The 144,179-nt window shown below is 40.4% G+C and overlaps 6 protein-coding genes across 6 annotated transcripts; 3 read left to right on the top strand and 3 right to left on the bottom strand.

Moving 5' to 3' along the window:
- Nucleotides 1-9,653: 9,653 nt before the first annotated feature.
- On the top strand, nt 9,654-16,573 carry pold3 (polymerase (DNA-directed), delta 3, accessory subunit; the record flags this gene model as incomplete). Its single annotated transcript, XM_083889876.1, has 12 exons — nt 9,654-9,752; nt 10,252-10,307; nt 10,877-10,976; nt 11,056-11,095; nt 11,186-11,318; nt 12,266-12,503; nt 12,616-12,688; nt 13,825-14,005; nt 14,751-14,854; nt 14,944-15,029; nt 15,135-15,216; nt 16,368-16,573. The coding sequence occupies exons 1-12, from the start codon at nt 9,696-9,698 to the stop codon at nt 16,571-16,573; spliced, it is 1,356 nt and encodes a 451-aa protein (XP_083746002.1). The 5' UTR covers nt 9,654-9,695.
- Nucleotides 16,574-17,375: 802 nt separating this feature from the next.
- Nucleotides 17,376-25,313, bottom strand: LOC310926727 (sodium- and chloride-dependent GABA transporter 3-like; the record flags this gene model as incomplete). Its single annotated transcript, XM_083888914.1, has 14 exons — nt 17,376-17,483; nt 17,994-18,164; nt 18,293-18,393; nt 19,043-19,145; nt 20,467-20,604; nt 20,680-20,792; nt 20,875-20,999; nt 21,850-21,953; nt 22,797-22,931; nt 23,016-23,148; nt 23,888-23,972; nt 24,100-24,237; nt 24,937-25,071; nt 25,157-25,313. 14 exons carry the CDS (start codon nt 25,311-25,313, stop codon nt 17,376-17,378), a joined length of 1,746 nt encoding a protein of 581 aa, XP_083745040.1.
- A 12,489-nt stretch (nt 25,314-37,802) lies between these two features.
- Nucleotides 37,803-46,101, bottom strand: LOC310926726 (sodium- and chloride-dependent GABA transporter 3-like; the record flags this gene model as incomplete). Its single annotated transcript, XM_083888913.1, has 14 exons — nt 37,803-37,910; nt 38,423-38,593; nt 38,723-38,823; nt 39,490-39,592; nt 40,751-40,888; nt 40,964-41,076; nt 41,158-41,282; nt 42,120-42,223; nt 43,067-43,201; nt 43,285-43,417; nt 44,618-44,702; nt 44,828-44,965; nt 45,725-45,859; nt 45,945-46,101. 14 exons carry the CDS (start codon nt 46,099-46,101, stop codon nt 37,803-37,805), a joined length of 1,746 nt encoding a protein of 581 aa, XP_083745039.1.
- Nucleotides 46,102-49,473: 3,372 nt separating this feature from the next.
- Nucleotides 49,474-57,692, bottom strand: LOC310926725 (sodium- and chloride-dependent GABA transporter 3-like; the record flags this gene model as incomplete). The annotated part of the gene is made up of 13 exons (XM_083888912.1): nt 49,474-49,581; nt 50,901-51,071; nt 51,570-51,670; nt 51,862-51,964; nt 52,048-52,185; nt 52,267-52,379; nt 53,978-54,102; nt 54,559-54,662; nt 55,978-56,108; nt 56,194-56,330; nt 56,410-56,506; nt 57,349-57,483; nt 57,566-57,692. 13 exons carry the CDS (start codon nt 57,690-57,692, stop codon nt 49,474-49,476), a joined length of 1,590 nt encoding a protein of 529 aa, XP_083745038.1.
- A 3,971-nt stretch (nt 57,693-61,663) lies between these two features.
- LOC310928088 (kinesin-1 heavy chain) lies at nt 61,664-77,795 on the top strand (the record flags this gene model as incomplete). The annotated part of the gene is made up of 25 exons (XM_083890559.1): nt 61,664-61,983; nt 66,850-66,937; nt 67,048-67,121; nt 67,209-67,313; nt 68,006-68,054; nt 68,682-68,737; nt 68,839-68,926; nt 69,015-69,139; nt 69,340-69,444; nt 71,374-71,519; nt 71,663-71,811; nt 71,976-72,163; nt 72,402-72,470; nt 73,112-73,318; nt 73,583-73,726; nt 73,850-74,041; nt 74,882-74,999; nt 75,130-75,185; nt 75,428-75,537; nt 75,656-75,757; nt 75,836-75,896; nt 75,987-76,058; nt 76,183-76,287; nt 76,410-76,626; nt 77,656-77,795. The coding sequence occupies exons 1-25, from the start codon at nt 61,858-61,860 to the stop codon at nt 77,793-77,795; spliced, it is 2,892 nt and encodes a 963-aa protein (XP_083746685.1). The 5' UTR covers nt 61,664-61,857.
- A 4,851-nt stretch (nt 77,796-82,646) lies between these two features.
- Nucleotides 82,647-123,917, top strand: LOC310927588 (rho GTPase-activating protein 12-like). The gene is made up of 19 exons (XM_083889909.1): nt 82,647-82,779; nt 89,438-90,208; nt 111,814-112,080; nt 113,285-113,488; nt 113,779-113,859; nt 114,434-114,562; nt 114,738-114,800; nt 115,925-115,999; nt 116,859-116,920; nt 117,136-117,217; nt 118,926-119,027; nt 119,249-119,347; nt 119,704-119,806; nt 120,455-120,574; nt 120,784-120,882; nt 121,515-121,592; nt 122,125-122,259; nt 123,181-123,286; nt 123,591-123,917. Exons 2-19 carry the CDS (start codon nt 89,513-89,515, stop codon nt 123,763-123,765), a joined length of 2,676 nt encoding a protein of 891 aa, XP_083746035.1. The 5' UTR covers nt 82,647-82,779; nt 89,438-89,512; the 3' UTR covers nt 123,766-123,917.
- The last annotated feature ends 20,262 nt before the right edge of the window (nt 123,918-144,179 follow it).

Below are 144,179 nucleotides of genomic sequence, written 5' to 3'. Positions count from 1 at the left end.
CTTTATGCTCTTGGTCAAAGTATTTGTGAAGTATTGTTTTTTTTAGTCTCTCTGTCTGTCTGTTTGTGTTTCCGCACTTGCCAAACTGACCACCAGAGGCCGCAGTGTGGTCAGTGTTTTGTGGTCCGCAGTGGAGGACCACAAAAACATGACTGAGTCATCTTTTTTCACACGTTGCCTACTCATAGGGCATTAGCGTCATATACAGTAGCAGTGGGAACCACAGGGTACCTCACAATACAATACTCAATACATGATCACGATACAGTTATTCTGTTATAATCGATATATTGCAAGACGATTCTATAGCGCTACATCGCGATATATGTTTCACGAAAGAAAACAAAACATCCGTGAAAAGTTAAAAGTGCAGGATTTCTCTATTTATTCACAACGTAGAGAGCAAGGTGATCGGAGATGGCAGACTTCACCCCAGACAAGCCCCTGGCGGCCTCTGGTGGTCAGTTTGGCAAGTCCGGAAACACAAACAGACAGACAGAGAGACTAAAAAAAACAATACTTCACAAATACTTTGACCAAGAGCATAAAGTCATCTCTTAACATCTCTTAACGTAGCTTTATCCGCCGTTATCTCGCTGTAAACTCCCTCTTCTTTAGCCAGGTTAACTTCCACCCCGTGTTTCCCTCATTCATTTGAGCAGCGCCACCACTAGGAGACATCAAGTAACATTTTTTAAAACTTAATTTACGATACATAATTCAACTTAATTACCAGCAAACTGTAACACTCAAGAAGCAAGGGTTATACACAATATTATTATTGTTATATGTAATACAGCATATAATAACATTACTTCAGGTGAAAAACTTATTCACTTGTGATTTTACACGACAGATTTATCTTCCCCCAAGGAAGTTTTTGGCAGCGTGAGACACCGGCTGAAACAGGCGTTTATAACCATGACATTTCATTTATGGCACACAGCGACTGTAACCATTAAGTCAGCCTGTCGCCCCTTTCACCGCCTCGTGGTTTGTTCCAAGCACCCGGGCAGGATTTCAGCTGTGCGTACACTGTCCTCCATTGTAGAATAACAATAGCTCCGAGGCGAGATTCCAGTTTCTGTTGTGCTGATGGAGCGGTCGGCAGCTCAAGCCTGCATGTGTTTATCATTTCCCCGTGCGGCCCAACAAGAATTAGTCGATATTAGCTCGGCCTTATCAGCGTGAGCCACAAAGAGCCGAGGTTGAAGTGGAACAGACGCCGAGGGGAAGAGGCTCCTCGGGGGAGGGAAAACGGCTAATGATTGTCCCCCTCTGACAGAGCCTGACTCTGGGCCTGAGGCGGCGCCTTGACAGCGTCTCTGTGGAGGAGCAAAAAAAAAAAAAAAAAAGCTTCCATGTAATTTCAATGTTAATGGAAAAGTTATTTCATCGTATATGCATGATCTGTGACATCCAGACCAACAGCAAGGTCACTGAAAATGATCATCACTCACGAGTCATCTGAAATGTATTGAAAATGTCAATTTTATTCAGACTTTGTGCAAATATACACTAGTTAATTGACTAGTGTGAATTATTCTATGGTGCTATTATTTTATAGCATAAATATATGTGGGTCCCTCGATATAAAGAAAGATATTTAAAAAAAAAAATACCACATTGTTTATTATCCTGCACTTTATGATCATTAGTATTTATTATGCCTTTCGGTGTATTTATATATATCTCTCTACTGTGCTTTCATTATTTTATGTCCTGTTATGTTACTGACCTGCTGGAAACTTCAACGTTTATCCTGGGCATCGAGTCGAGTACAGAAGGTATCTCGGTGTCCTTCTTCCCAGCCACATCTTCCAGCTCCTTCTGAGGGATCCTGAGGCAATCCCAGGCCAGATAAGACATGGCCACCTCTCCCCTTATGTTCTGGGTCCAGCCTCGGGCCATGAAAGGACCTCCGGTGGAATCACGGAAGCCAAGACTTTGTGACCCACGTGACCTTCAGGGCTCCACGTGGGAGTAGAATGTTGCTGCTCGAGTGGACTGTACTACTTTAAGTAAAAAAAAGGGGTTCAAAGGGGTTCCAATTGTAGGTTAGAAACCAAACCACTGCATCCCACTTCTTAAGCTTCGCCTCCCTTCCAAAAACCCAGGAAGTCATCTGGAGAGGAGCTGTGAATTGTGAAGGTCAGGTATGCAAGCTCCAGGTGGTCTGAGGGAAATCCTGGTGACTGACTTACCTTCAATGTAAGACTCTCCAATGCAAAAAAAAACTTATTGTAATTCCTAAAGCATGGACCATGACATTACTGCAGGTAAAACATGCGATTGATCATATCCAAAAGTTGCTTTACAAATTCTTACATGGAAAGGACTTTATATAGTGCTTTGTTTTGCACCTTATTGTTTATCTTTATGCAATAAGTAATTATGTAGGTCAATCATTTCCATGCATGTGAACACTATTTAGTTAAAGGCGCCGTATGTAAGAATGTGGCCAAAAACGTTTATTACTACGTTCAAATTCAAAATACCGAGATCTTCATTTTTCTGACGTAACTGGCAACCCGTGGTTGCTCGGCAGCTGAGACTCTACTGAGTGCAATGATTGGTAGACGGCGGTAGGTGGCGCCACATGCCAAAACATGATTTCAAAACATAAACATAATTAGCAGTGCAAAATATTTCTTTTAATGCAAATATTTTGTCTGTACTGTTGTTGTTGGTGAGTTCAGTTTGTTATATGAACATTATTCCTGAGTCTCTGTGACATATTAGAAGGATTTTATGGCCAGTTGCTTTAGATTTATTACATAATGCACCTTTAAAAGAACTAACGTTAACCTTGTCAGTCTGAGGTGTTCTCTGCCTTTATGTCACAGAGTAAAACAGGTTCGCCTGGTGTCTTGTCCGTAGTTAATGTCTTTCTAACGTCCAGTTACTTCAAAAACATGTCATTCTTCAAGCTGAGAGATTATAGACATTATACTTCTCCGACTGCGTATGCGTTATCCGTCTGCGTCACCACGTAGACGCCTCGAGCATTTATACTTCTGCGTCGTGGTGACGGACACTCGCTGCAATTTCCCGCCCGATCAGTAGGGGTCGCTGCGCAAGGTTGTTGTGCTTCTGGCTACATTGAGCAATGGCGTCCGAGAAAGAAAGAGAGCGAAAGACTGTTGTTGTTGAAACAGTGGCCGTTTCTCACTTTTCTGTGTGACGGAACGCAGTTTTAAGATAATTTGAGGCGAGAAATTGGCCATTTAGAGTCTAAACATGTGCTGTGTGTGTTAAGATATGACGTATTTATAGTTCGGCAGCGGCGTTATCGGCGGGGATCAGCTCCGCCTCTGTCAGGACGCCCGGAGCGCAATGAGAGCCGGCACAGAGCAGCTTAGCTCGGCCTGTCCTGAGGACCAATCGCAGCTCTTGCCGTCTCCGTTGTCCCCTGACGGAGTGACGGACACTTAAAAAATATTTTGTGCAGTCGGAGACTACGCAGAGGCTCTTCGACAGTCTCTGCGTCGACGCAGAGTCTCTACGTAGCTACGCAGAGCACTTTACGCAGAAGTATAAATTGGGCTTAAATTCAGTCTCACTGTCATTAATCTGGATTTCACAATGTTTTTCCTTACCGTTGTCTTCTTCTGGCCACGCACAAGCTTCAAAGCTCAGGAGTTAAGTCAGGCTTTAGTCGGACTAACACTATAACGTGATTGTATTTTTTTCCCCACTGTGATGTAAATGCAAGCTTCTCGGGTATGTGCGTTGTGAGGGAAAAGCGGGTTTCATCGTCTGCGCCGATCGTCACTGTGAATCTCCTGACGAGCCTGATTCTCCTGAACCAGAACTTTTTTTTTTTTGTCCTAAAGGAGGCTGCACACAGCATTGTCACTCGTCTGCTGCCTGGCGTTTTCCCTCCGCGGACGTGGATCGGATCCGATCTCAGCGCGTTATTTCACACGTGTCTGCTCCATCAGAGCCGTGATGGCCGCTGTGACTGCTGCCACATGGCTGAGGAAGTCTGAGCTGATAACTCACCCCCTCCAGCCCCAGAGCAGCTGGCATTTGGGGCTTTCAAATCTTAACCCAATCAGAATTTTTTTTTTCCATTGAGGTAATCCTGAAGCCTGTCAGAGAGCCGAGGCTGGTGAAATGCATCTGCCGGGGCAGCGCCGCAGATATCTAACACATTCCTTATGCGTTCTCCTCTAAGAGCACAGATAGGCCAGAGAGCGGCGACGGGCACGGAAAGTTTCTTCTGCAGAAAAGATATTTAAACATCAACAATAAAAGAAACTCATTTGACTTTTCCAAACGCTTTCCATTCGCCTCATTATGCCAGGATATGGCTGATAAAGAAAAGCCATTATTGAGGATTTAGACCAAAGATCTCATCTCAAAACTGTTGCCGATTTAAGTTAGGGGTTAGGATAATGCAAGGGAATGCATTGTGTCTATGTGTGCACACTGTAAAAAATGTCCGTAGATTTTACAGTTAAAAACTGTCAAACCATGACAGAAAAAGATGAAAAAATGACTATAATACGGTTTTTGTAACAGTGAAGTACCGTAAATATATGTATTTCCCAAAACAGTAATTTTTGCATATTTTTATTTTTATTCACATTTATCTACTGTTAAATAATCTTGCAATGTAGTAATTATGGAAATATGCCGTAATATTTTAAAGAGCCAAAACTGTATCTTTTGCAGGGTTTTTTTTTTGTAAAAAATAAGTTTTTATGTTAACTGTTAAACTTATTAACCATTGTGTTAATTACGCAAAACCTTTACTTATACAGTACTTTTACATTAAATATATGGCAAGGCATAGTTATTTATATGGTTGAATATGGAAAAATTCTCCAACCTTTACCGTGATAGAAGAAACAATTTTACCGTATTATGTTAAAAGTGTTTTTGTTTTTTTTAATGAATAAAGTGGTATTTTATGTTAATACAGGCCGTTTATTTCACATTACACATTATTTCATGGAGAAATGCTTTACTTATACAATATTTTCACGTTAAATATATGGGAAAAACACACTAAAAAGTTATTTATATGGTAGAATATTGAAAAAATCAACAACCTTTACCGTAACATCAGCAGTAGTTCTCTTATCCTCTTACCGTAATGTAAGAAAAGGTTCTACCGTATTTATAACAGTAGAATTCTGGCAACCACAGCTGCCAGTTTTTTACTGTAAAAACAACAGGGTTTTTTTTTACAGTGTGTGTATGGGAATGATGGATCATGTTGCCGACAGCAACAACAAAGATCTGTCTGCGAGAACCATTAGATGTTTGTGGCAAAAAAAAGGCGTTGCCCAGCATTTCATTTCCTCTCTGATTCTCCGATACGACGGGAACAAAAAACGGTGACGACGCGTGGCACCGGGGGGGGGGGGGGAGACGGAATAAAAGGAAACACCTGGCAGTTTAACACAGTCGCCTCTTTGTTGACTGTTGTTTGTGATAATCGCTTCAGCTTCCCCCGTCTGTCATTATTCATCCTTTATAGGGTCTCAGCGGGGGAGCTGGAGAGGCAAGAGTCACCTGTCCGCCATAGGAACCACATTCAGAGACAAACAACCATTCACTCCGACAATCCATTTACAATCAGGGCCCAGTCTGCATGTTGTTGGACTGTGGGTGGAAGCTCGAGTTCAGCCCTTGACTCAAAATTGCGAATTATGCCAATATTCAAACCAAGATTCAAGCAGCGCCAACCACCTCACCCTGACCTGCCCTAATATCTTAACCCTTCAACACCTTAAAATGTCATGTTTTTTTTGCTTATTTTAACATAAAAAGGGCCAGTAAATGTCCTCTGAGTCAGTGCTTTTGCCCATTTGTCCAGATTAACTTTCAATATTTAGCAGTTATTTACAATTAACTGCATGTTAAAATGGTGTATTGACAGGTTAAAATGAAGGTACATGAACATGTACTGATTGTGTGTGTTAAATTTGAAATGTGTACAAATCAGTATAAATGATATTTAAAATAAATAATTAAGTGAATTAAATAATATATTTGAGATTGGAAATCAAAGATATAAAAAATAAATAAATGAATAACTGAGGTCAATGAGAATTTCAGTGTTTAAAACAATAAAATCAAGAGTTGCCTGTTGTTCCATGTGATGGCCTCTAGAGGCCGCCGTCCCCCTCCAGCCTCACAGGAAACAGAAACAGACATGTGACATTTAACAGGAAGTAAGAAAAAAAAACTGCGTTCCGGCACAGTTGAATATATCAATAAGTCACGTTCTGCGACTTCTCAGCTTTCAGAAACCGTTGGAATTTTTCCCGATAGCGCAAACCGATGCGTAATTACGGTGACGCAAAGTGCGCTTACGCAAAATGTGTCGTCTGCGATACGCTCGGTGGTAAAAAGTTAAAGGAATACTTCACTGATTCGATGGCCAACTTCAAAAAATGAAAAAAAAAAAGTCATTTTTCAAGATTTGAATTGAATTTGAAATTCAAGATATGAGCTACAACACTAGTTCTGCACTTTTTAGACTCACCCATAGGGGGAAGAGACATTCATTCCCAGAATGTAAACCAGGTGTCCGCCATCTTTGCTAACAGTTACGACCGGTTCTGGCTCTCTTTAAGAGGTTTTATCACAACAAATGTGAATAAACCACACGTACGTATACAGCATGTTTGTGTAAGTGTGTAACTCCTTTGAAATAAAAATAGCTTGGCTGTCGTATAGTTTTAAAAGAAGCCTTTTGTAAGTGTACGGAATGTGATAATGCGATAATAAATCCAGGTGTGATAGGGAATTGCCTCAAAGTACAGAGAACATGTCAATGTACAGAGCAGAGGTTTTCTGAAACAGAGCAGCTTCTTGTGACCGACAAAGGGGGCAAATATGACTGATGTTCAGACTTCTTCTCTTCCCCTTCACCAATTCTGATGTTTCTGAGGTTTTGGATCGGTTTTAATCTGCGTCATCGCCTTGAAATGACACGACTCTGTCTCTCCGTCAGCGCACGGGGAATACGTTTCCCCTCCTCTGTCGCACACTGCCGCCTTCCTGTGTGACACTTCCATCAGAGGTTGTCACGTTGTCAAACTCTCTTGAACTCAAAACCGCTACTCTAGCATGGGGTTTGCGTGGAGTGACAAACCCTCATACCCAATTTTAAACCCCATGTTAGTGCAATTTGGAAACAGTTAACTTTCTATAATGTTATACCTGTACAACAAGCAGTGAAATGTACTCATGACTTCGCTCCAAGACTGCGCTGACACTCAGTTTAAGAAATGTGAGACCATAGGGTTTCATTTAGAAAAATCTTAGAAATTAGACAAATCTTAGAAATGTGGGAACATAAGGCTGTGGGAACATAGCACTGACCCCCACAAGACAGCTAGCTACGCTAATGCTAATCGAAAATGTAAAAAAATTGCGATGTGCCTAACGAGGTTGCACAGTGTTTGTATTATGCTAATGCTAATCCTAGCCTCACTAGCTTACCTTTGGAAACCGGTTAACCGCAAAATAGCCGTCAGACGCACTGCCTGGTGTAGCGTTGCTCGCGTAGCATGATAAATCGGCGTAAATTAAAATGACTCAAAAATAACGTGAAAATCAAGGATGCACACTCAATTTAAGAAATGTGAGACCATAGGGTTTCATTGTGAGAAAAATCTTAGAAATTAGAGAAATCTTAGAAATGTGGGAACATAAGGCTGTGGGAACATAGCACTGACCCCCACAAGACAGCTAGCTACGCTAATGCTAATCGAAAATTTAAAAAAAATTGGGTTGTGCCTAATTAGGTTGCACAGTGTTTGTATTATGTTAGCCCTATGCTAATGCTAATCATAGCCTCGCTAGCTTACCTTTGGAAACAGGTAAACCGCAAAATAGCCGTCAGACACGCCGCCTGGTGTAGCGTGCTCGCGTAGCATGATAAATCGGCAAACATTAAAATTACTCCGAAAAACGTGAAAATCAAGGATGAACACTCAATTTAAGAAATGTGAGACCATAGCGTTTCATTATGAGAAAAATCTTAGAAATTAGACAAATCTTAGGAATGTGGGAACATAGGGCTGTGGGAGCATAGCACTGACCCCCACAAGACAGCTAGCTATGCTAATGCTAATCGAAAATGTAAAGAAATTGGGTTGTGCCTAATGAGGTTGCACAGTGTTTGTATTATGTTAGCCCTATGCTAATGCTAATCGTAGCCTCGCTAGCTTACCTTTGGAAACAGGTAAACCGCAAAATAGCCATCAGACGCGATGCCTGGTGTAGCGTGCTGGCGTAGCATGATAAATCGGCAAAAAATTTAAATTACTCCGAAAAACGTGAAAATCAAGGATGCACACCATTGGGCCATGCTCAACCCATATCCAAAATCTTAGGTCGATCTGACTGGCGGTCAGCGAGATGTGCCCGTCACAGACACAACTTGCTTTATAGATAGATGTTGACAATGTTAGAAAATCGCTGATTTTACATCACAGCACACAGCACGTTGTTGATCCACCGCTGCCTCCATCGGACAATTCAAATATGCAGATTAAGATATTATCATATTATACTATTTAGCGACTTTGATGTTTGGATGTAACTAAGGGAAACCTCACTGTGAGCTTAAAATGCAGATTTTCTCTACGGAGTTTGGTGTGGAATGCAAATCATACGTATACCTATTAGGTCTGACTAATTCACCTGTTGTTTATTGTGGAAACTTTAAATTATTGATTGCTTTTGCAAATACAATTAATATGAGAGACTGTATTAGCTATGTTTTCTTCTTTTTCTTCTTCTCCTGTGTTCAGGCGAGCTTTGCTCGAGGTAGAGATGGAGGCGAGAACCTCAGGAACGAAACAGCTGCTGTCCGTCTTCTGCATCGTCGTCGTCGCGTTCATCCTAATAAGTGACGTATGTGCGACTCCACTCGTCTCATTTCCAGCCGTAATGAGCTTCACCTGCTGCAGATGGATGGTGATAACAGGCCTCGTGTGAAGTTGCCCTCGCGTCGACCCCTGCGATTTGTTTGGAAACACCTACGCTCGGTGATGAGGTCACCAAGGCGCGTTCATATTTCAGGTTTTGTCCTTTTGTGAAACAACGGCTCATTAGAATTCATCATCTTTATTGCCTTGCAGTGAACTGTTGCTCGTCTCCTCCCTGCAGCCTGCACAGGAACATCCTGTTCTTCGTTTATAACTGCTGACAAGGCTGCAGAGCCACTTATTTTAGTGAATATCTTTTGTTGTAATAAAAGTCATCACGTCCATGAATACATTAATCCCTCTGTAATCTGAGATATATTCTCTGATATGATTCAAAATGTGAGCAAAAACTCATTAAAAGTTACAGACATTAACACAATCATGAGTAATTAAATATATTTGTATATATAATATACATACATACTTGTAATATAAAATATAATTTGTATAATAAATATATTTGCTCAAGTCATAATCAAGTAAATTTTAGAGTTTAGATTTTTTGTACAGATTTAACAAATAAATACATGAATAACTGCAAGAGAATTTCAGTTTTTAAAACAATAAAGAGTTGCCTGTTGTTGCCTGTGATGGCCTGTAGATGTCGCTGTCGCCCTCCAGCCTCACAGGAAACGGACGCAGACATGTGACATTTAACAGGAAGTAAATAAACTGCGTTCCCGCGCAGTTGAATACATTCAATAAGTGTCTCCCGTTCCTGGATTATTATTAGACACAATGGACGAGCTTTACTTGGATAATATTGACGAATACGTGAACGACCACGATAAAATAGTAAGTCGCGTCTTGTGTCGTACGTTACGTTAGGAGAACCAAGCTAGCCACGTTCGATGTGCTAGCCGTTGAACTCCGTTGACAAAACTGTGCATTTTATGTTTGCTTGCATGTCATTCCCAATGTGTGTATCAGTGGGGTGTAATTTACAACGTCATATCATCCTCTGTGGTCTTTTCTCCACTTCGGCGTACGAATTGTCTTAATAATATGGTTACTTGTGTCGTAAAAATGTCGGTTTTTATGTTCGGGTTAACGCTTGTCATTGCAGTTAGCCGCCAACGGTTGTTACTTTGATGTATGGGTTCTATTAAATGACGGACAGTATTTAAGGTCTAAATCTCACTCGGGGAATAGTAGCGAACGAAAACACGACAGTTAATGTCAGATGAGGCAGATTCAAACGTCAATTTGTCGCTAATAATGTGCCGTTTTTATCTCTTTGGCTCCTTTTTCTGTGTTAAACCAGGTGTAAACAGTGTGTTTTTCTGTTCACCAGGTCACTTACAAATGGCTGAGTCTAACACTTGGAGTCCATGTCAACACTGCAAAACAGTGAGTGTCCCTTCTAATTAAAAGACGAGCAACACAACATGCATTTGTCCTCCCTGTGCACTACTAATAATCTAATATCTAAGATTTGAGTTTGTTTTAAAGTGGCCTTTTTAAAATGGTAAACACAATTCGGGCTGCAGCTAACGATTACTTTCATAATTGATTCATCTGTGGTTACTGTCTCGATTAATCGAGTAAAATGCCTTAAAATGTTAAAAAATAAAAGTGTTAATCGCTGTTAATCTGGAAATGATGATGTACACACCAAACTTATTCAGTTTGAATGATTTATTTGTCATGTGGAGCAAAGAAACTGGAATGTATTCACATTCAAGACACTGAAAAATCAGATTTGGCTTGTTTTAATGATTGGAAAAAACTATTAATTGACCAGATAATCATGGATCATCATTGGATTAAAAAGCTAGGACCACCAAAGATTTGGCATTTGCTAAATGAATTATTTGATTGTGAGACTGCTCGTGTCTCAGACGTGTGTGTGTTGGAGTCCGGTTAAATGTCACAGATGATTTGGTTTGTGTGTGTGTGTGTGTGTGTCTCATCTTCAGGATGCTTTTCCACTACCTGGATCACAAGAGGAAGGAAAGCTCAGGTCGGCTTCATGCCACTTACCTCGTGTCGGGGAAGTTTGTGGACAATGGGCAAACGGTGAGTCGCGTTTGTCACCGTTATATAAAACGTCTGTTTGAATTCCATTTACTGAGGGTTTTTTTGTTTTGTTTTTCAGAGCCACAAGGTGTCGGTTGTCAGAGAAGATCAACTGGAGGGTCGGTAACAAATGTCTCCCAGAGAATGTACTCGTTGTTGTTGTTGTTTTTCTACGAAACAAATACGTTTGGTTTTGTTTTACTCTGCAGATTTCAAAGCTAAGATGAGTTTAATCGTCAGCGAACACGTCTACAGTGTCCAGAAAGCTTTACTGAAAGACAGCAGTCCTCTATACGCTGTCGACTACGATGCTGTGAGAGACAATCTTAAAAACTGCAGCAGGTATGTTCTGTACATTAAGAGGAGACGATAGCAACAACAAATGCTTGTCCTGCTAATATTTCATTATAAAAGCCTTGTTGAAAAGACTTGATTGCTATAATGCTTGTGTTTTTACTGTTACCTCTTTCACAGTAAAGTTAGCTGGTATGCACAGAGTTTTGCGTTGTTTTTCATGTTTAATTAGGGGCCTCGCGCACTATTCATTCAAGGAAATCTTATTATTATTATTATTTATAGCCCTAGGGAATCTCAAATTCGACCCACTAAACGTGCGTGAAAACGTGCATAAATTGCCACGCAAACCAGAACTGCCGTAAAATTCGATAAAATAATGAAACGTACGGAAATCCAATGCAAAATGGCTCTGTAGCGCCCTCACAGGTCAAACGCCTATGGAGCGGGCAGAAATTTAGTTGCGCAGAATTTCGCGAAATTCGTTGAGAACATTGTCCGACCCATAACGAACAAAAAATCCTCTTGACACCATGACCTCAACTCAACAGAAAGTCGGCCATCTTGGATTTGCCGTATATCTTGGCGTTTTTGTGGCTGAACTTGCTAGTCTGAGGGCGTTTATCCTAGGAAGGAAGATGAAAAACGTGTCAAATTGTAGCGGGGGAATATCTCTGTATTGAATTGAATTGAATTGAATTCTTCCAACCAAAACTTTGGCACGTAACTCCTCCCACAGTTTTGCGAAAACCCACACACATCCTATATCAAACCATGCGGTTTCTTGGCCGTCCTGCTGGTAGCTTACCCGGCTTGGCGGTGGCGCTGGCGGATGCGAGGTCCCGCACAACGCTGCTTGCAGCTTTAATTGTATTTTATTTTCAAATGTGTCAAATGTGATGTCAAAAACTCCTCCTTTAATTGATATTTTGCATATCTAACCAGGGGAGACAAAAATATATGATTTACTGTTACTTTAACGTTTTCTTCCGCAGATACAGTGCGATCCGCTGCGCCAGCGCGGTGCCGGTGTCTTCTGTGGAGCCGCAGCACGCGAGACAACGGGTTCCCACACCGGAGCCTGCAGTGAAGAAACCCAGCGTGAACGGGGAGGCTCCTCTCGCCTCCAAACCAGCCGCCAAGCAGCAAAAAAGCATCATGGGAATGTTTGCGAACAGCAGCAGCAGCAGAGAGGTCAAGTCAAAACAGAAAGAAGAAGCAGATGCACCTGTGGTACGACTCTTCAAATGTCGTGTTTCTTTGTTCAGTCTGGTGTTTTACAGGCGTTTTGTTGCATTGCGTCCTCTTCCTCTACCTGACATTGTGGTTTGAAATATGTTTTTAGGTCGATGCCCCCAAGAGCAAACCAGCTGTAAAAGTCAGTCCAGTGACAAACTTCTTTGGGACTCAAAAAGCGAGTGAGTAATATTCCAATCCCAAATCTGCAGATATGAACGTTTCCTGAAAACCAGGCTCCTATTGGACGACACCAGCTGTCAGTCACACTCGTATTTGCTGTGCATATCTGTCTGTTTTCCTCAAAAATGGGAACATAATTGACAAAATTTACTAAGACCATCCATCCATCCATTATCTACCCCTTTATCCTGCACCAGAGGGTCGCGGGGGTCGCTGTGCCTATCTCAGCTGACATTGGGCGATAGGCGGGGTTCACCCTGGACAGTTTGCCAGTCCATCACAGGGCCACATATAGAGACAAACAACCATTCACTCACACACTCACACCTACGGTCAATTTAGAGTGACCATTTCACCTAATCCCCATATCGCATGTTTTTGGACTTTGGGAGGAAGCTGGAGAACCCGTAGAAAACCCACGCACACACGGGAACATGCAAACTCCTTGCAGAAAGGCCCTTGTTTACTAAGACCACAAACTCAAATTAAATCAAGTGAAATGTAGAAGCTAATTTTCTCACAGACTAACAATCAAAGTCCAGAGTTATTTTCGCCCCCCCTGGCAGCCATTTTGTTATATTTTCACTTCCTATTTGGCTTCAGGAGGAACGCGGATGACGACATCCCATATTTGTATACAGTCTATGAACCAGACACGGGTTAAAAATGTGCAAAAATAGGTCCTGAAGTTACATTTTCTGCTTTGTGTTGAGCTTGGTGCTAAAATATTTGATGTAATTAGGAAGACAGTAATAGTAGGTGGTAACTGGAGCTGCAACTGACGATTGTTTTCGTAATCTATGAATCGTTTGGTCCATATAATGTCAGAAAATGTTTTTGTCAAACAGGGAAATGACGATGTTTTCCAATGTCTTGTTTTGTCCACAAACCAAAATGATTCAGTTTTTATGATTTCTTTGTTATGGGGAGCAAAGAAATGAAGAAAATATTCACATTTGAGGAGCTAAAGCAATCAGAAATCTTGTTTTAATCATGGAAAAAAGCTTCAAACCGATTAATCAATTATCAAAATAGTTGACGATTAATATAGTAATCGATTAGTTGTTTCAGCTGTAGTGGTAACCATGTGGTCGGGTTGACTGTTTGCATTCAGAGTTTCAAAATTAATCTGCAGAAAAACCCGTCAAAAGTGTGAAGGAGGAAGAAGAAACCGCAGCAGCTCAGTCGTCGAGCGCAGCAGCAGCAGCAGCAGCAGCAGCAGCGCAGCAACGTCCCAGTTCAGCGCCTGAAGAGAAACGACAACAAGCTGCTGCTGCAGGAGAATCAACAACAAACTCCAAGAAAGATTCCAGGAGGTGTGTGTGTGTTTAATTTGATAATATTTATTAGTATAATTTGGTTCAAAGTGATCCTTCCAAAATCAACAGTTTTGTGGTGACTTGTGTGTTTAATTATGTATAGAAGAAGATGAGGCAAACAAAGAAAATAAAAAAGGTGCAGAAATCTGAGATTAAAGTCAGAATTCTGGCTTCTTTTTTTATACACTACCGCTCAAAAGTTTGGGGTCACCTAAACATTTTTTTATTTTTTTTCTATTGAATGTCACACATTTATTCATCAAAAGAGTTGCAAAGTGAATAGAAAATATAGTCAAGACATTGACAAGATTAGAAATAATGATTTTTAGAACCAGCAAAACTTTTCAGCTGTGCTAACATCATTGCACAAGGGTTTTCTAATCATCCAATAGCCTTCTAACGCAATTAGCAAACACAATGTACCATTAGAACACTGGAAATGGGCCTCTATACACCTATGTACATATTCCATTCAAAACCAGACGTTTACAGCTAACATAATCGTTTAGCACATTTACAATGTATAGAGTGTATTTATGATTCTTTTAATGTTATATTCAGTGACAAAAGGTGTTTTTCCTTCAAAAATAAGGACATTTCTAAGTGAGCCCAAACTTTTGAACGGTAGTGTATATATATCTATTTTAGTTTCACTAAAGTGTCATAAAAGTGTGTTTAAGGAGGAACTCTGTTCACTGCAGGCAAAATAAATACTTGAATGATGTTCATTGATTTGTTAAAGCAAAAGCAAGCGATTTGAAGACTCTGACAGCGAGGAGGAGAAAATGGAGAAGAAAAAGAGGCGAAGGATTAAGAAACCAGACCCAGACAGCAGCGATGAAGACGGTGAGTGCTTCACTTTGACGTCTTTGAAGCCTGTAATGGAGGACTTGGTCGTCGATGTGTTTCTGTAACGTTTTTTTCCACGTGTGCAGTCATTCCAGATTCTCCACAGCAGATGGAAGTTAAAGAATCTTCACCTCAGCCTAAGAAAGCCATCGAGCCTGTTTCACATGCACATGTATGTGTTTCCATATTCTTCTTCCCTTTTTTTTCATGTATTATTAAAAGTTAATTCCGCTGAGTGAACATTCGTTACTTCTTTTTTTTTTTTTTTTTTTTGCAGTCGAGTCTCCCTGCGATGAAGACAAGGAAAAGGAGACGAGTCATGAAATCTCGCACCTTTTTGGACGACGAAGGCTGCATTGGTATGAAAATTAGACCCAACTGGAAACTTTTGTGACTTTGGTCAAAATGTGGAAAACAGGGTTAGGCTTTTAATTTTGATGATGCCATCTTTTAGAATATATATATGTGTATGTGTGTGTATATATGTGCATATATGTAAATATTTGTGTATATATGTGTATGTGTGTTTATATATGTGCATATATATGTTTATGTGTGTATATATATGTGTATATGTGCATATATGTATATGTGTATATATCTACATATACACACGTGTATATACATATATGTTCATGTATATATGCATATATGTATATATGTATAAACATGCATATATGTATATACGTATATACATGCATATATGTATATACGTATATGCATGCATATACGTATATACATATATGCATGTATATACGTATATACATATATGCATATATACGTATATACATATATGCATGTATATACGTATATACATATATGCATGTATATACGTATATACATATATGCATGTATATACGTATATACGTATATACATATATGCATGTATGTATATACGTATATACATATATGCATGTATGTATATACGTATATACATATATGCATGTATGTATATACGTATATACATATATGCATGTATATACGTATATACATATATGCATGTTTATACATATATACATATATGCATATATGCATGTTTATACATATATACATATATGCATGTTTATACATATATACATATATGCATGTATATACGTATATACATATATGCATGTATATACGTATATACATATATGCATGTATACATATATGCATGTAGATACGTATATGGTCATCTATATATGTGTATGCGTATATATACGTGCATATATATGTGTATGGGTGTATATATATGTGCATATATATGTGTATAGGTGTATATATATGTGCATATATATGTGTATGGGTGTATATATATGTGCATATATATGAATATATGTGTATATATCTACATATACACACGTGTATATATATGTGTATATACATATATGTTCATGTATATATGTGTATATATATTTATGTATATATGTGTGTGTATGTATATACTGTATATACACACAGTGTATAGTTTATATATACATATATATATTTTTATTTTTTTCTAAATAGTTTTCCTTATTTCCACCCACAGTGACAGAGAAAGGCTACGAGAGCGAGTCGTACTCCGAGGCAGAAGAAGATGTCGCTCCTGTCAAACAACCTCCCAAGAATCCCTTCCCGGCAAAATCGGCGGCGAGTCGCAAAGAGGACGAGAAGAAAAGTCAGAAGAAGACGTCGGCAAATGCAAATAAAGGAACGAAGCAAGCGTCAATTATGGGATTTTTCCAGAAGAAATGATGGAGCGCGGCGGCGGACGGCTTTGACTGACGGGACACGACCGACTTTCTTAACTGAAACAGACGAGCTCATGATGGCAAACATTTTAATACCTGGAAACACTCTAAAAACATTGATCATCAATAAATTTTGTAGTAAAAAAGTATTTGTGCCTTTGTGTAAGAAATGCAATACTGTGATTATATTCAATGTTACATCTTTTTATGTTTCATGTTGTATTTTTAGTCATACGTGTCATGCGTGCTACGGCAGAGCGTTAATGCCACTCCAGCAAAAGTAAAAAAATATCACGTGGAAGCGTTTATATAATAAACCTCATGTTATGTGTAGTTGTTAAGTTGTGTGTAAATAGACATGGGGTTCTTGAATTTGAGGGAATTGGTCCTGGAAAGTCCTTAAATTTGGTGGAAACCCTGTTTTGATGTTATAATGTGAAATGTATCACTTAAAAAAAAAAAAAAAAAATCATATTCTAACGTGAAAGAATCATGTTTAAACCAAACCAATCACATTCATACAATAAACTTTAACGCGCTAATGTGATACTGATGTGTTTTATTATTTTTATTATAATTATTATTATTGTTTTTGCTGGTGTGACAGTGATGTGCTGCCGTAACATCCAGACTTACTTTGACATGAGTCAATTCCATTAAAACAAACGTGAAAATGTGGACGATCCACACGTTTCAAACCTCACTCGGTCTAAAACACAGTATCAGACGGCAGATTACGGATGATAAATTTCCTCGTGATCCAGCAGCATTTGAGCTAAACGTGTGTTCATGTTTGCGTGGTCGTGTTAAGTCGTCACTTCAGGTGACCGCAGTTCAACCGTCACCTCCTCCTTGTCCGCCTTCCCATTTTCTGTCTGACGAGGTTTGACGGGACGACAAAGGACGGACAGACGCTGTAACGGGAAAGAAAAAAAAAAAAAATTTCACCACCGTTCAAAAGTTTGGGCTCACCTATACAATTTGTGCGTGTTTTCCCTTAAAAGTTACACTTTTATTCATCAAAAGAGTTGCAAAATGTATAGAAAATATAGTCAAGACATTGACAAGATTAGAAATAATGATTTTTAGAACCAGCAAAACTGTTTTCAGCTGTGCTAACATCATTGCACAAGGGTTTTCTAATCATCCAATAGCCTTTTAAACGCGATCAGCAAACACAATGTACCATTAGAACACTGGAAATGGGCCTCTATACACCTATGTACATATTCCATTAAAAACCAGACGTTTGCAGCTAGAATAGTCGTTTACCACATTAACAATGTATAGAGTGTATTTATGATTCATTTAATGTTATATTCATTGGAAAAAAAGTGCTTTTCCTTCAAAAATAAGGACATTTCTAAGTGAGCCCAAACTTTCGAAGGGTAGTGTATATTTGTGGACAGATTTAGGACGCTCACCTGCACAAAGGTTCCCTTTGTCACACACATCTGTCCACCTGCCCACAGCGGCACCATGAGGATGGAGGACAGAGTCATGGTCCAGCCCAGAGCGTACGCCCAGGCGGGGTAGACGTAGTGATCGTTGATCTTCAGGTGTTTGTAATCGACCAGGTACGCGAAGAAGGAAACCTGCCGAAGAGGAGGAGGAGGAAGCGAGAGTGAAAGCGATGATGCGGCATTTTGGGGAAAAAAAAGCATGTGAAACAGTTGAGGCAGGGAAGGAAGGAAGCTTTTTTTTGTGCGTCTCGTTGTCTCACCAGGCACAGCAGAGGGACGACGTATTTCCAGCACACTTTAAACAGAATGAACGGCGTCTGTCCCGTCATGTCCTTGATGATGTTACAAAGGCGGTCGCTGCCTGATGAAAACGTCAGGTGTTTTAAACATACACAAGGAAAATCAAATGTTTTCCAATGAATATAACTTTAAAGGTGCATTATGTAATAAATCTAAATCAACTGGCCATAAAATCCTCCTAATATGTCACAGAGACTCAGGAATAATGTTCATATAACAAACTGAACTCACCAACAACAACAGTACAGACAAAATATTTGCATTAAAAAAAATATTTTGCAGACTGCAAATCATGTTTATGTTTTGAAATCACGTTTTTGGCATGTGGCGCCACCTACCACCGTCTACCAATCATTGCAGTCAGTAGAGTCTCAGCTGCCGAGCAACCCACGGGTTGCCAGTTACGCCAGAAAACGAAACTCTGTATTTTGAATTTGAATGTAGTAACCGTTTTTGGCCACAATCTTACATATGGCACCTTTAAATGAATCAGAAATCCACTCTATACATTGTTAATGTGGTAAACGACTATGCAAACGTTAACGTGGTTTTTAATGGAATATGTACATAGGTGTATAGAGGCCCATTTCCAGTGTTCTAATGGTACATTGTGTTTGATAATCGCGTTAGAAGACTATTGGATGATTAGAAAACCCTTGTGCAATGATGTTAGCACAGTCTCCAGTTCTTAGTATTTTTGTTTAACTCACCAAAGATCCAGGCTATGGCCACACAATGACACACAGCCATGAAGTCCAGACAGGCTCTGGTACAGCCATAATAGTCAATCAGCTGGAAGACATAAATACCTCCCTGGAAAAGACACACACGTAATCGGTAAATTTGTCAGTAAATTGCCTCTTTATCTACATTATTTGATGTATTATCTATTTTTCAGTGGCATACATAGACTGATTAAAGACTTTTGCAGGATGACATGCCGTAACAACAATGGAAATAGACATTTTATAAACTTTATGGGTTTTTTTTACTGGTTTTTAGACACTGTTCTTCAGATTTACAGTGTCAGAATGAATAATTTTGCAATTTCAAGCTTTGAAAGCTGTTTAATCTCTGTTTTGTGTGTGTGTACGTGATAGTAAGCTAAGTTAAATCAAACAAATGTAATCCAATTTCAAAAACAATCAGGTACTTTTTTTGCAAATCAACCTTTACACATTTCACAAAACCTCTATCTTTTTTTCAGCGTTTGTAAATGTAATACATTATTGATGTTTTTATGGTTTTTAGACACTGTTATAATATATTTCTTCAAGTTTTCAGTGTCAGAATGAATGTTTTAAAAAAAATGTTTAATCTCTGTTTTTGTGTATGTGAAAGTAAAAAGAATAATTATAGCCTTTTAATGCACTGATTGCAGCTCAAAGTGCTTCACAATGAAAGGAAAATAGAAATTAAAAAGCAAATACAGCAATAAAACGCAACACAGGGTGGAATGAGTAAAGTAAAAAAGTAAAAAAAATCCTATTTTTACTGATTTTACTTACTGAAATAAAACAAAAGATGTGAAATATAACAGTAAAATGCAACACAAGGTGGATTCAAATAGGAAAAGGCTGGAGTCAAGAAGCTAAAACCCTGTTTTTAACTTTAAAATGCAAATAAACAGGGTGGAATAAAAGGGACCTAGTTGGCTAGGCTGGAGTCTTCTTTTTAAAAATATCTAGTGAGCTAAATTTAAAACATTGGTTACTTTTTGCTCAGGTGTATTTGTATACAGTAGTTGTTGAAATTCATTTCTATCAAATATCATATAAGACGCTGTAAACTGCACATTGTTATCGCCACTGTATATATGTTTAATATAGTAAAAAGGGTTAAATTGTAATGGTAAATAATGCCCGACGCCCCTAACACAAGATGCAGGTCATTTTGTGTATTCCAATTAGTATGTCTAGACTCAACTTGCATCTAAATACAACCTCCTGCAGGGGAGTCGACTGCTATAGCTGCAGTAGACAAAGAGGTCTGAAAAGACGACCTGGAGGAGCAGACCCCTTCCCAGACAAAGAGATCTGAAAGGGATGTTCCTCAGGTATAAACATTGAGGCTCACTATGCTCTGGGTCTTTCTCCTGAGAATTTCCACAACAATTGTCAGTGTTTTCCAGTACCTCAGTGACCAAGGTCAGATGGAGGAGGAAAAACGAGGCACAGACGACGAGGACGAGGACCTCGTGCCGTCCCGGCGCGTGAAACACCTTCGGAAACAAGTCGCTCACGGAGGTGATGACGCTCTCGACCGTCACAAACTGGAAGGAAAAGCAGGAATGAAATGAGCTGAGATGTTCTATGAGGACGGTTTAGTTGTGATTCGACGCTCTCACATGTGTGTCGACCGTCAGAAGGACGAGCATCAGGAAGAAACAGGCGGTCCAGAGCTGCGGCAGAGGCATCATCGCTGTCGCTTGAGGGTAAGCGATGAAGGCCAGACCGGGACCTGCCAATAAAAAGAGATCAATCGATGCTCTCTTTTTTTTAAAAACAGGTGCTTTTACCAAAAGGGGTTACATGACTTGTACCTGACTCGGTCACATTTCTCACGCTCACACCCTGTTTCTGAGCCATGAACCCGAGAACGGAGAAGACGACGAATCCGGCGACGAAACTGGTGCCGCTGTTCAGCAGACACAGCCAAAAGCAGTCCCTGGAGGTCAACGTCACACACACGGGCGAGAGGGTTTTTTATTTTTTTTCGATTTTCACATCGTTCACATCAGTCTAAAGCATTGGTTCTCAAAGTGCGGCCCGGGGGCCAATGGCGGCCCGCAGAAACATTTCTGGCGGCCCGCAATGAATTACAGTTAAGCTTATTAAATGTTTATTGGACATTACTGGATACAGACCAATAAGTGTAAACAAAAATACTGGGTATTTACCTGGTTTCTATATGGTGAATTTTAGTGTATTATTGGGTTATAAGCTGGTAATAAGCAGGTAGCTACAGTCCCCAATTACTAGCTATTTACCCAGTAAATATATGGTAACAGAAATGTGTTACTTGGTATTAACCTGTAATTAGAAGGTAAGAACAATGGCCAAAATACTGGGTAATTACCCAGTAAATTATAAAGCGTTATGATATTAATGCTTAAATTACTTAATGTTAAACTGTAGAACTGCAATCTGTTCATTAAAATTATTACAAATGGGATTTCTTTCTGTTTTTTTCCCTTTGGCGGCCCTCAGTCCAATGTTGGGTTCCTAAATTGGCCCTCAGGTATCAAAACTTTGAGAACCCCTGGTCTAAAGTATAAGTATCGGCTGGAGTCTGGAGATTATCTGGGTTTGTTCGTCCAACGTCAGTCGTGTTTTTAGTCGGACACAATTCCGAATTTCACGTTAACGTACGGAATGCACACTCTCTGAGTGTTTTCTCTAGTTTTGTACGCTTTTGTTCAGGATAAAGCTATAAATATACAGTATATATATGTGTGTGTGTGTGTGTGTGTGTGTGTGTGTGTGTGTGTGTGTGTGGTAAGAAAACTTCCACTTACTTATAACAGTTGTTGTTGTACTCACAGTAGCTGCCTAAAACGTTCAGTGTGCCAATCGCCAGGCTGTAGGAGAAAAATATTTGCGAGCCAGCCTCTAACCAGACCTGTAATGACAGAAACTCACATAAATACCTGAGGAAATATCTCTGTTTACGAGGTCATACTTTTTGGTGCTGTTGTGTCCGTGTGTCTCTTTTTATTTTACAGAGAAACTGCTGTGGTTTGACCCAAGAATGAACACAGTCGGAGCCGATCTGCAGAGGCGATTCTAGAGTCTGTAGGGGCCCTAAGCAAAAATTCCCAGGGGGCCCCTTTCTTCCAACCAGTGTTCATCACCATTATGTTATAAATAATCTGACACCGACAAAAATGTACGAGTTCAAAAAGTATTTTTTTTTTTCGAAATAACATGGAAAAACCTTGTAATTAAAAAGTATGTGAAAATATAAATGTAAAGAACAATAAAATACTGTAAATAGCTTTTAAAAAACTATATAAACATAGTAAAAAAAAAATACATTACACTGTAAAGAACCCACCTTATAAAACAATATAAATATATAGAACAATAAAATACTGTAAATAACTGAAAAACCCTTTAAGGGGGTTTCCTAAAAAAAAAGGGTAGCTATAGGAATCAATTTCTTCCCCTTTCTTTATGAAAAGCATATTACGTTTTTATCATTTTTATTTATTTATTTTTACAATTCTAATCCTATCCAATAAAAATGTATTGATAAATCAAATTTTTTAACAATAAGAAGATAAGGCGATTCATTATTGCAGGGTTTACCCCTCATATAAAGGGCATTGTAATTCCATTCTGGCCCTGATACTCCAAACAAATGCTTACAAAAATCGTGTCAAATATAAATAAGACACCACGTGCTGCATTTCCCAAACCACACGAACCAAAACAATTGGAAGGTTTGTGTCAACTCCGTCACCTCCAGGTCAGCCAGCTTCTCCAAATCTGGATAGAGGTAAAAATAAATCCCATCCCAGGCTCCAGGCAGAGTGAGGCCTCTGATGAGGAGGACCAACAGCATCGCATAAGGGAACGTGGCTGTAAAGTACGCCACCTGAAATTAAAAAAAAAAAAAAAAATTCATTACTTATTTGTAGGGATGTTTTAACAACGCTGAAACATTATTTTTTCCACTCACCTTCCCAGAAGATCGAACTCCTTTCCAAATACTGAAAAAGCAGCCGACCCAGCTGACCAGTAGACACAGAGCCAGCTCCCAGCGAACACTGCCCAGATCCTCAATACCTCCAGACATGGCCAACACCCGGCGTCTGACAAGGGCATTGGTTTAAAACAACAGTGCATAGCATTATTATTATTATTATTATTTTTATTATTATTATTATTATTATTAAGACTGTTTTCAAACTGGTTTGACAAATGCAGACTGCAGAAGTACTTTTCATAATCTAGTCAAAACCAAATGCCAATGCACACAATGGTGACGCACGCACAGAACAAAGAACAAACATTTCAGTTATGTGGAAATATATATGTATATGTATATTTATATGTATGGATGTAAATATTCACCTAAGGCACATGTGTCAAACTCAAGGCCCGGGGGCCAGATGTGGCCCGCGAGTGATTAATTGGTCTAATCGGTAATTGGTTAAAATAGGTTTATGCTGCTTTAAGGCGTGTGTTGACCATAAACTACATTTCCCACAATACACAGCAATTGCGTTACCCCACAAAGTGACGGCATCCTTGTGCATCATTGTATACAAATCATGCGACGAGTGAAATTGAATAAGTAATAAATAAATAATGTTATTTAGCAATATGTTAGAGTAATTACCTTTATTTTACATTATATTTGGTTACATTTAGTTACATTTATTCTGTAAGACAGTTACATGTGGCCCTTTGAGGGTAACTATTATGCTGATGTGGCCCTCAGTGAAAATGAGTTTGACACCCCTCACCTAAGGCAAGGGCAAATATTTACTTTTCCTGCAATCTAAATAACGGACCACATGAATGAAGACTCAGACGTTAAAGACTCACTCCCAGAACTCCGTTGCAGCAGAGGTGGCGTTGGTCCGACTCACTGTCAGGTTGGATGAATTGTGAAAAAGACCAATACAATCCGCTGTGTGTGTGTGAGAACAAAGACGCGATGCATTTTATTATTAGACAGTGATTTTCAAAGCGTTAACGCGTGACAGTAAAGTAAATATATGCGCAGTAAAAAAAAATCTACGTTCTGGATGAACCACCTGTGTTCCAGGTGTTGTCACAGTTGGCCCATGGCAGTTCAGACTGGAACGAGAACACCAGGTAGAAGAGAGCCCACACCTGGACCAAGACGTAGCTGAAGTCGTACATTTTTATCATGAAATATCCGTATCCAATGCCTGGAATGTCAAAACGAAAGTACGTAAATCACATCAATGGCAGCGGTTCTAAATTTTTGTTGTGTTTTACATTAAAAGTCACACTTTTATTCATCAAAAGAGTTGCAAAATGAAAGAAAAATATAGTCAAGACATTGACAAGATTAGAAATAATAATTTTTTTTTTATTCAAAAATAATAATTTTTGCCCTTCAAAATTTGCTTTGGTCAAAGAACCAGCAAAATGAATCATTGCACAAGGGTTTTCGAGGGTTTCCTAATCATCCAATAGCCAAAGGGCCTCTATACACCTATGTACATGTTCCATTAAAAAAAACCAGACGTTTGCAGCTAGAATAGTCGTTTACCACATTAACAATGTATAGAGTGGATTTATGATTCATTTAAAGGTGCCATATGTAAGAATGTGGCCAAAAACGGTTACTACATTCAAATTCAAAATACCGAGGTCTTTTAGGTTTCGTTTTCTGATGTAACTGACAACCCGTGGTTGCTCGGCAGCTCAGACTCCGCGGTGAAAACCACCCAGCAATGGTGTTCTAGGGTTAATCTGAACATAGGCACATCAGGAAAATCCCAGTTTCAGAGTGCATGCTGGCTGCCTGTCCCTAACATTTTCAAACATTTTATTTGAAACCAAACTATGGTCATTTTGTTTAGTTTTTAGTTGTTTTTTTTTTTTAAAAAGCATCAACTCACCTTGTGCCAGTGGACACAGTTTCTTCCAGCAGGTGAGAAATCCTTCCTGTGTGTACTGACCCATTGCCGTCTCCAGCAGGAACAGAGGAACCCCGACCACCACGGCCAACAGACAGTACGGCACCAGGAAGGCTCCTGTACACAAACACGTGGATATTGAGTCACATTTAGGTCAATCGCCTCTCTTCGAAACATTTTGCAGTGTGTATATATTTTTCACCTCCGCCGTTCTTGTAGCAGAGGTAAGGAAATCTCCACACGTTGCCCAAACCGACCACATTTCCTGCAACCACAAGAATGTATTCCGTTTTGCTGGACCACTGTCCTCTGTCTCCGACCTGTCCCCGATGTTCTCGTTTCCTGATTTCTCGGTTCATCTTACTGAACCTGCTTAGTGCAGGAGCTCGCTGCTGTGCTGTGCTGTGCTGTGCTGTGCTGTGCAAAGACAGAGACAGTGCGAGTGTGATCTTGATTGACGTTTTGCAAAAACCGGTTTGATGGTGAGAGCAGATATGCAGGTATGAGACAGAGTCTTTGACAAACCACAAATCATCGTTATCATCACGAGGTAGAAAGTTAAATACAAAAAAGGAAAAAGAACAATGTGATACACCACAGGTCGCAAAAAGTGAAATATATCTCATCAGCTGGACCCCTGCCCACCGCTGCCTTCCCCCTTCTCTGGTCCGCCTCATCATCCTCAACTGTTCCTGCATACTTCAAAACTGCTGCTTTAACCCCAATACTGAAACAATAACTTCTTCATCCTATCTCTTATCTACCCTTTTGTCTCCAAAATTCTTGAAAAAAAAAAAAACCACAACGACATCCTCATGGCAGCTGATTCTGGTCGACTCTCAGTGTTCCACCGTTACTTCAGGTGTGCCACAGGGCTACGTCCTGGGGACCCTCATCTTCATTATTTACACCCTTCCCCTTGGCAATAATCTTACGCAAATATAACGACTTCCACTGCTAAGCGGATGACACTCAGCTCTACCTCTCCGTAAAGCCCAACCCCTCCCTCCTCACTGAACAATATCCAAAACCATCTTTTGTTATTGACAATTGCTAGAACTCACTACTACCTGAATTAAGACATATCAATTCATTTCCACTCTCAAATCTCATCTGTTTAAAATCGCTTTCCCTCTGTTATGTCAATTGCACTGTAAGCTGTTTTTAGCCTGTGTGTGCTATTCTTTATGAATTAATCCTGTCCGCATGTGTTCAGAGAAGACTATAATTACTGTCAGTAAATACACTGAGGTCACATCAATCATTGAGTAATCTTCAAAGGTTGGACACGCGTGGCAATAACAGAGTCTGGCCTGGTTCACTAGTAGATGTTTTTGCCTTTTGAAAATCATAAAACATACGTTTAAATGTTCTAAATACTCCTCCGTACTCAACTAAATACTAGGACTCTTCAGATTTAAAGGTGCATTATGTAATAAATCTAAAGCAACTGGCCATAAAATCCTCCTAATATGTCACAGAGACTCAGGAATAATGTTCATATAACAAACTGAACTCACCAACAACAACAGTACAGACAAAATATTTTGCAGACTGCAAATCATGTTTATGTTTTGAAATCATGTTTTTTTGCATGTGGCGCCACCTACCGCCATGTACCAATCATTGCAGTCAGTAGGGTCTCAGCTGCCGAGCAACCACTGGTCAGAAAACGAAACCTAAAAGACCTCTGTATTTTGAATTTGAATGTAGTAACCGTTTTTGGCCACATTCTTACATATGGCGCCTTTAAGCTGCACGTTCACCAGTCCTGCACACATTTCAAAATAAAAGTATGATCTCTGGACTTGGAATTGTGCCACTGAACACTGGTCTTATATATTAGCAAGAGGTCAATGAGATCAGTCAATGAGATTTGTAATGCTAAAGTATTGTTATTGTTCAAGTGCAAGGCTAGGTCACACTAAAAACTCGACATTTACAAGGTTTTACCAAAGTACTTTGGTTAGTTATCTAAAACTAACGACAAACGGTAGATCGCATGTAGTCACTTCATTGTTCTTGGCAGAGCACACATTTGAAGTGCATGACAATCAAGTTAATGTGAGAGGCTAAAAATGTGACCGTGAAGTCCCTGGGGAATGTCCAGGTTCATGTTTTAGAAGTAGAATCCACTGTATTAAGGCACCAAACACACACAAACTCGCCCTCATCCATTCACGATATGAATCATGACATCAAGTGCAATTGTGTGCAAAAGTAATATCTCTGACTTTTGTCATTTTAGCCATTTTTTTTCCTGAAGTTTAAGGCTGATGTTGTTCCAAAAAACATGACCCTGGTTTTTTTTATTTTTTTATTCTTCAGACTTAAGAGTTAAAGTAGATACTTCATCTGACTTTCAACACAGAATCCAAACCACACAATTGCCTGGGACCTTGGGGCTGAGTTGGCTCATTAGAAAAGCTGAAAGAGGAACGGACTTCAGCGTCAATGACCAGTTCCCAAAGGAGATCCTGGAGAGACGCAGGAGGCTGTTCCCAGTGAGAAGAAAGTTTATCGACGGTGGAGCCCGAGCAGTGGTCGCAGTGGACAAGCTCTACGTCAACGGTCAGTTATACCGGGACAAAGAGGTAACCCCCTGGCTGTATTAAAGTTATAAAAAAGCAAAGCGATTAATTTGTAGTTAAACCCTTACAAAAATGAGTCTCCCCACCTCGTATTAAGTCACCAAACTCACATAATAATACTATCATTGCACGTCTCTGTAATAAACACCACGGTAAGTATACCCTGTTGGTTTTGGTTCTGTTGGTCTGTCACCTAAGTCTCCCTATGTGTTTTTCATGTTCATGTCTTCCATGTTTATGTTTAAATGTTTTTCTATGTTCATGTATTTTTAGAAGTTTCTATGTCATTGTTTACAATATATGTCCTGTAATTAATGACCATATCAATACAAGACCCCTATATACAATAGCACGAACGCATGCACTCTCTCTCTTACACACATACACACAAACACACACACATACACACACACCCCAAGCGCGTAAACACACGTACATGCATACACCCACATACAGGCCAAAGCTATGCTTACACAGACTATCAGATAGACGCACACACATATATAATACACACACACATCACAAGCGCGTGTACACACACACACACACACACATCCACATGTTTATAATTTCCACATAGACTGTCAGACAGGCGCACACACACACACACACACACCCACACACCCACACCCACACACACACACACACACACACACACACACACACACACACACACACACTTGCGCACAGAGAACACACATAGTTTACACTACATAAATAGATAAGGTTAATAACATGAATACCCTCAGGCTTGTCACTTGGAATGTGCACGGAATTGGCTCTAAGCATAAACGGCTTAAAGTTCTTCATCACTTAAATTTCCTTCAAGCAGACATTGTCTTACTACAAGAGACACACTTATCTGAGACAGATTGCCAGTTCACCTCATCACAATTTCCCCACATATACACAGCAAACTACAACTCAAGACAGAGAGGAGTAGCAATCATGATCAATAGAAAACTACATTTCACACATAAAAATACTACAACAGACCCAGAAGGTAGATTTATAATACTCAACCTATCAATCAATAACACAGACTTCTGTATTTCAAACATATATGGTCCAAATGTTGATGACCCCTCCTTTTTCCACACTTTCTTCACCACACTGTCCACTCACTTAGACACGACACTCATAATGGGAGGGGACTTCAACATGGCACTCGACCCAGAATTCGATAGGCTCAGTAAGGCAGGAACAACACGGAAGTGGCAATCGACAGAAACACTTAAACAATACATGAATGACTATGGTCTTTGTGATGCTTGGCGCTCTTGTCATCCAGCTGTCAAAGAATACACCTTCTCCTCACCTGTACACAACTCTTACTCTAGAATTGACTTCTTTCTGACTAACAGCTCACTTCTCTCAGACATCACAGACACTCAGATCCACCCTATCACTATCAGTGACCATGCACCAGTCTCACTAAATATAACTAATAAGACCACTACACCACCAACCAGAAACTGGAGATTTAATACATCATTACTAGAGGATCCAAATTTCATCAAATACTTCGAAAAAGAGTGGTCAATATTTCTAGACACCAATGACCTTCCAGGAACACCACCAGGTGTCCTCTGGGAGGCTGCTAAAGCAGTAATGCGGGGTAGAATAATCTCCTACTCCTCATTTAAAAAGAAGGAAGAAAAATGACAGGAATCAGAACTAGAACATAACATAAAAGCACTAGAGACTGCTTATGCTGCATCCAAAGATGAGCACCTTCTGAACAATATAAGAAAAATAAAACTTGAATTAAACAAAGTAACAGAGAGAAAAACACAGTTCCAACTGGAGCGATTACGCTTGGAAAATTTTGAACATAGCAATAAATCCAGTAGATACCTAGCAAACCAACTTAAACTAAATAAAGAAAAAACAACTATTCATTCCATTAAAGACCCAGACAGTAAATTAACCCATGCACCGGAAGAAATAAATAGCATTTTTAGAGATTTCTATAAAAACTTATATTCAAAAAACAATAACTCATCTAGTACAGACATAAACACATTTTTTTACTCCATAGAGCTACAAAAACTTAATAATGAACAGGTCAAGTCAATGGAATCCCATATCACAATAGCTGAATTAAGTGAAGCCCTACATCATATGCCAAACAGGAAAGCCCCAGGACCAGATGGATTCCCAGTGGAATTCTACAAAACATTTTGGCCTACACTAGCACCAACATTCTATAAAATGGTCAAAAAAATTAAGGAAAGTGGCACTCTCCCCCCACACATAAACACAGCACATATCTGTCTCCACCTCAAACCAGAGAAAGACCCCTCACTCCCATCCAGCTATCGTCCAATCTCACTCATAAACGTAGATCTTAAAATCATCTGCAAAGCCCTAGCAAGGAGATTGGAAAAAATCACCCCCTTCATAATCCACCCAGACCAGACAGGATTTATTAAGGATAGACATTCAACTACTAATACACGCAGACTAGCAAATATTATAGACTACTGCACAATCAATAAACTACAAGCAACAGTGGTCTCACTAGATGCAGAAAAAGCATTTGACAAAGTAAACTGGGAATTCCTTCTTGTTACAATGCAAAAATTTGCAATTCGTGTAAACAAAAACATTAAAGGTATTCAAACAACAAAAATACATCACAAAATAAGCCACTATGCTGATGATGTATTGCTTTTCCTTCAAAACTCACAAAGCTCTCTCTCCGAAACCATTTCACTTATTAATACATTTTCAGCCATATCAGATTACTCAATAAACTGGGAAAAATCAATTATTCTTCCTATCAATTATAGCGTCAAATCATCACCATCCAGCCCTCTGAAGTCAGGAAACATCAGATATCTGGGTATACATTTTTCCTCCAGGCTGCCAGATCTAACACAATTAAACTTTACTCCACTACTTAAATCAATAGAGGATGACCTCCTACGATGGAATTCTCTACCTATATCACTTATGGGGAGAGTTGCCACTATAAAAATGAAGATTTTACCAAAAATCAATTACGTCTTCTCAATGATCCCCACCCAACCTTCACCGAGTTGGTTTAAATCACTAGACTCTGCCACAACTAAATTCCTCTGGAAAAACAAACCAGCACGCATTAGCTTAAAAACCCTCCAAAAAGCCAAAGCCTATGGGGGTCTGGAACTTCCAAACTTCCACAATTACTTTCTAGCTAATAAGCTTCAGTATGTCCAAAAATGGATTAAACCCAACCCACTGGACAGCCTGTGGCTCGACATAGAAGAAACACTCTGCAAAGAAATTAAAATCTCTGATCTGCCATTTATAGGCACAACCATCAAACGGCACCAGTGCTTTAAAAGCATAAATATAAATACTTCCCTGTCAGCCTGGTGGGAATTTATTAAACTCACTGGGTCCTCACATGTCCCATGTAAATTTACCCCAATCTGGAATAATCCAGACATCCTACGGAATAAAACAACATTAAAACTAAAATCATGGCAAGAAAAGGGAATAAGACACCTACAACAAGTTATCCAAGAAAACAAATTCTTACCATTTCAGAATCTAGTGGAACAATATGGCATCAACACGTCTTTTGAATATATACAAATTAAATCTGTAATTCAGACAAGGTTTAAAACTAGTAAATTAGACCTAGAATTACCGCCGATGATCAAACAATTCCTAAAACTTATATATCCAAAAATTATGTCTAAAATATATACACTATTAACAGAAAACGATAGCACAATTTCTCTACCAACCACTAAATGGGAGGCAGACCTATCTATCAGCCCAGACGAAAATTTCTGGCTACAAATATCCTCTAATACATTCAAAATGATAAAAAATCCAGGCCTACAACTAATACAATACAAAATACTACACAAAATTCACTACACAGGACAAAGGATGTTCAGAATGAGGTTCTCACGATCAAATACCTGTACAAACTGCAATGAGAACACAGTAGACAGCTACATGCATGCTATATGGCTATGCACACCTGTGTATAACTTCTGGTGTAGGGTATGTGAGGACCTCTCAGCATGTTTTGGTTGCACCATACCACCTTCCCCAGCACTATGCATATTGGGTGATTTAAATCAGCTACATATAGACACGAATAAACCACACATACTAGTCACTAGCCTAAGCATCGCCAAAAAAACTATCCTCCTGAATTGGATAAATAAGAAACATTTAAGCATAGGGCAATTCAGAAATCTAACATCAGATCACATCTCCATGGAGAAAATGTCTGCCTCTATAAAAAACCAATCGGCTGACTTTGACTTAACCTGGGCCCCACTAATTGACTATATCTCTTAGAGCAGGTGGGTGACGGTGCCTTGGCCGGTCGGTCTGCTATGCTGTGAGTCGGTGGCCGGAGGTGCGGGGGGCCGTCTGGTGGTCTGTGGGGTTTGGTGGCCCTGTGTCTGCTGTCCCCTGGTGGCTGTGGGTCTGTCCTGTGGGGATCGGGGGGGGGAGTTGTGGGGTGGTCGCCACCTTGGCGTGGGGGGCCCTTGGGGGCTGGGGGGTGGTGGGCTGTGGACTTGGGCCTGGACTATCTTCGCACCGTGGGTGGGGGTAGGGGGCTCTGGGTCGCTGCACGCTGTGGCCCGCGGGGTCCCGTGGGATGGGGTTGGGCCCCTGGCGGGGGGGGGTGGTTTCTCCTTAGGGCCTGCGCACCGGGGGGGGTGGGGTGGTGTGCGCTGCGATACCCCGGCTGCACCCGGGGGCGGGCTTGTGCGTCCTCTGTCCCTTGGTGGACGTGGGGGGGGCGTACGGGTGACCGGCTTGCTATGGGGGTCCTCGGAGGCGGCGTGGGCCTGGACTGGGCTGTCCCTGGGCGATGGGTGGGGTCAGGGGGCTGGGGGGCGCAGTCGTGGGCGGCATCGTGGTGGTCTGGGTGGGGGCCCCGCCTCATCTGGGGGGGCTGTGCCCATCGGTAGCCTACCCCCTGGTCGGGTGGGGGGTGGATCTACCCCTCCGCTCTGGTGATGCTCTTGGGGCGCTGTGGTATGTCCCTGACCTGGACGGACCCCCCTCCTAGGGCGGGGACGTGGGCGGGGTCGGGGCACATGGCTCTGCCAGTCGGGAAGCTGGCATCCAGCGGGAGGGTTGCTCTTGCCCACCTCAATATCCCTCCAGGATGCATACACCTCCCCACATACATTTAGGGCACTGGGGGGAGGAATGGCGGGACAGAGGGGAGTTGGAACCACCACATGGTGGGACCACTCTCCACGATCCGCCGCTCTCCCCCCTTATTTTATCGCACCATAGACAACAGGGTCTGGTGGGGGAGGGAGCACGTTGATGTCCACTATCAGCCAGCAGTGGGGCGTCCGTGCCATGCCTTCCCCCTCCATTTTAATTTCACACTAGTTTACAACATACCTCATATTCCATACCCCATATCACACACACATGCACACACACACTCACCACCAAGTCATCCCTGGAGGACGGGGGCTGGGGATTGGGCATGAGTACTCTTCCGGTTACCCGACCCCTGCTCACTCCTCGGTCTGGTTGGGGGCTGGCTGTTTGGGTGGGGGACGGCTGCGGCGGCTTGGGGGTGTCGCTGGATGTGGGGGGGCCGGGTCGCCTGGCTGTTTCGGCTGGGGGGGACTGGGGGGCATTGCTGCTGTCTATCACGGCGCACCTCCCGGGGGTTGCAGTGGTGGGCGGGCACCTCCCGGAAGGTGCGGTGGTGGGCGGCTGACTGCTTACCCGGCGGGGGCTGGCGATGGGCAGCGGCACTCTTGGATGTTTGGTGGGGACCCTGGCTGGGGCGCCGCGGGGTCGGGCATGGCGGCTCCTCGGACCTCTCCCCCCGCCTATGCTTGGGAGCTCTGCCCTGGACTGGCTTGGGGGCCTTCCCGTCTTCCGTCTTTGGGGATCCCCTGGCTTGGGGTACTGGGTGAGCCTCTACCTGCCCCTCCTGGGGATGGGGGACGTGCGGTCGGTCTCTGGTGTGTGGTGGGGGTGGTTGTGGCGGGCTCTTCCCCGCTTTCCCGGTGGGCGGCCTGGGGGGGCAAAAAAAAAAAGCATATTTATGCATTCAGAGAAGTCCTTTTAGCTCCAACTCCGAAGAATCCTGCACCCGTATGAATACATTTAAAAATGCGTATAATTTAATCTTTCAGTTGCCAGTGTACACAGAAGGTTGATTCTCTCTTCTGCGCTTGTTGTTTGCTTAGTTTCCGAGGGGCATTACTAATGAGTAGCCCAAATGGTGAAGAACAAAGAACAAATCCCAAAATCGTCATCCCGTTTCTACTAAAATTCTAAGTTTTCAGGTAAAACCAGAGCCGAACTTTATCCGTCCATCATCTACCGCTTTATCCTCCACCAGAGGGTTGCGGGGGGTGCTGTGCCTATCTCAGCTGACATTGGGCGATAGGCGGGGTACACCCTGGACAGTTCGCCAGTCCATCGCAGGGCCGCGTATATAGAGACAAACAACCATTACGCTCTCACACCTACGGTCAATTTAGAGTGACCAATTCCCCTAATCCCCAAATCGCATGTTTTTGGACTGTGGGAGGAAGCCGGAGAACCCGGAAATAAAGAACCCCATGTGATGTAATTTAACTCCCCTAAATACAGGCGTAATGTGGACAACAAGTGTGTCAGGAGCAGAATTTATAAGTTTTTATTTATTTCTGCTGGTGGCACCATTGCTTATGTAGTAGGGTGCATCATTTGCCCCACTTTTTTTAAATTTTTTGAAAATCAATCTGTACCTAGAATAGATTTTTTACACTTACTAAATTAAACTTCCATGCAAAATTTTATTAAATTCTATTGATATCTAAGGGGTCCAACAAACGACGGACATACAAATATTGTTTCTTTCTTAAATAACAGCAAAAACAATAGATCTAGCCCTATAATGTCAAAGAAAGTTGAATATAAATATGGACATTGCGCATCATTTGGTGCCAGTTGTGTATCTCTATCATTATTAGTTCCTGAGATATGGCAGTTGCCATTTTGGTGGGGGGGAGGAACAAGGCATTCGACAAGCATTTTCCAACAGCATGAAAGCAAGCTATCGATAAAATCTTAAATTATATTCCATTAACTCACAATATCATAACATTATGTAACTAAAGATTACCCTATTCTGGAACCATGAACACCTTAAATTTCAAAGTGTAAGACAAACTGTAAACCTCCAACAAACATATCATATGACTGAGCAAATGGGTAATCCTTGAACATAGATAAAACATACAGAATTCTTAATAACTAAGCACCATATGATTCTCCTCTTGCAGATTCTATGTAGTCTGTGCTGAGCTTCACATTAAGCTCTGTGCTGTAGTGAGCTTTATCCTCGTGGCTAGTGACACCAGCTTGGGACGTTTCAGGATGTCATGAGGAATGACCTTATACCCGCGTTTCCACTCATTCTCCGCTGGGCTTCCTTCCTCTTCACCTTTGCAGCAGTCATCTTGTCCAGAGCACCAAAGGTTGCTTTTCCGATCTGTTTTCATTGAGTGGAGAAATGTCAGATCTTCATGGTTCTTCATGAGCTGTTCCACTTCATGAAGCTTGACCTGCATCTTCTGTAGCTTATGCTGTGAAACTGGCAGCTCCCTCCAGTTCTTGTCCTTGTCATTTTCATCTGACAAGGCTATTATTTTCTGCATGGCCTTGATGTGAGATATCATTGGGATGTTGGGATGGCTTTCTGGTAGAAGATTTGAAGTTGTGCCATCACCAGTTTTGCTGCATCACATTTGGAACGCAGCTCAGATTCTCTGTATTGGAAATGCCACATCAAACATCTGAGGACTTGATTACACTTGGGAAGCCTGGAACCTGTTATGATGGCATCATCTTTCCTTATTGTAGCTTCCAGTTCATATATGGACTTGGACTTCCTTGTTGCTGCTGATTTGGCTTGGGCTGTCCTTTTGCAATGGCTTAGCTGCCATCGTGACAAAATACTGACAAGGACTACACGATAACAACGGCAGCAAGAACTTGCTCAAGAATAATGCACAAGTCTAGATATACATGTATCTTTGTAGGTGTGGTTCCATTAATATGAAAAAAAAAAGGATTTTCATAAGACCATGACTGAACTTCACATCTGCTTTTTATAGATATTGGGACAAAGAAATGCATACAATTTGGGAGAAAATGCAATATTTTAGAAACCAATGATGATAGAGATATCAGACTGGTACCAAAAGATGCGCAATAGCCACGTTTATATTCAACTTTCATTGACACTGTAGGCCTAAATGCATTATTTTGGAAGTTATTTACAAAAAACTGATTTTTCCAGAGCGGGGATACAGGCTCTGCTAAGAAGCAACTTTAGAGGCTTGGTGGACCCCTTAGATAATATTCAATCCAGCTAATATTTTACATATTTTCTTTTCATTAGTATTGTCACATTTTAAAATTGGGTACAAGTTGGATTTCCAAAATTGGGGCAAATGATGCACCCTATTATGTAGGGCACTATGAAATCCGTTTTATTTTTTTCCAAATTCCGTTTTTTCCGTTTTAATTTTTTAGAATTCTGTTTTTTCCGTTTTATTTTTTTTTATTCCGTTTTTTTTTTACCTTTTATAAAATTTCGGCCGCCGAATTATCCGGGCATTCCTAAATATAACATCTTTATTGACAATAACAATATAACCGTAATAATGGCGTATTTGATGGTGTGACTTGGGTTTCAATCGGCACCTGGACAAGGGGACGCTCGCCGGTTACATGCGGGCGCAGCGCACTTGTTCCGCGGTTTAGAAAAAAAGTGTATATAAAGTAAATAAACAAGCAACACGCACTGGGGGAAACCCTGACCGGGTGAGTGTTTGTGAGGAGATGCACGGGTGGTGCCACGAATGAGCGTTCCCCGGAACATTTCTCCAGACAAACGTTCCTTCTCCTCACGATGACAGCATTTCAGTCACATTATGTCAATTTCCGCGATATTCCGCGTTTAACATTAGATTCCGTTTTTATTGGCCAATTCCGCGATTCCGTCCGCGATTCCGTTAACACGGAAATCATAGGGCCCTATATGTGTGTGTATATATGTGCATATATGTATATGTGTATATATCTACATATACACACATATGTGTATATACATATATGTGTATATATATATTTGTGTGTGTATATACACACTATATACATGTGTACATACATATATGCATGTATATACATATATACATATATGCATGTATATACATATATACATAATATGTGTATATATACTATATACATGCATATATTATATGCATGTATATACGTATATGGTCATGTATATATGTGCATGTATATGTGTATGCGTATATATATGTGCATATATATGTGTATGGGTGTATATATATATGTGCATATATATGTGTATGGGTGTATATATATATATATGTGCATATATATGTGTATGGGTGTATATATATGTGCATATATATGAATATGTGTATACATCTACATATACACGTATATACACGGCGGACGGCTTTGATTGACGGGACACAACGACTTTCTTAACTGAAACAGACGAGCTCATGATGGCAAACATTTTAATACATGGAAACACTCTAAAAACATGGATCATCAATAAATTTTGTAGAAAAAAAGTATTTGTGCCTTTGTGTAAGAAATGCAATACTGTGATTATATTCAATGTTACATCTTTTTATGTTTCATTTTGTATTTTTAGTCATACGTGTCATGCGTGCTGCGGCAGAGCGTTAATGCCACTCCAGCAAAAGTAAAAAAAGATCAATATCACGTGGAAGCGTTTATATAATAAACCTCATGTTATGTGTAGTTGTTAAGTTGTGTGTAAATAGACATGGGGTTTTGAGGGAATTGGTCCTGGAAAGTCCTTAAATTTGGTGGAAACCCAGTTTTGATGTTATAATGTGAAATGTATCACTTAAAAAAAAAAAAATCATATTCTAACGTGAAAGAATCATGTTTAAATCAAACCAGTCACATTCATACAATAAACTTTAACGTGCTAATGTGATACTGATGTGTTTTTTTATTATTATTATTATTATAATATTATTGTTTTTTTGCTGGTGTGGCAGTGATGTGCTGCCGTAACATCCAGACTTACTTTGACAAGAGTCAATTCCATTAAAACAAACATGAAAATGTGGACGATCCACACGTTTCAAACCTCACTCGGTCTAAAACACAGTATCAGACGGCAGATTACGGATGATAAATTTCCTCGTGATCCAGCAGCATTCGAGCTAAACGTGTGTTCATGTTTGCGTGGTCGTGTTAAGTCGCCACTTCAGGTGACCGCAGTTCAACCGTCACCTCCTCCTCGTCCGCTTTCCCATTTTCTGTCTGACGAGGTTTGACGGGACGACAGAGGACGGACAGACGCTGTAACGGGAAAGAAAAAAAAACTAATTTACACCACCGTTCAAAAGTTTGGGCTCACCTATACAATAATTTTGTTGTGTTTTCCATTAAAAGTCAAACTTTTATTCATCAAAAGAGTTGCAAAATGTATAGAAAATATAGTCAAGACATTGACAAGATTAGAAACAATGATTTTTAGAACCAGCAAAACTGTTTTCAGCTGTACTAACATCATTGCACAAGGGTTTTCTAATCATCCAATAGTCTTCTAACACGATTAGCAAACACAATGTACCATTAGAACACTGGAAATGAGCCTCTATACACCTATGTACATATTCCATTAAAAACCAGACGTTTGCAGGTAGAATAGTCGTTTACCACATTAACAATGTATAGAGTGTATTTATGATTCATTTAATGTTATATTCATTGGAAAAAAAGTGCTTTTCCTTCAAAAATAAGGACATTTCTAAGTGAGCCCAAACTTTTGAAGGGTAGTGTATATTTGTGGACAGATTTAGGACGCTCACCTGCACAAAGGTTCCCTTTGTCACACACATCTGTCCACCTGCCCACAGCGGCACCATGAGGATGGAGGACAGAGTCATGGTCCAGCCCAGCGCGTACGCCCAGGCGGGGTAGACGTAGTGATCGTTGATCTTCAGGTGTTTGTAATCGACCAGGTACGCGAAGAAGGAAACCTGCCGAAGAGGAGGAGGAGGAAGCGAGAGTGAAAGCGATGATGCGGCATTTTGGGAAAAAAAAAAGCATGTGAAACAGTTGAGGCAGGGAAGGAAGGAAGCTTTTTTTTGTGCGTCTCGTTGTCTCACCAGGCACAGCAGAGGGACGACGTATTTCCAGCACACTTTAAACAGAATGAACGGCGTCTGTCCCGTCATGTCCTTGATGATGTTACAAAGGCGGTCGCTGCCTGATGAAAACGTCAGGTGTTTTAAACATACACAAGGAAAATCAAATTTTTTCCGATGAATATAACATTAAAGGTGCATTATGTAATAAATCTAACGCAACTGGCCATAAAATCCTCCTAATATGTCACAGAGACTCAGGAATAATGTTCATATAACAAACTCACCAACAACAACAGTACAGACAAAATATTTGCATTCAAAAAAAAATCTTTTGCAGACTGCAAATCATGTTTATGTTTTGAAATCACGTTTTTTCGCATGTGGCGCCACCGACCTGCCGTCTACCAATCATTGCAGTCAGTAGAGTCTCAGCAACCCACGGGTTGCCAGTTACGCCAGAAAACGAAACTCTGTATTTTGAATTTGAATGTAATAACTGTTTTTGGCCACATTCTTACATATGGCACCTTTAAATGAATCAGAAATACACTCAATACATTGTTAATGTGGTAAACGACTATTCTAGCTGCAAACGTTAACGTGGTTTTTAATGGAATATGTACATAGGTGTATAGAGGCCCATTTCCAGTGTTCTAATGGTACATTGTGTTTGATAATCGCGTTAGAAGACTATTGGATGATTAGAAAACCCTTGTGCAATGATGTTAGCACAGTCTCCAGTTCTTCAAATTGGCAAAATTATTAAGTATTTTTGTTTAACTCACCAAAGATCCAGGCTATGGCCACACAATGACACACAGCCATGAAGTCCAGACAGGCTCTGGTACAGCCATAATAGTCAATCAGCTGGAAGACATAAATACCTCCCTGGAAAAGACACACACGTAATCGGTAAATTTGTCAGTAAATTGCCTCTTTATCTACATTATTTGATTTATTATCTATTTTTCAGTGGCATTCATAGACTGATTAAAGAATTTTGCAGAATGACATGCCGTAACAACAATGGAAATAGACATTTTATAAACTTTATCGTTGTTTTTACTGGTTTTTAGACACTGTTCTTCAGGTTTACAGTGTCAGAATGAATCATTTTGCAATTTCAAGCTTTGAAAGCTGTTTAATCTCTGTTTTGTGTGTGTGTACGTGATAGTAACCTAAGTTAAATCAAACAAATGTAATCCAATTTCAAAAACAATCAGGTACTTTTTTTGCAAATCAACCTTTACACATTTCACAAAACCTCTATCTTTTTTTCAGCGTTTGTAAATGTAATACATTATTGATGTTTTTATGGTTTTTAGACACTGTTATAATATATTTCTTCAAGTTTTCAGTGTCAGAATGAATGTTTTAAAAAAAATGTTTTATCTCTGTTTTTGTGTATGTGAAAGTAAAAAGAATAATTATAGCCTTTTAATGCACTGATTGCAGCAAAATGCAACAAATGGATTCAAATAGGAAAAGGCTGGAGTCAAGAAGCTAAAACCCTGTTTTTAACTTTAAAATGCAAATAAACAGGGTGGAATAAAAGGGACCTAGTTGGCTAGGCTGGAGTCTTCTTTTTAAAAATATCTAGTGAGCTAAATTTAAAACATTGGTTACTTTTTGCTCAGGTGTATTTGTATACAGTAGTTGTTGAAATTCATTTCTATCAAATATCATATAAGACGCTGTAAACTGCACATTGTTATCGCCACTGTATATATGTTTAATATAGTAAAAAGGGTTATATTGTAATGGTAAATAATGCCCGACGCCCCTAACACAAGATGCAGGTCATTTTGTGTATTCCAATTAGTATGTCTAGACTCAACTTGCATCTAAATACAACCTCCTGCAGGGGAGTCGACTGCTATAGCTGCAGTAGACAAAGAGGTCTGAAAAGACGACCTGGAGGAGCAGACCCCTTCCCAGACAAAGAGATCTGAAAGGGATGTTCCTCAGGTATAAACATTGAGGCTCACTATGCTCCGGGTCTTTCTCCTGAGAATTTCCACAACAATTGTCAGTGTTTTCCAGTACCTCAGTGACCAAGGTCAGATGGAGGAGGAAAAACGAGGCACAGACGACGAGGACGAGGACCTCGTGCCGTCCCGGCGCGTGAAACACCTTCGGAAACAAGTCGCTCACGGAGGTGATGACGCTCTCGACCGTCACAAACTGGAAGGAAAAGCAGGAATGAAATGAGCTGAGATGTTCTGTGAGGACGGTTTAGTTGTGATTCGACGCTCTCACATGTGTGTCGACCGTCAGAAGGACGAGCATCAGGAAGAAACAGGCGGTCCAGAGCTGCGGCAGAGGCATCATCGCTGTCGCTTGAGGGTAAGCGACGAAGGCCAGACCGGGACCTGCCAATAAAAAGAGATCAATCGATGCTCTCTTTTTTTAAAAACAGGTGCTTTTACCAAAAGGGGTTACATGACTTGTACCTGACTCGGTCACATTTCTCACGCTCACACCCTGTTTCTGAGCCATGAACCCGAGAACGGAGAAGACGACGAATCCGGCGACGAAACTGGTGCCGCTGTTAAGCAGACACAGCCAAAAGCAGTCCCTGGAGGTCAACGTCACACACACACGGGCGAGAGGGTTTTTTTCGATTTTCACATCGTTCACATCAGTCTAAAGCATTGGTTCTCAAAGTGCGGCCCGGGGGCCAATGGCGGCCCGCAGAAACATTTCTGGCGGCCCGCAATGAATTACAGTTAAGCTTATTAAATGTTTATTGGACATTACTGGATACAGACCAATAAGTGTAAACAAAAATACTGGGTATTTACCTGGTTTCTATATGGTGAATGTTAGTGTATTATTGGGTTATAAGCTGGTCATAAGCAGGTAGCTACAGTCCCCAATTACTAGCTATTTACCCAGTAAATATATGGTAACAGAAATGTGTTACTTGGTATTAACCTGTAATTAGAAGGTAAGAACAATGGCCAAAATACTGGGTAATTACCCAGTAAATTATAAAGCGTTATGATATTAATGCTTAAATTACTTAATGTTAAACTGTAGAACTGCAATCTGTTCATTAAAATTATTACAAATAGGATTTCTTTCTGTTTTTTTCCCTTTGGCGGCCCTCAGTCCAATGTTGGGTTCCTAAATTGGCCCTCAGGTATCAAAACTTTGAGAACCCCTGGTCTAAAGTATAAGTATCGGCTGGAGTCTGGAGATTATCTGGGTTTGTTCGGCCAACGTCAGTCGTGTTTTTAGTCGGACACAATTCCCGAATGTCACGTTAACGTACGGAATGCACACTCTCTGAGTGTTTTCTCTAGTTTTGTACGCTTTTGTTCAGGATAAAGCTATAAATATACAGTATATATATATGTGTGTGTGTGTGTGTGTGTGTGTGTGTGTGTGTGGTAAGAAAACTTCCACTTACTTATAACAGTTGTTGTTGTACTCACAGTAGCTGCCTAAAACGTTCAGTGTGCCAATCGCCAGGCTGTAGGAGAAAAATATTTGCGAGCCAGCCTCTAACCAGACCTGTAATGACAGAAACTCACATAAATACCTGAGGAAATATCTCTGTTTACGAGGTCATACTTTTTGGTGCTGTTGTGTCCGTGTGTCTCTTTTTATTTTACAGAGAAACTGCTGTGGTTTGACCCAAGAATGAACACAGTCGGAGCCGATCTGCAGAGGCGATTCTAGAGTCTGTAGGGGCCCTAAGCAAAAATTCCCAGGGGGCCCCTTTCTTCCAACCAGTGTTCATCACCATTATGTTATAAATAATCTGACACCGACAAAAATGTACGAGTTCAAAAAGTATTTTTTTTTTTCGAAATAACATGGAAAAACCTTGTAATTAAAAAGTATGTGAAAATATAAATGTAAAGAACAATAAAATACTGTAAATAGCTTTTAAAAAACTATATAAACATAGTAAAAAAAAAATACATTACACTGTAAAGAACCCACCTTATAAAACAATATAAATATATAGAACAATAAAATACTGTAAATAACTGAAAAACCCTTTAAGGGGGTTTCCTAAAAAAAAAGGTTAGCTATAGGAATCAATTTCTTCCCCTTTCTTTATGAAAAGCATATTACGTTTTTATCATTTTTATTTATTTATTTTTACAATTCTAATCCTATCCAATAAAAATGTATTGATAAATCAAATTTTTCAACAATAAGAAGATAAGGCGATTCATTATTGCAGGGTTTACCCCTCATATAAAGGGCATTGTAATTCCATTCTGGCCCTGATACTCCAAACAAATGCTTACAAAAATCGTGTCAAATATAAATAAGACACCACGTGCTGCATTTCCCAAACCACACGAACCAAAACAATTGGAAGGTTTGTGTCAACTCCGTCACCTCCAGGTCAGCCAGCTTCTCCAAATCTGGATAGAGGTAAAAATAAATCCCATCCCAGGCTCCAGGCAGAGTGAGGCCTCTGATGAGGAGGACCAACAGCATCGCATAAGGGAACGTGGCTGTAAAGTACGCCACCTAAAATTAAAAAAAAAAAAAAAATTCATTACTTATTTGTAGGGATGTTTTAACAACGCTGAAACATTATTTTTTCCACTCACCTTCCCAGAAGATCGAACTCCTTTCCAAATACTGAAAAAGCAGCCGACCCAGCTGACCAGTAGACACAGAGCCAGCTCCCAGCGAACACTGCCCAGATCCTCAATACCTCCAGACATGGCCAACACCCGGCGTCTGACAAGGGCATTGGTTTAAAACAACAGTACATAGCATTATTATTATTATTATTATCATTATTATTATTATTATTAAGACTGTTTTCCAACTGGTTTGACAAATGCCGACTGCAGAAGTACTTTTCATAATCCAGTCAAAACCAAATGCCAACGCACACAATGGTGACGCACGCACAGAACACAGAACAAACATTTCAGTTATATGGAAATGTAGAATAGAATAGAATATATATTTCATATACTGTAAAAAAAAAAAAAAAATTCATACTGTGGAAATAGTCTTATTTATTATTTTTTATACCCTGCTATGGGTCACGTCTCATAGAATGCACTTTTTATATAAACCCTGCTATAGACCTGCTATTTCATACTGTGCAATAAGAATTTGATGGCTGTTTATCCTTTTAATGTAGTACGCTGCAACCGAAAACCCACCTCACGTTAACTAGGGTCACTTTTTTTTATGTCCTTTTTGACCCATACTCTGGTTGTTGTTGTTGTTGTTATTGTTCTTTGTTTTTAGCTGTATGCACTTTCAAGGTGAAGTCAAGTAAATCTCGTTGTACAACTTGTATAATGAAAATAAAGGCATTCTATTCTATTCTATTCTATTCAGAACAAACATTTAGTTACAACAGTTATATGGAAATGTATATATATATATATATATGTATATATATATATGTATGGATGTAAATATTCACCTAAGGCACATGTGTCAAACTCAAGGCCCGGGGGCCAGATGTGGCCCGCCACGTCATTTTATGTGGTCTTAAAAATCTGTGTTAAAATAGGTCTATGCTGCTTTAAGGCGTGCGTTGACCATAAACTACATTTCCCACAATGCACAGCAATTGCGTAACCCCGCAAAGTGACAGCATCCTGCCACTAGATCACAGTGCATCATTGTATACGCATCATGCGACGAGTGAAATTGAATAGGTAATAAATAAATAATGTTATTTAGCAATATGTTACAGAGTAGTTACCTTTATTTTACATCATATTTGGTTACATTTAGTTACATTTATTCTGTAAGACAGTTACATGTGGCCCTTTGAGGGTAACTATTATGCTGATGTGGCCCTCAGTGAAAATGAGTTTGACACCCCTCACCTAAGGCAAGGGCAAATATTTACTTTTCCTGCAATCTAAATAACGGACCACATGAATGAAGACTCAGACGTTAAAGACTCACTCCCAGAACTCCGTTGCAGCAGAGGTGGCGTTGGTCCGACTCACTGTCAGGTTGGATGAATTGTGAAAAAGACCAATACAATCCGCTGTGTGTGTGTGAGAACAAAGACGCGATGCATTTTATTATTAGACAGTGATTTTCAAAGCGTTAACGCGTGACAGTAAAGTAAATATATGCGCAGTAAAAAAATCTACGTTCTGGATGAACCACCTGTGTTCCAGGTGTTGTCACAGTTGGCCCATGGCAGTTCAGACTGGAACGAGAACACCAGGTAGAAGAGAGCCCACACCTGGACCAAGATGTAGTTGAAGATGTACATTTTTATCATGAAATATCCGTATCCAATGCCTGGAAGGTCAAAACGAAAGTACGTAAATCACATCAATGGCAGCGGTTCTAAATTTTTGTTGTGTTTTACATTAAAAGTCACACTTTTATTCATCAAAAGAGTTGCAAAATGAAAGGAAAATATAGTCAAGACATTGACAAGATTAGAAATAATGATTTTTTTTAATTCAAAATAATAATTTTGCCCTTCAAAATTTGCTTTGGTCAAAGAACCAGCAAAACGAATCATTGCACAAGGGTTTTCGAGGGTTTCCTAATCATCCAATAGCCAAAGGGCCTCTATACACCTATGTACATGTTCGCTCAAATTCAAAACACCATCACTAACGCCGGGTGATTTTTACCCGAGATAATAAATACACCCAATAAAAAGTACAAATTTGAGTAGTGTTCTTTTATTTTAAACTGTGTCATGTCTAACAAAATGGTAAGGAAAAGCATCATGAGGGGACCATATGAAAATGCTCCAGAAATTACTGGAAAATTAGGAATTTGGGAACAAAAAATAATAAAAAAAAAAAATGGTAATGAAGATGAAAACTTGGTTTTCATGAAAATCACATAAATGTATTTGCTCGGGTGAAAACCACCCAGCAATGGTGTTCTAGGGTTAATCTGAACATAGGCACATCAGGAAAATCCTAGTTTCAGAGTGCATGCTGGCTGCCTGTCCCTAATGTTGTTACATTTTTCTGCACATTTTATTTGAAACCAAACTATGGGCATTTTTGTTTTGTTTTCAAAAAAGCATCAACTCACCTTGTGCCAGTGGACACAGTTTCTTCCAGCAGGTGAGAAATCCTTCCTGTGTGTACTGACCCATTGCCGTCTCCAGCAGGAACAGAGGAACCCCGACCACCACGGCCAACAGACAGTACGGCACCAGGAAGGCTCCTGTACACAAACACGTGGATATTGAGTCACATTTAGGTCAATCGCCTCTCTTCGAAACATTTTGCAGTGTGTATATATTTTTCACCTCCGCCGTTCTTGTAGCAGAGGTAAGGAAATCTCCACACGTTGCCCAAACCGACCACATTTCCTGCAACCACAAGAATGTATTCCGTTTTGCTGGACCACTGTCCTCTGTCTCCGACCTGTCCCTGATGTTCTCGTTTCCTGATTTCTCGGTTCATCTTACTGAACCTGCTTAGTGCAGGAGCTCGCTGCTGTGCTGTGCTGTGCTGTGCTGTGCTGTGCAAAGACAGAGACAGTGCGAGTGTGATCTTGATTGACGTTTTGCAAAAACCGGTTTGATGGTGAGAGCAGATATGCAGGTATGAGACAGAGTCTTTGACAAACCACAAATCATCATTATCATCACCGAGGTAGAAAGTTAAATACAAAAAAAAAAAAAGAACAATGTGATACACCACAGGTCGCAATAGTGAAATATATCTCATCAGCTGGACCCCTGCCCACCGCTGCCTGCCTCCCTTCTCTGGTCCGCCTCATCATCCTCAACTGTTCCTGCAAACTGCTGCTTTATCCCTAATACTGAAACAATAACTTCTTCATCCTATCTCTTATCTACCCTTTTGTCTCCAAAATTCTTGAAAAAAAACACCCCCACAACGACATCCTCATGGCAGCTGATTTTGGTCGACTCTCAGTGTTCCACCGTTACTTCAGGTGTGCCACAGGGCTACGTCCTGGGGACCCTCATCTTCATTATTTACACCCTTCCCCTTGGCAATAATCTTACGCAAATATAACAACGACTTCCACTGCTAAGCGGATGACACTCAGCTCTACCTCTCCGTAAAGCCCAACCCTGCCCTCCTCATTGAACAATATCCAAAACCAAGTTTTTCTCTTGTTATTGCTCTGTTTCCCCCTTCACCACTTGGCTGTGGAACTCACTGCTACCTGAGTTAAGAAATATCAATTCATTTCCACTCTTAGTGCAATTGACATAATAGAGAGAAAGCGATTTTAAACAGATGAGATATCTGTTTAAAATCGCTTTTTACAAATCGCTTTTTTTTAGCCTGTGTGTGCTATTCTTTATGAATTAATCCTGTCCGCATGTGTTCAGAGAAGACTATAATTACTGCCAGTAAATACCCTGAGGTCACATCAATCATTGAGTAATCTTCAAAGGTTGGACGCGTGGCAATAACAGACTCTGGCCTGGTTCACTGTGGATGTTTTATGCCTTTTGAAAATCATAAAACATATGTTTAAATGTTCTAAATACTCGTCTGTACTCAACTAAATACTAGGACTCTTCAGATTTAAAGGTGCATTATGTAATAAACCTAAAGCAACTGGCCATAAAATCCATTAAAAAATATTTTGCAGACTGCATATCATGTTTTGGCATGTGGCGCCACCTACCGCCATCTACCAATTATTGCAGTCAGTAGAGTCTCAGCTGCCGAGCAACCACGGGTTGCCAGTTACGTGAAAAAACTAAAACCTAAAAGACCTCTGTATTTTGAATTTGAATGTAGTAACGGTTTTTGGCCACATTCTTACATATGGCGCCTTTAAGCTGCACGTTCACCAGTCCTGCACACATTTCAAAATAAAAGTATGATCTCTGGACTTGGAATTGTGCCACTGAACACTGGTCTTATATATTAGCAAGAGGTCAATGAGATCAGTCAATGAGATTTGTAATGCTAAAGTATTGTTATTGTTCAAGTGCAAGGCTAGGTCACACTAAATACTTGACATTTACAAGTTTTTACCAAAGTACTTTGGTTAGTTATCTATCTTATACCAAAGCATCACAGTGCAGACAAAGGGTAGATCGCATGTAGTCACTTCATTGTTCTTGGCAGAGCACACATTTGAAGTGCATGACAATCGAGTTAATGTGAGAGGCTAAAAATGTGACCGTGAAGTCCTGGGGAATGTCCCATGTTTCATGTTTTAGAAGTAGAATCCCCTGTATTAAGGCACCAAACACACACAAACTCACCCTCATCCATTCATGACATCAAGTGCAATTGTGTGCAAAAGTAATATCTCTGACATTTTTTCCTGAAGTTTAAGGCTGATGTAGTTCCAAAAAACATGACCCTGGTTTTTTTATTTTTTTATTCTTCAGAATTAAGAGTTAAAGTAGATACTTCATCTGACTTTCAACACAGAATCCAAACCACACAATTGCCTGGGACCTTGGGGCTGAGTTGGCTCATTAGAAAAGCTGGCTAGGCAAGGGAGTTTGTGGTAAAGATGGATAATAGTAATACATAATGTGGTATTATTACACTTGTCCACTTTCTTCTGGAAAAATACCAGAAGAGAGTACCACCAGGCACAAGTGGGTCTGCGTTGGGAGTTTGTAGGTCCGATGATCCGTATTGACTTGAAGCTCTCTTGGGAACGCTTGTGGAGCTAAGTCTACGAGGCTTCATCAGCGTAAAGAAGAAAAAAGTCGTTATAGGATAAAAAAAAAAAAAAAAGCATATTTATGCATTCAGAGAAGTCCTTTTGGCTCCAACTCCGAAGAATCCTGCACCCGTATTAATACATTAAAAAATGCGTATAATTTAATCTTTCAGTTGCCAGTGTACACAGAAGGTTGATTCTCTCTTCTGCGCTTGTTGTTTGCTTAGTTTCTGAGGGGCATTACTAATGAGTAGCCCAAATGGGGAAAAGCAAGAGCGAGGATGTCCTTTATCAGAATGATGACGAGGTGAAACATTACACCGAAAGTGTTGGCGAGAACAAATCCCAAAATCGTCATCCCGTTTCTACTAAAATTCTAAGTTTTCAGGTAAAACCAGAGCCGAAATTTATCCATCCATCATCTACCGCTTTATCCTCCACCAGAGGGTCGGGGGGGGGGGGGGGGGGGGTGCTGTGCCTATCTCAGCTGACATTGGGCGATAGGCGGGGTACACCCTGGACAGTTCGCCAGTCAAACAACCATTCACTCTCACACCTACGGTCAATTTAGAGTGACCAATTCACCTAATCCCCAAATCGTATATGTTTTTGGACTGTGGGAGGAAGCCGGAGAACCCGGAAATTAAAGAACCCCATGTGATGTAATTTAACTCCCCTAAATACCGGCGTAATGTGGACAACAGGTGTGTCAGGAGCAGAATTTATAAGAAGTTTTTCTTTCTTTCTGCTGGTGGCACCATTGCTTATGGCTAAGTAGAACCCTGCTTCCCCCTCCTGAGTCATTGGATGGTTTGCCAGAACTTCTCTAAAGATCAAGTTGGAATCTCATATCAGAGAGCTGCATCTATAACGCACACGATACTGAATTGAAGATATCTTTAATGAGAACTCAATCATGAAGAAATAGACAGGACATGAGGATACTGGTAATACATACAGTTTTCATAATTAAACTTGATTACATTGTTTAACATCAAACGGTAGAAAGCGTATTACTAAAGAAAAAAAAAAAAAACTTTGTGAGGACTGGGATAAATCTGAAGGTTCAGGAATGCTGCTACATAGAAAGGATAAACAACAAGCATTTCCTCTTTCGAATGGCCAACTAAATGAAGCGTTTTTGTCAATGTGACTTTTCAAAAACATTAGGCTGTCACTCCAGGCGTCATCAGTTCAACAGTCGTCGCTTCCTCTCCCGTTTCTTTCTTCTTCTCGGCTTGATCTGCAACGGGACGACGAAGGATGGCCCATCGCTGCAAACGACAAAAAGAGAACATGACGAGTGAGGAGGTTTAAACTACTTTCCCTTCCATGACACTCACAATCATTGGTTGTCGTGCTAATGTCTTGAAGAGCCCGAACAGGAAAAGTCTGTGGTGAAGGAAATTAACCCAGAGCTAGTTGCAGGGAACAGTAGGGAGACATCTCTACCATTGTCCCACCACTGGAGTAAAAACACCCATCAAGGGTGGATCTCAGCTGCAGCTGCAATTATGACATGAACATTAAGCAATGTCTATCAGGTGCTTTATAATTTCTTTGGAACACCAGCTGTAGAACGACTGCCAAGGTCCCAACAGACTACAAGCACAAATACAGAAATGGGTGATAATCCGAATCGGACAAAATACATTAAATCAACCCACCATGGGTCCTGAGATATATTCTTATATCTTATCTATCTAACGGGTCTTCCAATGTAACAACACATGTAAATACACCAAGAGGGTTAGGTTTAGGGTTCAGGTAAGGGTTAGGGTTACGGTTCAGTTTAGGGTTATGTTTAAGGCCACATTTTACTTCTCCGACTGCGTAACCACGGAGCTACTCGAGCCTTCATACTTCTGCGTCGTGGTGACGGATACGCGCTGCAATTTCCCGCCCGATCAGTAGGGGTCGCTGTGCAAGTTGTTGTGCTTCTGGCTACAGTGAGCAATGGCGTCAAAGAGAGAGAGAGAGAGCGAAAGACTGTTGTTGTTGAAACAGTGGCCGTTTTTCACTTTTCTGTGTTACGGAACGCAGTTTTAAGATAATTTTAGGCGAGAAATTGGCCATTTAGAGTCTAAACATGTGCTGTGTGTATTATGATATGACGTATTTATAGTTTGGCAGCGACGTCGGCGGTGATCAGCTCCGCCTCTGTGGACGCTCGGTGCTCACTGTGAGCCGGCACAGAGCAGCGTTAGCTCGGCCTGTCCTGAGGACCAATCGCTGCTCTTGCCATCGCCGTTGTCCCTTGACGGAGTGTAGGACACTTAAAAACTATTTCGTGCAGTCGGAGACGACGCAGAGGCTCTCTGACAGGCTCTGTGTAACCTACGCAGAGCACTTTACGCAGGAGTATAAATTGGGCTTTAGGGTTAGACACAGTTGGGGTCTGGCCTGGGTTGGAGGACTGATCCCAAGATGTTCACTTGACAAAATACAGACTGATTCACTTCATCAGGCAGTAGGTGTGGATCACCCAGAGGGAGCGATTGAGCATAAAACTTGGGCTTCGTTGGAATCATGAGAATGTCAATTTGCGAGTGGCCAGATATTATAAAGACAAGAGCACATCACAAACAGTGACCTGTGCTAGGGTTCCTGGTGTCATCCACATCTTTCCAGCTGCCCACAGCGGCACGACGAGAATAGAGGACAGGGTCATCGCCGTCCCCAGTGGGTACGTCCAGTCGGGGTAGACGTACGAGTCGTTAACGGTGAGGTGTGTGTAACCAACAAGGTACAAGATGAAGGCAGTCTGTAAAAGAGTTTAAACGTGTAAGTACATAGACCCTTTCAAATAACCTTTGGTATTTACAACAAATATAAGTGGAGATTAATCATCATGCACCAGGAAATCGTATAAATCGTCTTTTATATTATGTCCTGGCTATTGGACAGATTGACAAGATACTAACGTACAGATGATTCTCTTAGTGGGATTTTTGCTATCTATGGTTAGCCTATGCTTTTTACGAGCAGTGTCAAAATGCGCACTATTATACTGGAATACTTCTCTATGTACTTTGACTAAACAGGGTCGGTAAATAAGACAATTACTTGGGGCTTAGAACATGCTAATTCATTTATTTCACCGCAAAAAAAAAATTAATTTGGGAACTCCCTTCAGTTCTGTTTACTCAAGACTGCACCAACGCCATAGCTAGAGGCTTATCGCGAAGCGCTTCACTCAGTTTGATTCCCTTCTGACCCCAGGAAGACCACTGCTCTTAGAATTCGAACATATTTCTCTCACCAGTGACAACACGGGGAGAATGTATTTCCAGCAGACGTGGAAGAAAATAGACGGTCTGTGTCCTGTCATGTCCTCAATGCAGTTCATAACCCGGTCGGAACCTGTGAATTACACCAACTTAATGACGTATCAGGTTTTATGATATTGAAATAAGACTTTGGTAGCACAAATTTAAAAAAAAAAAATCCATTTATCATATGAAGGGCATGCAACTGATACAACAAGATCTATAAAACCAAATCAAACACTTACATACACTCAGCATATTGAAATAAGGATAATATTGACTTACCAAAACACCAGGCTAGAGCCACGGACTCTGACAAAATCATAAAATAATGATAGGCCCTGGTGCAAGCATAATAATCAAGGAGTAGGAATACGTATATACCTCCCTACAGCAGGAAGAGACAAGGTTTTAACATGTAACCGTCGCATGAAGATGATTACATTACAAAAAAAAAAACATTTCGCTCACCTGAGTGACTAAGGTCAGTTCTATAAGAAAGAAGAACACACAGACGAGAAGAAGGAAGACCTCATATCTTCCCCGTCCACGCAAATGCCTCGGAAACAAGTCGGCCAGCGATGTGATGAAAACCTCTGCTCCCACAAACTGGAGACAAAAAAATATACCGTTGACATTTTGTGGCCATGAAGCGCCAGTTATGTCTGTCAAAGCAGCAAACTCGTTTACGTGACTGTCAACGCTGAGGAAGAAGAGCATCAGGAAAAAGCAGACGCTCCAGAACTGTGGCATAGGCATCATCGCTGCGGCCTCGGAGTACACGATGAAGGCCAACCCTGGACCTGTGAATCAGACGGTGATAAGAAGAAGACGTTTGAAGACATTAAGGCTGAATCCCAATTCACCCCTTCCCCCTACCCCTTGTTTTTGCGCGTTCATGTGAGGGATAGGGCTGTCTCGTTTCTCAAATTTTGGGTAAAGGGCTAGGGGGCTACGTTGCCCTTGAAATGAAGATTCCAAAAGACCGCACTTCCAAAAAACTTTGCTTTCAAACTGTCAGCGAAGTTTGAAAGCCGGCCGGTAAATCTTTTTGGAAGCGATGGCTCAATTTCTTCGATTTTTTTTAGCATTTTAATTACGACTGCGCTATATAATGATACTATTGCGGTTTCTTCAATTGTCGACGTTTTTTCCTGAATCACTAGTCAAGTTTGTTTTGAATTACTAGCTTAGTCATAGCCGATGCTAAAATCCCGGTGTTCCTTTCGTAAGTGGTTAGCTAACTGCTATGGCTATTTGTTTAGATGAGATATATCCGATAACCTTTGACTTGACACGTGACAGGTTTTAAGAGAAATTAGTGCGCAGCGAATGTGTTACTATTACTACTCCTTGGTTGATCATACCGGCGCACTGCTTGTTGATGTAGCAGTCCGGTAATGGAGGGGTGTCTCATTTCTTAGGAGAACGTAGCACCCTCAACTCTGTATTGAGGGCCAATGGGCCAACTCCAATAAAGGGGAAGGGGGAATGGGTTGAATTGGGATTCAGCTTAAAACTGAAACTGAAACTGAAAAAAATAAGGAATAGCAAGCTGCTTTGATGAAAAACAACCAGTACAGCCCACTCTCTCGTCAGCCTTTTTTGTCAATGCTAAACCCCCAAAACAGTTCAGTTAGGTAGAGTACGGTATTTATTTTTTGTGTTTTCATTTGGAATAGTACCCACATAACCGTCCCTAACCATTCCATTCTTTGGTACACTTCACTTGGGGTATACCAGCCTTAAATGTGGACACAAGGGGGCATGACTGTAATCAGATAGCAATCAGATCGTGATGTGAACACTGGAGATGCATGTTAAAGGTGACATAGAGTGGTCCTGTTGCACATATATGTTAGTTATGGAGGTCTACTTACATACATTAACTTGTTTTTATGGTCAAAAACCTCCTAGTTGCTGTAAACGAGCCGATAGAAATCCTCTTTTCTGACCCAGAGTCAGAAGACACTGTTGCTCGTGAAACACCTCCACAACGGACGTTATTCTTCTTCTGCGGTTCAATGTACGCAACCGGATGTGCCCGGACTAGTGCCCAGAGCAGGAGGATCTGCTGTTCAGGAGAACCGGTGCTTACGTAACTATTTCGGGATTTTCAGTGATCTCGTTGAGCCCCGAGATTACAATAAAACACAACGTTCTCAGCAGTGGCTGAACTGTTTGTTTCGAACCGCCAGGGCTTCATAAACAAGGTAATGACGCAGATACACACCAAAAAAACAGCGTTAATAGGAACTTCCGGTCTAGTTCCGCTTTAATGCCAGGTTTAAATACATGTGATGAAGCGCTATCCGAATGTCTGATGAAAGGTTGCGTTTGAGAAACGGAATGAAACGGCCGATCTTTAAGATGCATTTCACTTGAGACCTTTTACGTTTACCTGACTCTGCTACATTTTCGACAGGGACCCCCTGTTTCTGTGCCATGAATCCAAGAAGGGAGAAGATGATGAATCCTGCAAAAAAACTGGTCCCGCTGTTCAGCAGACACAGCCAAAAGCAGTCTCTACACACAAACACAACAGAACACGTTCAATTAGTGCAATGTAGAGTAATTATGTAGTTATGTTCCAGTACAATATGTATTGTTGATTTTTGAGATATGATTTTTCACACCCTTTCTGTCGCCAAACATCTCTCTCTCTCTCTCTCTCTCTCTCTCTCTATCTCTCTCTCTCTCGCTCTCTCTCTCTCTCTCTCTCTCTCAACAAACAACAGAAGACAAAGTTTGATGACAGCTTGATTTATGATTTTTGGAACACTTCCTGATTAAATGACTGATCAAAAGTTGTTTCGTATTCTTGTCCGACCGACTCCTTCAGTGAAATGTTTGGAAACATTTTGGATAATGCACGTACAATTTTTTATAGTCGTGAAGTCTTGTTTTTAGATATTTTAATGCAGACATTTTGCCCATTATATCTTTAATTATTCATTGTATACGATAAAAATGACGACTTACCTGTAACAGTTGTTTTTGTACTCATTATGACTGCTCAAAACAATGAGGACTCCCGAAACCAAACTATAGGAAAAGCATATTTGAGAGCCGGCTTCTATCCAGACCTGTGATGATTAAAGAAGACACATTATGCAAAATCAACTTTTTAGTCATTTTAATACTCATATTTGGGACTCTGGGTCCCAAGTATAAGGACTATGAGTCATGTTTTTGTGGTCCGCCTCAGTCTAAGAACAGGAGATAAAACGCACGATGTTGACTTCCGCACACATTGCTACGTCACAATGAGACATTCCTGGAATTGTTGTCTCGCGGAGCTCCGCTTTGTCCCTAAAAAAATGCGAGAGGGCAATAGTATCCAGAAGAGCGGAAGTCGGCCAAGTGTTCTATTCTTGGCTGCACAGTGCAGCACAGAGTTCTACACAAACTTCCAGCCTCAGAGCATTTACATTTTATATATGACGGCAATGTGCCGGCTAGAGTCGGCAAATGATGGCTTTTCCAAATGCTAAATGCTGTTAGCTGCCGTTAGCCTCAGTGACGCTGACGTAGTTTCCTGTGTCTCATTTGCATATTTAAAGAGACAGGCACTTTAAAAGCGAGCGTTCTGAACAGGGCTGTTTTGGCAGAGTGATTGAACTGCTGTGGTGCTTCATCCTTAAAGGGATAGTTCGCAATTTTGAACATAAGACCTATTTTCCAACTCAGCCAGTGTGATGGAGACATTGGAGACGTTTTCAAGAAATTTCATTCAGTTCTTCTAGTTGCCGAGTTGGCTGATGCTATGTCAATGATACATACACATATCTGTGTTGATAGAATAATACTTGAAACAAAACTAACGTCACATCGCATGGATTTGTGAGGGACTACTTTCTCAGCACTATACTTCGCGGACTGATTCCGCTGCCGGAAGTATGACTCGCTGCTGCTGCTGCTGAGACATAAATCCTTCAAATTGCAAGGTTGGTTTTATTTCAAACATTCTATCAACACAGATATGTACATCGATAGTCTGCCGTTACAATCGATTTGCCTCGGGTGCACTGTGGAGTCGGGATGAGTGTTTTTAATGCCGTGCTAACTTGTATCATTGACGTGCGCTAGCCATAGCATCAGCGAACTCGGCAACTAGAAGAACTGAATTAAATTTCTTGAAAACATCTCCAGACGTCTCCATCACACCGGCTGAGTTGAAAAATAGGTCTTATGTCCAAAATTCCGAACTATCACTTTAAGGTATTTTGACCAAAGCATGTCACAGACATGTTCATTAGGACACCAGGGAAGTCCCTGTAAAAAGTACAGGGAACTTTTCTCAGGCCCTCTACATTCACTTGTTTGTGTTTGCCAGTCTGCCTGGGTGGTTTATCTCCTGTGTACATGGTAATTAATATGTGCAGAATCATCATAAAATACCTCAATTTTAGTAAGATGTTTGAAATCTGGATAAAGGTAAAAACGAATTCCGTCCCATGCTCCAGGCAAAGTCACTCCCCTGATGAGCAGAATCAGGAGCATCAAGTAGGGGAAAGTTGCAGTGAAGTATGCTGCCTTCAAATGAAAAAATAAAAAAAAAGAATTAATGGTGGCAGTAACAATGAGCAACTTTGAGTGTATAAAAACGATGTCCACTCACCTTTCCTGTGGACCTGATACCTTTCCAGATACAGAAGTAGCAACACACCCAGCATAACAGAAGAGCCAAGGCCAGCTCCCATCTCACACTGCCCAGCTCCTCGATTCCACCAGACATGCCAAGAACCCGCCGCCTGTGCAGAGAGACGTTTAGGGTTGCGCTATTTCAGAATAAAGCTCATGTCTAGTGTGGGTCGGTATATTTGGACTCACTCCCAGAACTCCAGAGACGCAGCGGTGGTGTTGGTGCTGTTGCTCGACACGGTCTGATTTACAGACATGTTTGATGAAGATAGACTGACACAGTTGACTAATTTTAAAGAACACAATTAGAGTAATTCATCAATCATATGAGTGATATGACACAAATGAAAGACATTTCACAGTAAGTTATAGCTACACACGTTGTGTTTATATTCCATGCTCATACTTTATGTATATTTAGAGAAACCGTTTTTTTCCCCCTTTACCTGTATTCCAGGTGTGGTCACAGCTGCTCCAGGGCAGCTGGGATGTGAATGAAAAAAACAGGTAGACAAGAGTCCAGACTTGGACAATAATGAAGCTGAAGTCATACAGTCTCATTACTAATTGTCCATATCCTATTCCTGAGGAGAGAAACAAGTCCACATGTAAAAAAAAATCAATGTCCAGAAAGGTTTGGACAACAAAATCTGCAACGGGAACTAAAAATCTGTAACTTCTTGTAACGCTCAAACCTTGTTTTAGTTCACGAAAGGTGCAAAAACTGAGTGGTCTGCATGTACGTGAAGGTGCCACTGATGTATAAGTGTATATTAGAAGTTTGGAGAGACATATGGTCCCATCAAGACAACGTCTTTTACCAGGAAGTCCATGTGCATCAACTGAACAATCATGTAATTCTGGGAACATCATTAAAATATTTGCATTGCACAATATTTCCATTCAAATACAGTTCTTTTTGCAACCAGAGGAGTCACCCCCCCCCCAGGTGCATATTCATTATATTTTTTGCATCGGTGCCAGACGACTATGTCCACTTTTTATATATGATCTATGCTAGCATATAGAATTTTGATAAGTGTCACAACTTATTATAAGGATTTAAGGTTTGGAACAAAATTGTTCCTCTAATATTGCTTCTCTGTTGACCTTTGGCGTGCAACTCACCTTTTGCCAGCGGAAACAGCTTGTTCCAGCAGGTGATGCATCCTTCCTGTGTGTACTGACCCATTGCGGTCTCCAGCAAGAACAGAGGCATCCCGACCACGACCGCAAACAGACAATACGGCACGAGAAAAGCTCCTGAAAATGTCAACCATGCACTTAACCACCAGTTCTCAAAACATCATCTGCTAATAAAAAAAAAAAACTTTGCATGCTTCACCTCCACCGTTCTTGTAGCAGAGGTAAGGAAATCTCCACACGTTGCCCAAACCGACCATAGATCCTGCAATCACCAGCAAATATTCAAATTTACTGGCCCACTGTCCTCTGTCTTCAACACTCGTCATGTTTTTTTTCTGCTGTTCCCCCTTTTCCTCGTTCATCAAGAAGAAAAATCTTAATTTCAGTTGTTCCAAAGTGCCGATGTGACTCACGTCCCACCGCTCTCAATTGAGATTCACATGAAACCAGTAATTCCAGTGGTTGGGACTGAAGAGCCGTTTGTTCATGTTAGTGTGTTTTGGCTTTATCATGAATACTGATAACACAATGAGATCCTGAATAAAGAAACTCTTTAGACTCCAATCTTGGACTTCATGGCGATTCCTCATTAACACATTTGATTTGTTCCATATTATATTGTCTTATATCATATTATGAGGGGATGCGGCTCGTTTAGTGATATACATCTGTTGCATTTCAACAGACATGTACATTGCTTTAATTCATAGATACATCAAAGACATGGCTATTAGACAGGCTATTATAATATTATATGGTGTACCCCAGGGGTCAGTCTAGGACCCATTTTATTGTCACTCGTGAATATTACACAGTTCAGTCAGTCTCAATGTCAGTTCCAACAAGTGGAACGTTAAAAAAAAAAAAAAAAACGTTCTTTAACGACTCTGAGGATAGGTTTTGAGGCAGTACATGACACGACCGCTCATGCCACCTGCTGGTTCCTTCGTAAAACTAACGTACGCCTGTTGAATGAAGGAAATGTTTAATCACATAAGAAGGCAATAATGTTTTCACCACGCACATCAAACGTGTTGTATTTTAACTTTTAAAGTAATATATAAAGCAGTTTGTTGCCTGGATTTTGTATGATTAATATGATTATTTTATCATCAAATTCCCTTTAATTTATTCTTTTTTTTTTTCTCCATTTGTTGACACATGACAGAGAATATAGAAGAATATAATAATTTTCTTCAGTAATTGCCTGCAGCCTGTTGTATTAACAATGGAAGTAAATCTACACGTAATAAGACAATAATAACTCAGACACTGCTGTCAACTAATAGGCTTGTCTTTTCAGCCCCTTAGTGCAAGGCTATTCACCTTAAGGCCCGGGGGCCCAGAACCGGCCCTTCAAGCAATTTGGACTGGCCCGTGGCCCATTAACCCATAAATAATGAATGTAATATTAAAAAGCCAATAAAACCGTGGCTTTTGGCAAATACTAGTACAGCTGTAATTGTAGGCTATGTAGGTCTATGTACCGGAATATTTTGCAATATGAGCCAATGTAACTTTTATTTTATGCAATAAAAGAGCCAACTGTAGCAATTGTACCGGAATATTATTGGTACTTTTACTTATATTTCTGCAAAAAAAAAAAATAGCCTATTGTGGCCATTGCACCTTAATGTTGTTTATATTGTTACCTCTAATTTTGTAAGAGCCAAGTGTGACTGTTATACCCAAATGTTGGTGGTTTTGCACACTATACGCAAATTGCATTGTACCTTTTGTTACTTACCTTTCTTTGCACAAAACTATTTTGCAGCCATTTTCGATAAATAATGTGTTAAATAATTTATAACATTTTGTGTTATAAATTATTTGTATCGGTTTATTGTACATGCTACCACAAAATATTGGTACAGGGGTTGACCGGCCCTCCGGAAATTTTAGTTGAATGGCCCTGCCTTAGTGTGTGTGTGTGTGTGTGTGTGTGTGTGTGTGTGTGTGTGTGTGTGTGTGTGTGTGTGTGTGTGTGTGTGTGTGTGTGGGTCTAAACTGGTGTTTCCAAATGAAAAAGTCGCAAAACGTGTGAAGTAAAGTATAAAACCAGCTCAGATTACTGAGTAACCTGTCCTTTTTTTTTCCACAAATGCTGAACACTAGACAATCTGGTCTTCGGGGACTTGTCGCTCTCTAACAACCAGACTAACCCTGTGAACACCACACCCTCTCGCTCCCTCTGTGAACACACCAGTGGGCCAGTAGAACTGGTATTTGAGCGTGAAAAAAGGAATAGCCCTCTGTGTTTTTCGGGGAGTGGTGAGGAAATGTATCCGGCAGCCACTCGTGGTTCGCCACACAGCGTTTCTGCTACGTTATGGGCATCTGTTTGTATGAGGTCAGACATAATGCTATTTTATTCTCCCGAGGCGTGAGGTCGTACAGCTGCAGCTCTCATAGCAGCATAGACAGCTGAGTCACAGGCTGCATGTACTGTGCACTGTGCTGTACAGTATATATAGTTTGGACCAATGGAACAACTGCTCCAGTGTTACTGATATTTACCCACACGTTTTCCCCCCCAAAGCGACATAAATAAAACATGCCTCTTGTGTTGGCCACAAGTGAAACGTCTAAATCTCAGTTATTTATGGTTGCACGTCAATTGGAAAAATTTTCAATGTATCTTGAAAGATAAGCCACAGTTTTTTTTTTTACCCTTAACCATTTGGTCGACCACACTTTAAGTCACTATGTCTCATTGGAAAATGCATCAAGCTGAACGAACTCACCAACACTAAATGTGGCTGAATGTTGTAAAAAAAAAGTTTTATTATGAACAGACGTCTCAACCGTTTGGTAGAGGCCTGTATCTGAAATACTGTAGGGTCTAATTAAAAAAATATATATATATGTATATATATATACATATATATTTATATATTTTCCTTTTCTTTTTTTCTTGGTGCGTACCTTAAAGGGTTAAAGTCGGAAGTGTGTGGTTAAAGTATGACTTACGATTACAGGCACATTGTCTACAGCCACAGTAATATGTGTTATTACTGGGCTATGCTTGTCATACTGTGTGTGTGTAAACTGTAGAACTATATTAGTGTGCACTTCATGTTGCATGCTTCATTTTTAATGCCACTTTTTGTAATTATAGGCCTGTTACTTTTTCTATACATTTTTATTTTTATTCTATACAGGGCTACTTTAAATTTTGCAACCTGGCATTAACACTAAAGAGTTCTAAGAGTGATCCGATCATGTGTAGAACCACCTCTGTGTGTTTTTTTTTTTTCTTTGATCGGATCTGAAGACGACGCGTTCAGGACAATCAATGTGAGTGTGTTCTGTACTAGAAAGTGGTTTCTTTGGCCCTGTTCAGACCTGCTGTTGGACTGTTAGTGGAGGAGGAAGAAGAAGACAAGGTTTAAGGGCTTTTCTTCATCACCTGTTGGTGAAATAACAGCTGGAGCACATTTTGGTAATGAACATACACATCATTTGACGTGGATATGAAATGCACATGTCCAGCCGCTCACGTCAACAGATAATCAGTTGACACTTATTTATATCTCCTGTTCTCAGCTGTTTTACACTATATATATGCTATATGATACACTATAATTAGAAAGTCAGACATTTACAAGTGTATTATTCCCACTATTAGTATGTTGATTTGTCTGCAACTAAGAATTATGTCATATTTCATTAAAGGCAGATGAAATCCCATTGCAGCCCATGCACAGATTGAATGACGGGCACCGATCGTTTTGAAATTATTCTAGCATTTAATTAATACCTATTATTCTGCATGTAATCATCCAATACTCTATTAACCTGTGTGGCTGTGTCATCTTTTACTGCACATGGATGAAAGGCAACAATAACAAAGGAAGACAAACTGATCATTATATCCAGAGGGCAGGGACATGTAATTGTGAAGAGGACTGGTGCAACACAACAGATGCCAATTGGTGCAAAACACCAAGACCAAAGTATGTATGCCAACAACACAAACAACCAAAAATCAGGGTTTATTTAGGCTATAACACTTATAGAGTGTATGCACATTCAATAATAAATTAAAAGAGAGGAAGTAAAGTAAAGCTTTGTAAATACTCATTGTATATAATAGGGCAATTCTTTCAGTGTTTTAAGATAGAGTCTCATTGGATTTTTGTGGGATTTATGGGTTCTTCTTTCATTATTTTTTAACAAAACAGTGAGAAGGGGAGCGCCGGGATGACGTCATAGAGATCCACATCCACAGCAGCAGCAGCAGCAGCAGCAGGGGTGAGGTGACCAGCCGCTCATCCGCCGGTATCATGGCTTCCTAACAGGAGCAGGAACTGTCTGAGACTAACACAGGGATTTCTGTTGAATGCCCCACAGGTTTTCATCGACCTTACTGAAAACCCTGAGGTCGGGACCGAGGGGCTCAGCCTCCCGTTTCGCCCCGCGCGGCCGCCGCTGGGATCCAGGATATACTTTTAACTCTATTGGTGAATTTCCATTCGTGAACCGTGGAAGATGGCCGACCCGGCGGAGTGCACCATCAAAGTGATGTGCCGTTTTAGGCCCCTCAACAGCTCCGAGGTGACCAGAGGCGACCGATACATTCCCAAGTTTCAAGGGGAAGAGACCGTTATCATCGCGGTGAGTTGTTTTTGTTGATGGCCTTTAGCCGCCTGTGAGACACAGCCCGCTGGCGCTGTCTGCGATACGCCATTTTTGATTGTCTTGTGGCTACCGTAGTTAGCGCCTTAGCTTACTAGCTAACGCTAGCATCGGGTTGACCTGTAGACCGCTGCGTTGTTTTCTCTCCTTGGGCTGCTGCCTGCTTCTGCTCCAACACATACCCTTTAATTACACTTAACGCGTTACGTGTTCAGCTAATACTTGCTGGACTTTCGACGGCAGCGTCCAATGCCCGGTTTAAATGAGCTAGTCTACTTGCTGTTGTCGTAAAATGTCACTGTTGCCCTGTCACGGCTAGCGAGCTGTCATTCAACAAAGCCACCAACACATCGGCCGGTGTAAATGTCAGCATTAGCCTGACAATCCTGCACGACATTCACGCAATTTCTTATAGCGGTATAACGTAACGAATAACCGCTCATATCTAAAAAATAAATGTATTAAAGGTGAACTGTTTGCGTCAGCACACATGTAAACCAGCTTTGATTTTGAGGTGGCTAGCAGCACACTGTTGGCTAGCAGGCTAGGCCAGCTGGTAGTTGACAGATTAGCCGGCCTTGGCTAGCTGGCTAGTTTTAATACTGTGGCTTAATTAAAGCTAACACTATCTAGCTGACCAGCTGGCAATACAACAAGTCCCCATGTTGACCAAGGGCTCTTAAGTAATTTCATATACGAACTTAATCTATACCCCCAAAACCAAACCAAATAAACAAAAAGCCCAAGTAATACAACAGGAATCAGAGAATGTAAACATATCTTTGACTTTGGAAATTTCAGATTATCTGCAGGATAAAGATGAGTGATTGGCCTGTAATGTCTGGACAGGTTACACTTAATCACCCAATAGATTCAGCAATATTTAGTTTTCAGTTGTGTCTATGTTTTAACCATGGTGGACACCATCAGGGAACCTCTACTGAAAATCCTGGTTAAAACACAACATATATTGATTGCATAAAAATAATAAACTGTGAGCGTAGTTTGTTGTCTCAGGTTAAGTGCCCCGGAATCCTGCAGACACCCCCCAGAATTTGATAAGGATAATTGAAAAGGCACAGTTTCAACTTTGACAAAAGGAGGAAATGCCTTCAAATGTCAGTGCCTCCACTTTACTGAATGAAGAAAGTATTTGCTTTGTGGTCAACTTGGTGCTTGTCATGCTTTGTCATCATGGGCTTGCACAGTACGTCTTAAAACGACACTGTGCAACATGTATTCGTGCCATTATATTCTGAAGCATGCCTGTATGACAGGATTAAAAATGATGCGTCAAAACAAAAAGTTTAGTCTCGTCATATTCCTTTTTACTGTTGTAGTGGTAGTAAATATAAAAGAAACGTAAGGCCTGCCTCACATCGAGTTAGGACGTGTGACACGGTCAAAAGTCAGTGGCGTGTCATTTAAAAACGGATCTGGTTAAACATTATTTTTTCTTAACAACGGGCTGTCGTTCACTTTGTGGACTTTGGTGTCCTTGTAATATATGTATACACCTATGGAGGTGTCTGTTTACACCTTATTCTTCTTCAGTCAGCTGCTGCTAGATTGACGATCACTGCTAGAATTCCACGTGATTATGAACATTGATGATGTACCGCTAATGAATAATGAACAATCATAACTTGCATCAATGAGCACCACATGCTGCAAATTTAGACAAAAGACAAAACAAATGTGAATCTACAATGATAATGGATGACTTCAGGCCTACAACCAATAGCTTACTGTGTGTGCCCCTCAGACACAATGTGGCCCTGCCCAGTTCAGAATGCCAGTCATGTATTGTACCAAAATAACAGTGCACATTGTGAGAGCTGCACGAGCTGCAGCCCAGATCCTAGTAGCCACTGCTGGTACATCTGCTTTGAGATGTACAACTAAATAATGCCAGTAAGCAGCATCTCAGGCCTCCTGGGTAATCCCTCTTGTGTTTTCTCTCCTGGTTACTAGCTGTGCAACCAATCAGAGCAGGCAGTTGGCCAGGTGCTGGGCAATCTCTCCGAGTAGGGAGGGAAACTATGATGGCGATGTACACTTGCTGATGCTCTTGTCCACAGTTATTGACTCACTTAGCTCATATATTTATCCATTGTGGAACAACCAAGGGTGTGGACCCTCTTGTTAGGACTAAAGACTGAAGCCTCCACATCCGTGCTTAATCGCTTTGACTGTGGTGTAGTGTCGAGAGGTTTTGCTTGTGTCAATAAAGGGAGCAAGCCTTAGTTTTCTGATAAAGGGCAATTGGTGTTGTTACCATAGGTCGTTTATTAAATTTGGACGTAGTCTTCTGGTTTGCGGGCGAAGCTAATCAGGAATTAAGAATGTATCGACGACCTAGGGCCCGACTGAGTTAATGAGGATTTAATGTCTCAATCACTAGTTTTTTTTAGTTCAACAATTATGTATATTATTTATTGTTGTTATTATTAGCGAGTCGTAACCTGTCCAATTTCCCAAGCTAGTTTTGTCAGTGAAGTGTGAGTATGGAGCATGTGAATTATTCATTCATCCATTACCTTCCTGTCAGTTGTGCATGTTCAAGATCAAGTCGTTCTCCTCAGCTTTGTTCTTCCATCTACTATTTGCATAAAGCGTTCTGCAACAACAGGACAAAACTACTTTTAGATACTTTAGAGGTGGAAGTGCACGAGAGAAAAAACTGAAACTGAAATTTAACTAAAGTAATTTAGAAGAAAATTTTCTTCCCCAGGTCAGCTCTGGACCAGGAAGCAAACATTAATGACATATTGCATATTTGTTTTTAGTTTTTTCCCTAGCAATATAAATCTGCATCATACAACTAGACTCGCATGAATGTTGGAGAATAACCTTGAACTGTGTCCCCTGAATACAATGTCTTATGAAGTATCATAACAGGAAGAGGAAATGTGACTGAGCACTTACTTTTCACTGTAATTTTATAATCAGCAAATAATCCTATCATTATCATAGATAATGAGACCAATAGCAGCTCTTAAGGGTTTAATTGCAATAGTAAGCTGGAGTGAAATATCTACATCTTTAGATGATGCTGGTCTGTGTTGCACCAAACTGCACTTTATTATTTTTGCAAATCTGTGAGACATTGGTTGGTTTTTCCTCGGTGTGAATGTGTTTACCCGGAGTCTTAGCGAGTGTGTCTCCAAGGCGACACTCGCTGCTTGTTCTCAGCTTCCTCTTGCACTCACAGGTGTTTACGCTGAACCTGTCTGTTTGAATCTACTGCCACTCAAACATTCGTGTTTTGAAGAATGTATTGGCTGTCTTGTTCGAAAGCTCCTAATACATCACGTCCAGAACCCCGCCCATCAGGCTGGGGATGAGTCAGCTGAGACTTCTAACCTCCAAAGATGGTGTGCCATCCAAGCTGAACCTCAGAATTGCATATGGCATCACTTTTTTAATCCCCTGCGGTTGCCTTCCTAAGTCCATCTATCGATCGCTCTTTCACTGTAAATGTTCTTTGAAGTTTTGGCCAACTGTGGAATATCACAACCTTTGACGCAGGCTGGCTCTTAAGTGAGTGGGAAAAGCTCAGGGTCCAGATTAGTTTGTTATAAATGGCGTGCAAGTGTTGTTAGGAGGGAAGTCAAAATGGGATGGGGGTAAGCTGAATGAGGATGGCAATCCTGATTTTTATAGGGAAAGTAAAAAGGATGAGTTTATTTGAGAACGTCCAGGTTTCAAGAGACTATGACCGTTTTTGTCCACAGACCTAATACTTTGTTTGCGGTCATAGAAGAGCAAAATATGAATTAATTTTGTCCCTGTTTGTTGGTTGTAAAAGATGGATTGTAATTTTTCTAAAGAGGCCAAATGATATGTATTTATATATTTTGTCTAAGGAGGGATTGTCGTGTGTGTCACCCCTCCTGTATACCCTTGTCTGTACTGTTGCTGTCAAATATTTGACAAAATGGCTCAAACATTTAAAACAAATAGTTGTGCACCTCAGTCAGACGGGTATTTTGAGAAACAAGGTAGAGTATGTGGTGAAATGAGTGTTAGCGATGGTGCAGTACAAGTACAAGTGATTTTGGTAGTGGGGTTGGGTGATAGGGCTTATAAATAATATATGTATAGTTTAAAGCTATGATATTTTGGAATATATCACCATATTAAGCTGGACACTGGCTGTTTCTACGAGCTCTTGGAAGATTTTCTTCGTGCCTCTTCTCTTTTCAGCAATTTTTGTATTATTTTTTAATGTTTAATAAAGGATGTCTCTTGAAGAAGAGTTGTTATCTGACTTCTCGTATAATTCTAATGTCTGTTTTCATGAATTTTATTGGATATCATAATATTTGACTACATGACTCAATATTATTACTGAAACAGTCTTTAAAACCAGGAGAAGACTAGCTCTAAGGTATCTTGTCTCTTTTCACGACATTGACATAATATTGATATGTTGCCCCATCTCTAGTTTGTGACTTTCTTTGTTACCCGAGCGACTATGACGGTTATTTTTTCCTGATAGTGATTTAAAAATCATGCAGATGCTGGAGGTGAAGAGACGATGCCAAAGATAGATTATTATTTTCTCAATTAATCAAGTAAGATAGTCCTTTTGTTTTTTAATTATGTACTAAGATACGATGGTACTTGGATGGTAGACCAAGACCAGGTACTTGTTTGGTGTGTAAAATGTTGAAAAATCTTGATCAGTGTTTGTCAAATCTGGAAATGATGATGCTTTCAAATGTCTTGTTGGTCCACAAACCAGTTTTAATGATTTCTTTGTTATATGGAGCAAAGAAACCAGAAAATATTAAGCTGAAAAATTTGAAAACTCACTCTTCTTCCTCTTGTTTATTTCAGAGCAAACCTTACGCGTTCGACAAAGTCTTTCAGTCAAATACATCACAGGAACAAGTGTACAACGCCTGCGCCCAGAGGATTGTTAAAGGTGATGTGATGTTATTTTGTATTTTTTCCAGTGTGTTCACAGTCCCCATGATTATTTTATGAACTTGGCTTGAATCATTACTTAAACACGCTCCGTTTGGTCTTCTATAGATGTTCTGGACGGATACAATGGAACCATTTTTGCATATGGGCAGACATCATCTGGTAAAACACATACCATGGAGGTAAGAATCGACTTTACTCGTTGAACTCTCGACTGAAACGTGTGTCGTCTCGGATGAAATCTGAATGAGTGTGCCCTCTGTTTGCAGGGGCTGCTCCATGACACAGATTCAATGGGTATCATCCCCAGGATAGTTCAAGACATTTTCAACTACATCTATTCCATGGATGAAAACCTGGAGTTTCACATCAAAGTAAGATGAAAAAGATGTTTTTCTGTTCATACATACCTCTCTTGTTTTTATGCTGACCACAGGTGTGGCCGGAGGACTGCTCGTCAGTCCCTCACTATTTTTAGTATGTGTGTGCCCTCATTTTTGATGTTAAAAACACACGTTTAGTTGCACATTTAAGGCAATGCTTGGCATAATGAGTGCTGGGAGTTTTACCCACTGGCACCAACCGTTTCTATCATGTCATCAGGGGGTGTTTTCACACACCATAGACCATAGTGTGTGTGGAGCGGCGTGCAGCTTTGTTGTGTTGTGTTGTGCTGGATGCTGCCAGCCAAAAATAACCACTTTTCTTCAGAATGCCATGGTTACCAGACATTTTCCCCCCCTCGCGATAATCTGCACGACTATTTTAATGCCGTCCATTCATGTTGTAGTCATCTGTGTGGTTTGTCCCCGGGCAGCAATAATTGGAATATGTCCCATCTTTTGTAAACGGTTAAACTGGGCTTTAGAATATATTGAATTCTGAAATGTCCATCCTCAGCAGACATTAAAATGTATTTCGTATCCCCATTTCCCATTTTATATTTCCCCAAATCCCTTTTACACGATAAAACTCGTGGGGGGAATAAGAACAATAACGCATGTTGGATTTTCTCGTTTCATTTTTGCTGGCTTGTGAAATAATAAGGTCCTTCCTCTGTCTACAGGTTTCATATTTTGAAATCTACTTAGACAAGATCCGGGACCTTTTGGATGGTAAGTGGCTGTGGCGCAGAGGAGCCAACGCTGCGTCTTCTCACATCTCCTAATTGCACCAGAGGTTTAGCAAATGTATAAAACATGGAGCAGGTTTGGCTGTAAACATGATGCTGTTATTTGTCAGATATAAAATTGACTTTCACTGCTTTTAGTGAAGACTCCATTTATATTTTGAAGGGCATCACAATGCTTGGTCTTGATTAGATTGAGGGGTCTATGTCAAGTAATATGAACCTGCAGAGTGGAAGTTTTTCATTTGAAATCCTCAAAATTGGCCAGCGTGGAGGGATTTTCAAAGTAATTTCCTGATGGGGAAATGAGCTTCCACGCATATCAGAGTCCATTTGAACAGTGTTGACCAGGGGTCATTTAAAAACTGGCAGTAGGAGGGGAAGCAAAGGCTGCATGTAATATTTGAAGTTCCCAGGCGTACGTTTTAATCACCATTTCTGAATTTTCTTATTCGGCTTCTTAAGGACAAAATTGGCTAAGCCCTTAATAAGTTCTAGGTTTTAAAGTTTTCACACATAATTTGAAACCCTGAGTTGAATGACACAGAACTGCTCACTGCAATATGCTTCGCGTTTTTCTTCCTCTGACTTATTTTTCCCTTTTTATTTCCAGTGTCGAAGACCAATTTGTCAGTGCATGAAGACAAAAACAGAGTACCCTATGTCAAGGTCAGATCTCGCCTCCTGTTTCATGTCAAATATGTGGTAAAAGCTGTTGGAGCAGGCCGTTAATCTCACCTCATGTCCTCTTTCCTTCTTTATTTATAAAGGGCTGCACTGAGAGGTTCGTCTGCAGCCCAGAGGAGGTCATGGATACAATTGATGAAGGAAAATCGAACAGACATGTAGCAGTTACAAGTAAGATACCAGTCTTTACTTCCTACTCAATAATCTGTATAATAATCTCTAATCTGCTTTCTTAAACACAAAATTCTCCCTCTCGCAGACATGAACGAGCACAGCTCCAGGAGTCACAGCATCTTCCTGATAAACGTCAAACAAGAGAACACTCAGACGGAGCAAAAGCTCAGTGGTAAACTCTACCTGGTGGATCTGGCTGGTAGTGAAAAGGTATGAAGCTTCAAATTAAAGCTAAGCCACCTGTTATTGGCCAAATTAGGCATATCTTCTCATACAAGAATAGATCCATTTCACTGTTATTGTCTGCTTGTAATTTTGTCAGACTCAGATTACACTCTGTTCTGTGTTTGACTCTTTTGAGCTGTACAGGATCGTGCTGAGGTTGTTTTTTGTCGTGATTTTTCTTTCAGGTCAGTAAAACGGGAGCGGAGGGAGCTTTGCTGGATGAAGCCAAGAACATCAACAAGTCCCTGTCCTCCTTGGGAAACGTCATCTCCGCTCTGGCTGAGGGAACGGTCAGTGTTTTTTTTTTTCTGCTGACGTTGTGTAGATGTCACGTTCTTCACGCGTTGCATGTGAAAATGACATTAGAATTAGCGTTTCTGCCCGAAATACAGCCGACTAAGTAGAAATTACTGTGTTCGCCCGGGTCTTGCGTCACAAACTAATACCTGCGTGCATTGCAGAGTAATTTGACCTTGGAATTAATGCTGATTAAAGTGATTCTCTCTGTTTAAAAAAAACCTGTTGGAACTGTTTTTTCCCGACTAGTGGGAATGGGGCGGTTTACTAATTCAGGTTACGACAGACAACACACTTAACTGCCTCGTCTGTAAGCTTTAATCTTTACTACAGATCGTAATGTGTTCAAATTTCATCATCATATTCCTAAGTCAGCTGATAGTGTTGGATCAGTTCAGACTTCAGGTGATTCTTCTTTCATTTGGTAAACCTGGGTAAACGATGGTTAAACTCCGAAAGATACAGCGTGCAGTTTTCTTCATCTTCTTTTAGTAAAAGATAAAAAAAAGTTTGATCGAAAAGTCATACTTTAGATCACTACCGTTCAAAAGTTTGGGGTCACCTATACAATTTTCCTTTAAGTCACACTTTTATTCATCAAAAGAGTTGCAAAATTAATAGAAAATATAGTCAAGACAATATGACAATATTATACATAATGATTTTCAGAACCAGCAAAACTGTTTTCAGCTGTGCTAACATCATTGCACAAGGGTTTTCTAATCATCCAATAGTCTTCTAACGCCATTAGCAAACACAATGTACCATTAGAACACTGGAAATGGGCCTCTATACACCTATGTACATATTCCATTAAAAACCAGACGTTTGCAGCTAGAATAGTCGTTTACCACATTAACAATGTATAGAGTGTATTTCTGATTCATTTAATGTTATATTCATTGAAAAAAAGTGCCTTTCCTTCAGAAATAAGGACATTTCTAAGTGACCCCAAACTTTTGATCGTCCAAAATATGACAATTTGACCACAATAAAATTGCAATTTTCAGTGAGGTGAACATTTGTGCACCAGCATCTTTTTTTCAGTCATCTCAACATTTTCAACCATGCCCTGGTTAAAAAAGTTATAGTTAAAAAAACTATAACTTGAGGAAATACAAACTTTCCTGGAAGCAACGTTTGACTTTAGCAATTCTGTGACAATTTCACAGTTTTCGAATTGATCAATGAATGGATTGTTCTCGTTCCCCTGCGCTCTGTAAACAACCTGGGGCGGACGGCTGCCGATATATCTGTGATGGTCTGAACAGATAAGCCATTGTACGACGACTGAGCGAGCATACTGGTGTCTGAAGATCTGTAACACGGTGCCTCTGCTCAGCTACTCGTGTCGATAACAAGAATATTGATGCTGTGGTTTAACTCGCATCCGACTTAACCAAGCTCACAAGAGCTGTAAGATAAGTTATAGTACTCTGTTGGCTAAGTGCTGGTGAGACCACAGGTCTCGCCTTTGGTTTCAGGGAGAACAAGAACAGCACTTTGTTTTATTTGTTTTCTTAGTGCTTTTCTTGCTTTTTTAATAATTAACCACAATTACAGGGTTTCTCAGAGGAAATTGTGCACAGTAATGTAAATGGAGGCCACTCCAGAAATCTGTTTATTTACAAAAACTTTGCCCTAAACCAGCCATTTCAAACCTTTTTTTGAGTACAAGGTCCGCGCAGAAGTGATCATATTTGTGGGGCTGCAGAGCCGATAGGGTTCCATTACTAATGCCATGTGATGTAATAACATGTTGGCAGAGTTGGTGTCCATTTCAGGGATGTGACCCTATGCATCAGTCACTAATTTTATTTTTGAACTCTCCGTTGTAGTTAGCCTGCTATACTTAAATGTATCTAGTCTCTTCTTCTCAGTTAATTTTCTGTATTATTTTTGTGTGTGTGTGTTATTGCCAGGCCTACATCCCATATCGAGACAGCAAGATGACCCGTATCCTGCAGGACTCGCTGGGTGGTAACTGTCGGACCACCATTGTTATCTGCTGCTCACCTTCCTCCTACAATGAGGCTGAAACCAAATCCACGCTCATGTTTGGACAAAGGTTAGCAAGTCCAGTTATACCGTGCTTGAAATGTTGTTATTTTTCATTTGTGGGACGTCAATAGTTGAGTTCCAAGCTAAGCTAGAGTCGAATGAGTCCGTGTGTGATATTGATGGTCATCCGTTTTTTCATTCCACGTCCAGAGCAAAGACTATCAAGAACACAGTCGTCGTCAACATTGAGCTCACGGCAGAGCAGTGGAAGCAGAAGTATGAGAGGGAGAAAGAGAAGAATAAGACCCTGAGGAACACCGTCACCTGGTTGGAGAATGAGCTCAACCGCTGGAGAAATGGTGAGGATATGGTCTAGGATCTAGAGATTCCCAAAGACTGGGTCAGGACCCAGAGATGTGTCGCCAAACAAATAATTAGTTACTCATTTACCGCATAGAATGTTTGGGGAACACTGCTCTTAACCATCTGGACATACTGACCGTAATCTGATCTCCCACCTCAGGTGAGAGCGTGCCGGTGGAAGAGCAGTTCGATAAGGAGAAGGCAAACGCTGAGGTTCTGGCCCTCGACAACATACTCAACGACAAGCCGGCGTCCACGCCCAATGTGCCCGGAGTTCGCCTCACCGATGTGGAGAAGGACAAGTGTGAGGCTGAGCTGACCAAGCTTTATAAACAGCTGGACGATAAGGTGAGAACAAAAGAACCAGCACTGTTGTCCTGCTTCTTCACTTCACTTCAGTGAACATATTCTACTTTTAGATTAAACGAGATATTCGAGAATGTTGTCATTTTAAGGTTTACTGACATTTCCGGACACTTAGTGGACTGAACAGCTAATTGATTCATGTGGAAATTAATCAACAGATAGATTGATAATGAAAATAGTCTGCCGTGTCCTTGCTAATGTCGCTGTGTGCACATTACAGGATGAGGAGATCAACCAACAGAGCCAGCTGGCAGAGAAACTGAAGCAGCAGATGCTGGACCAGGAGGAGGCAAGTACAGGAAGTTCAACATGTGGCCTGGCTTTTTTTTTTTTTATCTTTGCAGACTTGGATCTGTGGAAAAACTGCCAAGTCATGTTCACGCAAATTACCCACAGCACTGAAACCTGTAACTGGATTTATTGTTCTGGCAGATTCACTTATTCGTTATGCTCACAGAGCATAGGGGATACAGAGAATGAATGATCCTGCAAGTTTCACACTCGCACGTGCATGTCTTTCTTCCCCATTATGGAAAGAATATTCAGTTTCTGCTAATTAACTCTCCTAATTCTTACTTTAAATCGAGTTACAGGCTTTAATGTCGTGGCTGATTTGTGTTGGTGTCATTAATTTCAGCCCCTTTTTCATGATCACAAAATATCCGTTACAATTCCAATGGTGATTACTCATTCTCATTAAGGTCTTTCACAGATTTATACACCGTTGAATTCTAACTCGCTGCCCGAGGGCTTCTGTCGCATTCATAACCGTCGCTTGCGTCTGAAATACCAGAGAAAAGTCAGCAGGGCTGAACCCTGTTTCGTAACAGGCAAAAATCCCAATGCATATTGCTTATTCATCCATGTCATAACACACACACACTGACTAATTGCCGCGGCTCTAATTACGTTTCTCATCCGTCCGTGCAGCTTCTGGCCTCCTCCCGCCGCGATCACGAGAACTTGCAGGTGGAGCTGAACCGCCTGCAGGCGGAGAACGAGGCCTCCAAGGACGAGGTGAAGGAGGTGCTGCAGGCTTTGGAGGAGCTGGCCGTCAACTATGACCAGAAGAGTCAGGAGGTGGAAGATAAGACCAAGGAGTTTGAGGCCATCAGCGAAGAGCTCAGCCAGAAATCGGTGAGGCGCTAATATTAATGAGTTACTGTCAACACGGACATGCAGCGCTAAAATTAGACTTGTGCAGCCTCTCGGAATAACACAACCTGCTGATACATAAGTCCGTTTAATGCTTTCTCTCGGTGTTTGAAACGTAATACATAGAATTCAACATAAAATCAAAGCTATAGGAGCCTAGGACAAATGCACAGTACTTGATTATGACTAACTACCAATTCATACTGGTGAAATTCATTAAATCTTAAATCATCTCTTTTCTTTTAGTCCATTCTGTCGTCGCTGGACTCTGAGCTCCAGAAGCTGAAGGAGATGTCCAACCACCAGAAGAAGAGGGTGACTGAGATGATGTCATCACTGCTCAAAGACTTGGCTGAGATTGGCATTGCAGTGGGCAGCAATGACATCAAGGTACAGAGATTGTTTCTCAATATAACCTCAACGGCAGCCTCTTAAGAGCGCAAAGTTAGCATTTCATCCAGTCTTTTGATCGACTGTTCTTGCCCTTCGCCCTCTTTTTGTTGGTATTTCCAGCAACACGACGGAGGCAGCGGCCTCATCGACGAGGAGTTCACGGTGGCTCGTCTCTACATCAGCAAGATGAAGAGCGAAGTGAAGACCATGGCGAAACGCTGCAAGCAGCTGGAGAACACCCAGTCAGAGAGCAATAAGAAAATGGACGAGAACGAGAAAGAGCTCGCTGCCTGCCAGCTGCGCATCTCCCAGGTACGCGGGAACACGGCTGTCTGTCTCTACATAGCATTAGCATTAACACAAAGATGACTGAATTGAATTCTGGTATTATTGTTTCATAGCGTCTTTAAGTGAAAAGATGAGGTGTTTCAGGTCTAGAGTCTAGCCACTGTGGAGATCCACCCACCCTGGTTTTACCATCATTTTTTAGCTGTCCTTGTTGGTGGCTTGCTCACATATTTTTGCTACTGAACACACTATCTATCTATCTCGCGCGGCCTGTTCAGCGCAGGGTCATTGTTCCACACGGACCGTTTTAGCAGACGCACACTGCACAATCATTTCATGCTTAAACAAGAAGCCAACAAGGTGCAGTGGAACCACTGCAAACGACAACTGGCGTACCACAACAGCACGTCCTCAATGATTCAGCATCTCAGCCGATAGCATCCATAGCATCCAGTTGCTAACGCTGCCGACACATGCTAACGTAAAAATTGATGTTAGCTGATTTAATGTAGCTTACTAGGGTCGATAGCTGCAGCCCTATACAGAACACACTCCTGTGTAGTACACTGGGTCTCAGACAACTAACAAAAGTTAGATTTTCTCTCTAGAACTCCATGATTGTTCACATTCATCTTTAGCCTTGTGTTAGGATGCTGCTGCTTATTTGGATGGTGTGGTTGCATGTGTGGTCTAAGGAGAGCCACCACAAGTAAAGGATACGTAACTGCACTAATTGCGTTAAGTTAAATATTTGACATTGGCAGCTTCAATCAGAACTGAATATACAAAGAAAATCCACACCTTTTTGCTTTTCCCTCTTTGTTAGAATGTTATTTACATCTGTTTTGTGTCTTGTTTCCACAGCATGAGGCTAAAATCAAGTCGCTGACTGAGTACCTGCACAACGTTGAGCAGAAGAAGAGGCAGCTGGAGGAAAATGTTGACGCACTCAACGAAGAATTCGTCAAAATCAGCGCTCAGGGTAAGAGATAATTCAGCAACTCACCTACAATGACTTTAATCTGAAATCCGTAGCGTGTCTTTTCAGGTTAGGGCACAATTGTTGTCGAACCTGTGGAGGATTAATCATTTCACGTGTTTGTGTTTTACAGAGAAAGTTCACGCTATGGAGAAAGAGAATGAGATCCAGACGGCAAATGAAGTCAAGGTTTGTTCCTCTGCTCCATTAAATATTAACACCAGAGCAGTTTACCGTTGTAGAGCGAGGAAATTCAGGATTTCTTACTTAATTAGTTCAAACATTTATATTAAATTAGTGCTACTATCACATGCATATTTTTTTTTAGATAGCAATAAGGGTCTGTTCCAGCCTGCTGGTTTTCATGATTACATTTTTGTAATTTATTCTGTGAAGTAACATTTCTGTACATTTTGTGTGTGCTAAACCAGGAAGCGGTGGAGAAGCAGATCCACTCTCACCGTGAAGCTCACCAGAAACAGATCAGCAGCCTGAGAGATGAGCTGGACAACAAAGAAAAACTGATCACTGAACTGCAGGAGTAAGGAAGAACTCAAGTTTTTTTTTAACTACAACATGATGACGGGTCATTTAAAAGCGATGCATGTTGACGATTCACTCCGATGAGGCAGTTAATCATTGTTTTCCGTTTCTTTCAGTCTGAACCAGAAGATCATGCTGGAGCAGGAGCGTCTCAGAGTGGAGCACGAGAAACTGAAAAGTGCCGACCAGGACAAGAGCCGCAAGCTTCACGATCTCACGTACGCGTCTGGTTATTTCACACGGCATCATTTTTCTCGTCGGCTATGTTTTAACTCTGTTTTGTTGTTGTTCTTCAGGGTGATGCACGACAGAAGGGAGCAGGCCAGACAGGACCTGAAGGGTCTGGAGGAGACAGTGGTGAGTTTGTCCTTTAAAACCCTCTGCTGGTATATTTTCTTGCAAAAAAATTCAACTTATTAAGTAATTATTTGACTTTTCCCATCCCAGGCCAAGGAGCTGCAGACCCTGCACAACCTGAGGAAACTTTTTGTTCAGGATCTGGCCACCAGAGTCAAAAAGGTCAATAGCATTTTCAATGATTTTGTGTCATCTAATAGTTGAGAGAAAAAAAACCTGCCTAAGGAGGGCCAAGTTGTGTTTATTTGCATTTCTGTCGTAATAATCGTGCTTATTTGTGGTGCAGAGCGCTGAGATGGACTCGGACGACACAGGCGGCAGCGCTGCACAGAAACAGAAAATTTCCTTTCTTGAGAACAATCTTGAGCAGCTCACCAAGGTTCACAAACAGGTAGGGGGCGCTCACACATGCACATGCAGCTCAATATGATTCCCATCCTCAGGGGTGCTATACAATTCCAAGTGATAGAAAATTGCAATTGGAAATTAAATCTGATCTATACTGTCCCGCAGCTGGTGCGCGATAATGCAGACCTGCGCTGTGAGCTTCCTAAACTGGAAAAACGCCTTCGCGCTACGGCTGAGCGGGTCAAGGCCCTGGAGTCTGCTCTGAAGGAGGCCAAGGAGAACGCCGCCCGCGACCGCAAGCGCTACCAGCAGGAGGTGGATCGCATCAAGGAAGCCGTCAGAGCCAAGAACATGGCCAGGAGGGGACATTCGGCCCAGATCGGTGAGTAGTGAAGACCAAAACTACAGTCTACTTGGTTTTATTCAGAGTCCATTGGTAATTTCTACACTACCGTTCAAAAGTTTGGGCTCACCTATACAATTTTTGTTGTGTTTTCCATTAAAAGTCACACTTTTATTCATCAAAAGAGTTGCGAAATGAATAGAAAATATAGTCAAGACATTGACAAGATTAGAAATAGATTCAAGATTCAAAGATTCAAAGTGTTTATTGTCATATGCACAGTAAAGAAACACGTTTCCCTGTACAATGACATTCTTACTTTGCTTTCCACTCAAAAATACCAGCATAGAGTAGAAAGAAATGTTTTAAAAAGTATAATATACATAAGAAAAATAATAAATATTACCAAAAAACTAAAATAATATATATGCATGAAATAAGTATAAACATATGCATATATACAAGCAAGAAGAACTATACATAAAGTGCACACTGGTTGTGCAAGATGCTGTGCAAACAGATTTAGAGCGATAAATAATGATTATTATTAACTTTGCTTTCTTCAAAGTATCAGCAAAACTGTTTTCAGCTGTGCTAACATCATTGCATCATGAGTTTTCTAATCATCCAATAGCCTTCTAACGCCATTAGCAAACACAATGTACCGTTAGAACACTGGAAATGGGCCTCGATACACCTATGTACATATTCCATTAAAAACCAGACGTTTGCAGCTAGAAAAGTCGTTTACCACATTAACAATGTATAGAGTGTATTTCTGATTCATTTAATGTTATATTTATTGAAAAAAAGTGCTTTTCCTTAAAAAATAAGGACCTTTCTAAGTGACCCCAAACTTTTGAACACATGCTTTTTGTTTCCCCCTGATGCATGCAAACTTCACACGCTAACGTTTATGTTACTTCTGTTGGCTCTGGTACAATTTTATTTCTCTGACTTGTTTGGGTCTGATGTAGATTTTAGCCAGAATCCTCAGCTCAGCTTTTAGGTTTCACAAAAAAAGAAAAAAAGAAATAATCCTAACTCATGTCTTGATCCCGCCTTCAGCCAAACCCATCCGACCCGGGCAGCACACAGTGGCGTCTCCTACTCACCCCAACATCAACCGCAGCGGTGGTAGCTTCTACCAGAACAGCCAGACGGTGTCCATCAGGGGAGGAAGCACCAGCAAACCAGACAAGAAGTAAGTGGACCACCTAAACGTCGCTGATGCCGTTTTAAAGACATGGAAAAACTGGGCTCATTGAAAACGGAAACTCGACAAATCACATTATTGTGGGAGCTTTTTTTATCACAAATTGTAAAATGTCCACATTTCTAAGTACGATGTTGGCTAACAGTGTTGTTTGTGTTCATCTGCAGCTGAAGAGCAGTGGGATGGAAGGACAGTACCACAGAAGAAGAAGAAGAAGCCAATGTCATGCCCCCCCCCTCCCCCGCCCAACCCAACAACCTGTCATTCCATTACAGTAAAGAGGCTCCTCGTCGCTGCTTTGGAGCCAAGAAGGAGTTTCTGAATTATAAATATATATATATAAATATTCCTGGCCTGTACAGCTCATCCTCTTCACCACCTCATCCCCAACACTCTCCCAACTCCCGCTCCCCCAATTCTCACCATGACTGATCTCCCTTTTCCCTCACTGGATATAGTAAATAAAAAAAGAGAAATGAAAAAGAAGACAAAGATAAGTTTAAATTTACAAAAAAAAGGCAAGATTATGCAGCCTTGGCAAGCGAAACTGCGCCTGACTCAAAAAATGTGTAGCGTGGGTTTAGTTTTCTCTTTCTTTTTTTGATTTGCACAGCGTCTTCTTGTCATCTGTCATCACCGTGCGAGTAGTTCTGCACTGTGCCAAGCTGAATGTAACGGTAGCAAGATCCAGGGGAGGGAACGACGGCGACGAAGACACATAAAAAAACACCTGAATGGAAAAACCTACCAAGAGAACTAGCTTGACCCTTATAGGCTAAATCTGTACATTTCATTATGACTATTATTGGTTGTTAACCACACTTTTTTCTCTGGCTAGATTTTACATGCTTCTTTAAGGAAAAACGAAAACTACCAAAAAAAAAAATGACTAGATGGTGTCGAGCACTACTGTTCCGTTGTGTTTTATTGTACAGATATTAAAAAAAAAAAATTGGCACCACTGCACAAGCCTCCCTGGAGAAAGAGAACTGGACGGGAATCTGGGAACAGTATGAAAATAAGGGTTTGGAGGAAAGAGAAATCCACGACGTAAGACTGCGTACTGTAGATGTAATGAACTAAATACCCGTGGAGGCCCACTGTTTTTATCGTTAAGTTAAAAAAAGAAAAAGAAAAACCTATACTCGTTATTGGTGACTCGATGAGAAGGATGTAAAGAATGTAGGAAGGAAGGAAGGAAACCGGAGAAAGAGCCTATTATTAAGGAAAGAAAACTTCCACCTTTTATGCTAAGTAGATAAACGTATTGTTCGTATTCCTCTCAGTGGTTGATCGCCCTGTATCAATGGACGCTATTTATCTCCCTCCGCACATCGGAGCACACACACTTCAGGGCGCTTGTCCTGTCTTAGCCGGGTCACTGTCACTCGCTCTTCTACCTTTGCTTATATTTGTGATTTTCAGTCCCCCCCCCAAATTTGTTGTCTAATTACGAAAAGTCAACCAGAACAGCATTTTATTAATGATTTAATTGATTAAAAAAAAAAAGAAAACCTTCTCCAACGACCGAGGTATTTACGAGGTTTCATTGAATGCATCTCGTAGCTCGTTTTCTTGGGAGTGCAGAAAATGCCAGGTGAGGTTTGTCCGATAATTCCCATCCCTTTATGGATAATTTATTTTTCATTCTTCCCTCCCCCTTGAAAAAAACCACGTACGACTCAAAACACTCTTTGTCATTTCTCTTTCTAACTTTAACGTCCACTTTTTTTTCGGTTGTGAATTTGCCCCCAAACCCCTCGATGGTGTCGTTGCTGGTTTTATTTGCTGTATCTTTTCATTGTTGGTAGATACATATTTGAAGGGGGGGTAGGGGGAGCAGCGGGCAGACGGGCAGGAGGCGGTTGATGCTGATGATGTTGGAACCCTCGCCGCTGATCAGCCAATCAGGACGGCAGGGTCTTAAAATTGCACAATTATCTGTCATTATCTGGAGGAAGGGTTTATTTAACAAAAACTTAGTCAGGGGTTTGTAGGATTTATTATGTTTTGTTGTCTTTGTTGATTTTTTTTTTTTTTAGTGTTCTTAATTATAATTTTTTGTGTCATTTTAATTCTCACCTCAGCTTTTTTTTTTGTTTGTTTTGTTTCCCCTCTTGTTTTTAACCCTGTGAAGCCCCGGTACAGTGGCGCGGAGATCTTGTCGTGATTGTAATCCCAGCACGAGAACACTAACATGTTGTGCAAGTGCAATATACTGTAAACAAACAAACAAACAAACATAAACACTGAGTATCAGTCGGCTTGCAGGTGTTTGTGAGTAAACAGTGGTTTAGTCCCGCTCCTCCTCTTTGTCAGCTACAGTTTCACCAACGCGGTGTGTTTTCTCATTGAGGGCTTCTTGGATCGATCTTCCTGCCAACGTTCACAGACAAATTTGCATTTACTCTATATCGGACAGTGTAAAGACCGTTATTTCTGCATTTTATGACAAGGAATTCATTGAAACCTCATTTGGGAAAGCAACGTTTTGGTTTGAGACGAATGTAGCTGGATATGATGGAGGGAGGAGGAGGAGGAGTGCGGCATGTTAAAATGATATACTGCAACCTGTCGTCTCTGAACAGGAAAGTCTGGTTTAATAGCACTTCTTCACAATATCTGCACTCAGAAAAAGGAAAAAAAAAAAACACTCCATGTGTGTCTGTTTTTGACTGGAACTTTAAAACAAAAAAAAAAATCCAAAGTCATGTTAATGGAACTTTTTGTTGACGGCAAATAATTTATGTAGTAATAATTTCTTTCGATGAGCTGAAAGCAGCTCCTCCCCGCGTCTATGACAGGACAAGTGTTTGGTGTCTATGGATAATGGTTTTATTCCCTCTGTGTAATCTACTAGATTAGCTGAGCAGCATCATGGACCTCAATCATGTCGATCCTTTGACCTTTTCACCAAAAAAAACAAAACAAAAAACAAAGAAACCGTGATATGAAATGGGGGAATACATAATAAATAAATAAACAGCAGAGAATATTATTGATGTTGTTCCTGAGTCGATTTGAATTTTGCATAATTCTAAATAATAAAAAACAAAACAAAAGTGTATCCACTTTTTTTTTTATTACTGTGTAATAGTTGGTCAATTTTTAAAAAAAGGACAGTTTTGATGATCCGTCAGTGGACAAAGGTACTGGATCATTCCTGGAGAACTGGGACACAATGGCAGGGGGCTCTGATACGGACGGAGATGGGAAGTTCGTGAGATCACAGTTTTGGATTGACTGCATGATGTAAATGTATGTGTGATTAAATAATGATGAAAAAAGATCCCCCCGCTCAAGTGTTTTTGTGTTGGGTTGACATTTTGTTTTTTGTTTGAGTTAATTTTGATGCTTTTAATTGAGAAAAACTTTTTCGATGAATAGATGGAGTCATTAAAGTGTGTATTTTTTTGGGTCAGGGACTGAATACAAAGTCCCCGTGCACTATATACTTTTTTGGTAGCAAGTATAGCAGCTACCACTTATTTCAGACAATAAATAGTTCAAAATTGTCAGTAATAGATATTGGTTATGGCATCAGATAGTAAAACTGCCATGTCATCTGTCATTATAATATTCTATAACAGGGGTCACCAACGTGGTGCCCACGGGCACCTGGTAGCCCGCGGGCAGCCAATACGGTGCCCACGGGCTCACTTCACCTCACTTGCATGTATCCGTATGATCGCTCAGTAAAATATCTTTGATATTGTTTATAAAAACTGGTAATCGTTAGGAGTAAGCACTGGAATGAATGTGTATGCAGTTGAATGCATAATATTAATCATTTAAATGGTAAACAAACAAAAAAATATTATATGGTAGCCCTCCATATTATTTTTTACCCTTAAGGTAGCTCTCTGTCTCAAAAAGGTTGGTGACCCCTGTTCTATAATAATAACAGACCTGGCAACCCAAACATTATCACTGCCAATGGTTCACAAATGATCTGTAGCCATGAACATTAAAGAACAATTAATTTTCAACCATTTATAATTAAAAAATAAACTAATATAACCTTTCATCTCCATCTTGGAAAATCGTGCCAAGGAAATCCTTTTATTTGACCTTTTATTAGGTAAGTCACAGAGATTATGACAGTAAATACATCTGATTATTATCCTTATTTCTGAATGTACTACTCTATTATCCAAGTATAACTAGGTGATGTAAGCCTTACATATACATACATTTTAAAATCTTCATATTTAATATTTAACTTCCAAACTTGACGGGATTTGTGCGGCAGTGTGTGCGTTTGCGCTTCGTTACCACCAGGGGGCGCCGATTCCCGTCGCTCTGCGTCCTTTAACACCTGCGAACTGCGGGCCCGTACGTCGAGTCAAAGTTATACAACCAGGAGAGGACTCACTCTGACTGTTTTTCCGCTCGTCCGAAACCAGTACGCAGTTTCGTTTATTGAGTGACTGTTATGCTAATTACACAACAATAAACGTAGATGTTAATCGTTTAATGTGGTTAAAAAAAAAACTTAGCATGACCGGTACATAAAGTAACGTTTGTCATATTGCTTGATATGTGTGATTCAGACCGTGTTCATTCATTTACCGGTAAGTTAACTGGAAGGGCATGTGCCAACCGGAAGACGGTCAAAGTTTCCCTTGGAAAAAAAAAAAAAGGTGGAGTGACACCTCCTTTGCATAGACGCTCTTTGGTTGAAGGTAGTTGCCAAAGTTGTGAGAGCAGGAGTGAGTGAGTGTGTGTGTGTGTGAGTGTGTTAGTGCACGGGGACGAGCATTGTCGGGGATTATTGAGAAGAACAGGAGAAACGGGAACGACGCCGTTATTATCGGACTTAACCTGACGAGTCAAGTGGAGAAAAGGCGTTCGATAATACAGTCGACGGGAGTGAGTTAACGCGGAGTCTAACCGTCACTCACCCGGGTGGGCTGTGTCTTCTCCCCCGCCGACTGCCTCGCTCCCTGTGGAAGAAGAAGAAGAAGAAGAAGAAGGTGAGTGAAGAAGTGAAGGTGCGGCGGGACACCCAGGAATGTTTTAGCCACACACAGCTAATTAGCTAGCTAACGTTAGCGACACGAAGCAAACCCACGTCCCGACAGCAAGTTTCGCCACAAAAACAGTGGGTTTGGGGTTGAAAGTGTGGCTGTTTTTTTTTTTCTTCCAAACAACCATAGTGAAAGTGCAAATGACAACTAACACTAACACGCTCATTAAGTTTAATAGGTGCAATTATATGGAGCGGTTAGGGTTATCCCGTCCAGGAAAATGGAAAACATCGTTAATAATCACAGTATGGAAAATATACGTCACAAGTTGCAGCTATTACTAAACCATTCGAATCTGTGTTAAACCATAGAGTTGCTGAAAAGCCTTTGCTGACTGGTAAATATTACCTGTAGACAAACACCAGAAGAAAAAACAATCAGTTATCTTTAAATATCTTTATCATGGTGAAATGTCACTGTTCAAATGTACATTTTTACTCCTGCACACTTTACTGCACGTCATATCTTACACGGATAGGCATATAGTATATTGTCATTATCACTACTTTTAATATAATATATGTACGCTTTAATTCAAATTTGTCAATTATTGTACTACACTAATCTCTTAGTTGAATTTTGCTATGTTATCATCATAAGTTAATGCACCAAAATGCAAACGCAAATTCCTTTTGAGGTTGCACAATTTTCTCATAAAGTTCCACAATCGGCTGCGATGCATCTGTAAATAAATCACAGTATCCACCACTGCGTAGTAGGGATGCACGATATTATCGGTATAGATATTAGTATCGTCAGATATTGTCTTTTAAATGTGTTATCGGATATGGGCAAACACGATGTGACTAATTGCAGTCCAATATCATTCATCCCTACTACACAGCCTTGTTTTATGGTTGGTTAGTTACCTGTGTTTACATGCATGGCAGCAACATTAGGATACTAATACTAATACTAATAAAACACCCCTTATACACAACTTTATTTATGTTTTTAAATTCCATGGAAACACAATACAGTTTTCATGAATTGCCAAAGGAATATTTCATTTATGTGTCCGTTTACATGCATATTCCAGTAATGACGCACTTCTACTACAAAATAATCCAATAATGCATTATAATCTGAGTAAAAAGTGCATGTAATTTAACCATGATTGGACTACTTCATGTCTTGATCTCATTAGTTATGTTGGGTATTTTCTCTGTTGCAACTCTAAATCTGATTATCAGATGAATTCTCTCTCGGTTGGTTAAATGATAATCAGATGGTTGAAACCCATGAATCATATCATGGTATTTGTTTCATCACATTTGCGTCTGATTCAACTTGACACTGGTGAGCAGGTCAGTGTTGTGATGTGGGTAGACAAAAGGTCAACTGTTTGGTAGATGCAATATCTCACGGCCTGCTGTCATTCATAGAGAGAATGATGCACTGGTCACTGATCATGTTTGTCTCTGTGTTTTATTTATGTTGTGAGCCCTCAGCTCTCTCCTCACCCTCATATGCCCACTGTAAGTGAGTGGCAGCTGTGGTTTGTTGAAGTGTGACAGACTGTGGCTATGGCAGTAACAGCAGAGAGCCTCAGGGAGTTGGGTTTTGAGGAACATTGTGGTGAGAGGTGTCTAAGTGGGACAGTCTGTGCTGAATCTCATGTGTTCGGGGCAATGAAGGCCTATATTTGGCGTGACTGAATCTGAAGGTCACAGTGAACTACTTAATGACTTCTGCTCGTTCTTGGCGTAAGATTAATTGCCATTTTTTAAAAATCAGTGCAATCGTCTTACCTCGTCAGTTATTATGACATGTACGGGGCTCAAAGATGGCATGCTTAGTGACTGTAGGGGTGGGTCAACGTTGATTTGGTAATATGAGAATCGATAAGCCGGCTCAAATAAATGAGGGAAACTTGGGCAGAAGTTACCTGGTCAAAGAAGATGGCGTTTACAGCAGGGTAATTGTGGAAAAAGCTACGTTAAGAGATGCCCCATCTACGTCCAATACATAGACTTTATGCACTTTGTTCTCTGTGTTGTGAATAAATAGAGAAATCCTGTACTTTTTATTGTTCACGTATGTCTTGTTTTCTTGATTCCCACCCTTAGCTGCCACACCAGTGTTGTGGACATATCATCACATGTTCAGCTTGTATTGTGCTGGGCCATTGGCCATTGTTGACTTTGTTTTGTTTTGTAACTTAAAACAGCTTCCTCTTGTGACCCAAATAACTCACCAGTGGGAGTGAAAAACAGTGACTGAGTGACTAAACAAAAGATAAAATGAGTGTCCAGTGATCTCATTGTCCATTTTAGTCTTTTAGTGTGTTTTGATTTTGTCACAAAATGTCCACTACGGTCACTTTAAAGGCCCTCTTCAACTCAATTTCCTCTTTCTTTAGTTGACTCCATAATAGGAGTTGATCCTGTTCTAAATGATGAAAATAACTAATTCACTGGTCAGTATACAGTCTGCCTAACAAGAATCATGTGAGACCTGAAACAGGGGAGTGACTCTGCTGTCTCTCTTGTCCATGTCAAAAATGTCATAGATTTATATAAAAAAGAAAAAAAACCCACTCCAAGGTGCTGTTCTGCTGACACATGAGAAAATGTCAGGGTGTGTCTCCCACACGTGCTGACGACGACACATTTCTAAAGCCTGTATGGATTTAAATACTTCCAGACACATTAATTCCTCTGCAATCATTTCCCAGCACCTCCAACATACAAAATCATCAAACCAAGAACCCTTCAAACTTCATGTCCTGTAGCTCTGGCTGGTTTTATACTGCCTTACCTACTTGTCCACCACCACCCCCCCATGTCTCCTTGTAAATCTTATTACCATCACTTTAGATTAGGGTGCTTCCTCTGATTTAGCTGATTGGTTTCTGAGAAGATTTGTGCTGTCTGCGAAACGGCCACGCTGTTACGTGCACTTAATCTAGACGGGGATAAGTGAAAGAGACGCCAACCCCCAGCCACTTAACCGGCTAAATCCCTTTCAATATGAAGAACGAGAGAACTCTGAAAGTCTCAGGAATGCATGTGGGTTATTTGCAATAATGACATTTTGAAAGCATTGTTTTTTAAATGATATTTCAGAAATCACATGGAAATGCAATTTGTTTATGGGTTGATAAGGTTTTTTTCAATTTTGCCCCTTAAAAAGTATTGACAAGTCTTAATCGCAGTTTCATGAAGTATGAGGTATTACATTTTGTCCATAGAGTTTGACTGCTAAAAGTATGCATGCGTGTTTGTTAAAAACAACGATGCGCAGAATATTTTGAGAAGGTCTTGGAAAAGTTCTTAAATCTTAGGTATTGACATTAACTTCAGCATTCCATATTTATATATATAATATTTATTTTAAACCTATTATAACTATAACTATTATTCACTATTGGGTATATTTGAGGGCTGCCGGTTGTGATTATTCAACAATAAATTGCTTTGTTGTTTGATAAAATAGTGGGAAAAAAAGCGTAAATCGATGTTTCCTAAAAGTCATACATCTGCACACATCCAAAATAATCACATTCAGGAAGCTGCAAAATTTGAGAGGTTGTTATTGTTTGAAAAAAAAGGACTCAACTCCACATGTCATCTGCACTTCCTCCTGTCAGCCCGTCCATCTGAATGAGGTCACAGGTTAACGAGGACCCACAGGGCCCACACTTCATGTAATAATGTGCCCAGCCACCCGGCCTAATGCGTCTAATGCGTCGTTAGCCTGCTGCTGTACTCTGTGTATTGTGACTGTGTATTAGCATCTGAGGAAGTTTGTTGTTTCATTTGACTAATGGATGATTTGAGCACCTTTAGCCTGAACCTGGTTTTCTCTGATGATACTATATCTCCTGTCATTGTATTAAGAATACTTCACTTACTCTCAGCTTATTCACACATAATAACAGAGCTTTATTAAGCTAATACACATGCACCTGAGAATAAAGTATGGTTATAATAGACAAATTCAGAATCCACATATATGGTTCTTTGGACACTTTTATCTTTTAAAGATTCAGTGTGTAACATTGAGTAGGGGTTAAATTCCTTTGAAATTATATTGTTTTGGTTTTTGTAGTGATATAATACACCTTTTATACATACTTAATATGCACTTACAATCTCTGCTACCTTGTATGTTTCTACAGCAGTCTGAACGAACAAACCAGTCAGGGCATGCATTTCACTTTTACTACACAAAAGAAGCCAGTGCATCAACCAAATTTAAAATCTCTGAATTGATCGCAACCTCAATACAATCAGCTACAGGACATCTCGGTTAATATGTGTTTTGTTTGGTGAATGAATGACAAAGTGGAGAAGATCTAAAGGGCATGGAGTTGATATGAGCGCAGGAAGTTCCACATTTGGGATTGAAAGGAAACTGAATGGAAGACGTCTGGTTTGTTTAGTTCCCTAACGCTAAAGCGGTTGCGCTGAAAAGCAGACGTGACTCCAGAGGGAAGAAGGTATCCCAGGCTTTGTTGTGTTTCTTTAATTCGATTGTAAAATTGAAAACTATTAAAGGATTAAAACTTTGTTGTTAAGAGAAACATTCACTTGAACGTGACCCACTAAGTAATGTCTTTGTCGTGTTGTTAGTATGATTGTCGTTGTAATATCCTCCTCTAACAGCAGCTGACACTGTAATATCCTGGAAAGTCATATCAATGAAATGAGCTTCTGTCTGCATCGCTTTCTTTAGGAACGATGTCTGGGTTGTTGATGCTCTGCGGTTTGAAATACATTCAGCCGAACTTAATGTTGTTTTAGGTGGCAGGGGAAATAAGACGAACTTCAGCATGAGGTTATTTTCGCTTTATTACTGCTTTGTCCTGGCAGTGTAAACACTGTTGAAGTGCCAGAAATGATTCAGATGTTTGACGTTGATTTTCTGATTTAGTCTTTACCGGAACCTCAAGAAAAGTGTTTCATTCTTGATTAGTCTTAACTTGTTTGATTGTTTTATGATTTTCTACAGAGCAAATTGACTCATTCAAACTGACAAGTTTATTTTCAACTTCACACTTCAAAACCCAAAGGTAGACTAATTTGAGAATCTGGAAACAATTATATTATACTTTATTTTTCACGTCACCTCAACAAGATCTTAAATTTACTTCCCACACTTTCAAGAATGTAATGTTTTCTTGAAACAAGTAAACAAACTTGTCATAGCATAACATATTTTGTTCATACTTGCACCACTGGCCCCAGCTAGCACCACTCGCACTGCATTTATATCTATACAAACAAAACAAAAAAACATACTCTTAGAAGTTCCCTGAGGCAGTTTTTGACGACATCTAATCGCGTCACATTCCTGCCCAACGGCAACACTTGTACGATAACGTTATCTTTTCTTTGGCCTCCGTTTTTGTCATTTTTCCATTGGTCTCTGAACACTGAAGTCACGTTTGCCTTCAGAGTTCACTACAGATAGAAGGATAGCTTTTTAAAAATGTGCATTCGTCTTGTCCCTGGCAGTTAAAGTATGAACGTTTCAAAGTTCAGGTTGCTCAAGGTGTGTTGCAGCCTCACCTCATGTTGTAAGAGTGTGTGTGTGTATGTATGTGTGTGTGTGTATGTGTGTGTGTGTGTGTGTGGGCGCGCATGTGTGTGCTCAGATGTGACTCCAGCAGGAAAGTATGTGTGTGTGATTTCACTAATCTCTTCCCTCAGCAGCAACATGCCTCAGTTGCTGTCAGACAGGAAGAGAGAGGGGCAGAGATACACGAGTGTAAGAAGTGAGACCATGTGAATCACATTATTGTTTCCCCGCCTTCTTTTTGATCTCATGTGGTGCTTTGCAGTCATTAGTGGACTGAACGGTCAGCTTTTGAAGAGCAGCTAATTTACCCTCAGATTATATCTTATTCATTAGTGAAATATAGGCCTCAAAAGACATGGTTGTTTGAGTTTTTGCTGTGTTAAGAGACAGAGAAAAGGGAAGAGGATTAGTTCTCATTTCTAAATACATCACCAAAGCTAAAGGTGATAAGCTATCTGATTCCGTTGTCTGCTTTTATATTATTTTTATGTAATTTCCATATCAGTTCACACACCTGTGAGTAAAGCATAGACGGTATAAGCCAGAAATATTCTATTAAAATGTTACATAATACTTTTTTTAGTTTTATTTGAAATATTTTGACAAGAGTGAGATTATTCACAGAACCAGAAATATATTATTTTTTTGATGATATTTGGCCGGATACTTACTACTACTTATACTACTATCATGCTGTATTTATTAGAGTGAAACTTGTTTGTTTTTTTTAGAAGAAATACACTCAACAGGATCATATTTTGTACATGTATCATCATGTGTACATGTACATTTTTAAATTGTAGTAAATAAAGCATTTTTCATCCAAGACCTTACTATAAATGTAGATAACTTGTTTTGATTTTACCAACATGGGTCTGTGTTAGGAGCATTAGGAACAAATATACTCAAGTATTTATTTATTTATCTTATTTCCCACATTTTTGTGAAATGGATTCTTTGCAACTTGCAGAAATAATGTTTGGTACAACCATGAAAGAATTAGACATCATTTACCATATGTACTAGAAAGTATGACAATATTTATTTCAAATCATAATTGCTTGTTGTTTTTCTTTAGGTCTGCTTTTGAAGCCATGCTAATAAACATCTCACTCTTGCGGTGAGCTGAGGTGTGTGGACAGTCAGAGGCGTCATGGCAGAGCTGCCGATTGCCCCAGGAGAAGTCTACATCGAGGTGGAGTATGACTATGAATACAAGTCCAGCAAAGACCGCCTCATCACTATCCGGCAGGGGGAATGCTACATGCTGATCAAGAAAACCAACGAGGACTGGTGGCAGGTGAGGAAAGATGAGGGGACTAAACCATTTTATGTGCCAGCTCAGTATGTCCGGGAGGTCCGTAAAGCCCTCATGCCACCACTAAAACCATTCCCACATCATCCTGCTGCCACCAGCAATGCACCTCCTCAAGGTGGAGGTTCCCTCTGGGTAAAGCCAACTAGCCTGGAGCTGGGTCTCCAGGATCGGCCTGCAGAGGACCTTCACAGACGCGAGTCCAACTCCCGCCGATCTCCATCCGCACAGACTAGCTCCTCTGGTCACTTTAGTCCCCCCACCCAACGCAGGGAGAGTAACCACCGCCATGGCCCCACCACCCCCACAGACCACGACCGGGCTCTACATGACATCCTCGTTCAGGGTGGAGGTCTCCCGCCCGCCCACAGAGGAGGGTCCAGCAGCACTCTGCCCCGTGCCCGAGCTCGATCCCCAGAAATGGCAAGGGCCCCACTGGATGTTGACAACTATGACTCGGCAGAAGAAGAGAGACCCACCAATGACTCGGAATCAGGAGACGAACTGAGCAGCTCTTCCACTGAACATCTCCAGGTAAAAATCAAGAGCTTCTTCTTCTGGTGTTTGTCAAATATTTTCATGCACATGAAACTTTAGGCTGATTTATCTTCTGAGACCCACTCACAGTCTGGACCGTTTTAGTAATTTTATACAGAGTGTCTGTAGTTTGAACACCAACAACAAGGACACTGTCCATGTTCGGAGCTCTGTTTTGATTGTGTAGGACAGTGGTTCTCAAACTCTTTATACCAAATACCAACACCACTTTTCACAGATTTATTCCCAATAAGATAATTTGCTCTGTCATCATCCTCTTCTTCCTCACATTAACTTCAGACACTGCTATAGTTATAGTTCCTCCACCGGAGGAAGCTTGCGTACCACAGTTTGAGAACCATGGGTTTAGGGCGTAAGCTCAAACGCTGGTACCTCTAGTACAATATTTGCATAGCGTGATTTGATGGATCGTTGCTTTACAGCTTTTAAAGTTGGGCATTTCTTAATTTCTACTGCAGGCAACACAAGGCAACAGATCCACAATGCAGTTCAGCAACGCACAAAGCATTTAAATTGAATGAGCAGCGTTACAGATGTAGCCTCCAGCATGTATGCGCGAGTGCAGTGTAAGTGCCTGTAATGAACCTCGGCATTAACGCGTTCGCCTTCTGCCTGTTCCCACAATTGTGTTGGAGAACAAGTTATTTTCTGGATCATTCGCCTGGTCTCTGTTAGTGAAGCCGTTTGAACAGTTGGCTCCTTTTACTCGTTCTCTTGTTATAGCTGTAGTTAGTTTTCCCCCTTCATCATCTATTTACTTGTTTCAGTGAACAGGGTAACAATCTGTAACTGCGCCTTAGGCCTTAGGCCTTTCACCTGAAAGCTTCAGACAGAAAGCCGCAGTGAAACAAGGCAGCTCTTTGCTTGTGTGCTTGGTCAGTGAGGGGTTCTTGTTCCTGCATTAGCTCAGTCTGTTGCTGAACAAAAGCCAGTGAGAAAATAGAAACTGGGTCTGTGTAGTGCTGCCACTGGGCGTATACCACATTGTATTTGTGTGTGTGTCCAACTGCGCGAATGAGGGTGTTGGGTTGTTTTCAGGTTACACCTTTATTGAATATAGATTAGAGCTTCAACTAACGATTATTTTCGTAATGGATTAATCTGTCGATTATTTTCGCGATTAGTCGATGAATCGTTTGGTCCATAAAATGTCATAAAATGTTAAATAAATGTTGATCAGTGTTTGTCAAAGCTGCAAATTATGATTTTCTTGAATGTCTTGTTTTGTTCACAAACCAAAATGATTCAGTTTACTGATTTCTTTGTTATGTGGGGCATAGAAATCAAGAAAATATTCACATTTAAGAAGCTAAAACAATCAGATATCTTGTTTTAATAATGAAAAAAGCTTCAAACCGATTATCGATTATCCAAATAGTTGGTCATCGTATTCAACAAGAAAAATATTGCTTTCAGTCTTTCCCAGTCAAAGCAAAGTATTCCTAAATCATACAGGCACTGATTTATGTGAAAGACTCTACGTATACAAAGTGTAACCTTTTCTTTTAGACGATCAGTCGCCCTGTTAGTCACTCTGGCACATATTTTTACTCCCTCAGATTTCGGCGAGATACTGCAAGTCGCCCAGTGACGTCACTGTCATTCAGCGTGATGTGTTTGTTAAAGGTCGCCTTAAAGTGAACACGTACGTTCAGTTTTGGAAATTCTCTGGAAAGTTCACAATGGTGTTCCTTCCTCCGCCGACCATTCAGTTCGCCATATCAATGGCAGTAGAAAGGTCAGAGTTGTCAAGCTTGTTTTTGGTTGTGTGTGTGTGTGTGCAACCAGTCCGGCTTTGTCTGCAAATAAAACCCTGTGTGATTTTCTCACACTGTGAGTCATTCGATCCACAACTTAAATGATCACAGTAAAGGCGAACTCGGTGCCCGGTAATGTGAGTGAGGCACCGCTGAACAATGTCAACAGGAAATATGTCGTTTGGCTTGGATATCAGGACACCTGGTGCACAGTCACTGTTTTGTGCCAGTGTCATGGAAGTATCATGTGTATGTAGACTGCCAGTTATCACAACGGCAGTATGATAGCTTTACACTAATGTGATATAATCACAGATGGTAACGGTTTTGAAATAAAACAAAAGGTTAAGGCTGTTGCGATAAATGCATCAATGAAATACTGAGGTACACAAACTGATAATTGCACACGTTGTCACTCGGTGTTGTGTACATTTAAGAGACTTTTGCGTGACTATCGATATCAAAACCATTTGTTCTGTATAATTCATCACAGCCCTCACTGTCTTTTATTGACACTCTCACTAACTCGCTGTGTTACACGTACATTTACATAGAGTTACTTTCCTAACCTAGCGGTTAGCTTCCCTACCATGGCTACATACTCTCCCTCTCATGTGGGTGAAGTCAAACATAAACAACTGTACATAAATGCCGACCACAGTGTTAAGCAACTTAAATGTACCGTGGTGAAAATTCCTATAGCATGACAGCCTTACTCGATGCTAAAAATGAAAGTTACAATCCTGAGGCAGATTCAAACACAACGTTGAGGAGCAGGTAGCAGCTAAATGTACAGTAATCATTTTGTGTTGTTCTCTTATCATATATCATATAACATGGAGGTAAATATACCAATCTGTCTGTCGGTGCTTGGCTTTGATTTTCACATGCAGCGTGATATCGTGCACTAATGCACTGTGGTGTCCTGTTACATGTAAAGAAACGATGAGTTACTCCTCATCCACCTTCTCTGCTATATTTCAAGAAGGACCTGCGAATGACAGAATGGTTACCACAATGGTATTCCTTGATTGATATATTGTCGTTTGGTCAGGCGGATCCCACTTAACTCCTGTGCGCTGCACAGTGGGCGTTGGTGACGTGAAACTGTCCCAGTTTCAGTGGGTTGCTTGTTGGTTTTTCCTCTGTCCTGACGACACGCTGCTGCTGATAACGCCACAGATGCGAGGCGGGACTTGTACAGACTCTGCACCAGAAGATTTAGTGAACTTTAAATCAGAGCAGCAGTGTAAAAGCAGAAAGTAGAGCAGTGTGTTTGAGTCTCCAGCTGCCAGGCCTCGGTCCTTATTGATGGCTCATGCAGCTCCTTATGATAAGCTTCGTGACCATGCGAGTGACAAGTGTGTCTGCAGAGCTGCACAACTCCTCACCAGGCTCATATCTGTTGACACTGGAGTCCTACTTTGTCAGTACTTGTGTGATTGGTTCACTTTTAATAGCAGCAATTTGTTTTGTGTAATGTGTCAAGTATATCGTCTAGAATGAGGGGGGCACACACAATAACAGAAATAACACTTGGTAGATTGCTGCTGTTCTTGATCTTTTGTTTTGTGTCATTCCGGCTTATCCACTTTCAATTTCTCAACTGTTTGATGCCAGTAATTTTGTTTAACCCTCTTATGACCATCATGATGATCAGGCCGCCTGGATTTATTTTTGATTTCATGCCTGTTGAATTGTCAAAAAATGTGTCCTTCTGCTCCTTTCTGCCCCCTTTTCCAAGATAACATTCACTTTCAATATCTGGCAGTTATTCAACCGTTTAGGAATTACGGTACTGTGAATCCATCGTCTTCTGCCACTTTATTCTCCACGTGAGGATTGCGGGGTGCTGTGCTGATCTCGGCTGACATGGTACGAAAGGCGGGGCTGCACCCTGGACAGATCGCCAGTCCATAGTTTTTTAATTTTCCAGATATCACAAATGGTCGAGGAGTTATTGTAATGAGAACAACTCATGCCAAATCCTGTCGGTGACGAGAGGACAATAACGGAAGGGTTAATTCATTGATGTAAAATCACAGAGAGTTTCTTGATTGAAGTTCTGCTGTCAATTCAAGGTCCTGTTTCTTCTTTAAAGTAAAAATGTTACTTTTTATATAAAAGGCTTTGCTGTGAAGTAGCTTCAGGAAGAAGTTCAGTTTGAGCTGAGGTCAATTTAAAAGTTAGGGCAACAGTTATATTTGGCCTTTACTGGCATTTCAGTAGGAAGTGGTTTTATGAAAAATATTCAGCGTTTGAAGTGAGTTTTTTTTTTTTTTTTTTTTTTTATAAGCCCGTCAGCCACTGATCCCTTATAAGAAGTCACCAATTGAGATATCACCTGGCACCTTGAAAAACATCTTGAAGCCCCTTGTCTCTGTGCATTAGACGTTGTGTCCATTGAAGCAGATATTTCCCTACAGCCACTAAGTGTAATGGTTGTCAAGGTCTCAGTGTGTTTTAATTTGTTGCTTCACTGCACGGCCTCATCCTTTCAGCGTGTCGACATCTCGCTTCCTTTTGGATCATCACCGAGTATGCTAACATTTTCTACTACTTATTTTCTAATTCTGAATTTGACAACGGTTCTCGAACATATCATTATTGACGCCTTTTCCCATTTTTATATCAGATGCAGTAACAATGCAATGCAAAATGCTATGCAATGTCTGTCAGAGATCGTTTAGTCCTGCATTTCAGGATATTTACAATTTCACATACAGCGTCAAACCGTGTTTGCAGGGTGTCGGTCAGATCGTCTGAGAAAAGAACAATAATTTGCAGTTTTCTCTGCACTCGCTGATGGAAGAAACACACACCTAAGAGTAACTCACACAGTCAGTAACACCATCGCCACCCTGCAGTCTCCCATCGTTCTTCACGACAGCTGCAATCAGCTAAAACCCTCTGAGCTGGGCGATTGATAGGAGGAAGCCACCTCCTCAATACACTGATTTTTGTTGTGTGGCAGGAAGTGGAGTTGACGTATGTTTCTTTACACTGTCACACCTGACTCTACATTAAGTGATTGAACGTAGCCATGTATATTAATGTTCATCCAGTGCAAGTGCACGTATAATTAGTGATTCATTAATCCTCCTTTCGCCACACATCTCCACACATTTGCGCAGACTCTCAGTCGTGTCTGTTTAGTTATTTATCGACTCACACATGAGCAGACACCGCTCATACACACATTCAATCATCTTCACGTCTTGATAGCCATCAATAAATAAAGTTATTTATTTTAATTGAACAATTTAATTATTTTTCTGTACCTACATTTATTTTATTTATGTCACATGTCGTCTGTGGCAGCTCAAAGGATTTATTGCCTTAATTTCAGGTTTTATGTAGAATAAATCTTTCCGCAATATTTTCACTTTACTTGGCTTCGAGTTATACTAAATTATAATAAAAATTGTGTATTGTTAAATCCCATTATTGTCTATTTCCTAGCCATGGCATTAGGATTAATATGAATTACTATGGTTACTAATCAGCCGTCAACAATATTGATAATATTAAGAACAAACTGTTTTATTTTTCAGCTTCTTAAATGTGAATATTTTATGGTGTCTTTGCTCCCTATAATAAGCACTATATCTGTCAATATTTATCAACAATACCTGACATTTTATGGATCAAACAACAAATTGTTTAGTTGAGAAAATAATTGTCAGATTAATTACAAGAATAATCGTCTAAATCAGAAAATGTAATGTAAATGGATCCATTGCTACCAAATACACATTAGTTTGCTGCTCGTATTGTTGGCAACTGAAAAGCATTGTTGAAATGCATGTCTTTGGGCTGTTGACAGAATGGGAGTGTTAGTATCACTGAAATTAAGTAAGCAATTAAGACACTTTCCCAGACGTCCGCTTCACGTCAAGCTGAAATCGTTTTTATTGTGAAGTGAATCGTTAAGGCCTAGTTTTTGGTGCACATATTCTGGAAAAACACCCTGCCACTTTTAGGAGAATCGCCATCATCAGCAAACAACAGTTAATTCAGTTCAAAGTCTCTGTGGTGGTGTCAGTCTATGTGTGTATCACCAGTGTTGTGAAGCATCTCTGAGGGCTCTAAAGTACTGCTCTGTACCATTCTTAACCTGAGACACACACACACACACACGGAGCTGCAGTCGTCTGGCGGCCGACCCAACCCTTCTCAGTGTTTAACTGTTGTGTAACAGAGCACTGTTAAGGCCACGTTTGACACCCTAATGCAGTACAATGCAACGCAGTCCCTTTTTATCATGAAGCAAAAACCCTGCTCACATTACACAAGAGAGTCTCATAATAAATGTTCAAACAAATCTTTAGAGGCATGCATGTAAACATGAATGGTTTTCTTTTTCTATAATCATTCTGTTTCAACACAATATATAGTATGTATAGTAGTAAGTATAGTTTTATTTTTTAAACACAAAGTATCATTTTCATTTTCTTTAGCATAGAATGCATTTTTTTTTACTGGTGTTAGAAATAAATTAAACCTTTTGTGGATTAGCATAAACAAATCTGTTGTATATCCCAACATATGATTGCGCAAATACTCGTGATAATGTATCGTGTATCTGTGATCGTGTATCTGTGATCCAGAAATCAACTTGTAAAGAAGATCAGAAGGTTTAACTCACATTATAATCTTAATATAGGTTGATACTGTGTCTTCCAGAGCGTTGGACTTGATGGATTGGAAGCTTTAAAGACAAACACAGCTGCCAGTTGTAAAACGAATATCCTTGACAGTGATTATGTGGGTTAATCCGGCGTAAATTGCGACTGTGCCCTCCCTGTATCTCTTCTTTGATGAGAAACAAAGATGAGAAGTGTCCGTGTGGGGCAAAGGGCACTTTGTTCCTCTCCTCATGGAGCTTTTTCTAAGTGTCTCTGAGAGCTGCAATTGTGTGTATGTGTGTGTAAAAATGTTTGTTATGTCAGCAAAGGCTGTTTGTTGTGCAGGCATTATAAGAGAGCAGGTCAAGCTGTGGCAGCTGTGGGAGAGTGAGCATCACTGGGCTCTGTTCTCTCTCTCTCTCTCTCTGTCTCTCTCTCTCTGTTTATGTAAGAATGTGTGAGTGAATAATAGTCGGTGTGTGTGTGTGCATGTGTGATCGTGTGCACAGGGCCTCGGTTATCTGCTGTACCACAGTGTCATGTCAGTCACACAGAGAGTGTATGAATAGGCTGAAGAGGCTGCCGCGTTTTTCGCTGCATCATCTTTGTCCTCATCAGCTCCACTGGCCATTTAGACTTTCTCCTCTGCAGCAGCCGGCAACTCACCCACAGGACAGTATGTACCCAGATGAGAATGAGACGGTAAGGCAGCTTCTTTATCACCACACTCAGAAAAAAATGCAGGAACCATCACATGCATCAGTCAGGTCAGTCAGTCGGCTCTCTTCATACAGCTGCATGTGCATTTTCTGCCGAGTCAGAGCAAGCCCACCGGTATGTTGTGTTCTGCCGTGTAAAAGTAAACCACTGCAGTGAGTGACTGACGTCTGGAAATCCAACTTCCAGCAGAGCATTTGTCACTAGGAAACACAGATATACTCATAGCAGGTGATGCAGTTACATTTAGTGTGTGTTTCGGTCTTATATGTAAGTGCTGTGTCTGTTTTTAGTTAGGTTTGTGCTTCCATACAAAATGATGCACCAATATCTAGAGTTAGTTTGTCTTTTATTATCTTTTCAACAACTTAGCTATTTGTAGGACTGTAACTAATATTTATTTTGATAATCGATCAATCTGTCAATTATTGACCTCCGCCAGGAGGTATATGTTTTTGCCGGCTTTTATTTGTCTGTCTGTCTGTTTGTTAGCAAGATAACTCAAAAAGTTGTGGACAGATTTGGCTAAAATTTTTAGGAAATGTCCGCAATGGGACCACAAACGAGTGAAATAAGTTACATTTTGAGCGTGATCCGTAGACCCTATCACTGGTTACAGCACTCGTTGTCTGACCTAACGTTATCGCTGGTTGCAACTCCCGCTGTCTGACCCAGGCACACCGACAGGGTGTATTTTGTAGGCACTGAGCTGCCTTAGCAGTCTGCGCTCTCCGAGTGCATTCTAGTGTAAAATGTTGAATGTCCTGTTTTGTCCATGAACCAAAAAAAAAAAAATAACATTTAAGAAGCTGAACAAGCTTGTTTTAATTATTGAAAAACAAAAACACTGCTGATGCAGCTGCCATTGCTGTCTCACACTTAGGGGTCAATTCTATTGACTTTCAATGGATCAGAGTCAAGTGTTGCCAAACTGCATTGTGGGTCTGCTTCTTCACTTGGCTCATGTTGCATTGTTAAGAATCTGAGAAATGTTCAACGTTCCAAGCAGTGTTGACCATTCAGCTCACATAGTGCACATATTCCCAAGGGTGTGCCCAACAATGGTGGACACGGCAAACATCACTTTAGCAACAATAGCAACTCTTGCTATGTAGTTAACCATGACAGCACTGCTTTGATAACTACCTCCAGCACCCAGTGGCTGGCCTGCCCACCATCACTGACATGGCAGACATCGCATTTATGCTTTATTTAAGGTTTATGAACCATATCAGACTTTACATGTTTATTTTTCTGATGTCTAATCTTGTGATTTTGGCCAGTATCAGACCAGTGCAGTGTATTTTATTGCAAGTGCAAGTGGAGGCTTGTGAGCACTGAAGTTGTCCACAGAAGCTCGGAGTCAAAACATGCACTCGCAGCTTATGTGACTACACACAGATCAGCTGATCTTGCAGCTTTTGTTTACCTGCTCAGGGCAGACATGTGTTTATTATCTATTTGTTCAGCTTGAGCGCTCCAAGTGATCCATAACATTGATCACTGAAAGCCTCCTCAGCTACTTTTCTTTTTTTTCCCTTGAATCAATAAAATTGTTCACCAGAAGAGACGGACGGGAGGTTCAGTTGTCTTCCTGAAACGTTTGAACCGATGATGGCATGCGACAGGATAGCTAAGAGGATGCACTGAGCACGGGCCATGCTTCATTATATAAGCTCCGGCCACAAAACATTTGTTTGGACAGCTGGCTGGTGAGACGAGCTCAGGGCAGCAGAGAATAATGGGGTGGAGGACGAGGACAGGGTGGAGTTGCAGACACGGACGGAATAAAACAGTGACTGTATTTTCTGTTGGGACCAGGCGTTATTGCTTTTCAATTTTATTGTGATATTTTGAGACTGTTTGCATCAAGACATATCTTGAAATGTCTATCAAAGCTGGATGTTTGAGCTCTTAAAACATTTTATTTTTCGAGGATTGTGTTTCCCACAGGATAGGGACAATGCCTTGCAAATAGTTTGATATATTTCCTTGGCTTTTAAATGTTATAAAAGGATATTTACAACAACATTGCTTGTAAATCTAGTCAAATGTTGCCGTATCGTTAATAAGTAAGGTTTGAAATTGAGGGAGATATTGATACAAATTCCTGTCGTTCATAAATCCCCCATTAGAGTTCATTGTGAATGAGAAGATGACTTCTTTTATCTCCGCTTCTCAAAGGCCGCTCTTTCAGTGACATCGGCTCTTTCCAAACCACTATATCTGAGCAGCCACTAAATGACAGAGAGCCATTTCCACCATATAATCTCCCTGTCCAATATAAATAAAGGTTTGCTTGTGGCCCTGCCCATGTGTGCTTATGTGTGTCTAGCTGATGACAGCGCCCACTATAATTTCTCACTTTCCAGAAGACAGCACTGTTTTTGTGTCCACTTTGCCCTCAAATTACGTTCAGTTACAATATCCAGAGCATTGTTTTTACATATTCTCTTGCATATACAGTATGTATTTATTGTTTTACAGCTGATATCAGCAACTTTTGACTTTTAGCTAATGTCCCACCTGTTGCTGCCTCCTCCCTACCTCACCTCATAAACATGTTAGGAGAGGGGACACAAGACATTTACTCACAGACAACCAGCTCAACAAGCAGAGAGGACTGCCTCTTTGTTCTGATTGGCCCAAGTGTTGTGAGATACTTGAAAAGTTTCTCCTAGATCTGCTGTCAGAGCCTGAGACTGATACAGCCATGGTACTAGACCCTATATCAGTGATGGTTGTTAGAATATAGAGCCATTTAACGCAGATTTGACCAAAAACATTTCACTAAATTATGTGTTTCTCTTGCAAGTTATATCTTGGGAGATTTGAGCTATTTACATCTTTATATTTGGCATATACATACATTTTCTTGACGATTGTGGTGGTGTTCTAGGTTATGATGTACCTGAGATGAAACGGGCTCTTATGATTTCTTCATTGCTCAAGGCCTTCTTTTTGTTTTTGGTTGAATCATAAATCACATAACTGAGACATGTCTAGGCCAAGTATTTGCTGAATTGTTTCAAACCTGCAAGTTCAAACCCTGATGCAGCTGCGGCGAATGTCTGCCTGTTGCTTGAATCCTGAACAATTTGCAAAGATTTCAGCGCGATCTGTGAAGAAAATGAGCTTTAAAATACTCTGACTGTGATATGAGTGCTTTGGAGGAGCAAAGATAACAGAGCTGCAGAGTCATGCTGGGGAATTGGCTGCACACTGTCAGCTCTCCTTGGTTTAATGTCAACTCATCTCCTGCAGGATAAAAGCTCCTTAACTTCCTGTGTGGACTGTGCCCCTGGGAAAATTCTATTCCAGATTAGATTAGTAGATTATTTCAGGAGCCTTGCCTGCCTCTTCCTCCTTCGTTTTCCTCTTCCTCCTCCTCTCCCCTGCTGATAATTCACAACTTAATAAGTTCACATCACATAATAAGTTTGCTTATCTACAAATGCCTTTAAATCCCTCTAATGAAACTTATCAACCCCTCTATGTTTTGCTGAGCTGGTTCAATATGACCAGGTTTTTGTGCTTTGTTGAGATTTTCTATCAAGTCTTGAGTCGTGATGCACACTTTCACACGTTCATTTGCATTCAGGACCAGAAATACAGGTTCAGGCCCAGTGAATTGCTACTATTCTGAAAAGAAAAAGGCAAGCATTCTTTTCCCCTCAAGGACAGTTGGGTTCTAGTGTGTACCTTTTGTGAATACAAAGTCAAACCACACAGTGCTTGTTGTTATCTTTCAGTTTCATAAAACCCTCTGTGTGCTGGTCTCTCTACCCACTGTTTTCTGATCATTTTGTAATTATTGACAGGCAGTCTTGTCTTTGCGCCGCTACAGAATGACACGGAGCGGCAAAGGTATGACTGAAATCTGTGTCAAGACGGAGAGACCGTATCTTTCCAGTATGCAAACATCATCAGCTCTGGAGCTGTCTTTTATCAGCTTTGGCAGAGATAAAGATGTGTCCACACACACACACAGAGGGAGAGAGAGAGTATATCCTGCTACGCTGTGCTGGAGCCGAAGGGCAGAGTCAGAACAGACATGCTATGTCATGACATGCCGCAAAATTTGACGAGTGTGATATAGCAACATCTAAATGGTCACAGACAAGGACAAAAGTACAAGGATAACCATGGAGGCATATCACCCAAAGTCTAAACATGAATTCTTATCTTTCACTTGTATTTAATCATAATCATTAATAGAAATAATGCACAGTATCACATATTGAAATCAATTCATATCATTATTGTATTGTTATTACTTGGTGGGCAGAGGAATTAGAAAGATTTTGTTTAAAATAGCAATGAGAGACATTGTTTTGATTTAAATTATGATTAATTGAACTGATTGAACTTATTTGTTTTTTAACAATCCAACTGTACATGATGTTCAAAGATGTTTAGTTGTTGGAACTTCATTGTCTGAATAGGCTGACCAGTGCAAAACCCAAAAATGATGTCCTCCATTTTTGGTTTTAACATAAAGAGGAATCTGTTGTGAATGAAAATGTCTTGCGTTGCTTTCAGACTGATTCTTGTGTTATGCCGTCTTATACCATTGCCTCACACCTAGTAGCACATAAGCCTCGGTGTTACCGAGTGCTTCTCTTGGGTAAATTCTCTTCTTCTTTTTTTTTTACTTCAGGTTGGAACACGTTTGAAGGAAATAGCAGTCAAGAACTGTGCTATCTCAGAAATTGAATCTTATTTCTGAATAATTGGAAAGCGCATCTATATATATATATATATATATATATATATATATATTTTTTTTTTTTTTTACCTCTCTATGTCCCTGTGTACATATGAGAATGACCCAGTGCAGCATTGGTATGGTCAGTGATCTCTGCCAGCAGCAGTTTCTGTCTCAGGCTCGTCTCTCTCCACTTAGATTTAGAAGCAAGTGGATGGAAAACAGCCAAGAGACCTGCACCAGCAGCTCAAAAACACATGTGCACAGCCTTTTTAACTTTGGTTTTCTTCTCATATTGCCCACATGGTCCTCTTGAACCATAAAGTTTGTTCTTTGCTGTGTGAACATACCTTTATATTTAGCAGCAGCAGCACCCCATTTCACAGACGGTAGTTAGCCACTATTTACACAAAGTTCCCTCTAAATTTGTGCCCATAAAGTCGTTTATAATAAGAGATGTGCTGACATGCTAGCGTCTGATGGGAGGAGCGTCCTAAGCTAGGGGAGCTCTCATGCTTGTTTCTTCCTCATACTTGGCTTGCACTCTCCTCCTCCTCCTCCTCCTCCTCCTCCTCCTCCTCCTCCTCCTCATCTTTAAAGCGGTGCACTGTTGAGACATGTGGTTTTAGACCAGGACACGTGGCCTCCTCAATGTAGCTGGAGGAGGTGAGAAGTATGAGTGCGTGTCTTTTTCGTTCTTCTTCTACACCACATTCTTTGTCGTGTGCAGAAACAGGTTGGCACTTGATCGAGGTGACCAAAGGATACAGAAGTATTCATATTAGATGAAGTTTTCTCACAAGCTTCTGTAAACCACAGTGGCTGCCCACATCAACTATTAGACAGTATAGATGTATGTGGACAGCAGCACTCATGCAAGTCCAGGTTAGTGAAGAATAATGAAAGGAAAACAAAGGGCACAGCAAAGTCAGCTGCTTCCTTTTTCCAGAGATAACACTCGTGTTGTCCTTTCATTCAGAAGCAGTTCTTGCATCTGCATGGTAACTGGAATACACAATGATCAATGAGGCTCTGACGGCAAACACAGGAGGCTAATTCACACGGGCAAGAGCAATACTTATTATTATTACTAACTTATTATGTGTAGTTGTCCTCTGACAAATAAAATCAGGAAGTGGGGATCGCGTGTTGGTCTGTTTCTGTCTCCTCATTGAGTCAATGGGCTCTGTTTCTGCACATTATTTCCTCCTCACTCCGACGGCAGTTACCTCGCTCTGTCATTCACTGTGTGAAAACACTGGAGGCAGCATTTGGGCTCATCGTCAAGCTTAATTACACTGAACTTTAATTGCTCTGTTGTTTTGTCTCTGTGTGCTGTTGCGCGGCTTTCACACATCGCAGTTATTGGTCGATTCACACGCTCCATCACAGTGTGTCAAAGTGGCTCTTGGTCCTGAAGGCATAACTTTCAGCTCTGCTGATGTTTTCCAATTAGTTCTAGCCTATTAAATATAACCCAGAGTGTACCTTTGGTTTGTCACATAACACTTATTTTCTTTATCTGTAAATAGACTTATTACTCTCCCATTCTAAATAAAGGGTCAAATTCAGTTATTAGTTTCAATAATTTCAATTGTTGCTTATATCAGCTTCTGGGCTGGAATGTGATGGATGCTCAGTTATATATTAAACTACTGAACTCCTACTTCAATGTTTTTCAAATGTGGAAGAAACTAGAGATGTCTGCGTATGAAAATCAATCAGCCAAGAACCAGTGCTGTCTCTGAAATGAAGAAGCTTATGATTTCATCATAAGTTTCTGAATAAACCTCAGTTGGCTTAAAATAACTATTGGGCCAATAACCTACTTAAACTAATCAGGCCAGTGCTGCACTGACCTCCTCCATGTTGTTAGAACTGAAAAAAGTTGCTTCAGGCTATTGAGTGGGTAGTTTTCAACTGCTTCTGAAGCTATTTCAGCACTTGCTGTCTTTTGTTTAAATATATGCATACATATATGGAAGCATTACTTTTCAAAACCTACTTCTAGTTCTCTTCTTTATGCAAAATGTCCATCTCAGTTTCGGCAATCCCCGTGATTTCAGGGGGTGTTCCCACAATGTGTGGTGCTAGTGAACGGCCACTTGTGTCATGTCAAGGCGTGACTCACTCCTTTTCCAGGGCTCGGTCATTTATGAGGTCTACTCCTGCGTTTTTGCCTCAAATACTTGAATGACGCTGAGTGTTTTTGTTAATGTTTAGCCACATTAAACCTCCTTTATCAGATCCTGTTTTGTCCCAGCTCTGAAATGTTCCTCTTAGTTATTTTCCAGTGTTTGTCCATTGCACAATATTAAGTGTATCATATTGTATACTGTGTATAAAGCCTGTATTTGATGTGCCTACAGTCCCTCAGACTGCCTCTATCATTAGTCCTTCATGCGTTTGACCTCAGAGCCATTATTAAAGCTCTGAGGAGAAGACAGAGGTTTTTCTTTGGTCCAGATGTGGAAAGAAACTGTTACGGGCAATGACTTAAAGCTGTGAGACTGATGTTTGTGTTTGTTGCTAAGGGAGTCCGTCCACACCTACAGCTTCTCAATATCCGTCCAGTAAAAATCTAATTTGTAATGTGTTCTACTACTCACAAGCTGACGATACAAAGAAAGTTATGGGCTGCGGCAACAGATAATGATCTGGGAAATTGAATTACAAAGTGCTTCACAAGACAGTGAAAGTAAAACAGCCATAACTGTTAAATCACCAACAACAACAGTTTCAGGACACATTCAGGAAAGTTCAATTCCATGAAATCAAGAACAATCTATCTCAAATGATTGATGATCTTGTATTGTTCTTATCAGTAAATACTTTTCTTTAGCCTTTCCATTCCGTGTCACAAAACTAATGTGGAAAGAATTATTAGCTATTAACAGTTTATAGTCAAATGGAAGCTCCACTCAGTTTGGGCACCTATTTCACAGGTGCTTTCACTTGACAGACAATGTTCCAAAGTTCCAACAACAACTTTAATTCGAATGATTTGTAATCCTTTTACTTGGCACCAAATTACAAATGTTTTTCTTGTAAACTACATTCAGATAATACCCCCACATTTAAGCCTTGTTATTATTTAAGTGGGTGAGTATTTATTGCATCAATGTTCAAATTCAAAATGCAGGAGGCAAGGCTCTCACAGCAGCACCAAGAGGAGCACTTAGCTTCACTAAATGTGTCATAAGACGTCCCCTGACTTTGCTCCAGCTAGTATCATCACTCAAGGCAGCCTGGTCATTTCTGGATGAATAAAGTCCAACTTTGATAATGACTCAAATGCTCAAATGAATCTCCTTGTATTTCTGTCAGACACACTGGGCTCAGCTCAGCTGAGCATCATGGCAGTGATGTGTCCTGGTTTTCTCTTGGTTAATGGGCGTCTAACCTCATTTATGCCCATGAATGAACATCAAACACATCTGGACATGGCCTTAAAGGAACTTTGTCTGTTTGAATGAATAGTACTCGGTCCTGTTTCTCCCACCACTGGCTTCAGTTTGAACTCATTCACTGAACCCAGCTGGTTCAACAGTGAAGCTGTGTGCATTGTAATATGATCTGACAAGATGAGATAGTAATGTATTGAGGTTCCATTTTTCTCAGCTTCTTTTAGCGGACAATTAGGATTTGTAGAACAAAAGTCGTATTAATTCATTCCATTCGTATTGATCCCTAATCCAGAGTAAGAATATTTGTAAATGGAACTGTAAAGGTGTAAAGGTACAGTTTTTGGTCACCACTCTGGGGATATTCGTGGTTTGACAGTTAAAATAACAAAATGTCCTGACCTTTCCTGCACAACGATGTTGAGATTGGCATTAACAGAGCCGCGTTTATCTCTTGCTTCATATCTCCATCCCCGCTGCTCAGCTTTAACGGCTGAACAGGGGTGGATTAAGATAACAGGTGTCGAGATGTAGACATCCATCAGTGGTGGTTTGGATTGGATCGGAAACCCTGTTGTGATGTGGTCACGCAGGTCAACAAACACGGGACAGCAGATAGACTGCTCTCTACTGGGTCTTTGTAAAAATGGGAAAACAGGATATCGATAAAATTTCGACTAAAGACAAAAGATGAAATTTCCTCCTGGCAACTAGGGCTGCAGCTAACGATTGTGTTGGTTAATTGGTTTATTAATTAGGTGTTTTTGGTCGATGAAATGTCAGAAAATATTGATCCATGTTTCCCCAACCTTAAACGGATGATGTTCTCAAATGTTTTTGTCCACAGAGCAATATTATTCACTTTAGAGCTGCAACTATTATTATTTTCATAATCGATTAATCTGTTGGTCCATAAAATGTCATAAAATGTTAAAAAAATGTTGATCAGTGCTTGTCAAACCTGGAAATGATGATGTTCTCGAATGTCTTGTTTTGTCCACAAACTGATTCAGAATGATTCAGTTTTATTGATGTCTTTATGTGGAGCAAAGAAACAGGAAAAATATTCACATTTAAGAAGCTAAAACAATCAGAAATCTTGTTTTAATCATGAAAAAAACCTGTTGACTAATTTTGTCATTGATTAATTGTTTCTGCTTTAATTCACTTTTATTGTTTTGTTTTATGGAGTCAAAAAACTGAAATGGCTGAGTCCTACCTGGAACCATTTGCTTCTGAAAAAAACGAAGACGAGAAGGTTTTTCAAGTGTTCTTGGTAACACAGATGGTTCCAGTAAGAACCATTAAGATCCAGAGAACCCTTTAAAACCCCTTTCCTGAATAAAGGGTTTCAAAAGGGTTCTTTGTGGAACCCTCCAAAAGGGTTCCAGGTGGAACCTTTATAAAAAGGTTCTACCTGGAGGACAAGCCGAAAAACCATATATGGTTCTACTTAGCACTTTGATTTCTAAGAGGCTCTGATTGGGTAGAAAAGCTACTAGGCGTCATCTTGAGTCTCGTCTTATTTTCCTTTTGCATCCTGACTCACTTACCACACCTGTCCCCCTTTCACCATCCTTAGTGGACCCTTCCAGCAGTTAGCCATGCACAGTGATGGAGAATTAGCATCACTAGCTGTGACCAGTCAGGTAGACGGAAATGGAGGGTGAATCATTGAGTCGTGAGCTGCCTCGGTGCTTTGTTCTCCCTCTGGAGACTCTGACACACACACACACACAGCACTAATCTTACATGTGAGGCTGAGTCAACTCTGAAGATCCTTTTTTTTTTATAAAGAATTTATGAGAAAAAGTGCATGTGTCACCCTGCGAGTAAATCCTCAGTCCCAGAGAGAAAAAAAAAGGTGTCATTGACTTTTTATGAACAAACTTTTCCTCCCTTGTTGTAACTGTCTCTGGTTGGAAAAGTAAGCCGCAAAACCAAAGCTCAAAAGTGTCTGTTGTATATTGAGACTTTCTTGGAGGGGAGGAGAGTAAGGCCAGGCCTATAATGTACTGGGGGAAACCCTGAAATTTTGGCTTCAGTGTGAATTTTCAGCCCTGGTTTGAAGACGCGGTTATATCTTACTGCAATGGGAATAAAAACAGCAGTTTCTTTTCTGATTTAAACATTGAATGTATTAAGCACACGTTCTAAGAGCTGAGTTTCTGTAGATTCTTTATGATAAAACGCGGTGTGTTCTGTCAGTGCAGCCTCAAAGCTTCTCGAGGTCCCTCGGGTACAAGCTCTCCTTGGCTTTTCTGCGTTTCCTTTTTTTCTCCTGTTGAATGTAATCACACTGGCGTTGTGTAACTGCCTTGGGTGGTGCCACTATTTTAAGAGCTTTTTGTGTTGACTTGCGGTGTTTTGTGGGTAGTTTGTTTTAATCCCTATTCAGTCAGATTGACTGATATGACCTCCGAACAGAGTGAAAGACTCGCCGTGTTATAATGGATGTGCATGTTTTTTTTCTGTTCCTGGTTAACTCCCAGCAAGTGCAATCAGTTTCGACACGTTTCTTTTTCCTTCCCTATTTATACACCTAGTCCTTTAGTCAGAACTTGAAGGCATACTAATTTGGAAAAGGCAAAGGGAGCACACCGAAACGAAAGCTATAACAATACTTAGTGAGGAATCCACCGTGTCACAGCATTGAACTCATACAGTTATCCGTCTACCTACCTAATTACCTTGTCATGCTTTTACAGTGTCATAGTATCAGTGATGTAATCGCATCAGAAAAGAAAGCCTGGCAATTTTCCATGTACACAACTCTTCCTGTCTTCCTGTTTCGATGAGCTGTTGTCACGCCTCATGACTGGTTTCACTCGTTATTTGTTGCTGTAGTACCTGCAGTATATGCCGGAAACTTGTCGTAGCCCAATCTGCTATTTTTAATCAGCTCAGATGGAGTTAACCAAGTCTGTTCTTTTTTTTGTTTTGCAATTTAGGATTATTTCAATCATTGACTAATATTTTTTTGTTTTTTTCAAATATGTCATTGAATGAAATCATTGAGTAAAAGTCTGATTATTTTTTCGTCGTCACCAAAAGGGGGAATATTAAGAAATATTTCCTATTTGAGTTATAACACATGCTGCTGACCACAGAAAGGGAGAGATGATGGGTGTAGGCTCCGCCCTAACACACTCACTATGACTGTGTGTGTTTCTACTTGTATTTGTTGCCTCTCCAAGATGTTTTCTGGCATAAACACTGATCTGTTTTCAGCACCAAAGCCTCATTCCTGAAGAATTGGTGAAGTTTAAGGTTAATATTTGAATTGTGGTTAGGTTATTGTGAGAGTTGGACATTAACTGATTATGGTCAAGGTTACACAGCTTTGTTTAGGCTGTCCAAATGAAGTTGACTCAGCGCAGTGTCCTCAGAGGAATAGCTTCATGTCCCAGTGAAAATAGCATTTGAACACACAAGGAAATAGGAGGAGGTTGTTTGTGTTTTTACCGTGCATTTTAACGTTTGTGGGTGTGTGTGCGTGTGTGTGTGAGCATGTCTGAGCATGTGTGTGAGCTTGCACGTGTGCATGTATGTGTTGGTCTAACCTGAATTTAAAGGTTTGGATCCCAGTGTCTGTATATTGCTTGTGTGTCTGTTTGGTGTTCCCGTCTCCCTGTGGTATGCAGCAGAGCAGGTTCATCTGTGTCAAAGTGAAAAGGGGAGGAGAGAGGAGGTGTGGCTCCTCCTCCTCCTCCTCCTCCTCCTCCTCCTCCTCCTCCTTCTTCTTCATGGCTTGTCTTTTGCTCTGTAACTTCACAAACTTGTCGTCAGGGTGCCATCTAAAGGACTGAGTCGATGATGATCTTCTCCTTGTTAATTCTGTTCCTGAGAAAGCACATGTGGTTTGAGACTGACTTGTGTTTTTTATTGATAATGTTTTAACTTAAAACAAAGACAACACAGAAACAAAAGAAAATAACAGCTCATAACTGATTGGCACCAGTCAAAATGTCAACGCTATAACCGCTGTCCTCAAAGGTCTTTATTTCTGCCCACATTTTTCCATTTAAGATGCTGGAAAACTGCACAGCAAAGTGGACGGCAGGCAAAACCTAAAACATATCAGTTTATCGTTGAATCTGTCTTACTTTATTACTTTGTTTGGTCCATACAATGTCAAAACATGTTGATCAGTGTTTCCCAAACCTTGGAAATGAGGATGTTCTCAAATGTTTTGTTTGAAAACATCCAGAAAGAAACGGAAAGAAAAGATTTGAGAAGATGAGAAACAGGGAGCACATCTTGTATTTAATTACATGACACTGTCACACACCATGACACTTGTCCAGTCGCCGACCTTTTTCCTTTAAGCACGGTGTACTATCCAAGAGGGCATCTTCCTCAGAACGAGAGGTCAACGTATCTATGTTCCACTGCGGGTCATTGATCTGAGAGCTCAGTATTGATTAGGCGGTCAGTCTGTTCGCACCAGATGTCCAACACCAGCTGCTCAGGAATATGCTGCTGCTTTCACAGAGACATACCGTCCATTTTTAATGAGCCACCCTGAGCAGCCTTTAGCTATACATAATGACGGCTGTTACAGAACATAATCCACACTGCTGCATTCCAAGTGCAATTGTTTCTCACTGTCGGTGAAGATACAGGAGTCAGCGCAGTGTCCTCAGACATCACAAAAGATTGCATGTTACAGCAAAGTGCACAATTAGGACCCAAAACCAAAAAAAAATCACCACAAGCATTTAACATTGGTAATTTCTCATCAGGGACAGTCCAAAATCATACAATACTATACAAGCAATGTGAAATGTGATTTTGTGCCAGACACTGAGGTGGGATACGACCTCAACTGGCTTTTAACGGTCCATTGAATATCGGGACTTCCTCTTTGACGGATTCATGCACTGAATCACATGTGAGCAGGAAAACCACAGAACAGCGTCGCCAGGCTCGAACGCCGACTGACGGCACCGCTCAAGCTGCAAATATCAAACCGGGACAAACATTTTTTGCAATGATCCGTCTGAGGAAAAGTTTTCTAAGGGCAATCTTGGCCCATGAAGAGGATGATGTGTTCACTAGCTGCTCAATCATGGAGGTAATATTTGATTTATATGTGCAATTGTTTGGGCTCCACTTAAAAACTTCAAAAAAGAAAGTGCTTTTTGATAATGGCAGACTTTGGAGGTCTGGGTTTGCCTCAATGGAGAGGTTCCCTGTTGTCGTCTTACCTTTCCATCCAATCTCTTTCTAATAAATGCAGGTTGAAACAATAGTATATTTATTAGCGTTTTGTAATTTCTTCACGCTGTGGTATTGAGCAGACTTCACCGGCTTCTTCTCATCTGCTGAATATTCATGTGTATTGTCATGTGAACCTCCAGCTGTTCACCGGGCTCCTGTATATTTCATCCCTATTGATCCCTGTGCAATAAAAGCATCACAGAGCCAACGTTAAATGCCCTCCAGGTCACGGCATTATTTATGAACCTGTCGACTCTTTTTGTGCTCTGCAGACTGGCAGCTTCTTTGTAAAAACCAGCATGAAATAAACATGACAAGTCATCCATTTACTGGCTCAATCATCCGTCAGGGGTTTGAATCTTCACTCCGGGAATGTTGGTGGAGTAATTTTGTTTTCACTGGTCAATAGTATCATGCTTTATCAGCTCACGTAGAAGATTAGAGGTTAGATAAGGATGTTTACTTAAATATTTAAATATGTTTCCTGATTTCCACAGTTCCCTTTCTTTACAGCTCTGAGAATGAATCTGGACATAATGTCCTCATTTTGTCCAGGATGCGTCTTCATAGTCAGTTTTACTTCCCTATTTTTACCTTATCTGCCACTCTCACTTATATAAGAGCAACCCTTCCTTCCTATCTCCTGTGCTCCTTCTTCAGATTCACTCAGTTTTCTGCTCCTCGGTGGTCAGCCACAGTTTATGTCAGCTTATTTGACATTTTAAGTTCCTGTGCCACTCACTGCCCTGCACAAACATTTGCTGTCAAAGATTCTGCCATTTAATATGTTTTCAGCTCAGTGGGAACACGGCTTTAACGGCACGGAGGTTTGATGTCGGTGCTGAGGGATGTTGACAGGTGTTTTGTATGAAGGTGTACAGCCGTTTGAGTTTACACACTGAAAGATGGGACTTTCCAGGATCTTTTACCTGACGAGGGGTGTGTATGTGATTGCTTCCTGGGCACAGATAAGCGCTGCCCACTGCTCCTGAGCCCGGATTGTTTTAAACACCACTGGTGTGAAAAACAGATGGGATAAAACTGTGGAATTGATATCGTCCACCCCTGTGACAAAGTGAAATCCTGTCACAAATGATTCACTGTTTTACCTCTTGCTTTCTATGCTTCTCTCTCCCTCCATTAGGTGTCTTCGTCAGGCCATGGCCACGGTGACTCGCCCATCTACACCAACCTCAAGGAGCTGAAAATCAGCCAGGCACTCCTGCCCCCTCTGCCTTCAGGCTCCCCCATTCAGACTTTGGGCGACTGGGAGAGTTACAAGGACCAGAGTGGCAGGTACTTCTACTGCAACCGCGCCACCCAAGAGAGGACCTGGAAGCCGCCCCGAGCCAGGGACACAAGTAGCGGCAACTCCCGAGGAGAAAACCACAGCGCAGGAGAGAGCTCTGAGGTACGGAACATGCCCCGTACGGAGGGTTCTACAAAACACATTATTTTGTCGTCTGTTTATGAAAAGGTTCCAGTGACATGACTTAAAACACTCCCGAGCTTTATGACGAGTACATTCTACTTAGCCCGAGTGGTATGAAAGCACTAAGCCAAGGGATTTGACTGCTGTTAACTATGCACATCATCAGAAATGAACACAATATATTCGCAAGAAGCCATTCTCACGATCTAAAGATCTTGAATCATCAAAACATCACTGTTTTGAGAGGGTCAGTTTGGCACTTTTTTTTCAGTACCTTAAATAAACAGAGGAGGTTGCTTAGTTTTAGACAGTGTGCGAATCTTTCGGCATTGAACTATAACCAAGGCTCAAGTTACCAGTTTCTTGAAGTGAAAAGGAGACGAGTACAACCTCACTAAAAACTAGAAACGGCAGTACACTGCACGTGAAGATCCATGTCATTAAAAATCTAGAAAACACGCATTTTTACTGCAAAACGGGAGGTCTAACCATGTACACAACAACAGATAATAGTATAGTCCACCCACGCAGTATTGAAGTCCACCTACACTTTTGGCACCTGTATATATTTAACCGCAGATAGATTTTAAATCAACAAAAAAGCTGCATATAAGTTAGTTAATGAGTTAAGTTTAGGCAATATCCATGTCAGAGAAAATGTATGCTATATCAACACCAAAAAAACACACATGTAGATACAAGTAGACTTTTTATTTTGGAAATTGCACAGGGCAGTATCACAATTTATTTATAGACTTATTTGATCAACAGCCATTGACAATTATGACTAAGTGAAAGATTATTTCATGTGCTCACTCACACACACACAGAACACTGACACATACCAGTCTGAATCATGAGGTGGTCACCTCTCATTTTCTTCCCAATTCTTCCAATACATGCACAATGCACCACACTGCCACCTACAGGTGAAAAGCTCCCACTGTCACTCGGTTAACTGTGTGTCACACTGTACCAACTAGCAGCCACCTCGAGATTTACACAGTCCAGAATGAATGTCATTGTTTTTCTTATGGGTTTTCTGGTTTTCTGCTCTGTAAAATCTCAAATCTCATGGTGTACTGGTTGTGGGTGCATGACTGCTTATTCTCCTTGATAACATAACGGTGAAAGATGCCCTGTCTCTTCTGTCTCTCTCTCTCTCTCTTTACACTTATGCTAGACTACTCCTCTCTCGCTCTCGCCTTCTTTCCTCCCCCTCCTCTCGCTGTCATCGAGTGTTAAGCCTCTGTCATCGGAGGACACCTGCTTCAGTACCTACTCTAGCCAGTCTGACAGTCAGTACGGCTCGCCGCCGCGCGGTTGGTCGGAGGAGATGGACGAGCACGGCCACAGGCTGTACGTCAGCGACCATACTAACGAGAAGGTACACTCGCTGCACTGCGCTCAGCTTCTGCCTCTGACTTTGGTGTTTTCAGGGGACAGAAAAGAATTAATGGAGTTCACGTTGATTGTGGGGATTTTCGACTCCTATATTTCCTTCTTGCACTGATTGGACAGTGAGCTATTACCATCACCGGAGAAATGTTGACACTACAGAACGTTAAGCTCTCATAAAGCTCAGTGATATCAGCAACTTTTAAGGTTTAACCTCACATGATAAATGATGTAAAGGTTTAGTGTTTAATGTTGGTTTTACTGCATGTGTGTCACCAGTGGTTAAAACACGTTGATGAACAGGGCCGACCTTATTACTACAGCGCTGATGGTTCCAGGTCAGAATGGGAGCTGCCGAAGGTAAAATACTTCATAAGAATAGTCAAATTCACCTAATTACTGAATAAATGCTGTTTTGTGAGAAATTGTTGTTTTCATGTCAAGTTATCAACCTACAAAAAAAAACAAGAACTTTGATTCATTTGTTAGTTATTTTGTTATTATAAGTTGCTCAGTACCCAAAAAAAAAATTTTCTCCACAATTTTAAATGGCTTATTTTCTTCGACTCGTTGATAGACAAACACAGCATTTTTTTTATTATATTGAGGGTTTTTGTATCAGTTTTCTTGTCAATAATAGTTAGTTGTATTAGTTATATTTTAAGATTAGATTTTCAATTTGACTTCCTAGTAAAATAAAATATATATCATATAATCCCCCGTATTTTAAGATGATATATACACACAGCACACTTTGTTTACCCACATTGCAATTATTATTCATGAACAGAATATGTATTTTTGACAAAATTAAAACTTGAGTCAGATTAAGGCACCAAACATCAGCTCAAACTTGTTTTATCCAGTTTAATTCAGGAAAAAAAAGATTACTGAGTGCTTATGCTTTGTGATTCCCCCCGTTTCCTTCTTTCAGTACAATGTCTCCCCTCCCCAGCCTTCTGGAGACGCTCCAAAAACCCGCAGTCTGGACAGGAGACACTTGGAGCCCATCGTCCTGACCAAGTGGAGACACAGTTCCCACGTGGAAGAGCCAATGGACAAGGTCTGATACCCTCATCAACGCTAACTATGCGCTAATATTTGAACAGCAAACTCCCCTAAAGAGTATATGTTTAAACCTATTTCTAACATCAATCCGTTATACGTAATGTGCCGTGTTGCCGTTATCTGTTGTGTTCAATGGCGACATGTTGTTAAGTCAGCAGTTTCAGTTGCAGCGGCTGTTAAAATCCAGACGTTTCCGCGCAGCCTCTGCCCGCCTACACCCGTACAAACACAAAGTCAGTCGTCCGTCATACCGACAAATCACCGTCTTATCCTTTAATCCTTAAGAGACAGACAATCGGACGATCACAACACATGAATCATAATTACACTCTCATCCTCGTGTTGAATCACTTTTTTTTCTTGCATGTTTCTCTTGAGTTGATTGAACCAGATTTTTTATATATATAATTATTTCACTTAAAAATTGGACAATCAATCATAAACTTTGTCTCTTTTTGTTGTTGTTTACATTTCAGCTTAATGTAAACAATGATAGGAGACTTTTGCACCTCCTCTAGACTCCTTGCCTTGAGGAAATCTGGCTCTCTTTAACAATTACACAACAAAGATTGTGACAATGAGGGACAGGGCGCCTCCTAGTGGCCATTCTTCTTCCCAGCTGTGCTGAATTAACGTGTCACTAAAAGCACCTTTCAAACAAATCAAATGCTGTATTAAGCGATTTGCAATTTGCCTGAAAAATAAAAACAACATAGGAAATAAAGTAAAAATGCACTTGGCAAAAATCGATAAAATAATGCACACAAAAGTATAAAATATTTTAACTCCATATTATAGTGATAAAGACATAAAATATATTCATTTAATTATTAGAAATAAAATATTGACATAGCAGAGCAAATAAGTACAAGTAAACAATAACCATACATTTATAAAAGATGGCTAAGTTGGTTATGCTAATCAGGAGCTACACGCGTACATGCGTTTGCGTTATTCTATGATCATTTTTGTGTGAGAGATCATTTCATAGAGAAGTTATAGCCGTAGATGGAGCTGAAAATACCCTGGAGAATGATTTGAAGAAAAGAGTGGGAACCATGAACCTGCGTACTGCAGCTTTAAAGAGTTTGACCACAGTGATTGAATCATTCTTAAATAATTGCACGCATATAAAACACATGGTACTTTTTAAAATGCATGAACCTTCACAAATCTGATTAATAATCCATTAACTACTCCTGGAAATCACTATCATCATCATCATCTCAGCGCTAATCACACTTGTCTTTGTCTTTATTAATCTCACATCATCGTCTCATTAACACTTTGTTGTTACCTCATGTGTTTGTTTTTCTTTTTCTTTTGTTTTTTTTGTCCATTCCTGTCTCCTCACTAGGACGCACCTCTGGGCCCCATACCCTCCTCTCCTGACTCTGACTCCTGCCCTTCGTCTCCAAAGCCCCCTGACTCTGTTAGTACTCACCCCTGACCTCACCTCACCCACCAGTCTCTGTCCTGCACAGATTTATTCAACTCAGGTCCCTGAGTTACAGGCAGTGACACTTGTTGCAGGGTTTCTGACACTGGTCTGGGAAATGGTTCAAGAGATAGTTCAGGTTCCTATGCCTCGTTTGTGTGTTACATACATTAGACCACATTTGACTGCCTGTTTGGAGAGGAACATTCATCCTATTCTTACATGCATTAACGCAGTAGTGCAGATGTGTAGCCACCAGATAAATTGTTTGCGTTATACTGTAAAATTGCAGTCTGACAGCATGGTAACCCACTGAAAATAATACCCTTTTCGCATCAGAATATTCCATAAATTACCTACACATTTCCTGTCCTCCTCCCCAAACAGGCAGTGTCTACTGTACATAACACACTGATTATCCTTACACTTATTCCTTTAAGAAACCTGAATTAACTGGAGTCTGTGTAGAAACAAGTAGGATAGGTCAAATCACACCGGTGCTTTATGTCGTTAAGAGACATTTATGTCATTATATGGGTTTCTGGGAATCTGTGTCGTGATCAGAAAAGGCAAACAATCATTGGCTAAATGCAGCTCTGATAGGATAATTACATTTAATGTACTTTGACATCGGTATACACTCTCCAGTCCACTTGCCTTTTCTGAGGAGTGGTTCTTCTGGTGGCAGGGTGTTTTGTGGTGCTGGTGGTGGCGTTTTACTTATTGTTCACCGGTATTAAGCTTTGACAGCAGCTTTGTCCTCTGCGATCCTGCTGTGTCTCTGTAAAGTCTCTGTAAAGTGCTGTTTTCTTTTGTGGTGCTTTAATGCTTGTTGTTATATTCTTTTCTCCAGCCGTCTGAAAAGTGTGGGGTTCTGAATGTGACAAAAATCACAGAGCATGGAAAAAAAGTACGGTGAGTAACTGTTGACTCCTGACACTTTTGCTGCGTCTAATTGAGTAGGGGTGTAACGGTATGTGCCCTTCTGCTCATTTGGCGATGTTTGTTTCAGTTTTTGGATTAAATTAATTATTTATTTGCCTAAAGTTGTCTGAATTCTTAAATATCTCATGAAAATTGGTATACTTAAAGGAAAAGTACACATTTGATTCATGAACTTTCTGCTGCAGGAAGAACTGGACCTCCTCTTGGACAGTTCTCCAAGGATCCATACTGCTGTTTGCCAAAGGACAAGGAGGTGGAAGCAGCTGGGTGAGTGATAGAAACGAAGAAAAAAAAAATATTCCTTCCTCATCACGTTAGTGATTCAGTCTGCATGTCTAGACGTAGGTACAGTGCTAACAAAAGAAGAGTTCTCCTCAGTCATTCAGGCATTGAAAAGTGAGGCCAAGGACAAGTCTGTTTCATCTCTGCGCTGTTGTTGTTTAGTCTGATAATCTCAACCAGGCTCTGTAAAGAGGGTGGTGTTTCGTTTGTCAATGCACTTCCTAAAAAGAAAAGCTTATTATAAGGTCATTACAGGGAAGTTAAATGTCTTCTTCCTTCTCTTTCCATGCCTCCATCCCTCACTCTCTGTTTTCTTCACTGCCTCCTCCTTCATCCCTTCACGCAGTCATACTATCACAGTGGCTCCTTCCCTGAATTTCTCCTGTCACTGTTGAGTAATTGGAGGCCGTCTGCTAAGAAGCATCCTGCTGTCTGCCATGGCTGCACTGGGCTCCCTCAAGCCTCCTCTGTATGTGCTTCCTCCTTCCTTACGTGTGCTTCTCTACTTGTCCGCCACCTCCTTTCCTGCATGACACATCTGTCCTGTCTGTCGTGCTCTGACCCCCCTCAGACCCCTCTGTTATCAGTCACATCGAGGCAAAGGGTTGACAACACGGACGACAGAGTTTTTTAAAATGGATTCAGTCGGGAGAATTGAGGAAGTTCAGATGGAGGTCTGCTGTCATGCTTCTTGTTACATGGACAGAGCATGGCACACAGGCAGGATTCCTTTCTGTTTTTAGTTATGTGCATGTGTGTAGGCTGGAACACACACACACACACACACACAGTCTTTACTGCAAAAAAATGAGCTGTCGAGGGTAAAATAAATGGTGACTTTTCCTTTAACCCAGCATTCTAAAACAATAAGAGAGGCTCGAGAAATGAAGGAATTGAACAATATAAGCTCACTTGGCAAAGCTATAATGATCAGGTTTTGCTTGACAGAAGTGTTGATATAACTGAACTGGGTCGTTTTCATCCTTTAAGGTGTTCCTGTTTTTTTTTTTATTCACCCCCCTTTATATAAGTCAACAGCACAAAATCACTTATGGCTGTAATTGAGGAGCACAAAATGCACCCTCTGAAATCATCACAACACAACACCGCTGAATCAGAGCCTGTTAGTGGTTGCAGTTGGTGGTTTTGATGAACTGCCAACTACGCTGTATAGAACAAATGGGTTTGTCAGTTGTTGGGCTTCTCGGTTAAAGCCGCAGTCTGATTTGTTTATTATTCTGCCTCTGTTAAAGCTTCATACATAGAAAGATAATGTGTCCTTCACCTGTAAACGGGCTCCATCGAGCAATAATACCTGACTAAGGGAGTGTTTGAGTATATACAGCAGCAGAGCAGGAGCAAGTGAGGGCTAGAAGTCTGTTTGCAGACGGTTCGCTTTACTAGCACACTGTTGCTATTGCCTCCATCTGTCTTGATGATAAAAAAAACAAATCGTTTCCTGTGTGCAGCGTGAGAATGTCGGCAGGTGAAGCGAGATCTAAACACCATTGTACTGAGAAACACAGAGTCTTTTGATGATGGTTTGAGTGTTATTTGTTTGTATTCAACGGTTCAGCACTACAACAACAGAGAAAGCCAGAGCCATAAGACTACAGCTTTATATTTTCTCACAATGGTCATGAGTCAGACATGTGACATGTTTGGATTCTTTTCTCCTCTCTCTTTCTCCCAGTTCGGAGGAAACCAGTCCAAACCCGAGTTCACTGTGGATCTGAAGGGCGGCTCAGTGGAATGGGCCTCCAAGGACAAATCCAGCAAGAAGCACGTTTTAGAGGTGGGACAGAGCTCACTTCACATTCGCATGCTCTCTGATCTTTTGCTTGTTGTTTTTCTTTGAAAAACGACTTCAAAGTGCAAAAAGGTCCTACATACAAAGAAAAACAAAGTTTCATAAATCAGTAAAGATCTTTACTTTACGAGTCGTGCACAATATGAAGAAATAAAAATGTTTTCCGAAAGCAAAATGTTGTTTGTGTGTGTGAATCCTATCTGCAGCTGAAGACTCGGCAGGGAACAGACCTGCTGATCCAGTCAGAAAATGAAAACGTCTCCTCTGACTGGTTCAGAGCGCTGCAGGACACCATCAGCACCCACGTAAGGAACAACACTTTCTCCGCTCTACTCCGTCTGAGAAACTCCCAGAGTTCGTTTATGTTCAGGAAAATGAAGGTCAAAGATTTGTTGTTCAGCATTAAATAACAAGTAGATGGAGCATGCAAGATCGTGGTGCGTGATGTTTACTGGTGAAAAGACTTAGTCTAGTTTATATTAGCCAAAGTTACTTCAACACATTCATGTATTAAATAAAAGGGAAATCAAATGGATTCGACTTTAAAAACTTACTGCAAGTTAACCGTTAACATTGTTCTTGCAAAATGGAGCCGTACTTTGTTGTTTTTATGTAGCATGTGAATGTCTTTACATCAGCAGCGTCTTGTTTGTGTTTTTAGGCTTGTGAGTCTGACGAGGCCATCGAGGAGGACATGCCCGAGTCTCCTGGTTCTGAGAAAAATGACAAGGAAAAAGACCATCGAGACTCGAAGAAAGGCAGAGGTCTGTGCTCTTTATGGCTCTTTATAACTTGTGTCATTACATTATGTTTTTAAACACTACTTAAAGGTGCCATATGTAAGAATGTGGCCAAAAACAGTTACTACATTCAAATTCAAAATACCGAGGTCTTTTAGGTTTCGTTTTCTGACGTAACTGTCAACCCGTGGTTGCTCGGCAGCTGAGACTTTACTGACTGCAATGATTGGTAGATGGCGGTAGGTGGCGCCACATGCCAAAACATGATTTGCAGTCTGCAAAATATATTTTTTAATGCAAATGTTTTGTCTGTACTGTTGTTGTTGGTGAGTTCAGTTTGTTATATGAACATTATTCCTGAGTCTCTGTGACATATTAGGAGGATTTTATGGCCAGTTGCTTTAGATTTATTACATAATGCACCTTTAAAAACTAAGGTGAAGCTGATTATTAAGATTTAAAGTGGAAAATTATGACTGTAGGACAGATTCTGCCTCTCATATCGAAAGCTCAAAGTACAAAAACAGCTCGATGACGTATCAGTATCACCCGCTCTATAAAACTGCTGCTTTTATCAGTTTAATTCCTCACAACACCGAGCAGCCGTCATGGCGGTCAGCGTGCTGAGACGAGTCATGGACAACGCTTTCACGTCTCCTTTTTCCTCCGCAGCCATGAAGAACTCCACCAGCATGGACTCCTCCGACAACAAGAAGACCAGACACAAGCTGAAGAAGTTCCTCATCCGCCGTCCGACACTGCAGGCCGTCAGAGACAAGGGATACATCAAAGGTAATGGGGAAAATCAATGACTTTGACTAAAACACCATCATTTTAAGTTTCATACATTTATACGAGTCGCTTGTGAAAAATGTTGCTGTCAAGTGAAAGTAGTGATTCTGAATTTTTAGATTCAGGTGATTTTCCTGATTCTAAGCTAAATCTAATAAATTGGACCTTGGACTGTTTGTGACGCCGTCTTTGTTATTCTGTGTCTTCAGATCAGGTGTTTGGCTGCAGTTTGTCCAGTTTGTGTCAAAGGGAGAGCAGCACGGTGCCATACTTTGTAAGGATGTGCATCGACCATGTGGAGAACAGTGGTGAGTCTACATATGTGTGTGTGTGTCTTTACCATCACAACTGCGTGAGGAGGAAAGGTTTCTAGTTTCTGTGAATGTGCCTGTAGTAAAAGATGGGAGTGGTTTACTGTTACATGATTATACAGCTAATGTTTGATAAGCTGTTAACTCACCTAACAAGTTGTAAAGTAGTATAAATACACAAATATGTCCTACAGTATATAGTGCTGGCACGTTAACAGTGTCTGTTTACGTGCTGTGGCACTGGAGTTCAGGCACTGTTTACCAGTTAGCTCTGTTAGCTCCTTTAGCACGCCTACAGTCGAACTGGAGCGGTCTGTTTATTAAACGAAAGAAGCAGCGCTACTAATAACCAGCGTACCTGTATACTGCTTATGTGTGCCTCTGTTTTTAAAGTTTAACGTTACTTTAGAGACTCATTTTAATGATCTGGAGTCACGTAAACATTACGTCACAAGCGTCTTTTTCCGGTCAGTCGCCGTGGAAACGCGTAATGCATTAACGTTGCCACCGTTAACATGCCCAGCACTGGTATATATGTTTGGAGGATTAAACTATTCTGGTCCTCAAAGCAAATCATTTCTAGATGTCTCCTAGCTAACTGGTGTTTTTTCTCCCATCATGCCCTGCAGGTCTGCATGTAGACGGGCTGTACAGAGTCAGTGGAAATCTGGCCGTCATACAAAAGCTACGATTTGCCGTCAATCACGGTAAGTCGATGTGCGCTAACGCTGCTTTGCTCTGTTAACCTGTCAGCTGAACAATGCAGATGATCGAATTGCAGTCTTGATTGTGGATAAATGATTATTTGATATAGACACATATACTGACATAACTGACTAAGTTTCAGTGAGAAATACATTAAAAACAACTTATTTTTCTTCTTATCTCACATGAAAGTGATTTATATACATATATATAAGGTCTAATCTTACTCCTTTGATCCATACCCAAGTTGAATGAGTTCTTTCTTTCTGTGTGGAGTTTTTATGTTGTCCGTGTGTGTGTGTGGGGGGTTTTCTGGGTACTTGAGCTTCCTCCCACAGTCCAAATTGGTGACTCTAAATTGACTGTAGGTCTGAATGTGGAAGCAAATGGTTATTTGTCTCTGTGTGCTGGCCCTGAGGTTAAAGTGGGAGACGGTGAATGAGTGAACAATGAAGTTGTTTTTCTGTAATCCCTTGGTTTACTTGACTTTCTTAAACAGTGTTTTAACTGAAGAGTGTGTGTGTGTGTGTCCAGATGAGAAAGTGAGCCTGTCAGACGGGAAGTGGGAGGACATCCACGTGACCGCAGGAGCTTTAAAGATGTACTTCAGAGAGCTGCCCGAGCCGCTCTTCACCTACACTCTCTTCCATGACTTTGTCAATGCCATCAGTATGTGCTGCACCCTGCACTCACTCAGCAACACATTCAGTTCACACTAAAGCCCAATTTATACTCCTGCGTAAAGACTCTGCATCGACGCAGAGCCTGTCGAAGAGCCTCTGCGTCGTCTCCGTCTGCACGAAATATTTTTTTAAGTGTCCGTCACTCCGTCAAGGGACAACGGAGACGGCAAGATCTGCGATTGGTCCTCAGGACAGGCCGAGATAACAATGCTGCTCTGTGCCGGCTCACAGTGCGCACCGAGCGTCCACAGAGGCGGAGCTCATCCCCGCCGATAACGTCGCTGCCAAACTATAAATACGTCATATCTTAACACACACAACACATGTTTAGACTCTAAATGGCTAATTTTTCGCCTCAAATTATCTTAAAACTGCGTTCCGTCACACAGAAAAGTGAGAAACGGCCACTGTTTCAACAACAACAGTCTTTCTCTCTCTTTTTCTCTCGACGCCATTGCATCACTGTAGCCAGAAGCACAACAACCTTGCGCAGCGACCCCTACTGATCGGGCGGGAAATTGCAGCGCGTGTCCGTCACCACGACGCAGAAGTATGAAGGCTCGAGTCGTCTCCGTGGTGACGCAGTCGGATAACGCATTACGCAGTCGGAGAAGTATAATGTGGCCTTAAGTATGTCACAGATAACGGAAGCATTTACTGCTGCCATTTAAACAATACTGGGAGATACTGTAGCTAATTAGAAAATATCCTTTACCTCTTTTATATTATTGTTGGAAAAAGTAAAATTCAAAAGCACCCCAGAGATCCCTAAACCCCATTTATGAAAGCACTTACATAAAGATGAAGTACTATTAAGTTTGTCTGGGACCTTTAACACCAGTATAGTATCAGTGAAATGGTTTCTACCAGGCTTTAATACTTTTTTTTGTTTTGTTTTATTCAACAGAGATCTCGGACTACAAGCAGCGCGTTCAGTCCATCAAAAACCTGATCAAACAACTGCCCAAACCAAACCATGACACCATGCAGGCTCTCTTCAAACACATGAGGAAGTAAGAAAAACACTGTGTTTTTTATTCATCCATACATGGACAAAGAAAACTTTACTTTACACTTATAAGAAAATGTGTAAAGTAGAGATGTACTGGTTTTATCAGCTGTCTGTCAGCGACACATAGTTGAATAAAAGGCTAAATCTGCTTTAAACTGCTATTGTTTGTAATTAAAGTAGTGTTAAAGGTTAGTTCCTGAATATGTATGATGTAAATTGTAATATTTATTTGTGTCAATGTTACAAAATAACTTTTTTTGGTCAGTATAGATACCTAAAATAATCTAATCTTGTCTGTACTCCAGGGTGATTGAACACGGCGAAGAGAACCGCATGACCACTCAAAGCATGGCCATCGTGTTCGGGCCGACGCTGCTGCGGCCTGAGACGGAGACCTGGAACATGGCCGTCCACATGGTCTACCAGAACCAGATAGTGGAGCTGACGCTGATGGAGTACGAGAACTTTTTCGGCAGGTAGACCAGGAGGCAGGCGACAGAGGATCAGAGCTACGTGTTCTATTTTCCTCTCCAAATGCAGAGCTTTTCCTTAACGCGGCATGAAAACACAAAACCCGGTTCTGCTCGTTTGTTGTTGGCTTTCGTCTTTATCTCAAACCGACCTGTGGGCAGCGGCTTCTCCAAACCGAAAAACGTCACGGGAACCAAAACGTAGATTTAACGTAACTAGCGACCAAAACATTTTTGACTCGTTGCACTTTCAGTTTCTCTTTTTCCTCTGTCGCTGCGTTTGTGACGTCCTCCTGTCCTGACACTGGATTTTAATCAAACACGGAAGCAAACCACTGCACAAACACGCTGAGGAGGCTCAGCAGCAGCCTCCGTCACACGGGAGGTGTCAGTATTGGAGGGTTATGACGCATTCCAGCTTTGTTTTAGAGTGTAGACACCAAGAGAGGAAGAAGACGGAGGCAGAACAAGGAGGAGGGACGTGGAGGCTTGTGTCATCTTTCTGTACACATTGTACACTTCTTCTCCCCTTCTCTTCTGATATACTGGACTGATGCTCTTTTGACATCATCAGGTTAAAGGGATGATTTAAAGGCTCTGACAGAACCCAGCGAGCTTGCTTTGAAAACATGGCACAGAAAGAAAGATTTATTTTCACCTAATAAACGACGATATCTTAAGAATATTTAGTTTGCCGCTTTATCTCGATGTCAGACGGCTTTTTCTTACTGGAAACTTTATTGAACTGCTCTCTCCGTGCACCATATAGAGAAAATCAGCAATTTTACATCACAGAAACACAAACTTGGCTATTAACCGTTTCTATATGGTGTGTGTGAGAGTGAGCGGTCAAAGTCCGTCTGACAGTAAAGATAAAGCTCTGTGTCAGCCTGAAGCTGCTTCTTGGCACAGTCTCGGTCTCTGTGTGACGGCACCACATCAACAAAACTTGAACTATCCCTTCAGCAGAACTCTGTGTATTATATATTATATATCGGCATGTCGCCTTCTACCTTCTCCTCTAGGCTTTTTTTTTTTTTTTTAAAGAACAAATCATCTCACCGTGGTCAGAACATAAACCTGAAAACCAACACTGGTACTCAGCTGTTGTTGCTTTTCTCCTCTCGTGGATCCAAAGCAAACCTTGAACGTGTCTCCATTGATACATTTGTACAGTGTATATGTGTGTTTGTATGTGTGTGTGTGTGCGTGCATGTGGGGGGGGGTCGGGTGGATGGATGAATGAATTTACTGACGACGTGTTGTACAAATAGTAAATAAATATAAGTCCATTTGCCTGGAGTGTTAAATAAATAAGATGATGAGGGAGAGAATGGCGTGATGTTTAAAGTAATGAACTGTGGATGAGGTGGTTTTTACCTGTCAGTCGTGTCCATGGACGGTTGTGAATGTGAGTTTGCAAAAGTGAAAATGCTGTCGGCTTTATCAAACTGGAATAAAGACCTTTAATAGAAGGCCATATTCTTTGTGTTTTTTTGATTCTATGGCCACACTCTTAGAAATAAGGGTTCCAAAAGGGTTCTTCTACAAGGGCTGAGGTTCTACCTGGAACCATTTGCTTCTGAAAAACCCTTTCCCGAATGAAGGGTTTTTCAGGGGTTCTTGGTAACACTGATGGTTCCAGTAAGAACCATTTTGATCCAGAGAACCCTTTAAAACCCCTTTCCTGAATAAAGGGTTTTAAAAGGGTTCTCCTATGAGGACAAGCTGAAGAACCTTATATGGTTCTACTTTGCGCTTTTATTTCTAAGAGTGCAGTGCCTGTGTGGTTCTTTAGAATATATGATGCTGATTTTTTTGGATGATATGTTTGCCTGATTGTCTTTTTTCCACAGGAGAAATTGGAGTGCATTAATATACTGTTTTTGGTTGATATCTGAAATTACTGGTTGTAAAAATCTCCAAATGGCAAAAAAAATAAGTTGAAATTGTTATGATCGATGCCACGTCCAGTTGGACTTTTAAAGGCCTATAATGGACAGTTTGAAGCATGAACATAGCCCTGAACCCACACTCCTGAGGAAAAAACCATCAGATATGAACAAAACAATCTGTCACTGTCATTGTATCAGACGAATATTTGCAAACAGAAGACTGCGTCCATTTAATACAGTATAAAACCATATCTTATTCTATTAAAAACACGTTAAAATACAATAAAACGTTGCATTAGAATCTATTATGAATTGCACAGTCTTTACACCTTGTTTCTTCACGTTAACTGCTGCTTTCGCTGCTGTTGTTATTACCTACTTCCTCCCAGAATAGTGTTAAACCTTCACTGTGGGCACAACAAGAGTTTTGCTTGCCTTGCATTTTTTCCATTTAAGTGCCGCCCTAATTGTAAATCGCTCCACTTTAAAGCGGTTGCACCTTTTTTAGAAATGAGGTCGGGACAACCTCGCGTTCCTCCGGTGATTTGACCTGAATAAAGTCTTATTCAGACGAAGTGTTTTCCTTCTGTTCACGTTCTATATATGTGGACTTTTATCTTTGTGTGTATTCAAGGTGTGTGGTTTATCTTCACTAAACATCTGAATATATGGTTTTGAAAGTTAAACACTGAAAGGAAAACATGATATTAATTGCTGTGGGATACCGGCTGTGAGTTATTCAAACGTTATTGCACTTCGTGTGAATATTCTGCAGTGTTTTAATGACACGATGACATCAGACACAACTGGTGTAGCTGCACCTGCAGCATCAATTTATAATTCATTTCATGTTGATTTAATTGGGACGGATACAGTCACGTAGCCTTGCATCTGTCCTTTACGGAATGAAGAGGATCTTTTGTTCACCGTAAAAGTACATGATAATAATAATAATAATAATAGTAAGTGCTGCTGTGGTTGTATGTCCTCCTCAGTCTCAGCTGTCACGCAGAGCTCCAGGCCCAGTTTCAAGCTCAGTGATCGGTCGCTCGGTGACTCCCTGCAGAGGCCTTTTCCACCTCAACACTTCGCGTCCTTTCAGCCTCAGTGCTTCGTGGCTCCTGCTGATGGAGATAAACACGGGGATCTGGAAAGGTTTGAGTGCAAAACAGTTTGTAATTATTAACACCGACTCTAACTGTGGATATAGTATGTAGAACAGGGGTTCTCAAAGTTTTGATACCTGAGGGCCAATTTAGGAACCCAACATTGGACTGAGGGCCGCCAAAGGAAAAAAAAAAATAGAAAGAAATCCCATTTGTAATCATTTTAATGACCAGATTGCAGTTCTACAGTTAAGCGTTAAGTAATATAAGCGTTAATATAATGTAATTTAAGTGTTAATATAATAATGCTTTATAATTTACTGGGTAATTATCCAGTATTTTGGCCATTGTTCTTACCTTCTAATTACAGGTTAATACCAAGTAACACATTTCTGTTACCATATATTTACTGGGTAAATAGCTAGTAATTGGGGGCTGTAGCTACCTGCTTATTACCAGCTTATAACCCAATAATACACTAAAATTCACCATATAGAAACCAGGTAAATACCCAGTATTTTTGTTTACACTTACTGTTCTGTATCCAGTAATGTCCAATAAACATTTAACAAGCTTAGTAGCTCCTGGATTAAAACTATCAACTGTAATTCATTGCGGGGCCGCCAGAAATGTTTCTGCTGGCCGCCATTGGCCCCCGGGCCGCACTTTGAGAACCAATGATGTAGAATATGCTGCAGGTCTGCTGGAGAACGGCCTGAACTTACAACACGGTCTCAGTGAACTTGGAGCTTTAGAGCCAAAAAAAGAAGAAGAAAAAAACAGGCGAGGAGGCAAAACAGTTCTGACAAGACAAGGTGAGGGAATTCAAAAAAAGAACAGGAGGAATGAGGCTGGCACGAAGAGAGAGGTTTGAAACGCCAAACAATCTGGCAGGGAAACGACGGGTGGAGAAGAGGGCAGCTGTGAAGACGAGGAGCCGATAAGAGGATTGGGAGCAGGAGAGAGAAGGTTCATGAGCGAGAATCAGGAGATTGTGAGGAAGGAAAACTGAAGGGCAGGAAGAGGACACGTTTAAAAAGCCTGTAACACAGAGCGTATCGCATAGGATACGGTCGCGTCAAAGCCGTTGTGTGGTTATTACGGTAATTTCACTCACGCTGTTGTAGGAAGCCAGAGAATCAGGAAGTGTCCATTTTTTTAGACATTCTTAATGTCTAAAAAAAAAATAAAAAACACTGCTTTTGTGTTTGCGTTGTGAGTTAATGTTTTCGTGTTTTCTGCATTTGTGTTTGTGTTGTGTGATTTGCGCTTCCGTTTTGAGTTCATGTTTTTTGATTTGCATTTGTGTTTTTTGATTTGCGTTTGTGTTTTGTAATTTGTGTTTGTGTTTTTGATTTGCGTTTCTGTTTTGCACCTCAGGGCCACCGTAATTTTCCACATTCATTTATCTTTCATTGAACAGCAAACTGAGGACGAGTGACGACAGTGACTGTGTGTGTGCGTGTGTGCGTGCGTGTGTGTGATCACTTCAGAAGAACTTTCCTCCCTTCCATCTGTAGACGCAGATCCAGACAAGGACCTCCTCTGTGACGACTACTGCTGCATGGTAATGATGACATCTCCAAACACACACACACACTCACACACTCTTGCACTGACTCGATCTGCTGCTGCTGCCGAGCTTCATCTCTGCTCTGCATGATGATGATGACGATGACGACGTTCTCTCCCCACAGACGTTTGTGCTGCCAGCTCCGGCCTCACCGCGCTGCTCTTAACACAGGCTGAATGCCAGAGCAGCCAGGTGGGCTGTGCAGTGTGGAGGAAACACAGAGCACTCCAGCTCTTTTTTACAACCAAATACCCCCTAAAATCTCTGTGACCTTGACGCTATCTTGTGAACCAGGCTTTGGTTTCTTCCAGTAATGGTGCGTTTGGGCAATAGAGTAACAAGAACTCCATGGATGATAATTCTTTTAACAGCCTCCGACCTCACTTCTCAAAAACAGTGTCATTATTCCAAGAAAACATATTCAAAAAGACACTAAACTGAGCATCAGTGATTGAGGATAATACAACCTAATTGTGTGTGTGTTTGCAGAAGTGTAGATTATTATTATTATTACTGCGATTATGGTGATTAATCTAGTAATTGTTTGGTCCGTATAGCATCTGGGGAAAAAAAAAAACGACGACGTTCTCGAATGTCTCGTTTTGTCCGCAAGCCAAGAATGATTCCGTTTGAATGACTTCTCTGTTTTATGGAGCAAATAAATGACAAATATATTCACGTTTAAGAAGCCGAAGCAATCAGAAATCTTGTTTTTGATAATGAAAAAATCTTTAACCCTGTAAGACCCAAATTAAGAAAAACCTAAAAAAAAAATTATTTGACCATTCAGATGTTGTTGTAGGAGGCCTTAGATGCAGAAATCAAAGAGTTTTTGGAATAAAAATGTTTATGTACGTTTTTAGAGAAACGTAAATTTACAACGTTGGGCTTTGGTGGTAGCAGAATTTCTGTCTTTTTGCTCACTTTGTCTGAACAACAATTCACAACAACTAAGGGTTCATTTGCAGGTTTGATTCCTTACTTAGCTCCATAAATGTATATAACATTTAAAAATAATCACACATTAGTCATATTTTTATGAAAGCATTTATTAAAAAATAACTAAATAAATCCATAAACATGATAAAATTCTAGTTTTTTTCTATCAACTTTTTCATTCCTTTTTTCTTTTCATGACAAACTTTCATTGTTCATGAAAGTCCTAAAAACAGTTGAAAAGTAAAGGTTAACATCACACTTGCTGCATTTGTGTGTTGGTGAATCCTTTATTGCAGCATCCTCTCCCTGTCTTCATGTCCTTGTGTACATTCAATAACAGGTGTGCACATCTCTTGGATGGTCTCTTCTGAGCATTCAGAGGCTTCATGATGTCACTGTCTGTGTTGCTGGACTCTCTTTGCCTTAAGATCATATCCAGACCAGAAAAATCTGTATTGTGACTGATGAAATATTTTTTCGGCCAGTGACACCTGTCACTGTGCATGGTGTGTTTGTTTGTTTTTGGCTTGATGTCCACGTAATGATCAGCTGGACAGTCCATGGGTGGCTGGTTTTCTTTGTCCACTTGTTGACAGACATCTTCATCTGAGTCTTCATCACTCTCATCAGTGTCATTAAGTTCCATCTCAACTTCACTCTCATCCAGTTTGGATGATATCAATCACATCCTGCACATTGTATCACAGATCTTGCTGGTGGCATTCTGGAAAAAAAGCAATGAATTAACATGTATAAATATGCTTTTATATTGTAGTACATAATATGAAGGAATATATAGGGTGGTGGACCAAGTTCTCTGGGTAGAAATGTTTTCAAGGCAGACAATACTGTCTGCCCATTGTAAGTTGCTTTGGACTAAAGCATCTGCTAAATGCCCTAAATGTAATAGTCTGAGCCTATGGTCTCTACTTATCATACTAAAAGAAAAACATGCAAACCCCCACTTACATCCACACCACACATTCAGGAACATTTACACCTTTCCCAGAACTGAATTGTCTGTTGATATCCTCTTTGTGGACAAAGACATGGGATTTTAGCTCAGTCTGATTAAGATTAAGATTAAGAACCCTTGAAAGTTCAAATTAACTATGTATTTTTTTAGACATAAAACTTTTAAATCAGTCAAATTTGACCAGAACACAACACAAGGGTATAATGTATGTAATGTATACTGTTCATGTATAAAGAAAATCCTTTGTTTCAGACAGTGATGTAGTGGAGGGAATATAACCTGTCTGTGTCCACTGAAACAAGCCTGCTATTTTTGCTACCACCAAGACCCAGTGTTGTAAAATTACAACAATTATGTAACAAGCTCTAAATGAACTTTGATGCATCTATTCCACAATAACTAAATATGTACATGCTCTACACATTATAATAACATCCAAAAAAAATATAAAAGACATTTGACTTACTTTAATCTGATGAATCCAGTCCAATGAAACAAAGAGATTTTGTTCGGAGGAAATCTTGAAAAGTTGTGTGCGTTCATGGCCATAAAGTGGGACTTATAAACAAATGTAACATCCACTAACACTGTGAGACTGAACATTAAGACCCAATGACTATATACATGTGGTAAAAAAACAGATAAAATATAACAGATTGTTTTTAGGGATGGCTAAAGTTAACGTTTTAATTTTACAACCGTGGGTCTTACAGGGTTAAACCATCAAAATAGTTGAGGATTAGTTAATATCATCGAGCGATTGTTTCAGCACGACTTCTGAGTGTCATTGAATGCACCTCATGGCCTCTCCTCTAAACCCAATATGCTCTGAGGTCTGAATTAAGCTCACTCTGGTGCACTAGAGTGTGTCTTTGTTATTCCTGGGGACAATATTTTTTTAAGCATTAATAAATACCATTAATAATTTTTTTTGTATCATTTCAGTGTTTAGAGTCACTGCTTCTTCTTTGAGTAATAGTTATTTTACAGTTTTCAAACCAGACATTTGTCGGCAACATGAGTTGTCATGTTCAGTTCATGGTTTATTTGTTTTTTTCAGAATAAAAGCTTAGAATTATTTTTCAAAAATAAAAGGAAATTTAAAAAAAATGACTTTTGACCCCTGCCTTCGACAGTTGTTTTGGTCTTTTTCTCTTTTAAAATGAGCAAATTTGACCCGAGCTGTGCTACTCAGGTCTTCACATGACAGGTGCGGTGCAGCCAGGGTCATTAATCAGTCATACTGCAGTACATTTGCATAACTTCATTCATTTATTTATTTATTTCAGTAAAAATTACACAAAGTAGGAGTGAATGCAAATTCCCTGTCAGCCGTACCAGAACATGTGAATCCTTACGATTTGCATGATTTGCTTTGTTTCAAAACCATGACACTAACTGTGGTCAGTTTCAATAACTGATATTAATGACACCAGGCGATGCTCGGAGGCTTGAACAGATTCAGTCCTCGTCCTCTGAGCGCCGCTCTGAATTTCTCCCTCTATTTACCGCAGAGCAGAAGCACAGAGTCACTTTCTGATCAGAGAACTCTGAATAAATCTCACACCCTGCTCCTTCACACCCGTGTTCTATTTCCCCCTGAATCTGCTCTCCTTCAGCGGAGCGACTCAAAATAACATCTATTTCCCTTTTCAAATGGAAGTCGTGGCGTTGCATTTTCTTTTCTGCGTGTGGAAAAATGCAAACGCACGACTTCCATTTGCCGCGTATCGTAAAATAGCATTCAGGTGGTTTTAAGTGGAGAGGGTTTTCTGCAGAAAGGATGTTTTTTAGATGACCTGCTGATGCAGCGCTGGGGATTTAGGGTGGTCATTAACAAGTAACACAGGTTGACTCTGTACTAAAGGTAAATAAGCACAGATTTTCCAGCAGGTGTATATGTATATGTATATGTGTATATGTATATGTGTATATGTATATGTGTATATGTATATGTATGTGTATATGTATATATATATATATGTATATATATATGTATATGTATATATATGTATATATATGTATATATGTATATATATATATATTTATATGTGTATATATATATATATGTATATATATTTATGTATATATATGTGTATATGTATGTATGTATTTATGTATATATATATATGTGTATATGTATGTATGTATATATGTATTTATGTATATATATATGTGTATATGTATGTATATATGTATATGTATATATATATACATATATATCTATATATGTATATACAGATATATATATATGTATATATATATTTATATACTTCTGTCTATATATGTATATGTATATATACGTCTATATATCGATACATAGATATATAGACGTATATATACATATACATATACATACACACATATATATACACATATAAATATCCCCATATGGTAACGCTTTCTTTTACAGTCCCCTAATTACCTGGTATTTAGCTGGTAAATTCATGGTAACACTAAAGTGTTGCTAGGTAATTACCAAGGGTAATAAGATAAGTAAATACAGTGAAACCGTTGCCAAAATACTGGGTAATGCACGGTAATGTACTCGGTAAGTAAAGTAAAACTGTACTGTAAAAGAAAGCCAAGCTTGTTTCCATGTAATTACACACATTTTTAGGGTTAGGTTTGTTAGATTACCCCTTGGGTAAATAGCTAGTAATTAGGTACCTGCTTATTACCAGTTTATAACCCAATAATACACTTACATTTACCATAGTTTTGCCATAGTTTAGCTGTACATACCTTCTTATTAACAGCAGTAATAACACGCTATAATTAACTATATAGTTACCAGGTAAATGCCCAGTATTTTGGCAACAGTTTCACTGTATTTACTTTCTTATTACCATTGGTAATTACCTAGTAACACTTTGGTGTTACCATGAATTTACCAGGTAAATACCTGGTAATTAGGGGACTGTAAAAGAAAGCGTTACCATACATATATACATATATATATCTACATATACATATGTGTATATATATTATATGTATATATGTATATGTATACGTATATATATGTATATATATATGTATATACGTATATGTATATACTTGTACTAGGGAACACACATTCACCATTAACTAGGTGCTTACTAACGTGCATATAAGTCACATTCTAGCCCTTTATTAGTAAATATTAAGCTCGTATTAAAACCTTATGTAGGAAAAATCTTAATTCATGTCGTAATAGAGGTAGAATAAGACGTTAATATGTGAAGAAAAGATTAAGAATAAAGGGCTAGTATGCGACTTATATATGTTAGTAAAATAAGGGTCATTTTTAAGTAAGTAAATACTATTAAGAGATAGATAGATAGATAGATAGATAGATAGATAGATAGATAGATAGATAGATAGATAGATAGATAGATAGATAGATAGATAGATAGATAGATAGATAGATAGATAGATAGATAGATGAATTCCCTGCTCTAGGTATTTGAGCAGTGTACATAAAAATGAAAACACACACACACACACACGTAATGACTTCACAGGAAGAAAAAAAAAAATCGATTGGCTCCTAACTATTTAATTGCTTGGAGCAAAGGTGGCCGTTTTCTCCTGACATTTTGCGTTGATGTCATGCTCGTCAGCGGAGGAGCCGAGTTGCCGAGTTAATGAGATTCATCAAGAAAACGCCAAACTGCTGATCCACTGTGACATTTGCGGCGCGGCGCTCGTGATCGATACGTGGATACAGAGCGATCCTCCGCAGACTGAGCAATAAAACAAAAAACACCAGAGGAGCCACTTTAAATGAGTTTGCTGTCGGGAGAAACTTTTTTTTTTTTTTTCCCTCGTGGAGATGATGTGCAACAGAATGGATGGAACATTTGGATTATTGTGTAAAGTGTTGTTAAATGAGCGACGCTGATGTCGCCGCGCTCGCTGCTGCTGCTTCTGTGAACATTCAAACCAACACCTGCGAGCAGTGACAGAAGGGAAAAACTGATTGTAGCCTCTTAAAGCAGAACTCTGCAGGATTTTGACTCTAATCGAACAGCTCTGGAGTCTTTGTGATGGTTGAATGTCTTGTTTTTGGGGGGAGATCGTGGGCTGTCTTCACTGCCCCCTACTGTCTGTTATAGGAAAACCAGCCTTGCAAGATCAAGGGGGGCCGCCGACCCAGAGTCCTCAGAATCACACGGACACATTATGCAAAATCAACTTTGATTTGGGACTCTGGAGGCCCTATGAGGCGGCAAAGTGTGAAAAAATATGACTCACTCTACGTCACAACCCGCAAAGTGTTCTATTCTTGGCTACACACAGTGCAGCACAGAGTTCCACACAAACTTCCAGCCTCAGAGGATTTACATTTTATATATGACGGCAATGTGGCGGCTAGAGTCGTCAAATGATGGCTTTTCCAAATGCTAACTGCTGTTAGCTGCCGTTAGCCTCAGTGATGCTGACGTAGTTTCCTGTGTCTCATTTGCATATTTAAAGAGACAGGCACTCAAAAGTGAGCGTTCTGAACATTTTGGCAGAGTGATTGAACTGCTGTGGTGCTTCATCCTTAAGGTATTTTGACCAAAGCATGTCACAGACATGTTCATTAGGACACCAGGGAACTAGGTTAACTCGGAGAAATAGGATATAATATAGTATGTCTATGTTTTTTTAAAGGGTTGGGGTTAGAGTACAACTCCAAAACTGTAGGGGGAGCTCCGTAGAGAATACAACGGCAAAAAAAGTGACCAGGCATGGCAACGTTCCGCTTTAACAAATCCATGCTTGCTTAAATCCACAATAACGTAGACAGAAATGGCCACTCTCACTTTTTTTTCTAGAAGAGGACAGGTAAATATTGACCTTTTTGGGGTTCTATTCTTGGCTGCACAGTGCGGCACAGAGTTCTACACAAACAGACCGCGTTATCTTCTACAAAACTGTGCTCTTAACCTCAGATCAGTGGTGAAATGAAGACGTTCAGTGATGGTGGTGAAACGGTGAATCCAAAAACACTCAGTGCAGCAGCCTGAGGGTGAAACTGTCTCCGTCCATGTTAAACAGAAGGAAATAATAGAGCAGATTAGCACCAAGTGTCAAAAACCTTCAGGATTTATCCCACTGTAATTCCACTATCCACTGCACAGAATAACATGAAGGGAAAAACCTTCTCCTGGAGGCTGATTTGGTCATCGCTCATGCTTTGCTTTTGTTTTGTTTCCTTGTTGTCGTTGGAGCCGCTGAACCTCGTGCGAGATCATTAAATAAATCCTGCATATCGTCACAGCATCTGTTAACACGGCACGCTCGGTTAGATCGCAGAGCTTCCCTCGCTCCGCGGGGAGGCCGTTGAATAAAAAAACAGGACGAATTGACACGTCGTGATTTCACACGCTCGGTTAAGTTCGTCCACGGCGTGTCGGCGCCGCGCCGCGCCTTCTTTGCCTGATTACTCCCGGCGAGTTCCACCTCACCAGTCCTTCACTGTCAACAAGCTCTGGGCAGCAGATATCATCACACCGCTTTGATTCCTGGAGTCATTTGCATAATCGCTGCCTCTCTCTGACACGATTAAAAACAGTTTTTCCTTTTTTAAAAGTACAGTAGCTGCCACTGATAAATCCATTCCGCAGTAACCTTGTGGCATTATTTCAAAATCTCTCGCTGGCAAACACCCAAAAGCAGTGACAGGAAAGGTGATTTCAAACCACTATAATGAAAGTCTTTAAATATTAAGCAGCTGACGGGCGACTTCCTGTGCTGAGGAGGACTCGCAGGGGCAGGTGAATCCTCCAAGAGGAGATTTGTCTGTGTTGCTTCAGGCTGACATTTACTATAAATAGTCGGAGAAAGCGATTGTGTTGTGAGCTGAAAAGCTTCATCTCTTCTTCAACTAACCGGCCTCAACAAAACCTTAAGCGTAACCGTTTAACCCTTACCTTAACCTAAGCACTATTCAAATGTTAGCCATAAACTTTAAACTAGTTCCTCTGAAACGAGCTTCAGCCTCATTAGGACCAGACAAACTTGTTTTTATATCTTAGTGGGGACACTCATAGACATAATGCTTACCCTAACCCCTTATGGTCACTTAAGTGCCTAACCCTAACCCTAAAACCAGGTCTTAACCCTTAAAAAAGCCAATTAAAGTTGTAGGGCTCAGACGATGTCTCCACAAGGTCAAAATGACCTTTCCCTAACCCCTTACCCTAACCTTAAAGGCGCCATATGTAAGAATGTGGCCAAAAGCGGTTAATACATTCAAATTCAAAATACCGAGGTCTTTTAGGTTTCGTTTTCTGACGTAACTGGCAACCCGTGGTTGCTCGGCAGCTGAGACTCTACCGACTGCAATGATTGGTAGACGGCGGTAGGTGGCGCCACATGCAAAAAAAACATGATTTCAAACCATAAACATGATTTGCAGTCTGCAAATTATTTTTTTTGAATGCAAATATTTTGTCTGTACTGTTGTTGTTGGTGAGTTCAGTTTGTTATATGAACATTATTCCTGAGTCTCTGTGACATATTAGGAGGATTTTATGGCCAGTTGCTTTAGATTTATTACGTACCTTTAACTGTTAACCTTAACCATCACTTAAACAAGTGCCTAACCTTCACCCTAAAACCAGGTCTTCACCCTTAAAAAAGCCAATTAAAGTTTTTGGGGCTCAGACAATGTCTCCACAAGGTCAAAATGTCCACTTCAGAGGACATTGCATTGACTTGCATTCATTTCCTGGAGACGTACTCTAACCTTAAAACACGTCTTCGAGTCCCCCGTGATGTGACTGTGTAAACAGATGTAGGTCCCCACAACATAAGGAATACCAGGCACACACACACACACACACACACACACACACACACACACACACACACACACACACACACACACACACACACACACACACACACACACACACACACACACACACACAAGGATGATTTAGTGAAAGTGAAGTCATTTCGTGTCCTTCGACACCTTCGGCGTCTTCTTCAAACCTTGAAGTGGAGACGACGGACAAGCCTTTCGTTTGTTTGTGTGTTTACGTTGAGCCGCTCTGAAAAGGAAAAGACCTTTCCCTGCGTGTTTCACTCGCTAATCACAGTTTAGCTGAGATGGGGCGACACAACAATCCTGGAAATTACAGCAGTGAGGATTAAACCAGGGAGACTTTAACGCAAGTTAACAGGTTTAACTCTGGAGCTGAGAATAATGCTGCAGGATCAAACGAGAGGAGTTAAAAGAAAGGCTGAGATTCTGAGACACAGAGAGAGAGACAGAGTCTCCCTGAGTTATGTAAATTTCCACTAATCTTTTTTTTCCATTATAGATGGTGATGCAGCTGTGCTGCTGTTCGCTGCTGATAATCCTTCGGAGGAGTTTATCGGGAGAGTCGGACAGAAAAAAGTGTTGGCTCACACTGGTTTTAGTGGGAGCTGTTTTCCTCGACAGGAAGTGGCGAGGGCCAGAGAGGAGGAGGAAGAGGAGGAGGAGGAGGAGGAAGAGCTCTCTTATCTGCAGCAGCTCAGCGAAACAGACGATCCCTTCAGACTCAGGAGACTGAAAGTTTCAGCACAAAGTCAGGAATGACATTATCACTGTTGCAGGTTGTAGACGGCACTGCCGTTCAAAAGTTTGGTGACACTTAGAAATGTGTCCTTATTTTTGAAGGAAAAGCACTTTTTTTTTTTTTCAATTGATCTAACATTAAAGGTGCATTATGTAATAAATCTAAAGCAACTGGCCATAAAATCCTCCTAATATGTCACAGAGACTCAGGAATAATGTTCATATAACAAACTGAACTCACCAACAACAACAACAGTGCAGAAAATATATTTGCATATAAAAATAAAAAAGAATTGCAGACTGCAAATCATGTTTATGTTTTGAAATCATGTTTTTGGCATGTGGCGCCACCTACCGCCGTCTACCAATCATTGCAGTCAGTGGAGTCTCACCTGCCGAGCGACCACGGGTTGACAGTTACATCAGAAAACGAAACCTTAAAGACCTCGGTATTTTGAATTTGAATGTAGTAACTGTTTTTGGCCACATTCTTACATATGGCACCTTTAAATTAATCATAAATACACTCTATACATTGTAAATGTGGTAAACAACTATTCTAGCTGCAAACGTCTGGTTTTAATGGAATATGTACATAGGTGTATAGAGGCCTATTTCCAGTGTTCTAATGGTACATTGTGTTTGCTAATCAATTTAGAAGGCTATTGGATGATTTGAAAACCCTTGAAAACCCTTGTGCAATGATGTTGCTGGTTCCAAAAATCATTATTTATAATCTTGTCAATGTCTTGACTATATTTTCTATTCATCTTGCAACTCTTTTGATGAATAAAAGTGTGACTTTTAATGGAAAACACAACAAAGAATTGTATAGGTGACCCCAAACCTTTGAACAGTAGTGTGTTATGAAGTTGTCATGAGACCTCAACATTTACAGCTGCCAGCAAAGAGCTTAAAAATTGACTGAATTTAATACTAAATGTGTTTTTGATCTGATTTCATAGGTCACTTACTTACTGTTTTCACATAACGACCCCATCATGACTAGACAAGATGCTCATTGACCCCCAGGTCATCTGATTTTGATAAAATCCTCCTAATGTGATAAAATATATAATATATAACAACAACAGTACAGCCAAACTATTAGCATTAAAAAACATCTTTTGCAGACTGCAAATCATGTTTATGTTTTGGCATGTGGCGCCACCTACCGCCGTCTACCAGTCATTGCAGTCAGTAGAGTCTCAGCTGCCGAGCGACCACTCGGAGAAAACGAGTGGTCGCTCGGCCGGAGAAAACGAAACCTAAAAGACCTCTGTATTTTGAATTTGAGTGTAGTAACCGTTTTTGGCCACATTCTTACATATGGCGCCTTTAATTTCCTCCTCCAGTCTAAAATCATGCAGAGGTTAATTGGACACTGTTGTACAGCCCTGTGTCAGCTGGGATTGGCACCAGCAACCCTGCGAAGACCACGGATGGATGGATGGAAGGAAGCTTTACCCACTGCAATCATCAAACTCTCCTCAGTTCAGGTAAGATCTGAATTTGCATAAATCATGATTTGAATGTCCGCTGTTTGAAGCTTCTCTCAACATTTGTTCACAGTGAAAGACAAAGTGTTTCCATACAAACCTCCAACATGAACATGTGAGTACAGCGTGTGTGTGTGTGTGTGTGTGTGTGTATTTGTGGCATACTGAGGACCAATGAGGGTTTTTAACCAACAAAGTGAGGTCATTTTTACGAAGTGAGGACATTTTGGCCGGTCCTCACTTTGTTTTCATTGAAATCACTTCCTTAGGTTGCTATAACATGCTATACTCAATTTGTAAAAAAAAAAGAATAATAATAATTTTGGACGACATAGTATAGTATTATGTTTGTTGTCATATTTTGGGTCAATTTTTTTTTTCAAATTTTGGACGACATAGTATAGTATGACGTTTTTGTAAATTTTGGACCAAAAATTTTGGGTAAATTAGTTTTTTTCAAATTTTGAACGACATAGTATAGTATGATGGTTTTGTCAAATTTTGGACCAAAAATTTTGGGTCAAATTTTTTTTTTCTAATTTTGAACGACATAGTATAGTATGAGTTTTTGTCAAATTTTGGACCAAAAAATTTTCGTCAAAGATTTTTGTCAAATTTTGGACGACAAATTTTGGACCAAAATTTTTGGGTCAAAAATTTGGGATCAAATGTTTTTTAAAAAATTGGTCTACATAGTATAGTATGACGTTTTTGTCAAATTTTGGAGCCCTTTCTGCTCTGGGGCTCCACCTGCAGACGTTTTATGGTACTGTAACCAGTAGTTTTTTGTAGATGTCGTTCATGAAGTAGATATTTGTTATTGTGTTGATTTATTAAGTGGAAATGCTGGTCCTCAGTATGCAGCAAGTACAAGAATGTGTGTGTGTGTGTGTGAATCTATTTCCTGATTCTTTACATTCCCACAGTTCAGAAACATTCGTTGAAAATAATAGTCAGTTCCGTTAAATTCAACGTGTGCCGTTCCAGCGAGCCGTGAAATCCTCACAGTGAGCTCTTTTCTGTATTCAGTCACTTTTTTTTTTTTTTTTTTTTAAATCCAGCACTCTTTAATCAGTGGCAGTTTCAGGGTAAATCCTCCTCAGTCACTATACTCACATGAAAATGGCTTCCTCTCTGCATGTGTTTGCTCAGGCGTTCCATGCAGGACGGAGACCGTTTGATGACTTAAGCCACTCGTAGTGCACATTATAATTACTCCTCAGCAGAGGCGCAGCTTGTGAACAGGGCAAGGCCGGCAACTGCTCGGGGCCCCGAGCCGATAGGGGGCCCCCCCGACCCTCGGAGCCTGAGGGCTGTTTTTACTGAAATGTGCAGTGAGCAGCCGCCTCCCCGTCCCCCTTAAAAAACAATGGGCGATTTGCAATGACATCTCAGTAGGAAACCTCCCTAAAGGGGCCCCACCTCACTTTAACCTGTGTGAAGTTAGCGTTCTGCAAGTTGGAAAATGAAGAGGATTATTTACAGTGTAATGCGTATATCTTGTTTACTCAGTTTATATGTTTTTTTTCCAGTTATTTACAGTATTTTATCATTCTATATATGTATATTGTTTTATAATGTGGGTTCTTTACAGTGTAATGTATTTTGTTTTTACTAAGTTTATATAGTTTTTTTAAAAGCTATTTACAGTATTTTATTGTTCTTTACATTTATATTTTCACGTACTTTTTAATTACAAGGTTTTTCCATGTTATTTTGAAAAAAACATTTTTTGAAGTCATACATATTTCGTTGGTGTCAGATTATTTGTAACATGATGGTGATGAACACTGGTTGGAAGGAAGGGCCCCTTGGGAGTTTTTGCTTAGGGCCCCTACAGACTCTAGAATCGCCTCTGCTCCTCAGGACGGTCGCGAAATGAAGCCGAAGCCAAGCTTTTGATGCTTTTACACTCTTAGATTTTTATGTGAATTGCATATCAAAGATTTTGTTCCGTACAAGTACACGGCGTTCCAATGATATTTAATATTTACTCAGCCGTCAGAATTTGCTGGTACTGCTCGTAAACAGCAGAAGTTGACTGTTATCAGGGAACTAAAAAACAAACACTAGAGTGCTTTTACTTACAAAGAGACAGGGACAGGACGTGCTGTGTTTGTCATTTTCTCTGAATATTGTAGCTGTGCTGGTTGGAGTTTGACTGAAAGCCCAAAGAAGTGCCCGTGAAAAGCTTCAGAAGGGAATTCTGCTGCTCAAAATAAAACAGGTTATCATGTTTTCAGATGAAGGACACAGCGTACGTGTTTTACACACACACACACACACACACACACACACACACACACACACACACACACACACACACACACACACACACACACACAGGCAGAACAATTTTGTCAACAACAGCAAATAACGTCACACACTTCAGCTTTAAGTTAATTGAGAAAATAAATGTACATCACATACATCATTATAAGAAAGAATAACGATATTAACAGTGCTAAACCTGATGATCCTGAATGCTGGTCTAAATAAAGACATTACTGTACATTACTGATAGATAGATAGATAGATAGATAGATAGATAGATAGATAGATAGATAGATAGATAGATAGATAGATAGATAGATAGATAGATAGATAGATAGATAGATGAAATGAAAGTCTGCTAGCTAAAAGGTAGATAGATGATAGCTAGCTAGATAAAATGAAAGTTTGCTCGCTAAAATGATATATATAGATAGATATAGATAAAATGAAAGTTTTCTACCAGATAGATAGATAGATAGATAGATAGATAGATAGATAGATAGATAGATAGATAGATAGATAGATAGATAGATAGATAGATAGATAGATAGATAGATAGATAGATAGATAGATAGATAGATAGATAGATAGATAGATAGATAGATAGATAGATAGATAGATAAAATAAAAGTCTGCAAGCTAAAGGTAGATAGATGATAGGTAGCTAGCTAAAATTAAAGTTTGCTAGCTAAAATGATATATAGATAGAAATAGATATAGCTAAAATGAAAGTTTGCTAGCTCAAAGATAGATAGATAGATAGATAGATAGATAGATAGATAGATAGATAGATAGATAGATAGATAGATAGATAGATAGATAGATAGATAGATAGATAGATAGATAGATAGATAGATAAAATGAAAGTTTGCTACCTAAAAGGTAGATAGATGATAGCTAGCTAAAATGAAAGTTTGTTACCTAAATGATATATATGGATAGAAAATGAGTTTGCTAGTAGATAGATAGATAGATAGATAGATAGATAGATAGATAGATAGATAGATAGATAGATAGATAGATAGATAGATAGATAGATAGATAGATAGATATGTGAGGAAGAGGAGGAGGAGGACGAGAGAGCAATTTATCTTAAATCCACTGCAGTAAAACCAAGGTTTCCATGTGGACAAAGCTGAGACTAAAATGCCCGTAAACGGCTCATATCGTCTGTTTTTATGATTTTTGTTTTATCAGCCGACCCATTTGTGAGCTGATTTAAATAAAGTTACCCGCAACTGCTGAGGCATCTGCGCTTTAAACGACTCAATAACAAGCCGGAGCTCAGACGCTCCACACTCACTGACTCACTGATGCCGCGAACGCGCGGCTCTCCGAGGACTTTAATATCGGCGGCAGCCGAGTGTTGATAGTAAACAAGACTCGTCATGAGCTTGATTTGTCATTCTTCCTGCACAACAAGTCCAAGGTCGTTTCATCGGTTGCAGCAGCAACAACAACAACAGCAACAGGAGGTGTTTGTGTCCAGTGGGAGTTGGACTTACTCGGTGACTGCAGCCTGCCTCCGAGGACGGACACTCTGCAGGCGTCTCCTCAGAGAGTCACTTAGCATTCACGCAAGCTCGCCGTCGCTCTAACTCGGGATAATTAGACAGATATTTGGAACAGGAGAACTCTTTCACGTATGCGGTGCACTTTTCCGAACTTTTGTCGTTCCAAAGCTGTTTCTCTCGTTCAAAATCTGTGGAGCTGCGCTGGAGAACAGAGGGAGGATGGTGATGTATCCTGAACCTGCTGTCTGCCTGAAGGAAGCCTGAGGCCAGTTACTGCTCACTGCTGTGGACATGGATTCTACATAATATACAATACATGGACAAAAGTATTTGGCCACGCCTGTTAAATAGTCAGGATTCACATGAGTTTGAGGAAGGCCCTTTTCTGTTCCACCACGACTTTGAGGACACAAAGACGATAAAAACACGGTTTGACTTTGAGTTTGGTGCTTGACTGGACTTGCACAGAGCCCTGACCTCAACCCCCTCGAGCACCTTTGGGATGAGCCGGAACAAAGATTACAAGGCTCGTCCAACATCAGCGTCTGTCCTCATAAATGCTCGAATGGGCACAAATTCACCATAGAAACAAAATCTTCTAAATCTTGAGGAAAGTCTTGCTCCAGCTGGTTTGTGCTTTCAGGCCGCTGTAGCAAGACAGTGGATTTGATTAAAGCACAGCATTGTCCTGAAGTGTACATAAATGGCTTGTTTTAAGTATATTATACTAGTGCTGTCAAACGTTAACGTGTCCACGCATGACACGTTCCCATGACGACTGACCGGAAAAAGACGCGCGTGACGTCATGTTTACGTGACTCCTGATTGTTAAAGGCACCATTTGTAAGAATGTGGCCAAAAACGGTTACTACATTCAAAAATCCAAAAAACCGAGGTCTTTTAGGTTTCGTTTTCTGACGTAACTGGCAACCCGTGGTTACGCGGCAGCTGAGACTCTACTGACTGCAATGATTGGAAGATGGCAGTAGGTGGCGCCACATGCAAAAAAAACACGATTTCAAAACATAAACATGATTTGCAGCAAAAAACATTTTTTAATGCAAATGTTTTGTCTGTACTGTTGTTGTTGGTGAGTTCAGTTTGTTATATG

The sequence above is a fragment of the Microchirus variegatus genome (assembly GCF_963457635.1).
Source record: "Microchirus variegatus genome assembly, chromosome: 5".
NCBI lineage: Eukaryota > Metazoa > Chordata > Actinopteri > Pleuronectiformes > Soleidae > Microchirus > Microchirus variegatus.
Note: the sequence above shows the minus strand (reverse complement) of the source record. Positions and strands in the feature narration are given on the sequence as shown.

What these genes read in the sequence shown, in the direction of transcription:
- LOC310927588 (XM_083889909.1), top strand. Translation starts at nt 89,513, where the DNA reads ATGGCAGAGCTGCCGATTGCCCCAGGAGAAGTCTACATCGAGGTGGAG. An exon ending in CTCCAAAGCCCCCTGACTCT is followed by an intron (nt 116,000 to 116,858) that starts GTTAGTACTCAC and finishes TCTTTTCTCCAG; the next exon opens with CCGTCTGAAAAGTGTGGGGT. An exon ending in TGACTTTGTCAATGCCATCA is followed by an intron (nt 122,260 to 123,180) that starts GTATGTGCTGCA and finishes TTTATTCAACAG; the next exon opens with AGATCTCGGACTACAAGCAG.